The sequence below is a fragment of the Lutra lutra genome, chromosome X, assembly GCF_902655055.1.
Source record: "Lutra lutra chromosome X, mLutLut1.2, whole genome shotgun sequence".
Classification (NCBI taxonomy): Eukaryota; Metazoa; Chordata; class Mammalia; order Carnivora; family Mustelidae; genus Lutra; species Lutra lutra.
The window spans coordinates 47721048-47865226 of record NC_062296.1 but is presented as its reverse complement, the minus strand read 5'-3'; the positions used below and the strand labels follow the sequence as shown (position 1 = coordinate 47865226).

General features: G+C 36.6%; 1 protein-coding gene across 4 annotated transcripts; it reads left to right on the top strand.

The window, feature by feature from the left end:
- Positions 1-58808: 58808 nt before the first annotated feature.
- On the top strand, positions 58809-133724 carry CHIC1 (cysteine rich hydrophobic domain 1). 4 transcript variants are annotated; one of them, XM_047716116.1, is made up of 6 exons: positions 58818-59250; positions 70161-70215; positions 90939-91094; positions 125650-125706; positions 125960-126019; positions 127385-133724. In XM_047716116.1, the coding sequence occupies exons 1-6, from the start codon at positions 58967-58969 to the stop codon at positions 127433-127435; spliced, it is 663 nt and encodes a 220-aa protein (XP_047572072.1). In that variant the 5' UTR covers positions 58818-58966; the 3' UTR covers positions 127436-133724. The 4 variants fall into 4 exon arrangements, with proteins under 4 accessions (XP_047572073.1, XP_047572071.1, XP_047572074.1 ...); XM_047716115.1 differs by lacking the exon at positions 127385-133724 and having other exon boundaries at positions 58815-59250; positions 125960-127378; XM_047716118.1 differs by lacking the exon at positions 125960-126019 and having other exon boundaries at positions 58816-59250.
- The last annotated feature ends 10455 nt before the right edge of the window (positions 133725-144179 follow it).

The following is a 144179-nucleotide window of genomic DNA, read 5'->3' as shown; positions in this document are numbered from 1 at the left end:
TGACAACAAGCATTGCATATTTTTTATTCTTTTAAATTTGTTCAGATGTGCTTTTTATAGACCAGAATGGGTCTATCTTGGTGAATGTTCCATGTGAGCTGGAGAAGAAGGTGTATACTGTTTTTGTAGAAGTAGCCTGTAGATATCCATTATAACCAAGTGATTGATAGTATTTTTGAGTTCAGCTACATCCTTTCTGGTTTTCTACCTCCTGTATCTGTCAATTTCTGATAAAGAAGTTTTGAAGTCTCCAACTATAATAGTGGATTCATTTATTTCTCTTTGCAATTCTATCAGTTTTTTCCTCACATAATTTCATGCTCTCTAGTTGGGCTCATACACACTAAAAATTGGTATTCCTTCTTAGAGCACTAACCCTTTTATCATGGTATAGTACTCTTCTTTTTTAATATATATAAAATGCCCTTCTTTATCCTTGATAACTTTCCTTGCTTTGGAGTGCTCTGCCTGAAATTAAGGTAGCTATTCCTGCTTTATTTTGATTAGTGTTAGCATGGTATGCTTCTCTCCATTTATTTACTTTAAATCTGTATGTCTTTATATTTAGAGTGGGTTTCTTGTGGACAACATATAGCTGGGTCTTGGCTTTGATCCACTCTGACAATCTCTGGTTTTTAGCTAGTGCATTTAGGCCATGGACATTCAAAGTGATCACTGATATAGTTGGATTAACATTTACCATATTTGTTACTGTTTTCTATTTGTCGTTCTTGTTGTTTGTTACTATTTTTCTCTTCCACTCTTTTTCTGCCTTTTGTGGTTTGAGTATTTTATATGATTCCATTTCTCTCCTTTCGTAGATTATTGGTTATACTTCTTTTTTTTATTATCTTTTTTAGTGGTTGCCCTAGAGTTTGCAACATACATTTAGAACTAATCCAAGTCCAGTTTCAAATAACACTATATCACTTCACAAGTTATATGAGTGCCTTATAATAACAAAATAATTCTAATTTCTCTCTCCTGTCCCTGTTTCATTCATTCATTTGTTTATCTATTTATTTATGTATTTCTCTCATTTATTTCATTTATATATAGGTAGACATATATAATTAGGCATATGTAATTGAACATACTGTTATCATTTTAAGCAAAATGTGATCTGTTATATAAATTCAGAATAAGAAATAAAATTCTTTCTCGGGGCTCTTTCTTTTTGTAGATGTGATTTTCTAATCTATATGATTTTCCTTTTCTCTAAAGAGTGTCTTTTAACATTGTGTGTAAGACAGGTCTACTGGCAAAAATTCCTTCAATTGTTGTTTGTGTGAGAAAGTCTTTATTTCTCTTTCCTCTTGACAGATAATTTTGCAGGATACAAATATCTAGGTCCCTGGTTTTTCTTATCAACACTTTAAATATTCCACCTCATTCTCTTCTTGTTTACAAGGTTTCTGAGGAGAAGTCAGGTGTAATTCTTATCTTTCTTCTTCTTGGGTTTTGGTGCTTTTCCTTCTGGCTTCTTTCAGGATTATTTTTTTTTTTATCTTTGACTTTCTATTATTTGAAAATGTGTCTAGGTATAGTTTTTTTGTTTGTTTTTGTTTTGTTTTGTTTTGTTTTGTTTTGTCTTGTGTTTTAGCTTTTGTCCTAGCTGGTGTTCTCTGAATTTCCTAGATCTGTGCTTTGGTGTCTGACATTAATTTTGGGAAATTCTCACTCATTATTGTATCACATATCTTCTGTTCCTCTCTTTCTTCTCCTTCTGGCATAAATTACACCTTTTTGTAGTCGTCTCACAGTACTTGGATATTCTGTTCTATTTTTCAACCTTTGTCCTCTTGGCTTTTTTGTTTTTAAGGATTCTTTTGATACATTATTTAGCTCAGAGATTCTTTGTTCAGTTGTGTCCAATCTACTAGTAAGCCCATCAAAGAGGCACTCTTCAGTTGTTAGTATCTTTGATCTCTCACATTTCTTTTGATGCTTTTGGTATCCATTTTTCTCCTAACACTACCAGTGTCCTTGAATACTGTCTATCCATGAAAGCCCCTAGTATATTAATCATTATTATTTTAAATTCCCACACTTATAATTTCAACATTTCTGTCATTTCTGGTCCTGACATTTGCTCTGTCACTTCAAATTGTGGTTTTCCCTTTTGGTATGTCTTATAATTTTTTCCTGATACACATAATGTAATGGATGAAGAGAACTGTTATAAATAGGTCTTTAGTAATGTGCTGGTTAGGTGTAAGGGCAGGGAGAGCACTCTATAGGCCTATGACTAGGCCCATGACTAGACCATAAACTTCACAATTTTCTTCTCCACCTTCAGATGGGACAAAATCAGTAGGGTGGGCTGGAGTTGGGTATTTTTCTTCTCCGAGCTCAGTTAGGCTCTGATAATACCCCAGCAGGTTAAGCTCTGGTTTCCTTTCCCCTGAGGACAAGAGCTGTTAAGAACAGTGTTCTTGTGCATTCCAACGTGGTTCCTTTCTTGATCTACAAGAAGCAGGAAGGGATTTCTCTCCAAAATTTGCTGTGGGAAACTGGGGAAGTCCCTAGAAGTAAATCTCACAGTATTGTGTCCCCCAGACATGACTGAGTTCCTTTGGAGTTCTAAACTCTAAGACTTGTCCATAGTGAGCCTTCAGCAAATCATCAATTACGGCTCGGTTTTTCTCCTCCAGATTTATTCCCATTGGTAGTTTCCACTCATGAGTCTGCTCCTGTAAGTCATGAATTATGATCTGCCTGTCTACCCAAAGTTGGGGGCAGCAGTTTCCCCAGTGTCCTCCCCTTTCTTACAAATCCAAGAAGAGTTGTTGGTTTTTCAATCTGTTTAGCTTTTTATTTGTTATTAGGATACAAGGCCATTTCCAACATCCTTACCTGTGGAACTGGAAATCACTCCCTTTGTTTTTACTCTTGTAAGAACACTTACCGTAAGATCTATCCTCTTAAAGTTTTAAGGGCACAGCACAGTATTGTGAATAGTAGGTACCATATGCTATATGGCAGTGTTCAAGAACTTACTCATCTTACATAATTAAAATTTCCTAATAGTTTAAAAAAAGCTACCTATTTTCTTCACCCACAGCCTCTGCCAACCACTATTCTATTCTCTGCTTCTATGAACTTGACTATTTAGATATATCATATAAATGGAATCATGCAGTATTTGTTCTCCTCTGACTGATTTATTTAAGATAGCATAATGTCTTCGAGTTTTATTCACGTTGCCACAAATGACAGGATTTTTTTTTCTTTTTTAAAGCTAAATAAATTCCATTGTATTATATGCCATATTTTCCTTATCCATTCATTCACTGCTGGACATTTAGATGGTTTCCACATTTTGACTATTGGGACTACTGCTGCAATGAATATGGGAGTGCAGATTTGCTTTCAAGATCTTGTTTCCAATACATTTGGAAATATACCCAGAAGTGGGATTGCTGGATCATATAGTGGTTCACATTTTCATTTTTTGAATAAACTTTATGATGTTTTCCATAGTAACTGCAAGCTTTTACATTCCCACCAACAGTATACACGTGTTCTCATTTTTGCACATCCTCACCAATACTTGTTATCTTTTTTTTATAATAGTCATCTTACCTGGTATGAGATGATAATTCAGTGTGGGCTTGGTTTGCAATTTCCTGATAATTAATTTCCTGATAATTAATGATGTTGAGCACCTTTTCATAAATGTATTAGCTATTTGCATATTTCTTTTTAGAAATATCTGTTCAACTACCTTGTCTATTTTTAACCCACTGAGCCACCCAGGCACCCCTACCTTGTCTATTTTTAATCAGATTATTAGCATTTTTGCTATTCAGTTGTAGGAGTTCCTTATATATTTTGGATGCTAACTTATTATCAGATATATGGTTTACAAATATTTTCTCCAAAGCCTGCCTTTTCATTCTATTGCTTGTTTCCTTTACTATGTAGATTTTTAGTTTGATGTAGCCTTACTTTATTTTACTTTTTTATTTTTAGTGTCACATCCAAGAAATAACTGCCAACTCTAATGTCATGAAACTTTTGCCTATGTGTTTTTATTTTTTTGGAAGTTAATAATAAATTTATTTGTTTTTTTTTTCAGTGATAATATGAACATAAATTCTAGCAGAGGAAAATGTGGCAAAAATAACATTTTTACTCAATTAAGAAATCTATAGTATAGGAACATTATTGAGATTCACTATAGTACACATATAATTGATAACTGCATCCAAACAAACTGCAATCTTTTTTCAAGGATTTATTTATTTGAGAGAGAATGTGAAGAGAGTGAGTGGGGGGAGGGGCAGAGGAAGAGAATGTTCAAGTGGACTCCCCCCTGATCATAACCTGAACCAAAACATAGAGTCAGGATGGAAGAGTCAGAGGCTTAACTGATTGAGTCATCCAGGTGGCCCCAAACAAACTGCAATATTATACCAATGGACAAAGCTGTAGTGTCAAATTTACAAATATATTTTTCTATAGACACAATTAGTGTCTGAACATTTTTTTAATATAATAAAGTTCATGTTGACTACCCAAAAAATAAGAAAAATTTAGCATGACAGTATCAGATTTTAGAAATATTTGAGCTTCTAAAGATCTATTTTGTTACTCCACCTAAGTGTCCTACAATGGTACTGAATTTTTTAGAGTTCTCTAAATTTCGGGTTATTTTGTTCACCATCACTTGAAAATATTTAATCAAAATATTCAACAAATAGAGTGTTTAAAAATCCCTTTGGCTTTTGAAGTTTTTAGCTAATTGCAGTTAATGAAAAGAGGAAGGCATTAAAATGTTTCCTTAGAAAAGATTGGAACAAATTACAGTGAACAACAATAGGACTGAATTGTTAAATTATAATTGTGCTTTGGGATATCTTGACTTGTGAAAATACACCTAACATTTTGCTATAGTTCTTATTTCTTAATTGGATAAAATTTAAAAAGTTGTCTCTGTGTTTCTTTTGGAAACGTCACCAAATTTGGATGCTGAAAATTATAGGACTTCTCAAATTTTGTTTTGTTCAGATACAAAATATATATGTATGCCTATGCTTTTTTTTAAAAAAAGTTATTCTACAGGTTCAGATCTTACATTTAAGTTACTAATCCACTTTACATTGTTTTTTATGTGTGATGTAAAAATAGGGCTCTAATTTTATACCTTTTTATGTGGATATCCAGTTTTATCTATAAACCATCCAATTTGAGACTTTTCTATGTTGGAAGTTTTTGATTACTGATTCAGTCTACTTATTAGTTATTTGTCTGTTCAGATTTTCTATTTTTTATGATTCAGTCTTGGTACATTATACTTTTCTAGGAATTAATTCAATTCTTCTATGTTATCCAATTTGTGAGCCTATAATTATTCATAACAGTCTCTTACGATCCTTTTTATTTCTGTGGCAAACCTTGTAACATATCATATTTTACTTCTGATTTTACGTATTTAAATATTCTCCTTTGTTCCTTAAATAGAATAGGTAAATTTTTGCAAATTTTGTCTGTATTTTCTTTTCCTTTCCTTTCCTTTCTTTGACTTTCCTTTCCTTTCTTTTCTTTTCGTGTGTGTGTGTGTGTGTCTGTGTCTGTGTCTGTGAGAGAGAGAGAGAGAGCTCTATGCCCAACATGGGGCTCAAACTCACAACCCCGAGATCAAAAGTCACATGCTTTACTGAGTGAGTCAGCCAGGCATCCCGTTGTCTACATTTTCAACTTTTAGTTGTTTGATTTTTTGTTGTTTTGTTTTGTTTTTCTATTCTCTACCTCATTTATTACTCTTCTAGTTTTCATTATTTCCTTTTGCTAATTCAGAACTTCATTTGTTCTTCAAATCCCATAACTTTTGTGATGTTGTGGTCTCATTTTAGATATCATTAAGATATTTTATAACTTTTCTTTTTACTTTTTTTTTTTCTGTGACCCACTTGTTCAGGACTCTATTGTTTATTTTTAACAGATCTGTGAATTTTCTAATTTTTCTTCTCTTATTTATTTCTCCTTTTATTTCATTGTTGTCAGAAAAGATTTTGGTATGATTTCAGTCTTAAATTTGTTGAACTTGTTTTGTGGCCTAAGATGTGATCTTTGTTGGAGATTGTTAATGTGTCTGCTTGAGAAGAATGTATATTTTGCCCCTGTTAAGGCTGAATATTCTCTATATGTCTATTAGGTCCATTTGGTCTATAGTGTTACTCAAATCTGTTATTTCATCATTGTTTTTCTGTCTGTGTGTTCTAGCCATTATTGAAAGTAGGATATTGAGGTCTCCTACTACTATTGTATTGTTCTATGGCAGTCTTGAAAATGGAAGCCCATTTTATCAGTGTGGTGCCCTAGTCCCTGGTTCTGGAGAGAGCATAACAGATACAATTTCCAGAAAACTGTTTTTCCTAAGTTGTCTGGAGTCTTCCTGAAGGATTGATGCAAGACAATTGTCTTTATTTTGCAAACTCAAAGCTCATTCAGGGCAGAAAAGTGAGGTTCATTCCTCAAAAACACTGCAAGGTAAAAAACCCACAGCCCCCTGGTGAAACATTATGGTTGAGACACACGAAAGATTTTCAAAGCCTAGAAGAAAAACCTGGGATGAGGGTTTATTTGGGAAATTACAGCATTCAAAGTTGCCTATGTTGGGAAATTTAGAAAGTGATGCAAATGCCCAAGGAAAGATTCATATTTAGAAAAGACCTATGAAGGACCTAAGCCTTCACTTCTGATAGATCTCTCTAGGCTCAATACAGGCATAAAATGAAGGCTTAGGCAGAGTTGTCATCAGTCTCTCTTCACAAATAAGCAGACCTCACCCAGCTTCTGTTTTTTCAAACACTGAGCTACATTATCTAAAATTTTAGTCCCTAGCATTAAAGGAGTATTCTAACACAGAGCCCGTCTCTAAAAACTAGGAAAGTTGTCTTCTTCATCATCATTTTTTCTCTTTTTTCTTTGATTTTGTACTTTATCTCCTCCTCTTCCTTCTCCTCTTTTTCTCCTCTTCTTCAAGGAAACCTCTGTCAAACTACTAGCTGAATACAAGCTCCAGGAAGAGACTTATAAGACCACCTATGACAAATAATACATATTTTACAAAAAATAGTGTAGAAAAGTACTAAGTAAAAGAACAAACAGCTATAGCTACTACAAACAACACAAACAAATCCTAAAAAAGGGGTAAGAATATGATTTCCAGTGGTGCCTGGGTGGCTCAGTCAGTTATGTGTCCAACTCTTGATTTTAGCTCAGGTCACAATCTCAGTGTCCTGATTCATGTTCAGCAGGAAGTCTGCTTCTCTCCTTCTTCTGCCCCCTCTCCCTCTGTCCTCCCCTTCCTTGTGCACACACACTCTCTCTCTCAAATAAATAAATCTTTTTTTAAAGAATCTGATTTTCCTATTTACCAAGTATAATATTCAGAATGTTCAGATTCCAAAAGATATATATAAATCATGCAGAGAAATAAAAACTCATGTCTTATACATAGAGAAAAATAACAGACACTGTCCTTAATAAAGCACATTGGACATACTAAACAAAAACTTAAAATCAACTGTCTTAAATGTGCTCAGAGATCATGAAACCAGTACAAATATCTAAAGGAGAGAAAGGTTACTGATATAAGTGAATAGAGAGGGGCGCCTGGGTGGCTCTGGGTTAAAGCCTCTGCCTTTGGCTCAGGTCATGATCCCAGCGTCCTGGGATTGAGCCCCACATTGGGCTCTCTGCTCAGCAAGGAGCCTGTTTCCTCCTCTCTCTCTCTCTGCCTGCCTCTCTGCCTACTTACGATCTCTCTCTTTCAAATAAATAAATAAAAGCTTTTTAAAAAATTATTTTAAAATGAATAGAGAGTATCAATAGAGAATGGAGATTTTTAAAAGGAACCAGCCAGACATTCTGGAACTGAGAAACATAATAACTAAAATGAAAACTCACTAGAGAGTTTTGATAGGCCCTTTGAGCAGGCAAAATCAACAGTCAACAAACTTGAATACTGGTCAATCAAAATTGTCCAATCTGAAGAGCAGAAAAATAAAAGAATGAAAAAAATTAATAGAACCCAGGAATCCAGTAAAATGTCATTAAATTTACCAACATACACATTATGAGACTTGCCAAAATAGACTAAGAGAAAGAGAAATTTTAAAAATACTTGAAGAACTAACCAGAAAACTTTCCAATTTTTATTAAATACATGAATATACACATCCATGAGGTTCAATAAGCTTTTTAGGTTTTTTTCAAGTTTTTATTTAAATGAACATTAAGGAGGATAAAGTCAAAGAAGTACACATTGACACATTATTATGAGACTACTGAAAGGTGGTGGCAAAGAGACATTCTTGAAAGCAGCAAGAGAAAAGTGACTTTCACATACATGGTATTCTCAATAAGATTAATAGTAGATTTCTCATTAGAAACTATTAAGGCCAAAAAGGAGTGGGATAACACTTATATACATATACACAAATATATACAGAAAAACTACCATTTAAAAATGAATGAGGAATTAAAACATTTACAGATACAAGCTGAGAGAGTGCACTGCTAGTAGAGCTGACCAACAAAATGATGCTGAAATGAGTCTTTGAGGCTGAAATGGAAGGACATTGAACAGTAACTTGAAGCTAGGTAAGGTAAAAAGGAATTAAAATATAGGTAAATATTATAGGCAAATATAAAAGGTAACATTGTATTTTTTCATTTGTAACTCTTTTTAATTTCCTGCATGATATAAAAGTGCATAAAAATAATTATAAATCTGTGTTAATGGGCACAAAACGTATAAAGATGTAACTTGTGGGGCACGTGGGTGGCTCAGCTGATTAAGCTTCTGTCTTCAGCTCAGGTCATGATCCCAGGGTCCTAGGATCAAGCCCTAAGTCAGGCTCCATGCTCAATGTGGAATCTGCTTCTCCCTCTCCCACTGTTCCTATGCTCTATCTTTCTCTCTCTCACTTTCTCATTCTCTCAAATAAATAAATAAAATCTTTTTTAAAAATAAAATAAAAATGTAACTTGACAACAAACATTATAAGGGGAGAGCAGAGTTGTATAGGAGCACAGTTTTTGTATGTTACTGAAACTAGGTTGGCAATAATTAAATTCTTATTGTTAGAAATTTAGCATATTAATTGCAATGCCCATGGTAACCACTAATAAAATATATTCAAAATATTTACCAAAACAATGAGAATAGAAACAAAATGGTACATTACAACTATCCAACTAAACACAAAAGAAGGCACTAACAGAGGAAATGAAGAACAAAAAGTTATATGTTTTATATTTTTTATGAGATGGTCAGTCCAGTTCTGCTACAAGAGGAGACAGAAAAGCCACAGGGAAAAAAAAGTTCAGTATACTCACAGGTAATAGAGACAGAAGGCACCACACACCATGCATATCTACATAGCGAAACATCAGGGTGGTTGGGGACAGAAGATAGGAGCAACGAAATGCCTAGGCTATGGTCTTTACCAGAGTTTCTATGGGAAAGTCAAAGTAGGACAGTGTAAGCAGTTTAGGATTGGCTAGTTTGAATTTTGGTGAGCTTTGAGCTATAGGAGTAATCTCTAGTTGCCTGGTACCTAGTCCTGGGATGATTAAGGTACAGATAAAATACCTCCTGAAGTGCGTGGGTCAAATAGAGGATGTATGGCTGTGGATTGCATATCAAAGGCATGTTCCCTGCTGGAAGTTTTGCTATTATTAAGAATGGGCTAGTCCAGGGACTGACAGTCTTTCCCCATCCAGAAAGGTCAAAATGACACAAAACATCATTATAGATAGGTATTATACATATGTATTATGTATATAATTTATATTATATATATATATATTTCACAATAACTCATATAGAAAACAAATATCAAAATGTTGGAAGTAAGTTCTTCTTTATAGTGATTGTTTTAAACATAAATGCATTAAACTTTGCAATCAAAGTTGGAAATTGGAATAGATCAGATAACATGATCAAACTATATGCGGTCTACAAATGTCTCTCTTTAGATCTAAAACCACATATAATTTAAAGTGAAAAAATGGAAAAATATATTTCATGCAACTAGTAAAGAAACTGCTGAGTGGTTTTTCTAATATCAGACAGAATAGACTACAAGTCAGAAACTATTATGAGACAAAGAGCATTATATATTGAGACAAGGGTCAATTAATCAAGAAGATATAATAATTATACACATATACATACAGAACAGTAGATCCTCAAAATATATGAGGAAGAAGTCAAGCTTTCACTATTCACTGATGACATGATACTCCATGTAGAAAATCCAAAAGTCTCCACCAAAGAATTTCTAGAACAGATATCCAAATTCAGTAAAGTTGTAGAATACAAAACCAATGTACCGAAATTTATTGCACTTCTATACACCAATAATGAAGCAGAAGAAAAAGAAATCAATGGGGAGACCCCATCTACAATTGCACTAAAAACACAAGATACCTAGCAATAAACCTAACCAAAATGGTAAAAGACCCCTATTATGAAAAATACAGAACACTTACAAACAAAATTGAAGATGACACAAAGAAATGGAAAAACATCCCATATTCATGGATTGGAAGAACAAATCTTCTAAAATGTCTATACTACCCAAAGCAACCTACACATTTAATGCAATCCCTATTAAAATACAAGCAGCATTTTCACAAAGCTAGAACAAACAATTCTAAAATTTGTATGGAACCACAAAAGACCCCAAATAGTCAAAGCAATCTTGAAAAAGAAAAGCAAAGCTGGAGATATCACAATTCTTGACTTCACATTATATTACAGAGCTGTAGTGATCAAGATAGTATGGCACTGGCATAAAAACAGACACATAGATCAATGGAACAGAATAGGAAACACAGAAATTAATCCACAACTATATGGTCAACTAATCTTGGACAAAGCAGGAAAGATTATCCAATGGAAAAAAGACACTTTCTTCAACAAATGGTGTAGGGAAAACTGGACAGCAACATGCAGAAGAATAAAACTGAACTATTTTCTTACACCATACACAAAAATAAATTCAAAATTGATGAAAGACCTCAATGTGAGAACGGACTCCATCAAAATCCTAGAGAAGAACACAAGCAGCAACCTCTTTGACATAAGTCACAGCAACTTCTTACTAGACATGTCTCTCGGGGGAAGGGAGAAAAAAGCAAAAATAAAGTCTTGGACTTCATCAAAATAAAAAGTTTCTACACAGTGAAGGAAACAGTCAACAAAACTAAAAGGCAACCAACAGAATAGGAGAAGATATTTGCAAATGACATATCTGACAAAAGGTTAGTACCCAAAATCTATAAAGAACTCAACCCCTCAGAAAAGAGATAATACAGTCAGGCAATGGACAGAAGACATGAACAGACATTTTTCCAAAAAAGACATTCAGATGGCTAACAGACACATGAAAAGAAACTCAATATCACTCATCATCAGGGAAATACAAATCAAAACTACAATGGGATATCACTTCACACCTGTAAGAACGGCTAAAATTAACAACACAAGAAATAACAGATGTTGACAAGGATACAGAGAAAGGGGAACTGTCTTACACTGTTGGTGGGAATGCGAATTGGTGCAGTCACTCTGGAAAACAGAATGAAGGTTCCTCAAGAAGTTAACAATAGGACTACCCTATAATCCAGGAATTCAAATACTAGGTATTTACTCAAAGGATAAAAAAATACTGATTCAAAGGGGGGACACAGGCATCCCGATGTTTATAGCAGCATTATCAACAATAGCCAAAATATTGAAAGAGCCCAAATGTTCATTGACCAAAGAATGGGTAAAGAACAGGTGAGATATACATAGATAGAGATAGAGATTAGAGAAAGAAATAGAGATAAAGATAGACAGAGATAGAGATATATATCAGATATATATCATATTAAGGAGGGCAATTGTTATGATGAGCACTGAGAGTTGTATGGAAGTGATGAGTCATTGAATTGTACTCCTGAAACCAATATTGCATTATATGTTAACAAATTAGAATTTAAATGAAAAATTTTTTTAAAGATTTTATTTATTTAATTGACAGAGAGAAATCACAAGTAGGCAGAGAGGCAAGCAGAGAGAGAGGAGGAAGCAGGCTCCCCGCCGAGCGGAAAGCCCGATGTGGGGCTTGAACCCAGGACCTGGGATCATGACCTGAGCCGAAGGCAGTGGCTTAACCCACTGAGCCACCCAGGCGCCCCTAAATGAAAATTTTTAAAAGAAGAAGAAATAATCTTAAAATTCATATGGAATCACAAACCCCAAATAACCAAAACAGTTTGTTTTAATTTAATTTAATTTAATTTCTTTTCAGTGTTCCAAAACTCATTGTTTATGCACCACACCCAGTGCTCCATGCAATACATGCCCTCCATAATACCAACCACCAGGCTCAACCAACCTCCACCCCTCTCCCCTACAAAACCCTCAGCTTGTTTCTCAGAGTCCACAGTCTCTCATGGTTTGACTCTCCCTCTGATTACCCCCAACACACTTCTCTTCTCCATCTCCCAATGTCCTCCATGTTATTCCTTATGCTCCACAAGTCAGTGAAACCATATGATAACTGACTCTCTCTGCTTGAATTTTGATCTTGATGAAGTCCCAAAAGTTCAGTTTTGCTTTTTTTCCTTTGCCTTTGGAGACATATCTTGAAAGAAGTTGCTGTGGCTGATGTCGGAGAGGTTACTGCCTATGTTCTCCTCTAGGATTTTGATAGATTCCTGCCTCAAGTTGAGGTCTTTTATCCATTTGAAGTTTATCTTTGTGTATGGTGTAAGAGAATGGCCGAGTTTCATTCTTCGACACATAGTTGTCCAATTTTCCCGCCACCATTTATGGAAGACTGCCTTTTTTCCACTGTATATTTTTTCCTACTTTGTTGAAGATTATTTGACCATAGAGTTGAGGGTCCATATCTGGGCTCTCTACTCTGTTCCACTGGTCTATGTGTCTGTTTTTATGCCAGAACCATGCTGTCTTGGTGATCACAGCTTTGTAGTAATGCTTGAAATCAGGCAACGTGGTGCCACCAGCTTTGTTTTTCTTTTTCAACATTTCCTTAGCAATTCGGGGTCTCCTCTGGTTCCATACAAATTTTAGGATTGTTTGCTCCAGCTCTTTGAAAAATGCTGGTGGAATTTTGATCAGAATGGCATGGAAAGTATAGATCTCTCTAGGCAGTATAGACATTTTAACAATGTTTATTTTTCCGATCCATGAGCTTGGAATGGTCTTCCATCTTTTTGTGTCTTCTTCAATTTCTTTCATGAGTGTTCTATAGTTCCTCGAATACAGATCCTTTACCTCTTTGGTTAGGTTTATTCCCAGGTATCATATGGTTCTTGGTGACATAGTAAATGGAATTGATCTCTCATTTCCCTTTCTGTATTTTCATTGATAGTGTATAAGAAAGCAACTGATTTCTGTACATTGATTTTGTATCCTGCCACATTACTGAATTGCTGTATGAGTTCTAGTAGCTTGGGGTTGGAGTCTTTTGGGTTTTCCATATAAAGTATCATGTCACCTGCAAAGAGAGAGTTTGACTTTTTCTTTACTAATTTGAATATCTTTTATTTCTCTTTGTTGTCTGATTGGTCTTGTTAGGACTTCTAATACTATGTTGAATAAGAGTGTTGAGAGTGGGCATCCCTGCCATGTTCCTGATCTCAAAGGGAAGGCTGTCAGCTTTTTCCCATTGAAGATGATATTCGCTGTGGGTTTTTCATAGATAGATTTTATGAAGTTGAGGAATGTTCCCTCTATCCCTATACTTTGGAGCATTTTAATCAGGAACGGATGCTGTATCTTGTCAAATGATTTTTCTGCATCAATTGAGAGGGCCATGTGGTTCTTCTGTCTTCTCTTATTTATATGTTCTATCACATTGATTGATTTGTGAATGTTGAACCACCCTTGCATTCCATGGATAAATCCCACCTGGTCATGGTGGATAATCTTTTTAGTGTAGTGTTGGAACCTATTAGCTAGGATCTTGTTGAGAATCTCAGCATCCATATTTCTCAGGGATATTGGTCTGAAATTCTCCTTTTTGGTGGGTTATTTGCCTTGATTGGGGATGAGGGTAATGCTGGCTTCATAAAAAGAATCTAGAAGTTTTCCTTCTGTTTCTGTCTTTTGAAGTAGCTTCAGGAGGATAGGAATTATTTCTTCTTTGAATGTTGGTAGAATTCTCCAGGGAATCCATCAGGTCCTGGACTCCTGCTTTTTGGGAGGTTTTTGATCACTGCTTCAATCTCATTACTAGATATTGGTCTATTCAGGTTGTCAATTTCCTCCTGATTCAGTTTTGGAAGTTTATAGGTTTCCAGGAATGCATCCATTTTGTCCAGGTTGCTTAACTTTTTGGTATATAACTGTTGGTAATTTCTGATGATTGTTTCTATTTCCTTGGTGTTAGTCATGATCTTTCTCTTTTCATTCATAATTTTATTAATTTGTGTCCTCTCTCTTTTCTTTTGGATTAGTTTGGCCAATGGTTTATCAATCTTAAAAAACTAGAAGCTGTTTTTTTGATTCTTAAAAAAAAAACAGCTTCTAGTTTCATTGATGTGTTCTACTGTATCCATCGTTTCTATCTCATTGATCTCAGCTCTAATCTTGATTACTTTCCTTCTTGTGTGTGAGGTTGGCTTAATTTGTTGTTGATTCTCCAGTTCCTTAAGGTATAAAAAGAACTGGTGTATTCTGAATATTTCAATTTTTTTTGAGGGAGGCTTGGATGGCTATATATTTCCCCCTTAGGGCTGCCTTTGCCATATCCCATAGGTTTGGGAGCAAAGTGTCTTCATTCTCATTGGTTTCCATGAATTGTCCAAGTTCTTTTTTGATTTCCTGGTTAATCCAAACAGTCTTAAGCATGGTGGTCTTTAGCATCCACGTGTTTGAATTCCTTCCAAACTTTTTCTTGTGGTTGAGCTCCAGTTTCAAAGCATTGTGATTTGAGAATATGCAGGGAATAATCTCAGTCTTTTGGTATTGGTTGAGCCCTGATTTGTGACCCAGTACGTGGTCTATTCTGGATAAAGTTCCATGTGCATTCAAGAAGACTGAGAATTTTGTTGTTTTGGGATAGAGTGTTCTGTATATATCTATGAGGTCCATCTGGTCCAATGTGTCATTCAATGCTCTTGTTTCTTTATTGATTTTCTGCTGGGATGATCTGTGTAACTGAGAGTGGCATGTTAAGATCCCCTACTATTAATGTATTCATAGCAATATGATTGTTTTTCTTCATTAACAGTTGGCTTATGTAGTTGGATGCTCCTGTATTGGGGGCATAAAAATTTAATTTTTTTAGATCTTCTTGTTGGATAGACCCTTTAAGAATGATGCAGCATCCTTCTTCTCTGACTACAGTCTTTAGTTTAAAATCTGATTTATTTGATATGAGAATCGCTACCCCAGCTTTCTTTTGTGGCCCATTGGCATGAAAGATGCTTCTCCATCCCTCCACTTTCAGTCTGGATGTATCCTTAGGCTCAAAATGGGTCTCTTGTAGACAACATATGGATGGATCCTGTTGTTTTATTCAATCTGTAACACTGTGCCATTTTATGGGAGCATTTAGGCCGTTTATGTTGAGTGATTATTAAGAGATACGTTTTTATTGACATGTTTCCTGTGAAGTCCTTGTTTTTATACATTGTCTCTGTAAATTTCTGTTCTATGACACTCTTGGGTTCTTCTTTTATAGAGCCCCTCTTAATATTTCCTGCAGTGTTGGCTCGGTGGTCACATACTCTTTTAAACCTTGCCAGTCTTTGAAACTCTTTATCTCTCCATCCATTTTGAATGTCAGCCTTGCTGGATAAAGTATTCTTGGCTGCATGTTCTTCTCATTTAGTGTCCTGAATATGTCTTGCCAACCCTTTCTGGCTTGTCTGGTTTCTGTGGACTGCTCTGATGTATTCCAATGGCCCTTCCTCTGTACGTAAGGAATCTCTTCCCCCTAGCTGCATTCAAGAGCTACTAACATTATGTTTCATCATTTTCACAATGAAGTGTCTTGAGGTCTTTCTAGATTCTATGATCTTGGGGAGAGACTTTTCTACCTCTAGGACATGAACTCTTGTTCCATTTGGCAGATGGAGGAAATTTTCATGGAGAATTTGTTCAACTATATCTTCTAGTCTTCTTTCTTTCTACCCCCCACCTCAGGGATCCCAAAATTCTAATGTTGGAATGTTTCATGACGTCATTTATTTCCCTAATTCTGTTTTCATGGCTTCTAAGCTGTTTGTTCCAGGCCTTCTCTGGGTCCTTTTTCTCTATCAGTTTGTCCTCTAGATCACTAATTCTATCTTCTGCCTCTGTTACCCTAGTTGTTAGAGTATTTAGATTAGATTGGATCTCATTGATAGCTTTTTTAACTTCATCCTGGGTGGCTTTCACCTCTGCCCTAATCAATTCCATGTTGTCACTAACGGTTTTCTCCAACCTAGCCATTGCCTGGATAACTGTTAGCCTGAATTCCCTTTCCAACATACTGTTTATGTCCATATCCAATAGCTCTGATGGAGAGAGCACAGTCTCTGAATTTTTCCTCTGTTGGGTGTTCCTCCTCCTAGTCATTTTGGTGACTTAAGTTGGTTAAGGGGATGTATAGCTGAATATATCAACCGTGATCCAGAGAAGGCGCACCATGGTCTGCTTCTGAGCAATTGGAGGTCACCACCGAAAAGAAAGAAAAAAGAAAAAAAGAGAGAGAGAAAGAGAAAGACAGGAAAAAAAAAAACAACAGAAGACCCAGCTAGAATGGGCCCCAAAGGTAAGATTTATAAGGTATACAAACAAAAACGGACAAACAAAAAGACCGACAAAAGTAAATGACAAGAAAAAAAAAAAAAAGGAACCCAGCCAAAATGAACCCCAAGGATGAGATTTATATAATTCCAGAACAACAACAACAACAACAACAAAATACACGGAAACACTGACAGAAGAAAAAGATGGGAAGGTGGTTCTAAATCCTTGATGTGGGCACAGAAGGTTATTTTGATTCTTCCTGTTTATATCCTGATATTTTTGTTAAAGGACTCAACTTTCCAGAGACAAAGGTAGATTAAAACTGTTTATATGTAAGGGTAGTATTGATTAGGGAAAGAGGATTACCTTGATGCTTATACCTATATGTGTATTTAAAAAATAGAGAACAAAAAGAAAAATACAGGTATATGTATGAAAAAAGTTCAAGTTAGAAGGTTATTATTGAATATGTTGTATTAAACCTCTAGTTGTAATGGTAAATAGGTTAAAAATTTAAAAAGAACAAGAATAGTGAGAACGAATTAAAAATAAAAATTGTATCTATGAAATATACAGGTTTTAGGGCAATACTGGGAGCTTAATATATTTTTCCCCTGATATTGGGGTATTACAGTTTTATGGGGACCCTGTGGTGGTTGTGCTCTCATTCTTTTGGCTGGCTTTCTGAGGGAGGGACCTCCTGCATTGTTTTTCAGTCAGTCTTGCTGGGGTTGAGTCCTCCTGTCCCCTAGCAAGGGGCTTGACTCTGTGGAAACTGTTTTTTTTTTAAGATTTTTATTTATTTATTTGACAGAGAGATCACAAGCAGGCAGAGAGGCAGGCAGAGAGAGAGAGGAGGAAGCAGGCTCCCCGCTGAGCAGAGAGCCCTATGCGGGGCTCGATCCCAGGACTCTGAGATCATGACCTGAGCCGAAGGCAGCGGCTTAACCCACTGAGCCACCCAGGCGCCCCTGGAAACTGGTTTTTCAGGCTTTTGTTCTCAGGAGGATTTTGTTCTTTGGCAGCTTTTTGCGGCTTTTCAGAGGTTTAGTGGAAAGCAAACTGCACCCAGACCTCCGTCTCAGAGAGAAGCCTCAGTCTGTTCCCCACTGGGTGGTCCAGGACACACAGACTCCCCCTCTGCAAATCTGCTGATCTGTGTGATCTCCTACAACCAGTGCACATCCCCAGCCACTGTCTCAGGAGTCGCTGGAATTGCCCATTTGTCTCTGCATCCCTGTGCCCCTAAAACCACAAGTGATATTGGTCCAGGGAGCCCACTTCTAGTGGCTGCCTTTGCCAGGACTGTTGTCTGCCTTTAAATCTGGGCTGGGGGTGTTCAGACTCTCAGCTGGTCCTAGAGACCTCTGGCTAGTGCCCACACAGAACTCTCTAAGGCACGTGTGGAGAGCATGGTTCACACCCCAGCTGTGCAGTGAGTACAGAGTGCAAAAGGCTGTGGTTCTAGAGACCACCCACCAGACTCCCTCAAGCCATGCAATTCTGGGGGCTCCAGGACCAGGAAATCGAGGCTCCGCTGCCACATTCTTTCTGGCACGGGTGGTCGATGGCAATGGCCGACCTGGGTCTGTGGACTTAGGCCCGTGCCCATGACCATCCAATTCCACCAGTTGCCCTTAAAATCTTTTGGTCTTTTTGAGTGCTTTTAACTAGACTCCAAGTCAATGCTGGTCCCCAATACAGGGCACTTTCATATTGAGGTATTACTTTCCAATGGGTTGCTTCTGGTGGCTCCCTTCCCCTTCTATTTATCCTCTAATATCAGTCTGATTGTTCCCAGTACACTTTACCTCCCCACTGATGTTTTCTGCCCCCCATAGAGATCCAGAAGTGTATCATTCTACATCTCAGTCTGGTTTCATGGGTGTTCAGAGTGTTCTGGCAGATAATTAGCTCACTTTAGGGGACTGGTTGAAACAGGGTCTCCTACTTCTCTGCCATCTTGTCCCTCCCCTTGATTTTTTTTAATTTAATTTTGTGTGTGTGTTCCAAAATTCATTGTTTATGCACCACCCCAGTGCTCCATGCAATATGGGCCCTCCTTAATACCCACCACCAGGCTCACCCAACCCCCCTTCCCAAACCCTCAATTTGTTTCTTAGAGTCCACAGTCTCTCATGGTTTGAGAACAAAGTTGGAGGCATTACACTTCATGGTTTCAAACTATATTATAAAGTCATAGTAATTTTTTTTTAAATATCTTAGTTTTATTTTATTTTTTCAGTGTTCCAAGATTCATTGTTTATGCACCACACCCAGTGCTCATGTAATATGTGACCTCCTTAATACCTACCACCAGGTTCACCCATCCCGCACCCTCCCTCCAAAACCCTGTTTGTTTCTCAGAATCCACTGTCTCTCATGCTTTGTCTCCGCTCTGATTTACCCCAGTTCACTTTTCCTTTCCTTCTTCTAACGTCCTCCATGTTATTCCTTATGCTCCACAAGTAAGTGAAACCGTATGATAATTTACTTCCTCTGCTTGACTTATTTCACTCAGCATAATCTCCTCCAGTCCCATCCATGTTGATACAAAAGTTGGGTATTCATTCTTTCTGATGGAGGCGTTATATTCTATTGTATATATGGTCCATATCTTCTTTATCCATTCATCCGTTGAAGGGCATCTTGGCTCTTTCCACAGTTAAGCAATTGTGGCCATTGCTGTTATGAACATTGTGGTACATATTAAAGCCATAGTAATTAAAACAGTGTGGTATTGCCATAAAAAAAAGATATATAGACCAATGGAACAGAATTAACCCAGAAGTAAACCAACCATATATGGTCAACTAATATCTGACAAGGAAGCCAAGAATACTTGATAGAGAAAAAAAATTCTTTTCAATAAATGGTACTGGGCAAATTGGATATTTACAAACAAAAGAATGAAATTCACAACAGTTAACTTGAAACAAATTGAAGGCTTAAATGTATAACGTGAAACCAGAAAATAGGGAAAATATACTTGACATGGATCTTCACAATAGTTTTTTGGATACGATACCTAAAACACAAGGAAAAACAACAATAAAAATTAAAAAGTGGGAATATATCAAACCAAGAAGCTTCTACACAGTGAAAGAAACAATAAAATGAAAAGGCAGGGGCACCTGGGTGGCTCAGTGGGTTAAGCCTCTGCCTTCGGCTTGGATCATGATCTCAGACTCCTGGGATCGAGCTCCACATCAGGCTCTCTTCTCCGTGGGAAGCCTGCTTTCCCCTCTCTCTGCCTGTCACTCTGCCTACTTGTGATCTCTGTCAAATAAATAAATAAAATCTTTTTAAAGAAATTAAAAGGCAAACTATGTAATGGGACAAGATTTGCAAACCACGTGTCTGATAAGGGATTAATATCCAAAATATATAAGGAACTCATGTAACTCAAGAGCAAAAAAAAATTTTTAAATGTGCAAAGGAACTGGATAAATATTTTTCCAAAGGAGATATTCAAATGGTCAATGGGTGCATGCAACATGCTTAATATTATTAATCATCTGGGAAATACAAATCAAAACCAAAATGAGATATAACCTCACAGATGTTAGAATGGCTACTACCAAAAAGACAAGAGACAACAAATGCTGGAAAGAATCTGGAGAAAAGGGAATCCTTGTACATTGTTGCTGGGAATGTAAATTGGTACAGCCATCATGGAAGACAAAAACAGTATGGAGTTTCCTCAAAAAATTAAAAATAGATCTGCCATATGATCCAGCAATCCCACTTCTAGATATATATCCAAAAGGAAAAAAATCAGTGTCCTGAAGAGATATCTACACTTACATGTTCATTGCAACTTTTGCAATAGCCTAGATGTGGAAACAGCCTAAGTAGCCATCGATGGATGAATGGATAAAATATTGTGGTATATATACCCAATGGAATACTATTCACCCATAAAGAGAAAATATTGCCATGTGTGACAACATGGATAGCCCCTGAAGGCAATATGCCAGGTGAAATAAGTCAGAGAGAGAAAGACAAATACTGTATAATCTCCCTTATATGTGAAATCTAAAAAAAAAAAAATTAGAAACCATAGATATAGAGAACAGGCTCTTGGTAGCCAAAGCAGGAGTAGTGGGTGGGGAAATTAGGTGAAAATGGTCAAAAGGTACAAACTCCTACTTAAAAATAAGTTCTGTGAGTGTAGTGTACAACATGATAACTATAATTAATACTCTATTGTATATTTGAATGTTGTTAAGAGAGTAGATATTAAAGTTCTCAAGAGAAAAATTATAATTATGTGAGGTGATTAATGTTACCTAATCTTATTGTGGCAATCATATAAATATATATATGATATATATATATTAGATATAGATATATAATCTAATTACCTATATATATATAGGTAATCTGGTATAGAAGGAACATACCTCAACATAATAAAGGTCATGTCAACAAACCCACAGCTGACACCAGACCCAAGGTGAAAGGTTTATAACTTTACCTCTGAGATCAGGAAGAAGACAAGGGTGCCCACTCTCACCACTCTTATTCAATACAGTACTGGAAGTCCTAGTTTGAGCAGTCTGTCAAGATGAAGAAATAAAAGTTACCCAAGTTGAAAGGAAAAGGAGAAATTATAGTTTTGTAAATGACATAATCTTATATAGAGAAAATCCTAAAGACTCAACCAAACAAACCATTGAATTCAACAAATTTACGTGGTATAAAATGAAAACACAGAAATCAGTTGTTTGTATTCACTAATAAGGAAATATCTGAACAAGAAATAAAGAAAACCAACCCTTCGTAACAGCATTAAAAACAATAAAATACTCAGAAATAAATTAACTGAGAAGTGAAAGATCTATACATGGAAATTATGAGACTTTGATAAAAGAAATTGAAGAAGACAAAACAAATGAAAAGATATCCTCTGTTCATTCATCAGGGGAATTAATATTGTTAAAATATCCATACTACCCAAAGCCATCTATAGATCAATGTAACCTTTATCAAAATTCAAATGGCATTTTTCACAGAAGTAGAAAACAATATCTTACAAATTTATATGGAACCATGAAAGACATTGTATAACCAAAGCAATCCCATAAAAGAACAAAGCAAGAGGCATCAGATTTCCTGATTCTAAACTGTAATAAAAAGTTATAATAATTAAAATACTATGGTTGTGGCATAAAAATAGAAACATGAAATAGAATCAAGAACCCAGGAATAAACTCCTACACATTCTATAAACTAATATTTGACAGTAGAGTCAAAAATACTCTATGGTGAAAAAATAGTCTTCAATAAGTTGTGTTATAGCCACATGTGGAAAAATGAAATTGAACTCCTATATTACCATTCACAAACATTGACCTGAAGTAGATTTAAGTCATAAACATAAGACATGAAACTGTAAAACTCCTAGAAGAAAAGAAAATATCTTGAGATTGGTCTTGGCAACAATTTTTTGGATATAACACCAAAAACACAAGCAACAAAAGCAAAACTAATTAGTAACTAAATAATAAAATAAATAATAACTAAAACGCTTCTGCACAGCAAAAGAAATAATCAACAAGATGACAAGTCAACCTAAGGAAATGGAAAAAAATATTTGCTAATTATGTACCTTATACATGTTTAATATATAAAACATATTAAAACCTCATACAGCTCAAAAGCAAAAACCAAACAAACCCATTTTCCAATGAGCAGAAGCTGTTAATACACATTTTTCCAATGAAGACATACAAATGGACAATGGGTACATGAAAAGGTGCTCAACATCACTAATTATCATGGAAATGCAAATCAAAACCACAATGAGCTCTTACTCACACCTGTTAGAACAGCTATTATCAAAAAGGCAAGAGATAATAAATATTGGGGAGGATGTGGAGGAAAAAGAACCATTGTGCACTCTTGGTGGGAATATAAATTGGTACAGCCACTATGAATAGCAGTATAAAAATTCCTCAAATACTTAAAAATAGAATTACCATATGATCCAGGTATTCTGGATATAAATCCAAAGGAAATGAAAACAGGATTCAAAATGATATATGCACTCCTATGTTCACTGAAGCATTATTCACAACAGCTAAGATATAAAAACATCCTGAGTGCTTGTCAACAAATGAGTGGATAAAGATGTGAGAATCAGTGAATTATTATTCAGCTATAAAAAAATCAGGAAATCCTACCATTTGTAACAACATGGATGGACCTTTAGGGTATTATGCTATATTTTCATAATTATATATTTATAATTTAGTGAAGTCTAAAAAAGCTGAACTCATACATAGTAGATGGTAGTTACCAGGGGATTGGAGGTTGAGAGAAATGGTGAGATTAAAAAGTTATAAAGTTTCAGTTATAAGATAATGTCAGATTTTATGTACAACATGGTGATTCTTGTTATACTTAAAAGTTCCTAAGAAAGTAGATCTTTTTTTTCTTTTTTCTTTTTTTTTAATTTTTTAATTTTTTTATAAACATATAATGTATTTTTATCTCCAGGGGTACAGGTCTGTGAATCGCCAGGTTTACACACTTCACAGCACTAACCATAGCACATACCCTCCCCAATGTCCATAACCACACCCCCCTCTCCCAGCCCCCCTCCCTCCAGCAACTCTCAGTTTGTTTTGTGAGATTAAGAGTAACTTATGGTTTGTCTCCCTCCCAATCCCATCTTGTTTCATTTATTCTTTTCCTACCCCCCAAACCCCCCACGTTGCATCTCCACTTCCTCATATCAGGGAGATCATATGATAGTTGTCTTTCTCCGATTGATTTATTTCACTAAGCATAATACCCTCTAGTTCCCTCCACGTCATTGCAAATGGCAAGATTTCATTTCTTTTGATGGCTACATAGTATTCCATTGTGTATATATACCACCGTCTTCTTTATCCATTCATCTGTTGATGGACATCTAGGTTCTTTCCATAGTTTGGCTATTGTGGACATTGCTGCTATAAACATTTGGGTGCACGTGCCCCTTTGGAGCACCACATTTGTATCTTTAGGATATATACCCAGTAGTGCAATCGCTGGGTCATAGGGTACCTCTATTTTCAGTTTTTTGAGGAACCTCCACACTGTTTTCCAGAGTGGTTGCACCAGCTTGCATTCCCACCAACAGTGTAGGAGGGTTCCCCTCTCTCCGCATCCTCGCCAGCATCTGTCATTTCTTGACTTGTTAATTTTAGCCATTCTGACTGGTGTGAGGTGGTATCTCATTGTGGTTTTGATTTGTATTTCCCTGATGCCGAGTGATGTGGAGCACTTTTTCATGTGTCTGTTGGCCATCTGGATGTCTTCTTTGCAGAAATGTCTCTTCATATCCTCTGCCATTTCTTGATTGGATTATTTGTTCTTTGGGTGTTGAGTTTGCTAAGCTTTTTATAGATTTTGGATACTAGCCCTTTATCTGATATGTCATTTGCAAATATCTTCTCCCATTCTGTCAGTTGTCTTTTGTTTTTGTTAACTGTTGCTAAGAAAGTAGATCTTAAATGATCTAACCCAAAAAAGGAAATGATCATTATGTGACAGGATGATGTTAGCTACCACTAAGACAGCAATCATTTTTCAATATGTAAGTGTATCAAATCAACATGTTGCTCACCTTAAAGTTACAGTTTTTTTAATTTCACTTAAATCTCAATTAAATTTTCAATAGATTACATCACCAAAATGACAGTGATATTAGAATTATCTGATAGTAATTTTGCCAGCCATTATCAAAATATTCTTTTTATAAAATTTTATTTTGTCTTTGTTGTTATTTAAATGCAGTTATTTGCAGAACTCAGCAAGATGGTGGAGGCATAAGAGGCCTAAATTTCATCTGGTCCCAGGATTTTAGCTAGATATCAAATCATTCTGAACACCAACAAACTCAGCTGGAGATTGAAGAAAAGAATAGCAGCAACTCTATAAACAGAAAAGCAACCACCACTTTTTGGAAGTCATATTCTATCTATTCATCTATTCATTGTATTTAACCTTATTGTATTTAAATATATATATATATATATATATATATATATATATATATATATATATAAGGGTTTTTTTTCTTTAACATTTTGGAATGCAGTTTCCTCTAACAGACCGAAATATACCCTAAATCTAGTGTATGGCTTTGTTCAATTCACCAGCCTGATCACATTCTCTACTTTTTAAAAAATTTTTCTTCTTTCTTTCTTCAACCAACTTCTTATCAATTCCTTTTTAAAAATATTTTAAATTTTATTTTCACAACCACATTCCATCCCATCATCATATTTACTCTTATTTTTGTGTAAATATCTAAGTTTTTCTTTCTTTAAAATTTTGTGACACAGTTTCTTCTAACAGACCAAAATATACCCAAAATATAGTGTGTGGCTCTGTTCTACATACCAGCCTGATCATATTCCTTTTTTTTTTCTCTTCCCCCCTGGTTTTGGGTCTCTTCTGATTCATTTAGTGTATATTTTTCTGGATTTTTGTTACCCTTTTAGCATTTTGTTCTCTCATTCATCAATTCTTCTTGGGACACAAAGAAAAAACAGAAAAACTTCCCTCAAAAAAAAAAAGAACAAGAGGCAGTACTGAATCCCAGTGACCTAACCAACATGGACATTAGTAAAATGTGAGAACTAGAGTTCAAAATGATGATTATAAAGACACTAGCTTTTTTTTTTGGAAAAAAAAAAAAGCATAGAAGATACTAGAGAATCCCTTTCTGGAGAAATAAAATAACAAAGTTGAAATAAAAAAGGTGATTAATGAGGTGCAATAAAACAAATGGAGGTTCTAACTGCTAGGATAAATTAGGCAGAAGAGAGAATTAGTGAAATAGAAGACCAAATGATGGAGAATAATGGAGTTGAGAAAAAGAGAAATAAACAACTACTGAATCATGAGGGAGAATTTCAGAGATAAGTGACACCAAAAGATGAAGCAATAGGAGAATAATTGGGATCCCAGAAGAAGAATAAAGGGAGAGAGGGCCAGAGAGTATATTGCACAAAATTTTAGTGGATAACTTCCCTAATTTGGGGAAGGAAACAGGCATCAAAATCCAGGAGGCACAGAGAACCCTCGACAAAATCAATGAAAATGGGTCAACACCCTACATCTAATAGTAAAACTTACAAGTCTCAGAGACAAAGAGAAAATCCTGAAAGGAGACCAAGACAAGAGGTCTATAACCTACAACAGTAGAAATATTATATTGGCAGCAGACATCCACAGAGACCTGGCAGGCCAGAAAGGATGGGCATGATATATTCAGAGCACTGAAGGAGAAAAATATGCAGCCAAGAATACTATATCCAGCTAGGCTGTCATTGAACATAGGAGAGATAAAATGCTAACAGGACAAACAAAAACTAAAAGAATTTGTGATCACCAAACCATCCCTGCAAGAAATATTGAAAGGGGTCCTCTTAGAAAAGAGACAGCCTAAAAGGAACACAGACCATAAAGAAACAGACAATATACAGTAACAGTCACATTACAGGCAATACAATGGACCAAATTCATCTTTCAGTAGTTACCCTGAATGTAAAAGGATTAAATGCCCCAATCAAAAGACACAGGGTACCAAATTGGATTTAAAAAAAAAAAAACAAGACCCATTAATACGCTGTCTGCAAAAGACTCGTTTTAGACCAAACACACCTCCAGATTTAAAGTGAGTGGGTGGAAAACAATTTACCATGCTAATGGACATCAAAAGAAAGCTAGGGTGGCAATCCCTATATCAGACAAATTAGACTTTAAACCAAACACTATAATAAGAGATGAGGAAAGACACTATACCATACTTACAGGGTCTATCCAACAAGAAGATCTAACTAGTAAATATTTATGTTCCTAACTTGGGAGCAGCCAATTATATAAGACAGTTAAAAAGAAAATCAAAGAAACACATCAACAATAATACAATAATAGGAGGGGACTTTAACAGCCCTCTCACTGAAATGGACAGATCATCTAAGTAAAAGATCAACAAGGAAATAAGGGCTTTAAATGGCACAGTAGACCAGATGGACTTCACAGATATATTCAGAACATTCCATCCCAAAGCAACAGAATACACATTCTTCTCTAGTGCACATGGAACATTCTCCAGAATAGAGCACATCCTAGGTGACAAATTAGGTCTCAACTGATACCAAAAGACTGGTATCATTCCCTGCATATTTTCAGACTAGAGTGCTTTGAACGTTAACTCAATCACAAGAGGAAAGTTTGAAAAAACTCAAATACATGGAGGCTAAAGAGCATCCTACTAAAATTTTCCTGGTCAACCAGGAAATTAAAGAAAATTTTTAATAATTCATGGAAACAAATGAAAATGAAAACACAACTGCTCAAAATCTTTGGGATGCAGTAAAGGCAGACCTAAGAGGAAAGTATATAGCAGTACAAGCCTTTCTCAAGAAACAAGAAAGGTCTCAAATACACAACTGAACCCCACACCTATAGGAGCTGGAGGAAGGAGAGCAAATAAAGCCCAAACCCAGCAGGAGAAGAGAAATAATAAAGATCAGAGCAGAAATCAATGAAATAGAAATGAAAAGAACAGTAGAACAAATCAATGAAACTAGGAGCTGGTTCTTTGAAAGAATTATTGAGATTGATAAACCTCTGGCCAGACTTATCAAAATGATAAGAGAAAGGACCCAAATAAATAAAATCATGAATGAAAGAGGAGAGAGCACAACCAACACCAAAGAAATACAATTATAAGAACATATTATGAGCAACTATATGCCAACAAATTAGGCAATCTGGAAGAAATGGATGCACTCCTAGAGACATATAAGCTACCAAAACTGAACCAGGAAGAAATAGAAAACTGAACAGAACCAGCAAAGAGATTGAAGCAGTAATCAAAAATCTCCCAACAAATAAGAGCCCAGCGTCAGATGGCTTCCCAGGGGATTCTACCAAACATTTAAAGGGGAATTAATAACTATTCTTCTGAAACTGTCCCAAAAGATAGAAATGGAAAGAAAAACTTCCAAACTAATTTTATGAGGCCAGCCTTACCTTGATCCCAAAACCAAGACCCCATCAAAAAGGAGAATTCCAGACCAATATCCCTGATAAACATGGATGCAAAAATTCTCACCAAAATAATAGACAATAGGATCCAACAGTACATTAAAAGGATTATTCACCAATAACCAAGTGGGATTTATTCCTGGGCTGCAAGGTTGATTCAACATCCTCAAATTAATCAATGTGATACAATACCTTAATAAAAGAAAGAACAAGAACCATACAATACTCTCAATAGATGCAGAAAAAGCATTTGACAAAGTACAACATATTTTCTTGATTAAAACTCTTCAAAGTGTAGGGATAGAAGGAACAGACCTCAATATCTTCAAAGCCATCTATGAAAAACCCACAGCAAATAGCATTCTCAATGGGGAGAAACTAAGAGCTTCCCCCCTAAGGTCAGGAACTTGGTAGGGATGTCCACTATCACCACTGCTATTCAACATAGTACTAGAAGTGCTAGCCTCAGCAATCAGACAACAAAAAGAGATAAAAGGCATCCTAGTCAGCAAAGAAGAAATCAAACTCTCACTCTTTGCAGATGACATGATACTTTCTGTGGAAAACCCAAGATTCCACCCCAAAACTTCTAGAACTCATACAGGATTTAGTAAAGTGTCGGGATATAAAATCAATGAACAGAAACCAGTTGCATTTCTATATACCAACAGCAAGGCAGAAGAAAGAAATTAAGGAGTCAATCACATTTACACTTGCACCAAAAAACATAAGATACCTAGGAATAAATCTAACCAAAGAGGTGAAGAATCTGTGCTGAGAAAACTATAGAATACTCATGAAAGAAATTGAGGAAGACACAAAGTAAAGGGAAAATGTCCTATGCTCATGGATTGGAAGAGTATTGAGAAAATGTCTATGCTACCTAGAGCAATCTACACATTTAAAGCAATTCCTATCAAAATATCATCAACTTTTTTCAAAGAAATGGAACAAATAATCCTAAAGTTTGTATGAAACCAGAAAAGTCCCTAAACAGCCAGAGGAATGTTGAAAAAGAAAACCAAAGCTGGTGGTATCACAATTCCAAGCTTCAAGATCTATTAGAAACCTGGAATTATCAAGACAGTATGGTACTGGACAAAAACAGACTCATAGATCAATGGAACAAAACAGAGAGCCCAGAAATGTACCCTCCACTCTATGGTCAACTAATCTTTGACATACCAGGAAAGAACATTCAGTGGAAAAAAGACAGTGTCTTCAACAGTTGGTTTTGGAAAAATTGGACAACCACATGCAGAAGAATGAAACAGGGCCAAATCCTTACACCACACACAAAATAGACTCAACATGGATGAAAGACCTCAATGTGAGATAGGAATCCACAAAATCCTTGAGGAGAACACAGGCAGCAACCTCTTTCACCTCAGCCACAGCAACTTCTTCCTAGACGTATCACCAAAGGCAAAAGTGAACTATTGAGACTTCATCAAGATAAAAAACAAAAAACAAAAAACTTCTGCACAACAAAGGAAAGAGTCAACAAAACCAAAAGACAACCAACAGAATGAGAGAAGATATTTGCAAATGACATATCAGAAAAGAGCTAGTATCCAAAATCTATAAAGAACTTATCAAACTCAACACCCAAAAAACAAATAATCCAATCAAGAAATGGACAGAAGACATGAACAGACATTTCTGCAAAGAAGACATCCAGATGACCAACAGACACATGAAAAAGTGCCCAACATCACTCAGCATCAGGGAAATACAAATCAAAACAACAGTGAGATACCACATCACACCAGTCAGAATGGATAAGATTAACAAGTCAGGAAATGACCAATGTTGGTGAGGATGTGGAGAAAGGGGAACCCTCCTACACTGTTGGTGGGAATGCAAGCTGGTGCAGCCACTCAGGAAAACAGTATGAAGATTCTTCAAAAAGTTGAAAATGGAGCTACCCTATGACCCAGCAATTGCATTACTGGGTATCTACCCCAAAGATACAAACATAGTGACTTGAAGGGGCACCTGCGCACCAATGTTTATAGCAGCAATGTCCACAATGGCCAAACTATGGAAAGAGCTTAGATGTCCATTGACAGATGAATGGATAAAGAAGATGTGGTAATGGAATATTTTGCAGCCATCAAAAAATGAAATCTTGTCATTTATAACGATTTGAATGGAAGTAGAGGGTATTATACTAAGTGAAATAAGTCAATCAGAGAAAAGCAATTATCATATGATCTCACTGATATGTGGAATTTGAGAAACAAGGCAGAGGATCCTAGGAGAATGACGAAAAAAATGAAACAATATGAAACCAGAGAGGGAGAATAACCATAAGGGACTTTTAGTCTAAGGAAACAAACTGAGGGCTGCCAGAGTGGGCTGGGTAGGAGGGATGGGTGGCTGTGTGATGGACATTGGGGAGGGTACGTGCTATGGTGAGTGCTGTGAATTGTGTATGACTGATGAATCACAGACCTGTACCCCTGAAACAAATAATACACTATGTTAATTTTAAAAATATATAAATAAAAAATAATTTCCAGTTAGTTAACATACGTATAATATTAGTTTCAGGTGTTCAATTTAGTGATTCATCACTTACATACAGCATCAAAATATTCCAATGAGCGATTAGGAACATGTTTGAGATAATTGAAAAAACAAAAGTACCTGCAAATAAATAGAAAGTCAAGGAAAGGGAGGGGCACTTGGGTGGCTCAGTGGGTTAAGCCTCTGCCTTTGGCTCAGGTCGTGATCTCAGGGTCCTGGGATCAAGCCCCGAATCGGGCTCTCTGCTCAGCGGGGAGCCTACTTACCCCTCTCTCTCTCTGCCTGCCTCTCTGCCTACTTGTGATCTCTCTCAAATAAATAAATAAAAATCTTCAAAAAAAAGTCAAGTAAAGGGAACAGAGAGAGAGAGAAGCAAACCAAGAAACACACTCTTTTTTTCAAAAAAATTTTTTTAATTTCTTTTCAGTGTACCAGAAGTCATTGTTTATGTACCACACCCAGTGTTCCATGCAATACGTGCCCTCCATAATACCCACCAGCAGGCTTACCCAACCTCCCACCCCCCGTGCCTTCAAAACCCTCAGATTGTTTTTCAGAGTCCACAGTCTCTCATGGTTTGTCTCCCCCTCTGATTTCCCCCAACTTCCTTCTCCTCTCCATCTCTCCATGTCCTCCAAGTTATTTCTTATGCTCCACAAATAAGTGAAACCATATGATAATTGACTCTCTCTGCTTGACTTATTTCATTCAACATAATCTCTTCCAGACCTGTCCATGTTGATACAAAGTTGGGTATCATCCTTTCTGATGGAGGCATTATACTCCATACTGTATATGTACCACATCTTCCTTATCCATTCATCCATTGAAGGGCATCTTGGTTCTTTCCAGTTTGGTGACCGTGGCCATTGCTGCTATGAACAAGGGGTACAGATGGCCCTTCTTTTCACTACATCTGTATCGTTGGGGTAAATACCCAGCAGTGTAATTGCAGGGTCATAGGGAAGGTCTATTTTTAATTTCTTAAGGAATCTCCACACTGTTCTCTAAATTGGCTGCACCAATTTGCATTCCCACCAACAGTGTAAGAGGGTTCCCCTTTCTCCACATCCTCTCCAACACATGTTGTTTACTGTCTTGTTAATTTTGGCCATTCTAACTGGTGTAAGGTGTTATCTCAGTGTGGTTTTGATTTGAATCTCGCTGATGGCTAGTGATGATGAACATTTATTCAGGTGTCTGATAGCCATTTGTATGTCTTCTTTGGACAAGTGTCTGTTCATGTCTTCTGCCCATTTTTTTTATATGATTATCTGTTTTGTGTGTGTTGAGTTTGAGAAGTTCTTTATAGATCCTGGATATTAGCCTTTTGTCTACTGTCACTTGCAAATATCTTCTCCCATTCCGTGGGTTGCCTTTTTGTTTTGTTGACTGTTTCCTTTACTGTGCAGAAGCTTTTGATCTTGATGAAGTCCCAAAAATTCATTTTCGCTTTTAAGACACACACTCTTAACTACCGAGAACAAACTGGTGGTTATCAGAGGGGAAGTCAGGGGGAATGGTTAAATAGATGTTGGGGATTAAGGCATGCACTTGTTGTGATGAGCATTGGGGATTGTATGGAAGTGTTGAATCTTTATGTTGTACACCTAAAACTAACATAACATTGTATGGTAACTAACTGGAGTTTAAATAAAAACTTTTAGAAAAGAAAAAGAAAAAAAAAGAAGAAATGCAAGACATAAAAAACAACCAAACTGAAATTTTAGAATTGAAAAATATAATCACAATATAAAATATAATGTATAAACTTGAGAGCCTAGAGAATGAGACAGAGGAAAGCATATGTAAACTGGAAGATAGAAAAATAGAAAATACTGATTTGAACAGAAAGAGGAAATATATTTAAAAAGGAATAGATTCCTGAGAATCCAGTGAGACACAATATTTGTGTCACCAGAGTTCTGGAAGGAAAGAAGAGAGGGCATGGGGCTGAAATAGCAACCATATTATGAAATGTTCATAAATTAGGGAAAATATCTAAACCTACAAATGCAAGAAGCCGATTAACACTCATGTAGGACTTTGCTGAAGTCCACAAGACATTATAGTTAAACTTACAATGACTAAAAGTAAATAAAATCATATAAAAATCTTAAAATCAATGACTGAAATTTCATCTCATCTATACAGGGAAAACAGTTCACATGAACACCATTTCTCATCAGAATCTATGGAAGTCAAACTTAAGAAGTGGTACATTATTCAAGTTCGAAAAAGTCAATGCAGAAAACCTATATCCAGCTACTGCAGATTAAGGTCTGAGAGTTTCTGATAAAGCCTGACTGTGATACTAACAGGTGGAATTTCTGGGAAAGGGAAGAGAGTAAAAGGGAGGGTGTTGTGATTGAAATGAAACACACAAAATTCCCCTGCTGTTCAAGTCCTAATACAAAGGAAAGCAAACGCACAGCAACGACCCCAACCAACAATGCAGCCTCCAATTCAGGAAATGTTCATGATGAGAGAATAGATTTCTACTGAGCTCACTGATATAGCTGCCACATTGTGGCAAAAGGCCAGGGAAAGTATCAAGGCATGGTTAGTGCAGCTATGGGATCCAGGGGCCAGCCAGTCAGAAATGCAATGGCATTTCTTTGACAGGTCAAGAAGCAGAGAAAATGAACATCACCACATATCTTGCCCTCTGGCAGCACATGCATGGTGCTTAGGGGGTTTAAGGTACTTACTCCATTATAGATTGGATTATTCTAGCCTGCAGAGAGGCTTGGTCCAATAAGGGGAATCTCCCAAGCACAATCTATGGAGGAGTTACAGCAAATTCTTTGGGAGTTGAGAATGAAAAAAGCAATCTGTGTCCCTGTCTTTGAAGGCCCTGATTGGGCCACATTTACTGCAGAAATGAAAGGCAAGATACTCCAGTCCACTCTAGGAGCTGGTATAGGATACTGATATTGATGTTAGCCCAGTCATGAGATAAGACATTTATGATGTTGGGTAATCAAAAGCTGACCTAGGGGAAACACAAATTCTAGCAATGGGTATGGGCTATGGGAAAGATCTGAGATAGAAAGGGAGCTTGGAAAGCTAAAAGGCTATCCCAATCAGCTGTAAAGCTGTCCAGTAAAAGTAACCCAGAAGCAAATGTGATTTGACCTCCTTGCTACCAGAACCCCACCTGAAAAGATAGATCAGCGACCCAACAGTGTGTTGGTTAGCCTCTGGAAAACTTTTAAACCTGAACAACAATTCAGACCTTCCCCATTTGCCCCTACCATCCCTGAGGCCCCACCTGCTCCAGCAGGGGCCTCAGGGATACAGTCCTGTTCTAGGTGGGTGCTTCACATGCCCCAGATACAGGAAACAGACCAAGACTGCATCCAGGTTAGGGCCATTGGAGATGATAGGAGACCTTACATTAAGCTCATTATTCACTGGTCTCCAGAAATAAACAAAAAAATGACAGCTCTGTTTGGCACTGGAGCCGACTATACTCTAATACATACCCATCATGCTTTCAACAGCCTGGTATGGCCCGTTAAATAAAAGCTAAATAGCTCATGGCAGAGAACCATGGACTACCAAGAACTGAACAAGGGAGTTCCCCCACATCCATGTTGGCTATGCCCAATACTGCCACCATCTTAGATACTTTGGCCATGGTCCTTGGAATGTACCATACTGTCCTAGACTTAGCAGATACTTTTTTTTTTTCAGTATACCCCGGCCATAAGACCAATTTGCCTTCATATAAGATGGGTAACAATTGATCTTTCAACTGCTTCCCCAAGGCTATTGTACATACCCACAATATGTTATTGATGATAGCTTAAGATTTGTCTCCATTCTCCTTTCCCACATCAGTAAAACAGACCCATTACACTGAGGGTATAATGTTAACATGTGAAGACCTGCCTGTGCTGCAGGACACTCTGCACACTTCACTGGAACATCTGCAAGGGAGAGAATGGACAGTAAACCCACAGAAAATGCAAGGCTCAGGAACATCCATAAAGTTTTTGGGAGTTGTATGATTGGCTAAGATATGCATTGTCCGGAAGCTATAATTGACAAGATGCAAGCCTATATGATCCCTAAGAATGTGAAAGAAGTGCAAGCTTTTGTAGGGTTTTGAGGCTTTGAAGGACTTTTATTCCCAGCATGGCACAATGCCTCCATCCCTTACACCACTTGATGAAGAAAGATCTGGTGATCACAGTAAAGCCGATTAAGGCTCTGGGCATCTCCCAAGCAGGGCTATCATTTGAGTTAGATGTATCTGTGACTCCAGAAGGTATCCATTGGGCACTGTGGCAGAGACAATAGAAGGAGAGTACCTCTAGGATTTTGGTCACAGCTCTGAAAAGGGGAAGAAACCCAGTATACACCCATAGAGAAACAGCTTTTAAAAAAAGATTTATTTATTTATTTATTTATTTAGGGAGAGGGGTAAGGGGAGAGGGAGGGAGAATCCCAAGCAGACTCTACACTAATGGCGGAGCCCAACACAGGGCTCAGTCTCAAGACCCTTGAGATCACAATCCTGAGTTCACAGCCTGAGCCGAAAGAAGAGTCAGATGCTTAACCAACTGCACCCCCTGGCACCCCCATTGAGTAACAGCTTTTAGCAGTGTATATAGAACTCCTTCAGGTAGAGCTTCTCATGAAAGAACATTATATCATAGTAAGAACTTCACTTCTTATTATGGGGTGGGTTGAGAATATGTGCTATCAACCCACCTCTGCCTGGCTCAAACTCCCACTTGACTAAGTGGTATGCTTATTTGCAGCAAAGGAACACCATATTCACCAGCTCACTGTCTCTAGAAATGCAGGAGCTACTAGACCCTGTAGAGTATGTAGATTCTCCAAATACCCTCACACATTCCTGTGGTGGCCCTTGCATCCTGTAGAGAGGAGTGGGGGAAATTCCTGCTAATGCCTGGCATATAGCTAGGTCTAGTCAGGGCATTCTCCAAATGGGCTGCAGTCACTATTCATCCCAACACTGATACCATCTGGATAGAAACAGGAACAAACCACAGCAGCCAGTGGGCTGAACTCCCAGCAGTTTAGCTGGTGATTGCTCATGAGACTTGGCCATTAACCCTGACCAACAGTTGGGTTTATCGAAAAGGATTAAACGGATTTCTTGGATAATGGGAAGCTTAGGGGTGGATAACCACAAACAATCCCTTGTAGGGTTGTATATGTGGAAAAGACATTTGGGTTTGCCTGAAAGAGCCTGAGGCAGTCCTCATTGTCTTCCATATCACAGCTTATAAGGCACTGATAATCCCCAGCCCAGGTATAACCGCTAGCAACGGACCCTTCAGTACATACAGCTGATTGGGTGCATAGGAAGAGTGGTGGGTCATCATAGTGCTTAGTTGGAATGGCATATTGCCAAGAATAGTGGATTGCCCTTGAAATGCCGTGATTTGGTTAACCAATGCCAAAGGCAACTGCCAAAGGAGTCAGGAGCCATCCACCAGAGCTCAACCAGTGAGAGACTGGCAAACTGGTTATATTGGCCCTATCCCTCCAAGTGAGGGTTTAAAATATGCCTTTGTTTGTGTGGACACCACATCTGGCCTAACCCAAGCCTTCCCATCACTGCATAAGCCAGGCTACTACCATTAGGGCATTAGAGAAACTGAGTAGTATCTAGAAATATGCTCACATTTTAAGGGTCATTATGTTCAAGACTAGGCAAGAGAACATGACATTAATGGAGGTTCCATCTCCCTTACAACCTGCAAGTAGCAAGGTTAGTAGAAAGGAAGAACGGAAGAGTAAAGCAGCAGATTAAATTACTAACAGGTAAAACCACCTTGGCCAGATGAACTAAAGTACTACCCCAAGCTTTAATACATTTGAATGACCAACCAGTAAAGCCTGCTGCCCCATATGTCAAACTGGGGACCCCTGCCAAGACACCCACTATCATAAAGGTGTGGAAGTCACAGGAAAGAGTCACTGCCCCAACTCTCTCCACAGATCAATGTTCTTTGTTGCTGAGAACACCAAACCCCCTCATACTTAGGAAAGGCATTATCTACTGGGATTTGCACTGTAATGTCCTACTGGAATGGGTGATTACTTTATATCCCTGGGTGGGTAAGGGAACCACTCAATTTCCACTGGGATCCCATTGTCCTGCTGCAATTCAGACCTATTGAAATGCACTATACTTGGAATGAAGCACTTGCCATTGAAAGAGGGAAGAATTTAGGGGTCTTGATCTAGCATGTCTTACCCCAAGTCCATCTTCCCATCCTGATAGTGTTGCTTCCCCCAGCCAGTGAATATGGTATGAACAACAAGGTCAAGTTCCTAAAGCTGCCAACTTCCCTCTCTTCAAGGCCAGGTGGGTATATTCGGTTTTCTTTTTTTTTTTTTCTTTTTTTTTTTTTAAAGATTTTTATTTATTTATTTGACAGAGAGAGATCACAAGCAGGCAGAGAGGCAGGTAGAGAGAGAGGAGGAAGCAGGCTCCCTGCCGAGCAGAGAGCCCGATGCGGGGCTCGATCCCAGGACCCTGAGATCATGACCTGAGCCGAAGGCAGCGGCTTAACCCACTGAGCCACCCAGGCGCCCCTATATTTGGTTTTCTACTGGTGCAATCATTTGGCTATCATCTCCCTTCCTTCCATTGGCTTACAATAGAAGTCATTACTGAATTCACCCAATGATCCTTAAATGATAGCCAGAAAAGCCTGTCTTGAATGAACACTGAAATGTCCCTAATCATAAAAGCTGTCCTCCAAAATAGGGTGACCCTGGGGCGCCTGGGTGGCTCAGTGGGTTAAGCCTCTGCCTTCAGCTCAGGTCATGATCTCAGGGTCAAGCCCCGCATCCGGCTCTCTGCTGAATGGGGAGTCTGCTTCCCTCTCTCTCTCTGCCTGCCTCTCTGCCTACTTGTGATCTCTCTCTCTCTCTCTCTGCCAAATAAATAAATAAATAAATAATCTTTAAAAAAAAACAAAAAACAAAAACAAAAAAAAACAAAATAGGGTGACCTTGGGCATTGTAAACTACTTTGAAAGGAGGAATCTGTGCCATTATCCAAACAGAATGTTATATGTTCATACCTTATGAGTCTGCTAATGTATTATCATTATTAAATCATATGAGTACACAAGTGAATGTCATAAGTAATATCACCCCCAGACAAGGGGACTTAATAAATTGAATCAATGGATCAGATGATGGGGCTCTTGCTGGAAAAAAAATATTACTTATTTTGGGAATCATTATCTTAATCTATGTTTTCTCTTGAACATTTCCATACTGGTGTTATGGCATCTGCCCCTCATGCAGGCAGATAGCCACAAAACATGCCAGTTCCATGCTAGTGAACCTTGCTGACCACTCAGGGCACATTGAGGAAGAAGAATGGCATGTAAGATTGTAAGAGCCTATCACAAGGAGTGCAGAGTTGGAGGTGGTCATCAAGAGGGCATGGCCACCAGTTGAACAACAAGCTAGATCCAGGCAATCAGAGACTCCTCAACCATCCCCTATCTTTGAAATGTACATTTAGTTCACTGTTCTCATTGTGGGAGTCATCATCAAGGACACAGTCTTGAGAAAGGAATGTGTTACTGAGACCATCTGGACAGTATATGTGCCAAACCCTGTTAAGCCCTTTATATAAACTTCTAAAATTCTAGAAGGTGGATGCAGCAATCTATTCATTTTGTGGCCACCCAGGACAAGACTTATATGTAAGTTCCCTTGTTATTGAAAATGCCACCTACCAATATGGGATGGTCTACCTCTTTACTTGATCTCTCCTTGCCGTCCAGGTATAGGGGCCAGTCTACAAACCAACAGTTGGGGATTTCAATAGCCCTCTCTCAAAAACTAATAGAACAAACAGAAAGAAAATCAACAAAGATATATAATTCAATAACAGTATCTAATCAACATTTTCAGAACACTTCAAACAATAGCAAAAAGAATATTCTTTTCAACTGCCTATGTAATATATACCAAAATGGACTATATCCAAGGTTATAAATCAAACCTCAACAAATTGAAAGAAATCCTACTGAGTGTGTTCTCCAACTACAGTGGAAGAAAACTGGAAATTAATAACAAAAACTTAAAAGGAAGAATTGCAAATACTTGGAACTTGAAAAAATGTGCTTCTAAATAATCAATGGGTCAAAAAGAAAGTCTCTAGAGAAATAAAAATGTAGTAAACTCCATAAAAAAGAAAATATTCCATATTAAAATTCATGACAACATTAAAGCAGTGGTAAGGGGGAAATCAAATAGCACTAAATGTATACATTATATGAGAAAAATAACAAATCAATAATCAAAGCTTCTACCTCAAGAAACAAGAAAAAGAGGAGCAACATAAACTCGCCTACAGAAAAAATGAAATAATAATAAAGACAGAAATCAATGAAACTGAAACCACAAAACAAATAAAAAGCTCACTCTGAAAAATGTCAATAAAATTGACAAACCTCTAAAATCCCTGACAAAAGAGAGAACACACAATTTACCAATATTGGAATGAAACAAGGGACTATCATTATAGGCTTTGCAAATATCAAAATAATAAAGATATAATATAAACAACACTGCACATGGGAATCTAAAAATTTAGATGAAATAGATCAATTCCTCAAAAAATACAAACCACAATTCACCTCAAATGAAACATTATTTGAATAGCTCTATAACTTTTAATGTAATTGAATTCATACTTTGAAATCCACCCCCCCAAAAGTCTCCAAGCTCAGATAGATTCACTGGAGAATACTAGCAATGATTTAAAAAATTAAAACTAATTCCACATGATGCCTTCCAGAAAACAGAAGAGGAAATAACACTTCTTAATTTATTTTAAAAGCTAGAAACCTGATACTAAGACCAAACAGATGACATAAAAAGAAAACTATAAAATATAATTGTAAAAAATCCTTAGCAAAATATTAGCAAATAGAACTCAGTAATATATAAAAAAGAATCATACACCATGACTAAGTTGGGTTAATTCAAAGGATGCAGGGTTGGTATAATATTTAAAAATCAATCAGGATGTCACCAAGATGACCCAGCCTCCAATCCCCCAACAAAGATCAATAATTAGATAACTATCCACAAGCAAAAATAACTCTGAAATAGTTTGAGTCCACTTAAGAAGCTTTAGCAACCCAGTGGAACAAAAACCTGAAAATAACCACATGAGAAGTGGAGAACAAGACCTTTGCATTGCCTACATCATCCCTTCCACCATGCCTGCAGTGCTCAGCCCCAAGAGGGAAATCTCCCATTTGAAAGAGTACCTTCACTGGGAAAGGGAGAGTGGAGTGGGCAACCAGTTTCCTCAGCCTTTTGGAGCACTGCACAAAGAATCCATTTCATTTGCACTCTATCCAGAGACTGGCAAAGCTGAGATGTGTAAAGATGACCAGGAACAAAAAAGGGCTACCAATATCAGTCACACAGCAGGAGTGACCAGTTATCAATGACCTACTCTGCAGACATCCACAATAGTTTTTGCCACTAAAAGCAAGAGCTAGCTATCAATGTGAGCCCCCTGTAGATTTCACTAGTTTTTGCCTCACTGGTATTCAAGTTGACAGCTTTTTCTAGGACTGAATTTGGTCCTATATACTGTCATAGCCTACATCATTGGGCTGACCTGAAACCTGCATGCCTCTGGTTCAACCCCCATCACTGGCCTCCACTGCCAATAGCCATTCACATACTTAAGGAGAGAGAGTTTAGCCAAAGTACTGCATGCTAATAGACAAAACTCGTGCTCTTGGTTTGGGGCCCAGATATCCAGCCCTGTCTTCTGTCACTGGTTTGCACTGGTAGGCTCAAAGCTAGCCCTTCCTCCTGTGTACCTGGATGCCACCAGCCTGATCCCCATCAACAGTATCCACTGCCATGTGAATGCCTGCAGAATGATCGTGTATCCACAGGAGCGCATATTGATGGCCAGGGCCCAGGTAGCTGCTCATAGGCTGATTTGGACCTATCTCCGGTCACTGGCTAGCACTATTGTGCTCACTTGCAACTAAGCCCTCCAGCTGTGCACCTGCATGCCCATGAACTGACTCCCAATACATGCCTCCATTGTCATTGTCAAAAATGTAGACCCCAATGGCCTGAACGAATGAGTCACATCCAGATCTGGAGCTGCAACACTTCCCTGCTCTTGGTACTCTACATCACTAAACCCAGGGCCACAGCACACTCCAGCATGACACCACCCACAGGTGAAGGTCTTTTCTTACGGAGATCAGTCCATAAAGGTTGGAAGAAGTGAGTGCTTCTTCAAATTTTCAGACAACTGTACAAGACTACAGGGATCAAGAAAAATCATAGAAATATGACAACATCAAAGGGACACAGTAAGCTTTCAGTAACTAACCCCAAAGGAGTAGAGATATGCGATGTGCCAGACAGATAATTCAAAACAATTGTTCTGAAGACTAGGAGAGAGTTACAAGACGACACAGATAAAAGATTTTAATGAAATCAGGAGAACAACACAAGAACAAAATGAGAATTTCAACAAGGACATAGAAAACATTTAAAAAACAAAAATTTTTATAGCTGAATAATACAAAGACTAAAGAATTCAATAGAGAGCTTTAACTGCAGACTAAACCAAGCAGACGAAAGAATCAATTAGCTCAAAGACAGATAATTTGAAACTATTCAGACAGAGGAGAAAAAAGAAATAAGAATAAAAAATGAATGGGAGGAGAGGAAGATAGGAGGACCCTAGGCTCATCTCCTCCCATAAACAGAACTAGGTAACTATCAAATCATCCTAAATATCCCAGAAATCAACCTGAAGACTAACAGAACAAACTTCATGACTAAAGGCAGAGAAGAGGTCACATCAAAGAAGGTAAGAAATGCAGACATGTAGTTTAGGGGAGAAATTAATCACAGGTGTGGTGGGGGAGGGAGCCATGGTTGGTAAGATGAGCAAGAGAGAGAGAGAGGAGCACACAGGCAAATGAACAAGGAGAATGTTTCCCCAAACCCTTTGGCTTGGAATATGACAGTGGAAATATTAGTTTGTACAACCAATGAGACTTAAAGCCTGGAGTCAACAGGCTTGGCACTGGTAGAACTAGGAGAGCATTGTGCTACTCTTGGAAAGAAGGCAAGCAAACAACCCAGGGGCAGACAGCATAGAAATGGTGATCTGAAAAACACCTGGGGGCACACAGCAAAGAGATTATTCTCTGTTCTTGGACTGTATCCCTGAGAGACAACATTCATGGAGATCATCTTCAGGAACAAAGGAGCTGACTGGCACCATTTCCCTCCCCTACCATTCAATATAACCACAGAGCCACCTGTGGGAAGCAGCACAGCACTCACACTGACTGCCTAACTTGCTTACACTAAGCCACACCCCTCCCCATGCTCTCCTGGGACTGCCCTTTTCATTCAAACTTGCCTCAGCTCCAGTGCAGTTGGCCCCTTCCCCAGAATACCAGGACAAACTCCTACTCAAACCACATCTCCATATCAGAGTTCTACAGAGCCTCAGTTCTGAGGGAAGTAGTATCAGATCTCATTTAACAAGCAGACCAGAGCACACCTACTTAAAACAAGCCACATTCAGGACAGGGACCAAACATTACCCACAGCAAACAAGGAGAGTCTCCAAAAATCTGAAGGATAGAAAGGGAGAAACACAACAACAGAATGCCTACAATACACACTAAAGACAATTACTCCAGTGCCAAGTTGTGGGCACTTTCTGACCTCTTCTTTATAAGGCCATTACTTTCAGGATTAAAAGACATAACTCACTTTTCTAACACAGAGAAGAATGCAGAGACTTAGATAAAATGCCAACATGGAGGAATTTCCCCCAAATAAAATAATAAGATAAGGCCACAGGTAGAGATCTAAGCAAAACAAATATAAGTAACATGCCTGATAGGGAATTTAAAGCAAAATCATAAGGATATTCACTGGGCTTGAGAAAAGAATAGGAGACATCAGTGAGACACTTATCAAAGAGATAAAAGAGTTAAGAAAGTATTAATCAGAGAAGAATGCAACAAACAAGATTGGAAAAGGCTTGGTGTAATGCACAGCATGCTGGAAGAAGCAGGGGAATAAATAAATAATGGAATATAATGAAACTCAACAAAAGAGAGGACAAATTATGCAACACAAGAATAGACTTAGGAAACTCAGTGACTCAATTAAACATAATAACATTCATATTATAGGAGTCAGAAAAGAAGAAGAGAGAGAAAAGGAGTCAGAAAATTTATGTGAGGAAATAATTGCTGAAAAATTCCCTTATCTAAGGAGAGAAAAAGACTTCCAGATCCATGAAGGACAGACAAACCCATCCAAATCGACAAACTCAGGCTAACACCATCATATTATAATTAAATTTGCAAAATGTAATGATAAAGAAAAGGTCGTCCCAGCAACAAAGATATATTCCTTAACATATAAGGGAAGATCAATGAAGTTGGCTGGGATTTTTCAACAGAAATTTGGCAAGCCAGAAGTAAGTGACATGATATATTCAAAATGCTGAATGGGAAGAATTAGCAGTCAAGAACACTCTCTCCAGCAAAGTTATCATTCAGAGTAGAAGGAGATAAAAAGTTTCCCAGAAAAACAAAAAATTAAAGGGCTAGCAACCATTGAACCAGCCCTGAATGAAAAATTAAAAGTGACTCTGAGTACAAAGGAGAGACTAAAAATGACAAAGATAAGAAAGAATTAGAGAAATCTCCAGAAACAATGATAAAATAAGTAATAAAACAGCACTACATATATATCTATCAATAATTACATCAAATGTAAATGGACTAAATGCTCAAATCAAAAGACATAGGATGCCAGAATGGATTTAAGAAAAAAAAAATCTATATGCAGCCTACAAAAGAATCATTTTAGAGTTAAAGACACCTACAGGTTGAAAATGAGTGGATAGAGAAATATTTATCATGCAAATGAATATTAAAAGAAAGCCAGAGTAGCAATACTTATATTGGACAAGCTAGACTTTAAAACAAAGACTGTAATAAGAGACAAAGAAGGGCACTATACCATAATTAAAGGGATAATCAAAAGAAAAGATCTAACAATTGTAAATATTTATGCATCCAACATGGACAACCAAATATATAAAACAGTGAAGGAACTCATTGATAACAACTCAATAATAGAAGGGCCATTAACATCCACTTACATCAATGAAAAGATCATCTAATCAGAAAATCAACCAGGAAATCATACCTTTGAATGACACAAAGGGCCAGATAGGTTTAACAGATATATTCAGATCATTCCATCCTAAAATAGCAGAATACACATTCTTTTCAAATGCATATGAGACATTCTAGTGGTTCTAAGAGGGAAGTGCATAGCAATACAGGCCTAACTCAAGAACAAGAAAAATCTCAAATAAATAATCTAACCTTACACTGAAGGGAGCTAAAAACAGAAGAACAAATAATACACAAAACCAGTAGAAGGAAGGAAATAATAAAGATTAGAGCAGAAATAAATGATCCAGAAACTAAAAAAGCAATACGTTAGATCAATGAAACCAAGAACTGATTCTTTAAAAATATCAACAAAATTGATAAACCTCTAGATAATTAATTGTAAAAAATGAGAAAGGACACAAATAAGCAATATCACAAATGAAAGGCAAGAATTAACAACTACAGCCATATAAATACAAACAATTGTAAAAGGATATTATGAAAAATTATATGCCAACAAAATTAGAAAAGCTAGAATAAATGGAAAAAAATCCTAGGAACATATAACCTACCAAAGCTGAAACAGGAATATATAGAAATATGAGCAGACCATTTACTAGCAGTGAAATTGAATCCATAGTCAAAAATCTCCCAACAAACAAAAGTCCAGGACCAGATGGCTTCACAGGCAAATTTTACCAAACATTTAAAGAAGAGTCAATACCTATTACTCCCAAACTATTCCAAAAAATTAAAGAGAAGGAAAATTTCCAAATTCATTCTATGAGGTCAGTATCATCCTGGGACCAAAACCAAATAAAGACACCACAAAAGGGAGAGAGACAGAGAGAGAGAAAGAGAGAACTACAGATGAACATAGTTGCAAAAATTCTAAAAAATTATTAGAAAACCGAATATAAAAATATATTTTAAAAAATACAGCATGATTAAATGGACTTTCTTCCAGAGATGCAAAGGTGGTTCAATATTTGCAAAACAGTCAACATGATATAGCACCTCATTAATGAAAAATAAAAACTATATGATCCTTTCAATGACTGCAGAAAAGCATTTGACAAAGTACAACAGCCATTCATGATAAAATCCTTCAACAAAGAACTAGAGGGAAATATCCAACATAATAAGGGTTTTTTATGGAAAACTCACAGCCAACATCATACTCAAAGGGGAAAAACTAAGAGCTTTCCCCCTAAGGTCAGGAACCAGAAAAGGATGTCCACTCTCACCACTGTTTTTCAACATAGTACTGAAAGTTCTCAACACAGCTATTAGACAACAAAAAGAAATACAAGGAGTCCAAATTGGTAAGGAAGAAGTAAAACTCCTACTATTTGCAGATAATATGATATTCTATATAGAAAACTCTAAAGACTCCACCAAAAAAACTGATAAATGAATTGAGTAAAGTTGCAGCATGCAAAATCAGTGTACAGAAATCTGTTGTATTCCTATACAATATTAATGAAGCAGCAGAAAGTGAAATTAATAAAACAATCCCACTTAAAAATACACCAAAACAATAAAATACCAAGGAATAAACTTAATCAAAGAGGTAAAAGACCTGTTTTCCTAAAATCATAAAACACTGATGAAAGAAACTCAAGATGATGTAGAGAAATAGAAAGATATTCCATCCTCACGGCTTGGAAGAACAAATATTGTTAAGATGTCTACATTACCCAAAGCAATCTACAGATTTACTGTAATTCCTATCAAAATACCACCAGCATTTTTCATAAAGCTAGAACAATCCTAAGATATGTATGGAGCCACAAAAGAAACCAAATACCCAAAACAATCTTGAAAAAGAAAACAAAAATTGGAGGTATCACAATTCCAGACTTCAGGTTATATTACAAAGCTGTAGTGATCAAGAGAGTATGGTACCGGCATAAAAATAGACACAGAGATCAATAGAATAGAATAGAAAATCCAGAAATGAACCCAAAACTATATGGTTAACCAATCTTCAACAAAGCAGGAAAGAATATCCAATGGGAAAAAGACATTCTCTTCAACAAATGGTGTTGGGAAAACTGGACATCAACATGCAAAACAATGAAACTGGAACACTTTCTTTCACCATACACAAAAATAAACTCAAAATGGATTAAGGGCCTAAATGTGAGGCCTCAAACCATAAAAATCCTAGAATAGAGCACAGGCAGTAGTTTCTCAGACACTGGTCATAGCAACACCTTTCTAGATATGTCTCCTGATCCAAGGGAAATAAAAGCAAAAATGAACTACTGGGGCTACATCAAAATAAAAGGCTTCAATACAGCAAAGGAGACAATTAGAAAACTAAATGGCAACCTACTGAATGGGAGAATATATTTGCAAATGACACATCCAAGAAATGGTTAGTATACAAAATATATAAAGAACTGATATAACTAAACACCCAAAAAACAAATAATCCAACTAAGAAATGGACAGAAAACATGAACAGACATTTCTCCAAAGGAGACATACGATGGCCAATAGACACATGAAAAGATGTTCAATATCACTCATTATCAGGGAAATGCAAATCAAAATCACAATGAGATAGTACCTTACATCTGTCAGAATGGCAAAAATCAAAATCACAAGAAACAACAAGTGTTGGCAAGGATGTAGGGAAAAAAGGAACTCTCTTGCACTGGTGGTGGGAATGCAAATTGGTACAACCACTCTGGAAAACAGCATGGAGGTTTCACAAAAAGTTAAAAACAGAACTACTCTAGCATCCAGTAATTACACTACCAGGTATTTACCCCCCCCAATACAAAAAGCTAAGTCAAAGGGATACATACATCCCTATGTGTATAGCAGCATTATTTACAATAGGAAAATTATGGAAGCAGCCCAAGTGTCCCATCAATTGATGAATATGGTATATGTATACAATGGAATATTATTCAGTCACCAAAAAGAATGAAGTCTTGCCATTTGCAATAACATGTATGGAGCTAGAGAGTATAATGCTAAGCAAAATAAGTCAGTCAGAGAATGACAAATAGCATATGACCTCATTCATATGTGGAATTAAAAAAAAAAAACAGAGAAAAAGAGAAAGAAAAGATAAACCAAGAAGCAGACTTTTAACTGTAGAGAACAAACTGATGGTTACCAGAGGAAAGATATGTGGGTTGATGAGTTATATAGGTGTTGGGGATTAAGGACTACAGTTGTTGTTTTGAGCACACAGTGATGTATGGAATTGTAGAATCACTACATTGTACACCTGAAACTAATATAACACTATATGTTACCTATATTAGAATTAAAATTAAAAATAAAAAAACAGAGAAACAATAATTTAATAATAATAGATAATTTCAGTGAAGTTGTAGGATATAAAATCAATGCACAAAATCAGCTATTTTTCTATATACACTGACAACAAACTATCTGAAAAAGAAGTGAAGGAAATAATCCTATTTACTATAGCATCTGAAACACAAAATATTTAGGAATAAATCTAGCCAAGGAGGTGAAAAATCTGCACACTGTAAAGTATAAAACACGGATGAGAAAAATTGAAGACACAAGTAAATGGAAATATATCCTGTGTTCATGGATTGGAAAAATTAATATTATTAATATATCCATAATACACAAAGTGATATACAGATTCAATGCAATCCCTATCAACATCTCAATGACATTTTTCACAAAAATGGGGAAAAAAATCCTAAAATTTATATGGAACCACAATAGACTAGATAGCTGTAGTAATCAAAACAGTATGGTACTGGCAAAAAACAAAAACAAAAACAAAGACAGACATATAGAGCAATAAAACAGAAAAGAGAGCCCAAAAATTAATTCACGGATTTATGGTCATCTGATCTTCAACACAGTTGCCAAGAACGTGGAAACAGCATATTCTCTTCAATAAATGGTATTGTGAAGCTGGATAACCCCATGAGAAAGAATAAAATTAGACTCTTTCTCATGTCATACACAAAAACCTACTGAAAATGGATTAAGACTTAAATGTAAGATCTAAAACTATAAAGCTCCTGGAAGAAAACAGGAAAAAAAATTGACATTAATTTGAGCAATGATTTTTTGGATTTGGCCCTAGAAGTACAGTCAAAAAAAAAAAAAATACACAAGCAGGGTTGTATCAAACTAAAAACCTGGAACTAATTAACAAAATAGAGATAACATTTGGAATGAGAGAAATATTTGCAAACCATACATCTCATAAGGGGTTAATATCTAAAATATATAAAAATCTTATTCCATAACAAAAAATAAAATAAAATAATTAACCCAAATAAAAATGGGTAAAGTGTTTGTATTACCAAAGCAATCTACCGTTTCAGTAGAACCCCTACAAAAATACTGATAGCATTTTTTTTCCAGAACTAGAACAACTATTTCTAAAATTTGCCTCTAACTGCAAAAGACCATGAATAGCCAAAGTAATCTTGAGGAAGAACAAAACTGGATATATCACAATCCCAGATTTAGATATACTACAAAGTTATAGTAATCAAAATAGAATCGTACTAGTGCAAAAATGAACATATAAATAAAAGAAACAGGATAGAGAGCCCAGAAGTAAACATCTACATAGTCAATTAATATTTGAAAACGGAGGCAAGAATATACAATGGAGAAAAGACAGTCTCTTTAATAAACAGTGTTGTGAAAACTGGATAGCTACATGCAAAAGAATGAAACTGGACCACTTTCTTACACCATATGCAAAAATAACTCAAAATGGATTAAAGAACTAAGTGTGAGACCTGAAGTCATGAAACTCCCAAAAGAAAACATAGGCTGTAATCTTTTGGACATCAGCCTTAGCAACATATTTATGGATATGTCTCCACAGACAAGGGAAATGAAAGTAAAATTAAACTATTGGGACTACACCAAAACAAAAAGCCTTCACACAACAAGCAAAACCGTCCACCAAAAAAGGGTGGGCAACCTACTGAAGGGAAGAAGATACTTGCAAATAATATATCCTAAAGGGGTTAATATCTAAAACATATACAGAGCTTATACAACTCAATACACATACACACACACACACACAGAGAGAAACAACCAATTTGATTTAAAAATGTGTAGAGGACCTGAATAGACATTTAAAAAAAAAAAAGATATACAGACGGCCAACAGACACATTAAAAGATGTTCAACACACTTATCATCAGGGAAATGAAAATCAAAACCACAATGACATCACCTCACAACTTTTAGGATGAGTATTATTAAAATGACAAGTAGGTGAGGATATGGAGAAAAGGGAACCTTCATGCACTGTTGATGGGAATGTGAATTCATGCAACCACCGTGGAAAGCCATTAAGAGGTTCCTCAAAAAATTAAAAAATAGAAGTATCATATGATCCAGCAATTCCACTTCTAGGTATTTTTCCAAAGAAAACAAAAACACCAATCTGAAGAGATATATTCACCCCTATGTTCTTTGCAGCATTATTTACAATAATCAAGATATGGAAGCAACCCAAGTGTCCATTGATAGAATGGATGAAAAAGACTTGGCACGCACGCGCGTGCGCACACACACATACACACACACACCCCCCAAATAATGGAATAATACAAAACTATTAAAAAAAAGAGTGAAATCTTGTCATTTGCAATAACATGGATGGATCTAGAGGGTATTATGCTAAGTTAAATAAGACAGAGAAAGACAAATACCATATGATTTTACTTACATGTGGAAGGAATCTAAAATCTGAAATAAACCAACAAACGGAGTCTGAAGTACAGAGAACAAATTTGTGGTTGCCAAAGGGGTAGTGGGTGGGGTGATGGACAAAATAGATGGAGGGGACTACCGGGTACAAACTCTCAGTTATAAAATAAATAAGTTGTGGAATTGGAAAGAAGAGCATAGGGAATATAGTCAGTAATATTGTAATAATGTTGTATGATGACAGATGATGACTACACTTATATTGGTAAGTTATGTATAAAATTCTCAGATCAATACATTACACACTGGAAATTCATTATACACTGTATATTAATTATACTTCAATAAGATTAAAAAATTTGGGAAGCACGGGTAAAATAAGGGGTACTCAGAGTACACTTATCTAACTAAGCACAAGAAATATATAGAATTGTGGAAGCACACTGTATGCTTAAAATTAATATAACATTTATTGTGTTAATTATACTTAAATTAAAATTTTAAAAACAAATATACCATATAAATTATAACCAAAAGAGAGTGAAGGTGGCTATAATAACAAAAATAAGTCAAACACTGTTGCAAGAGACAAAAAAGGACATTATATATTGCCAGTAGTCAATTTGCCAAGGAGATATAACAATTAAAAATATATACACCAAACATCAGGTCTCAAAATATATGAGGTAAACATAGACACAATTGAAAGAGGAAATACAGAGCCCCTCAATAATAGTTGGAGAATTTAATACCCCACATTCAGGATCCATAAAATAATCAGACATTGTATAAGTAAGAGGACAGAAGTCTTGAATTGCACAATATATCTACTAGACCTGGCATATACATAACGGTCCATGAAACAACAGCAGAACACACATTCTTCTCATGTGCCCAGGGAACATCTTCCAGAATAGATGACTTCTAATATGAACACATTTAAAAGGGCTGAAATCATGCAAAGCATTACTCTGTTCACAAAGGAATAATACTAGAAATCAATAGTAAAAAAAAAAAAACAGAAAATTCTCTAATATATGGAAATTAAACAACACTCAAAAAAGAAAGCACAAGGAAAATTTCAAAAATACTTTGAGAGAATCAAAACAAAACATATAACACAAAATTTTATATATAGGATGCAGTGAAAGCAGTGCTAAGATGGAAATTAATAGATACAAGTGTTTATATCAAAAAAAGAAGAAAGATCTTAAATCAACAACTCAAATTTACATGTTAAGTAACTAGGAAAAAAAGAAAAACTAATCCCAAATGTAGCAGAATAAAGAAAATGATAAAAAATGAAGCAGAAACAAATGAAATAGATGATAGAAAAAAAAGTAAATTAACAAAACCAAAAATTGGTTCTTTGAAGAGATCAACAAATTTGACAAACCTTTACCTACACTGACTAAGTAAAAAGAGAAAAATTAAAATTATTAAATCAGTAATGAAGTGAAACCTTACTACTGACATTTCAGAAATAAAAAGATTGTAAAAGAGTATATTAAAAAAGAGTATATGAGGGGCACCTGGGTGGCTCAGTGGGTTAAAGCCTCTGCCTTCAGCTCAGGTCATGATCCCAGGGTCCTGGGATCAAGCCCCACATTGGGCTCTCTGTTCAGCAGAGAGCCTGCTTCTCCCTCTCTCTCTCTGCCTGCCTCTCTGACTACTTGTGATCTCTGTCAAATAAATAAATAAAATCTTAAAAAAAAAGAGTATATGAAAAGTTGTCCACCAAGAAACTGGATAACCTAAATGAAAAGGACAAACTTTTAGAAACACATGATCTACCAAGACTAATTCATGAAGAAATAGAAAATCTGAATAGACCTATTACTAGTATGGAGATGGAATTAGTAATCAAAAACCTCTCAAGATAGAAAAGCCCTGCATCGGATGGTTTCTTTGAATAAACTACATCAAACATTTAAAGAATTGACATTAAACCTTCTCAAACTCTTATGAAACATTGAGGAAGAGCAAAGATTTCCTAATTCATTCTATAAGGCTAGCATTATCATGAGACCAGAGGTAGACAAAAACATTAAAAGAAAGGAACTAGAGATCAATAATCCCTATGACTATTGATAGAAAAATCCTCTACAAATACTAGCAAACCTCGTTTAACAGCATGTTAACATGATCATACATTATCATCAAATACAAGCATGGTTCAGCATACAGAAGTCAATCAATATTTTATCCTACATTAACAGAATGAAAATATACCACAGGATCATCTCAATTGATGCAGAAACATCATGTAACAAAATCTATCATCATGTAATAATATAAAATTATCAACAAACTATGAAAGGAAATTATCTCAAGATAATAAGGCCATATATGAAAACCCCACAGATAACATCATACTTGGTGAAACTGAAAGCTTTGCCTTTCTCAAAAAATTAGTTGACTATATATGCATATATTCTTGGATTTATTTCTTGGCTCTCCATTCTATTTCATTAGTTTGTGTGTCTGTTTTAATATCAGTACTATATTATACTATATTATATTACCAGTACTTTATTATACTATATTATATAATATATTACCATACCATCATGGAAAATACTATGGAGATTCCACCCAAAAATATAAAAATAAATCTACTATATGACCCAGCAATCTCTCTTCTGGATATATAACCCCCAAAAATGAAAGCAGTACTTTCACAATAGCACCAAAAACAATAAAGTACTTAGGAATAAATTTTACCAAGAAAATAAAAAATCTGTACAATGAAAACTATAAGACTTTGCTGAAAAAAATCAAAGAAAACACACGGGAAAGGAAGGATATCCTGTGTTCATGGATTGAAAGAGTAAATATTATTAAAACATCCATGTTACCCACAGCCATTTATAAATTCAAAATAATCTCTATCAAAATCCCAATGGAATTTTTCACGGAGATAGAACAATAATCCTAAAATTTGTGGAACCATAGAAGACGCAAAACAGCCAAAGCAATAATGAGACAGAACAAAACTGGAGGCATCACACTTACTGATTTCAAGCTATATTACAAAGCTACAATAATTAAAACATATGGTACTGACGTAAAAATAGACACATATAGAATAGAATAAAGAACCTAGAATTAAACCCCCCCATACATGGTAAACTGATATTTAATAAGGGAGCCAAGAATATCCAATATAGAAAATACAGTGTCTTCAACAACAAATGGTGCTGGTGAAATTGGATAACCACATACAGAAACATAAAATTGGACCCTATCTTACACCAGTCAGAAAAATCGGCCTGAAATAGATTAAAGACTTAAACATAAACTTAAAAACCATAAAACTTCTAGTAAGAAAACAGAGGGAAGAATCTCCTTGATTCTTTGGTCTTGGCAATTTTTTTTTGATATTACACCAAAAGCACAGGCAATAAAAGAAAAATAAGTAAGATTAGATCAAACTTAAAAGTTTCTGCATTGCAAACAAAAAAATCAACAAGATGAAAAGACAACCTACAGATGGAAAAAAATATTTGCCAACTATGTATCAAAAAGTAAACTATCAAAAAGTAAATAATGTATCAAATTATGTAAACACCAAAATTTTTCAAGTATTCATACAACTCCGTAACAAATAAAATTCTAATTGAAGAATGGGCAGAGAAACTACACAGATTTTTTTTTCCAAATAAGACATCCTAAAGGTCAACAGGTACACGAAAAAGTACTCAACATCACTAATCATCAGGAAAATACAAATCAAAACCACAGTGAGATATTATTACCTTACACTTATCAGAATAGTGGTCATCAAGAAGGCTAGAATTAAGAAGTATTGGCGAGGAAGCAAAGGAAAGGGAACCCTTGTACAGTTGGTGGGATTATAAAATTTGTTCAGCCACTATAGAGACTAGTATGGTAATTCCTCAAAAAAATTTAAAAATAGAAATAACATATAATCCAGTAAGCCCACTTCTGGGTATACATCAAAAAAGAAATGAAAACAGGTTACTGAAGAAATATATGTAGTCCCATGTTTATTGTAGTATTATTCAAAATAGCCAAAATATGAAAATATGTGTCCATCAATGGATAAGAGGATTAAGAAGATGTGGTGTATACACAATGGAATACTATTCCACCACGAGAAAAAAAGGGCTGAAATTCTGCCATTTGCTACAACCTAGATAGACTTTGAAGACATTATGCTATGTGAGATAACTCAGACAGAGGAAAACAAATACTGTATAGTATTTCTTATACATGAAATCTTTTTTTTAAAAAAGGTAAACTTGAAAACACAGAGAGTGGATTGATGGCTATGAGAGGCTGGGGAGTGGGGAAATGGGAGAAATATTGCTTAAGGTACATACTTGCAACTGGTAGGTAAGTAAAACCTGGAGACACAGTACAGTGAAAAAAACTGTATTATAAACACTGAAATTTCTAAGGACTAGGTTTTAATTGTTCTCACCACCAGAAGAAATGATAGTTATGTGCATGGCAGAGGTATTACCTAATGCTACAGTGGCAATCCTATTGAGATATAAATTTATCAAGTCAGTATGTTGTACACCTTAAACTTATACAACATTACATGTCAATTATATCTCAATAAAAGATTTTTTAATAAAATAAAGGAACAGAAAATACGATGCAAACAGTAACAATAAGAGAGATGGAGTGTCCATAGTAATATAAAAATATAAACCAACATTATTATTTGAGATAAAGAGGGGTATTTCATAATGATTAAGGATTAATTCATCAGGAAAATACAATAATTGTAAACATTTGTATCTAACAAAGGATACTATACAAAGCAAAAATTAATAAAAGTGAATAAAAATGGAAAATTCAGCAATAATAGCTGGAGACTTCAATGACCCATTCTAGGTAATGGACAGCAAAATGAGAATATCAAAAAGGATATAGAAAACATAAACAGAACTATAAGGTAGATATAACTGACAGTTTTAGAACAATCCAACCAATAACAACACAATATAAATTCTTCTCAAATGTACATAAAACTTTCCCAAAATAAATGATATGGTAAAACAACAAAACAAGTCTCTGGAAATTTAAAAGGATTTATATCATACAATTTATGTCCTCAAACTACACTGGAATTAAATTAGAAATCAACAACAGAAGAAAATTTAATTCAAATTGAAATTTTTAAATTGAAAATTAATTTAAGTTTTGGAAATCCTTAAAAAGGAACAGGCAGAGACAGAGAAAGAGAAAGGGGGAGGGAGAAAGAGAAGCAAAAAGAAGAGGAGAAGTGGAAGAAGAAGATAAAAGAGAGGGAGGGAGAAGATCCAGATTAGAAAGGAATAAATAAAACTGTGTTCATTCACAGATTACATAAATTTATATGTAGAAAACCCTAAGAATTTTACAGACACAAGCACAGACACACACACAGACACACAGTCTGCTTCTCCCTCCCGCTGCTCTTGTGCTCTCCCTTGCTCGCTCTCTGTCTCTCCCCCTCTCAAAAAAATAAATAAAATCTTTTTAAAAAAGATAACAGGAGGAATCCTTGTGGTGATGTAACTGGTCTTTATCTTGTCTGTGGTGGTAGTCATATGAACCTATGCCTATGGTAAAATTGCATAGAACTAAATTCACACACACATACACCCACACAAATGAATACATGTACAACTGTGGAACTCTGTAAGATGGGCAGATTGTATCATGTCAATTTTGTGGTTGTGATAGTGTACTATAGTTATGCAAGACGTTATCACTGGGAAATACTGAGTAAAGTGTAAACAGGACCTCTGTATTACTTCCTACAATTATATGTGAATCTTTAATTATCTTGAAAAAAAGCTTAATTTATAAATGGGCAAAATATTTGAATAGACATTTCATCAGAGAGGTATATAATGAAAAACAAGCACGCAAAAAGATGTTCAACATCATTAGTCATTAGAGAAATATAAAATAAACCTACAATGTGATACACTTCATTCCCACAAGAATAGCTCTAATAGGGGCTCCTGGGTGTCTCAGTGGATTAAAGCCTTTACCTTCGGCTCAGGTCATGATCCCAGGGTCCTGGGATGGAGCCCCACATCAGGCTCTCTGCTCAGCGGGGAGCCTGCTTCCCCCTGTCTCTCTGCCTGGCTCTGCCTACTTGTGATCTCTCTCTGTCAAATAAATAAATAAAATCTTTAAAAAAGAATAGCTCTAATAAAAAAGAACATAAAAGTTGTTGGAGAGAATGTGGAGAAAATGGAACTCTCATACATTTCCAGTTTAGAATGCAAACTGATCTACATTGAAAAACAGTTTGGCAGTTATCTTAAAATCAACACTCTTACCATATGACCCAGCAATTCCTCTCATAGATATCTACCCTTGAGAAATTAAAACCTATGTTCACACAAGGACATGTATGTGAATTTTCAAAGCAACATTTTCATAATATCCAAAATGTGGAAGCACACCAAATATCATCAATAGATGAATGGATAAACAAAATGTGATATACCTTTACAATGACACACTATTTATCAATTAAAAGGAATGAAGTACTTGTGCAAGACACAACATGGATAAACTTCAAAAAAAATATGCTAAGCAAAAGAAACTAGATATAAAAGACTACATATTGCATGATCCAATTTATTTGAAAATGACCAGAAAAGAAATCTTTAGAGACAAAAAGTAGATTAATTATTGCCTGGGGCTAAGGGTCAGAATGGGGAATGATTGAAAATGGAATAGTGATTTCTTTTGGGTGTGACAGAAATGTTCTAAGATTAGTTTGTAGTGATAGTTGTACAATTCTGTAAATTAACTAAAATCACTGAATTGTACACTTAGAGAAATAGAGTGAGTGAGAGAAAAGGAAGGAGGGAGGAGAGGACTCTTTTAAAAGTTACATTTCTTCTCAGATGTTCTAAGATTGAAACCCCCTCTGATGGTTACACCTATGACCTCTTGCCTCAAGTCCCCATCCATCAGAGAGGGCAATCACTCCCATGCCCTGCTTAGCTCATCAGACAGAAAGTTATATGGCCTGCTTTCTTCTCCACCCACTCCTAGCTTTAGTATTCTTGATGGTTGCTAAACTATCATTTAAAAATCATGTCACTCCTTGTGTTTACTCCTTGTGTTTAAAAAATGTGTTTTTCTCAGCTTGCCCAATTCCAAATTCTCCTATGGTTCATCAAAATAAATTACTTTCGGAATTAAAAATGCATTTTCAGCACAGTGTATATGCAAGAAAGCAGACCATATTTGTGAGTTTCTTCAAGCAATAGCACTGCTTTGTTCTTTTGACATCTGAGTAAATGTCAGAGACCACTCTCCATTTTGGCGGTATAATTTCCCCCTCCCTCTCCTTCTCTCCCATCCCCACAGCCATCATTTCTTCACTCTTACCATAGTTCCAGTATCTCACTAGCACTTATCACAAAGTCCACCCGTTATACTCCTTTCCCTTTCTCTCCTTCAAATATCCCTTCCTATCCTAATCCTGACTGGTGAAAAGGAGAAATTACCATATAAGTAATAATCAGCAAAATACTTCCCTCTAGTCAGTGACTTAGTGGACTTTTATGGATAATATAACATGTTTGGAAAATTTTTGGTATTGCCTATGACTTTTTTGCTTTTTGAAAGGGAAGAACTGCTCTGAAATATGGTTTTGATCTTAAGTCTAAAGTATTTCACTCCCATAAATGACATATGACAAGTTTTTATTAATATCCAAGTAAAGCAGATATATTGTATCTGCCCTATCAGAAGGCTCTTGTAAAATATTTTAGATTAGTAGGCAAAGTTCTCTATAGTATAAAAACTAACTTTTGTTGCTTATTGATAGTGTTGCAACATATTTTTAAAGTTCTAAAAATAAGGTATTGAGTACAAAACATTTTTTTCACCTTAATAACACAAACTTATTGATAATAATAGTTTGAACAGTGCTGCCTATAAAACTAATTTCTTCCCCCCTCATGCATCCTAAATGCTCTGTTTATATTGCTATACCACTAGAGTATACTCAAGTAATACTTAAATTAAAGTACAATTATGGGGTGCCTGAGTGGCTCAGTTGGCTAAGGGATTGACTCTTGGTTTCGGCTCAGGTCATGATCTCATGGGTCATGGGATGGAGTCCTATGTTGGGCTCCACACTCAGCTTGGAGTCTGCTTGAAGATTCCTTCCCTCTGCCCCTTCCCCTGCGCATTCTCTCTCTCTCTCAAATAAATGAATAAATCTTTAAAAAAATAAAGTGCAGTTATGTCTGTTTCCTCAGTCTCACCATCAAATTGGAATGGAGCTGTAGTGTAGCGTAAAGAGCAGTGAAGCTGATATTAAAATACCTGGATTAAAGGATTTGTTTTATTAATAAGCAGCTACATGACTTTACTGTCTTAATGATCCCCAAACTATGACAAGGATTTCTGTGCTGCTGCTAAGTATTAAATAGTTTGACACATGGATTGGAAACTCAAAATATGCGATCCCTACAACATTTTTGTGGGCATAGAGAAGATAGGAAAAAATATTTAAAATAAAAATTTTTAGACAAAATGTTACCACAGACCTTAACAAATTACTTGAACTTCCTGAGACTCAGTTTTGCCAGCTATAAAATAGATATGATGATGCTTACCTTATAGGATTTTTTAAGGGTTAACAGATACTGTACATGAAAGAGATTAGCTCAGTGTCTGGAAGATGGACAATATTAATTAATATTTCCTTAGGTTGGAATGCTCCCTCCACCCCCTCCATGGCCTTCTTCCCTGTTAAAAAAAAATACACACACAACTCCAAACTTCAAACACCTTTCAAGAAACAGCCTAGAAGGTACCACTCTACAAAGCCCTTCCAAACAACGTCAGGCAGGGTGGCCCTTTGGTTAAGAGTACTGGGCTTTTTGAAAAAAGAAGAGATTCCCAAGTTTAAAACCAGGTCCACCATTAATAACTTCATGACCTTGGGCACGTTACCTATACTCCGTGCATCTAGGTCTCCCATCTGTAAAGTGAGATCATTCTGGTACATATCCCATGCAGTTTTAAAGTATTAAATGAGATATACACAAAGAGTGCTTAGCACAGTCCCAGACACTAAGTCTTTTATTAAGTATTACAGTAGGAGTAGAAGTAGTAATACAAAGTTTCCTCTTCAGTAAAATGTTAATGAAAAATGCCTCCCAGGGTGGCAAAATTCTGATGCAAAAGTATTTTAAAGCGTCATGCTGAACAAACATGCGTAAGGGGTTGGTATATAGCTGGAGATATCTGGGGCAAAGTTCTAACATCACGTTATAGAATATGCATTCCCTGCACTGGGTGGGGGGGGTGTGTGGAAAATAATACTCACGACTAATTAATGGGAAATAAAGCCAGAAGATATGACCCCCGACTCCAAGCAGCGCAAGTCTAAAGAGTAGTATTAAGCACAGAACCCGCAGACCCGGCCTCGATAATTCCCCGGAGTTCACCTCTAACGCCCCCTTTCCTTTAGAGCCGCGCAAGCGTAGATTGATTTTGTTCCTCTCGCCTTCGTGCCCCCGCCTCCAACCCCCCCCCACCTCGTCCGCCTCAACACGCAGGCGCATCTCTTCAAATCCTGTCCCTACCCCCGCCCTCTTTCTCTTCATTTCGTTCCCCCTCCTCTTACAGCACCTCTGCAGGTTCAAACTCTGCTCCGTGAGGGTGGCGGCGATCGAGAGGTCACGTGATGAGCATCCTGCTGCCCAACATGGCGGAGTTCGACACCATCTCGGAACTGGAGGAGGAGGAAGAAGAAGCGGCAACGTCGTCGTCCTCGCCGTCGTCGTCGTCGGTATCGGGGCCCGACGACGACGAGGAAGATGAGGAGGACGAGGAAGAAGAAGAGGACGAGGAAGAAGAAGAGGAGGAGGAGGAGGAGACACCGCCCCCGCCTCGGGTAGTGAGTGAGGAGCATCTGCGGAGATATGCCCCCGATCCTGTATTGGTGCGGGGCGCCGGCCACATCACTGTGTAAGCAAGAGGGGCCATGGGGTTTGTAAACGCTGAGATTTGTCGACAGAGGAATGAGAAGGTGGTCGAGGGGCCTCTGGGGTGGGGGAGGGCTGACTGAGGCATACAGTTAGAAAAGGACACCAGGTCTAGATGGAGAAACCGAGGGAGATACGCGTAAAGGAAGTGAGGAGAATGCAAATGTGATGCACCAACATCAGGTAAAGAGTGAGTATAGGACAGAGAGGCTAGAGGTTTGAGAGCCAGAGGGATTGGAGTAGAGCTTCTGTATATGCCCGCAAGTAAATAGTCTTTAAACTGCAGGATGTACCAGAGGATTCTTTGCGGCTAAGACTGGTGTGTAGTGGAACACGGTGACTGCTGTGACATGTTATAAGACCTAGGCTTGGATTCTTCCAAACAGAAATATGACATGTTTCATGAATAATATTAAAATATATCCACCCACCCACATATTCCTTCATCCATCCTTCCTATCTAATACTTATATGAATGAATATAATAATCCTTTCCATGTCTTGATAATTCATTCTGACATTCATTAAATATCACACAATTAGAAGTTCAGATTAAGAGGTAGTTGTGAAACGTAAAGGAGCAATAGATTGAGAGTGACGACTCTTGGAACTTAGTCCCAGTTTTGCTTCTTACTGGCTCTGTGACCTTGCTCAGGTTACTTCCTATTTCTGGGCCTTAATTTCTCCATCTGTAAAAATGAGGCGTGTGGGGTAAATGGTTTCCAAAGCCTTTCACCTCTGAGATGAGATACTCACAGGAGATTTTGTATGCCCAAACATTAAATATGCAGATATGAAATACTTACATAAATTATTCCCCCAGGAGCTGAGGTTTTATTCCCAATATTCGTCCCCCTCCTTATTTTCTAACACTCAGAAAACAGAGGAGGAACAAGGAAACAGAATTTAAGTTAATAGAAACTTATTTGTGGTACTTTTCACACAATGGTGGTGAAGTACTTATCAACCTATTTTCAGTTAAAAGCAAAGCGCTGACACTTGCCATATCTAGGGCCTTGTGATAGTTATAATGCCCCACCCAGCTTAAAAATTCTGAATTAGGAGTGTGAAGTAGTAGTGCTGGAAGAAGCTATTGGTATTAACTGAAGCCAAAACCTGAAAAGCTGCAAACCAGTACTTGAACCACTAACCAATGTATATAGTTTGGAAAATTATTTAGTTGTGTTGTACACATTCTCTCAACTGAAAAGCACATTTGATCTTAAATGTCTGAGATCTGAAAAAAACATTAAATGTTTAGGAGAAAGTTTTATTGAATCTGAAAAACTGGCCTTTCTATGGTAGTGAAACTTTCGCGGTATCAGGTAAAGTATGATCCTTATGAAGTAGTTAATCTAATTCTGAAACATCTAAAATAATCAGCTTCCGTTAAATTTTTTCTGGCATGTGAGTGTTAGAGTTGTCCTATCTGAATGAAATATTTCTTATTCTCTCCTACCTCTTATTTTTTCCATTCTCTGTGCAGTCATCTCTTCTATACAGGACTTTGTTTCTTTTCTAAGTTTAAAATTTGAGAACCATTGGTTCGAACTCAGTATATCTTAAGCCATCATTTTCCTTCCCCACATTGGTTGTGCATTCCAGTTGCCGCATTTCTGATCCTGATACCACCACTCTAATCTTCTGGGGTAGTATTTCAAATCCTTGAGTCATTTTTTTTAAAGATTTTATTTTTATTTATTAGGAAGACAGATAGCGAGAGCAGAAACACAAGCAGGGGTGGTGGGAGAGGGAGAAGCAGGCCCCTTGCAGAGCAGGAAGCCCAATTTGGGGCCATCCCAAGACCCTGGGATCATGACCTGAGCAGATGCTTAATGACTGAGCCATCCAGGCACCCCTCCTTGAGTCATTTTAACTCTTCCTTTTCCTTGACTTGTCAAGTGCCACTCTATCCCAGAATTATATCATCATATATTTGAAATGTCTATTAAACTTTTTGTTTTCTCTATTTCTGCTGGCACTACCCTAGTTTAGGTTGCCATCAACTCCTGCTTGAATTATTGTCACAGTCTGCCACTTCTTTCCACTCCAATACATTCCGCATGCTGGTGCCAAACTAATTTTCTTAAAACAGAGTTTAATCATGTCACTTTCCTACTGAAAAACCTGCACTAGATCTTAATTAGATCTGAATTCTTATGCTCTCTTCTTCCAGCCTCAGAGGTCAAAGAGTTCCTTCACTTGTCCAAAGTTCACTGCTTCACTTGTACTTTCTGTACCCTTCTTTTCCAGCCTCCCAAATCTTGCTCCATCAGGTAGCCCCATCTCTCTAATATTACCTCTCTGCATCAGCCTATAAACATATTCATATCTTCTCTCTTTCTTTAAAAACAAAATAAGAGCTTTCCTAGACCTATGTTCCCCTTTAGCTACTGTCTTGTCCTTCCTTTCCTCTCCAGATTTCTTAAGAGTAGCTACAGTCACCATACCTCTTTCCTTTTCACTCCTCTGTAACCTGGATTCTGCCACCTTGACCACAGCCCAAGGGGTGGGGAAGAACTAGCCTTGTTAAGAGCACCATGACCCTCTTGTTGCTACGTTTTTTTAAAAGATTTTATTTATTTATTTGACAGACAGAGATCACAAGTAGGCAGAGAGGCAGGCAGAGAGAGAGGAGGAGGAGGAAGCAGGCTCCCTGCTGAGCAGAGAGCCCGATACAGGGCTCGATCCCAGGACCCTGGGATCACGACCCGAACCAAAAGCAGAGGCTTTAACCCACTGAGCCACCCGGGCGCCCCATGTTGCTACATTTATGGGCATTTTTCATTCTCTTTATGGTCCTCTCTGCTGTATATGACACTTATAACGACTCCCTCTTTTTTGGAGGCTTCTATTCTAGGGGCCGCAAACACACACACCTTCAGAGGTGATAGAGGTCATAGAAAATGGTGCACCATGAGTAATGGGGTCTCAGTTGAACTAGAAGGTAGTATATGTTTTGCCTAAAGGTATTCAAATTCTGATGTAAAAACATTTTGCCAGTCAAACAAACCTAAGAATTCCTTGGCCACTTCACTCTCCTTGGTCTCCTGTATTTTTCTGGCGATTATTTAACTCTCTCATTCATGGACTTCTCTTACTCTTTTGACCCTTGAATACCAGTGGTCTCTGAGTTTGTTCTCAACCTACTACTCTTCTCATTCCCTATTCTGCCTAGATGATCTCATCGTGATTCTCATGGTTTCAATTATCTGACATCTCCCAAATATTTATCTCTGTGCCACACTTTGCTGAGACTTTCACCTGGGCTTCCTCGCCTGACAGCCCACTGTCATCCTAAATTCTGCATATTCAAAACAGAATTTATCCCCCCCACCAACCAATCCCCTTATGCCTCCATCCCAACCCCTCAAAAAAAAAAAAAAAGTCCCTCCTGTTCCTGTTTTCCATCTCAGTTCAGTATACTTCCACCTATCTCATTATTGATCCTTGGTTCCTCTTTCTCACTTATATTTATCAGCAAGTATTAATAATATATGTCCTAAAAATTTCTTCTTTTTCTCCCTACCGGCACTTCCCTGATTCGAGCCCCTTTTACCACCCTAACCAATCAACTTGTCTTCATCCTTGTCAACTTCACATCCATTTCCCAGCCTGCTGCTAGATTGAGATGCCATTTTACTGCCCAAGACCATTCTGTGATTTTCCCTTTATCCACAGGATAGAATCTAAGCTCCATACATGGCTTAAAGAACTGGACCCTGCCTATCTATCAGCCTAATCTGCTGACATTTCCCCTTATGGCTTATATTTTCCTGTTCCTAGCATGCTATTTCTTATTTCTTTGCCTTTGCTCAAGCTAGGACCTCCACCTAGAATTCCAGTACCCACTGCCCTTACCCCAGCTCTCCATATATCACCGCCTCCTGCAAGTCTTCTCTGCCCCCACTAAATTGTAAGCTGCAATAGCAGTAACAATTTTTAGTGCCCTCTGAATCCTCATGGCCTAGCACAGTGCTTGCCCTGAAGTAGACAATCAGTAAAAGTGAGTTGAAGGAATATTGGTTCACTTTAGTAACACTCAGTATTCCTACCATAATGTATGCTATATTTTAGGCCCTCAACAAATACCAGTTACTTGAATCATGCTGTGGAGAGTACTTCTGATTCTGAGCAAAGATCAATATGGGTACAGTAATATCACCAGTCCCAGTGATGAGGATTATGAGATGGCCTTACCTCTGATATCTTTGTTAAGGCATCAGAATACCCCTATTTCTATCATCTTAGCATATTGGCTTTCTAGTTACTTTTAAAAGATGCTAATCTTTTAACATGGAATTAATTATAATTTTTTAAGAAATAGAATGGGCTAACCACACTAATTGTAATTCCAGTTCTAAGATGATGAGGATGAATGGATATTTGGGGATTTTTTTCCAAATTAAAAAATATATGGCAAAATTAACTCTACAGTTTTGAGTTTATAGAAACAGACACAATAAAATGCCTCTTGGAAATACTAAGTGTTTTAGAGATACTATACATCTGAGTGATATAACTTAGTATCTACTACTTTTCTTCTTAGTGTTTCTAGGATAAGTATTTGGATCCAGTGTATTGAAATACAAGGATAATTATATCTCATGAGATCTTTTATTTATAGGCATTATCACACTCTGTTTTTAAAGATTTTATTTGTTTATTTGAGAGAGAGAAAAAGCACGAGAAGGGGGAGGGTCAAAGAGAGAAGCCGACTCCCCACTGAGCAGGAAGCCTGATGTGGGACTCAATCCTGGGACTCCAGGATCATGACCTGAAACGAAGGCAGTCGCTTAACCAACTGAGCCACCCAGGCACCCTGTCACATTCTTTATAGTACTTAAAACATACAGGGGTGCCTGGGTGGCTCAGTCAGTTAAGCATCTGCCTTTGAATAAGGTCATGATCTTGGGGTCCTGGAATCAAGCCCCGCATTGGGGTCCCTGCTCAGAGGGGAGTCTGCTTCTCCCTTTCCTTCTGCCCCTTCATCCCCTGTCACCCATTTCTGTACCCATTCTCTCTCTCTCTCAAATAAATAAAATCTTTTTAAAAATGAACATACAGATACTTACCCTTCATAGTAGATCTGTATAGAAGTTAGTAGTGATGATAGGTTACCAGTTCTTATAAAATTGTCTCACTAAAATTAATCTATGAGCTAAAGTTATTCCATATAGAATTGAAAAAGATGGCCAAGTTTGCCAAACAGTGCATTTCTCCAAAAACTTGGACAGCAATTATTATACTTAGACTATAATTATTGATACTTCTCAGGTCAGTTAATGGAATGCCTTTTCCATAAACAGTTGTCTTTGAGGAATTACAGTGATGCATTGTTAATATGTGTTTGTATAAGGTAAATATTTTATAAGATTTTAGAATGGGGAAGCTATGGTAACTTGCTATTTTACAGTGTGGCAAGACATTATTATTTTCATATAAAATATTAAAGAGATTTAACTATAATATTTTTGAAAATATCTTTGAATTTCATAGCATAGACTTTTCTTTTTCATGGTATAGTAAATAAAGTTCAATGTATACACTAAAGAATTGTTACTGTAAGTACATAGTTTTCTAGTAAAATCATGTTTCTTAATGGCAGAATTTTACTTGTTTTATCTGTTTTTTTAAGCAACCTGAACACATAAACTTTCATTTGTATAAGGTTTTCAAAGTCTGGTGTGTAGCCATTTCCAAAAAGATTAAAAGCAATGAGGATGTGGGGAGGGAGAGAGAAGGGAAGAGCAACTAAGAGGACCCACCCTTCTTTGTCTCAGTTTCCTTTACTCCAAAGAATCATCCAAGAAATTAAAAATTTGAAGACACTTGACAGATAAAATGCAGTCATTAGGAACCACCAGCTAGGACAGCTTCAAACACAGAATAGGCTCTATATTTAATGAAGTTGATAAAATGGACAGTGTGAGAAGTTCCCAAGTGCTCATTTATCTAATGCTGGAAAATCCCCACATCTTGGCTAATGCCTATCACTAATCAATAATGGGTAGGTGATCTTGTCTAACCTCTGTGGACTCACAGTTCTTAGTAGTTTGTTTATGAAACAGAGCTGAGGTGTTTATTCAGCAGCAGCCATTTCAACATTTTCCTAGTAGCTATAAAGTGAAATGTATGCCCAAGGTTATTTGAGTTAAGTATTTTTTTTAAGTGCTGAGTTTCTAATGAAAAAAGATAAATCTCTGGTTGGCAAGAATCGGATTGTTACTGCCTTTTAGCTAAAATTCTGAGAGTATATCAAGCCTAGTTTGCTTATATTTATACCTTTTGAAAATATATGTGTGTGTGTGTGTGTGTGTGTGTATGTGCATACACATACATACACATGTTAAAGTAGTATTTTAAAAAGTAAAATGACACTTTCCTTACCATATTTAATATACTTTTTATATTTTAGAAAAGACAATCCCTTTTTATATTAAAGTAGAATATTGGTAATTTGAATATAGCAAGTATATATTGAGAGCTTGAGCACTGGTGTATGCACTATGAAAAATACAGGAGAAAAGTGAAGTATAAACCTTGCTTTATAAAACTAACAGGAAAATTGCTTTCAAGATATCTCTATAGCAATAGAGCAGCAAAGAATAATGGGAAATATTTTATTAGCTATCAAATTATATAGTACAGATTAGAAACCGCTGTGAGCATTCAGAGAAAAAGGAAATCCATAAAAGCTTGAACATTGAAGGTATTACAGCAGGGGTTGGGACTTGACTTGAGCCTTGAAGATTGCATAGGATTTAAACTAGGGAAGGGAAGCAAGAGGAACCACCTGAGCAAAGACAATAGCCAATATGGCTCTTGTAGTGGAAGGGAAGGAATCATTATGAGAATGATTTCAAAGGAACAAATATCAGGATTTGGTGCCACCTCAGAGCAAGCAAGGTGCAAAAAATAAGGGAGGGAAGGTGCAAAACCAATACCAAGGTCTAGGTTAAAGAGAATTCAATGTGTCATTGATAGATATGAAAAATTTGAAAGGGGGGGCCTTGTTTCCAATAAAGAGATAACATTTAATTTTAGACATGTTTTACTTGAGATGGTATTGTTTTTGGTAAGATATAGTAATCAAAATTTTTAGTATGCAATTAGAGATCAAAGAATATTGGAAAATGCAGAACTAGAGATACAGATTTGGTGGTAATCAGCATAGAAGGGTTATCAAAGCTACGAAACATAGAGGGACTGTTAAAGTTCACTTACAAAGACAAGCAGATGACTAAAAGCCAAATTTTTGGAAAAGGCAAGAATGTTAGAGGAGAGTAGAAGGATGGGAGAGTGTTAGGGAGTGACCAAACAGTGCGACAAAGCTGCAAAGTAAAGGGAAAATGTTCTAGGAAGAGAATATGTAATTGGCAATAAATAAGACATGATGAACTTGTCTTTCTGAATAAATTTACTCAGTGAGAGATTATTTTCAGTAAAGTGACAGCATTATAAGGGAAATTATAAACAGTTAAGAAAGGAGGGAATATTAAGGAAATGGAAACAAAGTTCACTTGCTCAGTGGTAAATGCAAAGAGAATAGCAAAGCTGGGGCTACAGTTGAACTAGTATGTGGTTTATCTTCCCCTCTCCTCAGGCAGGAGTCATTTTGGAGTGGTGCTGGTCCTTGCCAGGGCTGCTTGCAGGATAAAATGTGCCAGGAGCTGCTTTGGACGGATGCGTGCCTAGTGGGGTAGGTTGGATGGGGTAGATCCACAGGAGAACACAGAAGCAGAGTGTGTGGTGTTAGCAAGGTAGGTGGAGAGTGTTCTCCCTGATTCCTGCAGGTGTCTTGGTATCTAGGCTGGGGATAGGATGGAGGTGGGGTTGGCACCCACCAGCTCTTTTGTTCTTGAAGAAGTCTCCTAAAGATCCCTGCCCTTCCAGCACACATTCTGAGATTAGTAAATAAATCTCCTTTCTGTATACCCAGATCCTTTTTAAATTTCTGTTTCAATGTTTTTATCTCAGCAGTGTTGTTGTTAGGCTGTCTCTTTAAGGGCTTAGTTTCCTGTTGCTCTCTCGCTCTCCAAGAGCTAAGCCTGCTGATTTTTTTTAATTTATTTTTTTAAGAGAGAGAGAGAGAGCACACGCATGCGCAAGGGGAGGGGCAGAGGGAGAGAGAGAATCTTAAGCAGGTTCCATGCTGAGCATGGAGCCCAATGTGGGACTCAGTCTTACAACCCTGAGATCATGACCTAAGCTGAAATCAGGAGTTGGATACTGAACAGACTGAGCCACCCAGGTGCCCCATAAGCCTGCTGATTTTTAAATACCCAGGGTTAAGCCCTACTGCATTTCAAAGCCAAATATTATGGGGACTTGTCTTCCAAGTCCAGGTTCCTGGTGGGGGGGTGGTTGGTGGGGGTCTGCTCCTCTCCCTTCACAGTGCTTGTGATGTCCCTTCCATTTGTGGTTAGTGCCACCAGGAGCTTGAGTCCTGACCATGTTTCTACACTTCCTACCCTTTGTGTGACTTATTCTCTTCAGTTAACTGGAAAGTCTGCTGTGCAGTCTTTGGGTGGTTTTCTGTGTTCATTGCACTGATGTGGCTGTTATCTAGGGTGTATCTGTGGAATGCGGTGGACTTGGGAATCCTCCTACTCTGCCATCTTCCCAGACTCTAAATCAAGAACATGTTATTGACATTGCATCCAAAAGGCATTTAGACAAGATATGGAAATAGAGCTCTACTTTAAAGTGTATAATGTCTCCTTTTAAAAATGAAACCTATTATCTGTTACTGTGTTACACAATAAGAATTTACTCTTTGTGGAATAATGAATTAAATTATATCTTTTTGAGATCATCTTTTACACATCAAAAGAATCAAACGTTTGGTCAGACGTTTTTCTACCTTTTAGATAGTGATGAGGTCACTATTTAGCTACATATAACTGAAATGAAGGATGTTTCTTGCTCTCTTATATATTGGTCATGTTATTGAATGCTGAGTTAGTACATAGTTGCAAATATATATTTAATACTGGAGTGTCAGTTTCTCAAAGAGCACATGAAATTTGCCATAAAAATTCATGTACAGGGGTATACTATCTTATTTTTTTTTTGAAGATTTTATTTATTTATTTTATAGAGATCACAAGTAGGCAGAGAGGCAGGTAGAGAGAGGGGGGAAAGCAGGCTCCCTGCTGAGCAGAAAGCCCGATGTGGGGCTCCATCCCAGCACCCTGAGATCATGACCTGAGCCAAAGACAGAGGCTTAATCCACTGAGCCACCCAGGTGCCCCTATACTATCTTATTTTCCAGTTTGGCTGTATCCTGTGTTCAGGTATAGACTTAAAGGAAACATTATTATGAGAACATTATTATGTTCTCATTACGTATTACATATACTGATACCTAGAGAAGTAATTATTTTTAAATGAAGTTAAGATCTTTTTATGGTTGCTAATTAATTGTCCCAAATATCTTAAAACATAGAATTTGTTGTTTTAAAATATATTTTAAATACACAAGAGTATACACACACACACACACACACACACACACACACACACACACACAGCTGTGTACCTTGCTACTAGCTGCTAAGTATAGAGAATTTTTGTGTTTAAGATGTGCTTGTGTTCCAGAAAAGGAGCTATTAGCATAAATGATACAAGGAGAATATGGTATTCCCACATAGTTTTAATAAGACATTTGGATTCTTACATGTCTTTAATGTGACCGTAAGACTAAAGGGCCATAAATCAGTTGAATCAAACAGTATTGTAGCTTATTATTAAACAAACTTTTATTAAATACCTACTAGATTACTTTATGCTACTAAGCAAAAAGATGAATAAGTCATAGTTTCTGCTTGCAAAAAGCTGAGTACAGGACAGAAAGAACTTAGGGATCAGCATTTGAATTTTGGTCCTCCCCACCTTACTAGATATATGACTTTGTGCAAGTCTTTTAGTTACTTTTTGAAAAAAAAAATTTCTGCGTGTCAGCTTCCTTGTCTTTAAGAGGGCGATGACAGTACTAGTCTTTCAGGGTTGTAAACTTCAGAAGTAACATATTTATCTAGCGCAGTGTCTAACCCATGGCAAATTGTTACTGTTATTGCCTACCTCACCAAGAATTCTCAATAAATATTCCTGTTTTGTTTTTTTTTTTTAATTTTTACTTACAACCCATCATCTACTATACTATACTATACTACACTATAAAATTATAGTTACTATGCTATATCATCTGAGGATGGTATACAGGATGATATGCAGGAAGTGACCTTTGTTATCCCTACTGAAACCAACAAGTAGGTGATTGAAGGCTCATAAAATTCATCTTAACTTCTGAAAACAGATTTCAATGATCTTACTTGAGTCAGAGCTTTCAAGGCTGAGACCTGTTTTCTGAAAACAAGTTGAGCATATACGTGAAAGCCATTCATAAAGATCAACCTTTGAGTATCTGAATACTAACTGATCATAAGTTTTTGAGCTACAGCTCCAAAGGTTACATTAGTCTTTATTAGGAAAATTTTCATATATGCATAAAAGTAGAAAGAATAGGATTATCCACTCCTACATACTACCAATCAGCCAGTTTTAAAAGTTACCAACTAAAATGGGTTTTAACAGAAACATTTCAGTCAAAAATCTTATTTCCAGCTCTTATTTGTTATTATTTAATCCCATATCATGCATGGATGTAATTAGAATACTACTTTAACATTTGCACCATAAGTTTTTTTTTACTATTAATTCAGATTAATAGTCAAAGATTTGTTTTCTATAAATACCATAACATTATTTTTAGGACACATTTTTAAATCACAACATCAAACAAAAAATGCAAGCCTTTGTTAGTTAAAAAGGGAGGGGGTAAAGAGTTAAATATGCTGGGTAGAATATATTTTGTTCTTTGTTTTTAAGGTTTGGCTTGAGCAACAAGTTTGATACTGAATTTCCCTCAGTTCTAACAGGGAAGGTAAGTGAGAGTTTGCTTTGAACTTTTCAATTCTAAAAGCATTGTTTTATAGTTTATTCAGTATTATGACAAATACTTTGGCTCCCTGGTATTGATAATAACAAGAGGCCAGGGTACTTGGAAGCTGTGTCATTACTGATAAAGCTGTCACTATGACTACTGGCCTATGACCATTTATCTTGCTCATTGTCCATTAATGCCAGCTATTAATTGCTTATCTGTTCAGTTTTTCCGATTTTGACCTTTATTCTCAGCACTAGTAGCTATAATTGTTTTCATTTAGGTCCGTAATCCCAGTGTTCTTTAGAGTTAACAAAGTTATCATTGTTTAACTTTGTATCACTCTATTATTTTTAAAAGTGTCCTGCAGTATGATTTGTTACACATCAAAAGAATCAAGTGTTTGGTCAGACGTTTTTCTACCTTTTAAATAGTTTGAGTTTCTAAAATTGGACTCGCTGCAATAAATTACTACTTTTCTGTTCTCTGGTTCCTCTATATTCCGTGGTATCTTCACACTTCAGGTTCAGCATTCAAAGACTTTTTAGGATTTGAGACTAAGTTTAGAAAATTCTCTTACAACAGTAATGCTAACTTCTAGGCCCAAAGAAAAAGGCTTTGACTAAGGCAAAAAGTTGCTTACACATGTTTGTTACTTGAGGAAATATACAAGAAAGAGAAAAGCCATTATATTACAAAATACTCAGTAATTCCCAAATGGTTAATAGCTGAATGCTAGATAGGTGAAATGATGACTTGGGGTTAAGAGAAATTAACTTTTTGTATTTTGAAACCTGTAATTTAATACTATTCTGTACAATTTTATTACTAGAACAATGCTACTTGTCAGTATAGATTTGGTCAGATTTTAAAATCATTCCATTCCCTAAAGGGCCTTTATGCAATTTATTGTTAAATTTTGTCATAATGTTAGTGAGAAAAGCAAGGTACAAATCCTTGTCTACAGTATGTATAATAAAGGGGGAGAAATAAGCACATTAATAATTGTATAAAGAAATTCTAGAAGACTGCACATGGAACTAAATAAAAGTGGTGACCTTGATGGGAGAAGGAGAATGAGATAGGTGGAGGCAAGGATAAGGATAAGACCATTTTTGGTATTTTGGTATTTAGTATTATTTTGATTTTTGAACCACGTCACTGTGTTACCTATTCAAACCTGAATTTGCTTTAATTTGTCTGCTCATTCTACACTCTCTGAGAATGGGATAAAATGCATCTAATATTGGCTCCTTTTTGTCATGATACATTTTCTAGCTGCTTGCTTTTCACTTTTGGCCTACTCTCAGAGCATTATTCAGAGGTCGGTAGGGAGCAAAAGACAGCAGAGCTATTTCATTTCACAGGAGTTCTCACTAGAATTGTAAAAAATTCTATTTGATTTAACCCTGAAAGATATTTTATACTTTATTTGCTTCCTTTACCCCCTGAAAAATGGGAGCTAGCTAGAGACAGTATAGAGTAGTTAAACTTTGAAATCAGATCTGGGTTGGAATACAAGGTCTGTCACTTACTGTCTTTGTGGCCTTGAGAGAGCCACTTCTTTGAGCCTCAGTTTTTATGTGACTAGTACTTCATTTCTTATTGTAAGGATTAAACGAAAGAACATATGTAAAACTTCGAGTATATTGTCAGGTACTTACTAGCTTCCCAGTGTAAGGTTTTTTTCCCCACCAGTGTATCCCAGTTTCATCCTGATTATTTATTTCTCCAATTTTTTCTTACCAGCTTTCAATTTTTAATTGCTTTTTCTACTTTTACATTCTTTATCTGAGTAACAGTTTATTGACTGGTCCCACCAGTAATCTGTCATTTTTAAACTGTTGACCTTTTCTGTCTCTCCTTATGTATACTGTCAAATCATTCTATATAATAAGCAAGTGGAAATAGTCCCTGGCTAAGTTAACAGAAGATATATGTCCATTTACATTTTTAGGGTACAAAGAGCCCTCTGGTTTGATGTTTTGGCCTCACTCTCTAGAATGTTCTACCTTCCTATCCTGATCATTTAGAATAATTTGCAAATTGAAGCAGCAGTTCAAACTTAGATTTGTTTTATATGAATTAATCATATATGTTTTCTCCAAAAGAAAAAAATAGCTGTGGAAAAATCCCTTGAATAATAATGTGTTTGTGGAAAGATGACAAATTCAGTATTAAAGAGAATGTGAACTAAAGCATCTCCAAGGGAAAACTTGTGCTTTGTGTTTCCCTGGTGCTGCTGCATGTGTTGTCTGGGCAGTTACATTCAGTTTTATTACTGGTTTGTTTTTTAAAAGTTTGAATTACAAGTCCAAGGATTTCTAGAAAATGAATATCAAAAAAAAAATGTCAGAGCATAGAGTTTACAGGCACAAAATGTATCCATCTTTGAAATGGGCTGGTTTTATATGCTCAAGGAATACTTAGAATATTTCTTCATATTTCTTTCCAAGCCTTTTAAAACTAAAAACTCCATCATTGAAAAAGGTAGTACAGTCTTTTTAAACTAGAATAAGAATATTAAGCTGCAATCTGAATATGAGCTTTTTTAAAGATATCCTTTCTCTTCAGGTGACCATTTCTATAGCACATATCAATGATTGGGTATTCTAGTGTGCATTATTTTAAGTGGACAGGATTTCTCATATATTAAATGAGGCATAAATGATACCGATATTTTTTTCTTAATTTAGTTTTTAGTGATGAAAACAACACCAACAGGAATTCTGAAAGTCTGATTTTTAAAAGCTACATGGTGGTAACATTAATTTTATTCACTTTTCTTTTTTTTTTTTATAATTTTTTTTTATTTTTTCAGCATAACAGTATTCATTATTTTTGCACCACACCCAGTGCTCCATGCAATCCGTGCCCTCTACAATACCCACCACCTGGTGCCCCCAACCTCCCACCCCCCACCCCTTCAAAATTCTCAGATCGTTTTTCAGAGTCCATAGTCTCTCATGGTTCACCTCCCCTTCCAATTTCCCTCAACTCCCTTCTCCTCTCCATCTCCCCTTGTCCTCCAAATTCACTTTTCTTTTTAATGAGACAATTTTTGTCCAGTAGGCACTGTTGTAATTGTATAGGTTATTATGAATTATCCAAATGCTTCTCTAATAACTGGGGGAAGAGGCAAGAAGAATTACATTAACCAGAAAAAAAAAAAGGAAAAAGGAAGTTCTGAATTCCAAACTTAACAGCCTTTGTGTAAAATATTTTAAAATGAATAAATGCAGTCTTTAAAATAGAAAAATAAATCTGCCTTTTAAAAAATCAGTCTTCTGGCATGAATGGGATTCTAAATAGCTTTTATGCCTAAACTAAGCAAAACTGCACAGAATTAATTCTGAAAACGTAAAAAGCCATTTTTTTTATTTTATTTTTAATAAACATATATTTTTATCCCCAGGGGTACAGGTCTGCAAATCGCCAGGTTTACACACTTCACAGCACTCACCATAGCACATACCCTCCCCAATATCCATAACCCCACCCCCCCTCTCCCAACCCCCCTCCCCCCATCAACCCTCAGTTTGTTTTGTGAGATCAAGAGTCACTTATGGTTTGTCTCCCTCCCAATCCCATCTTGTTTCATTTACTCTTCTCCTACCCCCTTAACCCCCCATGTTGCATCTCCTCTCCGTCATATCAGGGAGATCATATGATAGTTGTCTTTCTCCGATTGACTTATTTCGCTAAGCATGATACCCTCTAGTTCCATCCATGTCGTCGCAAATGGCAAGATTTCATTTCTTTTGATGGCTGCATAGTATTCCATTGTGTATATATACCACATCTTCTTTATCCATTCGTCTGTTGATGGACATCTAGGTTCTTTCCATAGTTTGGCTATTGTAGACATTGCTGCTATAAACATTCGGGTGCACGTGCCCCTTCGGATCACTACGTTTGTATCTTTAGGGTAAATACCCAGCAGTGCAATTGCTGGGTCATAGGGTAGTTCTATTTTCAACATTTTGAGGAACCTCCATGCTGTTTTCCAGAGTGGTTGCACCAGCTTGCATTCCCACCAACAGTGTAGGAGGGTTCCCCTTTCTCCGCATCCTCGCCACCATCTGTCATTTCCTGACTTGTTAATTTTAGCCATTCTGACTGGTGTGAGGTGATATCTCATTGTGGTTTTGATTTGTATTTCCCTAATGCCGAGTGATATGGAGCACTTTTTCATGTGTCTGTTGGCCATCTGGATGTCTTCTTTGCAGAAATGTCTGTTCATGTCCTCTGCCCATTTCTTGATTGGATTCTTTGTTCTTTGGGTGTTGAGTTTGCTAAGTTCTTTATAGATTTTGGACACTAGCCCTTTATCTGATATGTCATTTGCAAATATCTTCTCCCATTCTGTCAGTTGTCTTTTGGTTTTGTTCACTGTTTCCTTTGCTGGGCAGAAGCTTTTGATCTTGATAAAATCCCAATAGTTCATTTTTGCCCTTGCTTCCCTTGCCTTTGGTGATGTCCCTAGGAAGATGTTGCTGCGGCTGACTTCGAAGAGGTTGTTGCCTGTGTTCTCCTCAAGGATTTTGATGGATTCCTTTCTCACATTGAGATCCTTCATCCATTTTGAGTCTATTTTCGTGTGTGGTGTAAGGAAATGATCCAATTTCATTTTTCTGCATGTGGCTGTCCAATTTTCCCAACACCATTTATTGAAGAGGCTGTCTTTTTTCCATTGGACATTCTTTCCTGCTTTGTCGAAGATGAGTTGACCATAGAGTTGAGGGTCTATTTCTGGGCTCTCTATTCTGTTCCATTGATCTATGTGTCTGTTTTTGTGCCAGTACCATGCTGTCTTGATGATGACAGCTTTGTAATAGAGCTTGAAGTCCGGAATTGTGATGCCACCAACTTTGGCTTTCTTTTTCAATATTCCTTTGGCTATTCGAGGTCTTTTCTGGTTCCATATGAATTTTAGGATTATTTGTTCCATTTCTTTGAAAAAAATGGATGGTACTTTGATAGGAATTGCATTAAATGTGTAGATTGCTTTAGGTAGCATAGACATTTTCACAATATTTATTCTTCCAATCCAGGAGCATGGAACATTTTTCCATTTCTTTGTGTCTTCCTCAATTTCTTTCATGAGTACTTTATAGTTTTCTGTGTATAGATTCTTAGTCTCTTTGGTTAGGTTTATTCCTCGGTATCTTATAGTTTTGGGTGCAATTGTAAATGGGATGGACTCCTTAATTTCTCTTTCTTCTGTCTTGTTGTTGGTGTAGAGAAATGCAAGTGATTTCTGTGCATTGATTTTATATCCTGACACTTTACTGTATTCCTGGACAAGTTCTAGCAGTTTTGGAGTGGAGTCTTTTGGGTTTTCCACATATAGTATCATATCATCTGCGAAGAGTGATAGTTTGAATTCTTCTTTGCCGATTTGGATGCCTTTAATTTCCTTTTGTTGTCTGATTGCTGAGGCTAGGACTTCTAGTACTATGTTGAATAGCAGTGGTGATAACGGACATCCCTGCCATGTTCCTCACCTTAGCGGAAAAGCTTTCAGTTTTTCTCCATTGAGAATGATATTTGCGGTGGGTTTTTCATAGATGGCTTTGATAATATTGAGGTATGTGCCGTCTATCCCTACACTTTGAAGAGTTTTGATCAGGAAGGGATGCTGTACTTTGTCAAATGCTTTTTCAGCATCTATGGAGAGTATCATATGGTTCTTGTTCTTTCTTTTATTAATGTGTTGTATCACATTGATTGATTTGCGGATGTTGAACCAGGCTTGCAGCCCTGGAATAAATCCCACTTGGTCGTGGTGAATAATCCTTTTAATGTACTGTTGAATCCTATTGGCTAGTATTTTGGCGAGAATTTTTGCATCTGTGTTGTAAAAAGCCATTTTGACAAGCTTCGTGGCTCAGTACTAATTTTGTGTTTATGTGTTAATGCTTCTAATACAAATAAAAAGATAACCTACATTAAGTGCAGAAAAGATTGTTTTGCCCATTTTACTAATGATAAGTCTTCCTGTCATGATAAGATATATCAAGCCGGTGCATACCACAGATTCTGGTGACCAGAAAATGAAAAAACTACAGTACTTTGGAAAAGAAATGAAAGCTTCTGGCCCTCAGCTTAGAACAATTAAATGGTATTATGGAGAGATTAGTGTGTGATATTGGGGGAAATCTAAGCCATAAAATCGACCACTACTATTGTGATCCAATATGACAAGTGATTGATAGGGCTGTGTTCCCCATGATTGAAGGAGGCAAAACAGTCTTGCTGGGTTTTGCTTATATTTTCTTCTGTTTGCAGGCTCTTGCATCCTATTACAAAATATTATGACTCTTTCCCCCACCTTTATGATGTAGCTTTCTTTTTTCTTTCCAAGAAAGTCAGAAGGAATTCAGTTTCTTTATAACCTGCCATTTAGCTAGAAAGTAAAAGGCTTCCACTAACTTTCATTACTAAAGATACTCGATTATATGGAAGTAAATGAGTAACACTCTAATTCCACACAGTTAACTAAACATTTTTTTCACAATGTTTAAATCAGGAGTTAACCAATTCTCATTTACTATGTCCTTATCATCTGTTTTATGACTTTACTGTTATTCAAACACAAATTTTCTTTCTAAAGACAATCCTGGCCTCCTTTTAAAGGCAAAACGAAGGTTTTATTTTGTTTTTTGAAATTCTAGTAGTTTTCCTTTCAATGTATTTATCTTATGACTTCAAAAAATTTGAATTCTCATTTTTAGTAACTTCACTATAGTAGTTTATAGTTTAATCATGGTAACAAAGTAATAATTGACACGATTATGTGTTAAAGGTGGTAAGTATTGGCAAGAAAGAAGGAAAATTGCTACATTCTTTTAAAAGTTTTGTTTATTTATTTCCAGAAGCATGTAATAAAAGATTTTATAACAAATTTTATATATCTTGGCATATATTTTATTCACAATATTTTAAAACAAAAAGCATGTTTTACCTTTTCAACTGATTGGTTTTGGCTTTAGCCTCGCTCTTTATTTTTATTTTTTGTCTGTGCTTATACACTTCCAAATAAATACTCTAAGTAAAAATTTTACTTTTTAAATAAAAATTTAAATTCTAGTTATAAGCACTTAAATTTGTAAGTGCACAGATTTAATAATTTTATGATTTACATTAGTTTATATAAAATTTACCATATTTTAAAAATGTATTAGTGTTTCTAGATACACAATTTAAAGAGAATTTATAGTAATGTTATATTACAATTAGAGCTAAATATATAAATATATTTTCCTTATTTTAATTTCTATTTCATTGCTCAGTGATTGACTAGGAAAAAGAAGTTGAGTATCACTGAGAGGTAAATCTTAAGATAGCAACTTGGCATTGGTTTTTTTCTGATGTAAAATGCTCTTTCTTTTTTTATTAATTATTTTTATTAACATATAATGTATTATTTTCCTCAGGGGTACAGGTCTGTGAAACATCAGGCTTACACACTTCACAGTACTCACTATATCACATACCCTCCCCAATGTACATAACCCAACCACCCTCTCCACCACCACCTCCCCCCAGCAACCCTCAGTCTGTTTTGTAAGATTAAGAGTCTCTTATAGTTTGTCTCCCTCCCGATCCCATCTTGTTTCATTTTTTTCCTTCCCTACCCCCCAAACTCTCCACTCTGTCTCTCAGATTCCTCATACCAGAGAGATCATATGATAATTGTCTTTATCTGATTGACTTATTTGGCTCAGCATAATACCCTCTAGTTCTATTCACGTCATAGCAAATGGCAAGATTTCATTTCTTTTGATGGCTGCATATTGTGTGTGTGTGTGTGTGTGTGTATACATATATACATATATATATACACATACACACACACACACACACACACACACACACACCACATCTTCTTTATCCATTCATCTCTTGATGGACAGCTTGGCTCTTTCCATAGTTTGGCTATTGTGGAAATTGATGCAATAAACATTTGGGTGCACCTGCCCCTTTGGATCAGTACATTTGTATCCTTAGGGTAAATACCCAGTACTACAATTGCTGGCTCATAGGGTAGCTCTATTTCCAACTTTTTGAGAAACCTCCATGCTGTTTTCCAGAGTGGCTGCACCAGCTTCCATTCCCCTTTCGCCGCACCCTCTCCAACATCTGTTGTTTCCTGACTTGTTAATTTTTGCCATTCTGACTTGTGTGAGGTGATATCTCATTGTGGTTTTGATTTGTATTTCCCTGATGCTGAGTAATGTTGAGCACAGTTTCATGTTGTTCTGTTCTGTTGGCCATCTGGATGTCTTTGCCAAAATGTCTGTTCATATCCTCTGCCCGTTTCTTGGTTGGATTATTTGTTCTTTGGGTGTTGAATTTGATAAGTTCTTTATAGATTTTGGATACTAGCCCTTTATCTGATATGCCATTTGTGAATATCTTCTCCCATTCTGTCAGTTGTCTTTTGGTTTTGTTGACTGTTTCTTTTGCTGTGCAAAAGCTTTTGATCTTGATGAAGTCCCAATAGTTCATTTTTGCCCTTGCTTCCCTTGCCTTTGGCAATGTTTCTGGAAGAAGTTGCTGTGGCTCAGGTCAACGAGGTTGCTGCCTGTGTTCTTCTCAAGAATTTTGATGGATTCCTGTCTCACATTGAGGTCTTTCATCCATTTTGAGTCTATTTTTGTGTGTCGTTTAAGGAAATGGTCCAGTTGCATTCTTCTGCATGTGACTGTCCAATATTCCCAACACCCTTTGTTGAAGAGACTGTCTTTTTTCCACTGGGCATTCTTTCCTGCTTTGTCAAAGATTAGTTGACCGTAGAGTTGAGGGTCTATTTCTGGGCTCTATTCTGTTCCATTGATGTATGTGTCTGTTTCTGTGCCAGTGCCATACTGTTTTAATGACTACAGCTTTGTAATAGAGCTTGATAGCTGAATTGTGATGCCACCAACTTTGGTTTTCTTTTTCAACATTCCTCTGGCCATTTGGGGTCTTTTCTGGTTCCATATAAATTTTAGGGTTATTTGTTCCATTTCTTTGAAAAAAAATTGATGGTATTTTGATAGGGATTGCATTAAATTGTAGATTGCTTTAGGTAGCATAGACATTTTCACAATATTTTTCTTCCAATCCATGAGCATGGAACATTTTTCCATTTATTTGTGTCTTCATCAATTTCTTTCATGAGTACTTGATAGTTTTCTGAGTGCAGATTCTTTGCGTCTTTGGTTAGGTTTATTCCTAGGTATCTTATGGTTTGGGGTACAATTGTAAATGGGATTGACTCCTTAATGTCTCTTTCTTCTGTCTTGCTGTTGGTGTATAGAAATGCCACTGATTTCTGTGCATTGCTTTTATATCCTGACACTTTGTTGAATTCCTGTATGAGTTCTAGCAGTTTTGGAGTGGAGTCTTTTGGTTTTTCCACATAAAGTCATATCACCTGCAAAGGGTGAGAGTTTGACCTCTTCTTTGCCTTTTATTTCTTTTTGTTGTCTGATTGCTGAGGCTAGGACTTCTAGTATTACGTTGAATAGCAGTGGTGATAGTGGACATCCCTGCTGTGTTCCTGACCTTAGGGGGAAAGCTCTCAGTTTTTCCCCATTGCGAGTGGTATTCACTGTGGGTTTTTCATAGATGGCTTCAATGATATTGAGGTATGTACCCTCTATCCCTACACTTTGAGGAGTTTTGATCAAGAAAGAATGCTGTACTTTGTCAAATGCTTTTTCAGCATCTATTGAGAATATCCTGTGATTCTTGTTCTTTCTTTTCTTAATGTATTGTATGACATTGATTGATTTGTGGATGTTGAACCAAACTTGCAGCCCAGGAATAAATCCCGCCTGGCCATGGTGAATGATCCTTTCAATGTACTATTGGACCCTATTGGCTAGTATTTTGGTGAGAATTTTTGCATCCGTGTTCATCAAGGATATTGGTCTGTAATTCTCCTTTTTGGTGGGGTCTTCATCTGATTTTGGGATCAAGGTAATGCTGTCCTCATAAAATGACTTTGGAAGTTTTCCTTCTATTTCTATTTTTTTGGAACAGTTTCAGGAGAATAGGTATTAATTCTTCTTTAAATGTTTGGTAGAATTCCCCCAGGAAGCTGTCTGGCCTTGGGCTCTTGTTTGTTGGGAGATTTTTAATGACTACTTCAATCTCCTTACTGGCTATGGGTCTGTTCAGGTTTTCTATGTCTTCCTGGTTCAGTTGTGGTAGTTTATATGTCTCTAGGAATGCATCCATTTCTTCCAGATTGACAAATTTGCTGGCGTATAGTTGCTCATAATATGTTCTTATAATTGTTTGTATTTCTTTGGTGTTGCTTGTGATCTCTCCTCTTTCATTCATGATTTTATTTATTTGGGTCCTTTCTCTTTTCTTTTTGATAAGTCTGGCCAGGGGCTTAATAAAAATTCTTTCAAAGAACCAGCTCCTAGTTTCATTGATCTGTTCTACTGTCCTTTTGGTTTCTATTTCATTGGTTTCTGCTCTGATCTTTATTATTTCTCTTCTCCTGCTGTGTTTGGGCTTTCTTTGCTGTTCTTTCTCTGCTGTTCTTTCTCTATCTCTTTCTTTTAGGTGTAGGGTTATGTTGTGTACTTGAGACCATTCTTGTTTCTTGATAAAGTCTTATATCGCCATATATGTTCCTTTTAAGACTGCCTTTACTGTGTCCCACAGATTTTGAACCGTTGTGTTTTCATTTTCATTTGTTTCCATGAATTTTTTAAATTCTTCTTTAATTTTCTGGTTGACCCATTCATTCTTTAGTAGGATGCTCTTTAGCCTCCTTGTATTTGAGTTCTTTCCAAATTTCCTCTTGTGATTGAGTTCTAGCTTCAGAGCATTATGGTCTGAAAATACGCAGGGAATGATCCCAATCTTCTGGTATCAGTTGAGACCTGATTTGTGACCCAGGATGTGATCTGTTCTGGAGAATGTTCCATGTGCACTAGAGAAGAATGTGTATTCTGTTGCTTTGGGATGGAATGTTCTAAATATATCTGTGATGTCCATCTGGCCCAGTGTGTCATTTAAGGCCTTTATTTCCTTGTTGATCTTTTGCTTGGATGATCTGTCCATTTCAGTGAGGGGAGTGTTAAAGTCCCCTACTATTATTGTATTGTTGTCGATGTGTTTCTTTGATTTTGTTATTAATTGGTTTATATAGTTGGCTGCTCCCATGTTAGGGGCATAGATATTTAAAATTGTTAGATCTTCTTGTTGGACAGTGACTTTAGGTATGATATAGTGTCCTTCCTCATCTCTTTTTATAGTCTTTTGCTTTAAATCTAGTTTATCTGATATAAGGATTGTCACCCCAGCTTTCTTTTGATGTCCATTAGCATGGTAAATTGTTTTCCACCCCCTCACTTTAAATCTGGAGGTGTCTTCGGGTCTAAAATTAGTTTCTTGCAGAAAGCATATTGATGGGTTTTATTTTTTTATCCATTCTGATACCCTGTGTCTTTTGATTGATTGGGGCATTTAGCCCATTTACATTCAGGATAGCTATTGAAAGATATGAATTTAGTGCCATTGTATTGCCTGTAAGGTGACTGTTACTGTATATTGTCATTGTTCCTTTGTGGTCCACTTCTTTTAAGCTCTCTCTTTGCGTAGAGGACCCCTTTCAATATTTCCGGTAGGACTGGTTTGGTGTTTGTGAATTCTTTTAATTTTTTTTTTTTTGTCCTGGAATCTTTTTATCTCTCCTTCTATTTTCAGTGATAGCCTAGCAGGATATAGTATTCTTCGCTGCATATTTTTCTCCTTTAGTGCTCTGAATATTTTATTCCAGTCCTTTCTCGCCTTCCAGGTCTCTGTGGATAAGTCTTCTGTCAATCTGATATTTCTACCATTGTATGTTACAGACTTCTTGTCCCAAGCTGCTTTCAGGATTTTCTCTTTGTCACTAAGACTTGTAAGTTTTACTATTAGATAACAGGGCGTGGACCTATATTTATTGATTTTGAAGGGGGTTCTCTGTGCGTCCTGGATTTTGATGCTTGTTTCCTTCCCTAAATTAGGGATGTTCTCTACTATAACTCACTGCAATATACCTTCTGCCCCTCTCTCTCTTTCTTCTTCTTCTGGAATCCCAATTATTCTAATATTGTTTTGTCTTATGGTATCACTTATCTCTCAAATTCTCCCTTCATGGTCCAGTAGTTGTTTGTCTCTCTTTTGCTCAGCTTCTTTATTCTCCATCATTTGGTCTTCTATATCACTAATTCTCTCTTCTGCCTCATTTATCCTAGCAATAAGATCCTCCATTTTTTATTGCACCTCATTAATAGCTTTTTTTATTTCACATTGGTTAGATTTTACTTCTTTTATTTCTCCAGACAGGGTTTCTCTAATATCTTCCATGCCTTTTTCAAGTCCAGCTAGCACCTTGAGAATGATCTTTCTGAACTCTAGTTCTGACATATTACCAATGTCTGATTGATTGGGTCCCTAGCCATTGGTACTGCCTCCTCTTCTTTTTTTGTGGTGAGTTTTTCTGCCTTGTCATTTTATCCAGATAAGAATATATGAACAAGATAATAAAATACTAAAAGGGTTGCAAAGACCTCAGAAAAATGTACACTACCCAAATCAGAAAAGATCCAAAACTGAGGGGAGAAGTATGGGGGGGGGAATAAAAAATAAATATATATTTTTATTAGACTGGTGAATAGAACAGAGCCACCCACTTGATTTTGGGTGTATTTTGGTCTCTTGGAAGAATTTACCTCCCAAAATTTTAAAGAAAGAAAGACTATATACAAAAATAAGGGTAGACATGATGAAGGGATGGAATTATGAGTGTAAAGATGAATTTTTTTTAAAAATTCTAAAAAACAAATTGATAAGATAAATTGGTTGGAAAAAGAAAAAAAAAAGAGGGGGGAATGTGCTCAGGCTGGAGACTAGAACACTGCTGTGTGCTGGATTAGGGTATATTTTGATGTATTGGAAGAAATTGTGTCCCAAAATTTTTTATAAAAAAAAAACCTGTATGTATACAAAAAATAAGGTTAAATACAAGGAAGGGATAAAATATCACTATAACAATGAAGGTTTAAAAAGATTTTTTTAGAAAGGTATTGTTAAGACAAACTAGTTATAAAATGCTAAAAGAGGAAAGAGGAAAAGTTAATAAAATAGAATAAGAAAAAAATAAAATTAATAAAAAATTTAACTTTGCAAGACTAAAGGATTATGCAGAAAAGCCATGAATTCTATGCAATGCTTTCCCCTAGCTTTGGCGTTCCGCTGTTCTCCTTGATCAGTGAGTTTGGTCTTGGCTGGATGTTCTTGCTGATCTTCTGGGGGAGGGGCCTGTTGCAGTGATTATCAAATGTCTTTGCCCTAGCCCGAATTGCACCGCCCTTGTCAGGGCCCGGGCTAAGTAATCTGCTCAAGTTTGCTCTCGGAGCTTTTGTTCCCTGAATGCTTTCCGTAGAGCTCTGGAGCATGGGAATGAAAATGACCGCTTTCCAATCTCTGACCCAGAGGAGCCAAGAGCTCGGGCCCCACTCCTCAGTGTGCCCTCAGAGATAAGCAGTCAATCACTCCTGTTTCCCTGGTCTCCAGCCGCACTCCGAGCTCACCCAGCATGTGACCAAACGTTTCTATCTCTGGTGCACAGCCCCAAACCCAGCAGATTCCTGCTGCACTGTTCCTTCAGGAGCAGGAAGATGAGTCTCCCCAGATCCACTTGTGGCATGAGAAGCAGTGGCCCATCTGTGCCTTGGATCATGGTTTAAGAAAACCCCAATCAGAAAGCTCATTCTTTGGCTCTGTCTGTAGTCAGCTTTCCTGCTCCAATACCTGGCAGCTTTGCCAAACTCAGACACCCCCAATCTTCCTGTGACCCTGCAGGACCTGAGACCACCCTTTCCCTGTGAGGGCTTCACCCGCACTAGCCTCTGGAACGATGTCCCTCAGTGGAGCAGACTTCTAAAAGTTTTGATTTTGTGCTCCGTTGCTCTTCCGCTTACAGAGCCAGCCCCTCCCCCATGGTCTGTCTTCCCATCCCTTCGGATTCACTTCTCCACGTGTCCTACCTTTCAAAAAGTGGTCAATTTTCTGTTCCTAGAATTGCTGCGCTTCTCTTCTATCTCCAGTTGAGTTTGTAGGTGTTCAGAATGGTTTGATACCTATCTAGCTGAACTTCTGTGATCTGATGTCGCTTCAATCTGCTACTCCTCCGCCACCTTGCCTATCTCCCCTCTGTTTTTTTTAAGATTTTATTTATTTATTTGTCAGAGAGAGAGCACACAAGCAGGCAGAGTGGAAGGCAGAAGGTGGAGAGAGAAGCAGGCTCCCTGCCAAGCACAGAGCCCAATGTGGGACTCGATCCCAGGGACCTGGGATCATGACCTGAGCCGAAGGCAGAGGCTTAACCGACTGAACCACCCAGGCATCCGACTCCCCTCTGTTTTTTAAAAGGACATCTCTGTTTTTCCTCTAAAGAATTGAAGAACTAAAGAACATTGAATTTGTATTCAAAATGTAGCTGATTGCCCATCACAAGCCATGCCCACCTGTGCACCTCTCTGGACGCCTTCCATTGTTCCTAGGCTCCATCACTCGCCTACTCAGCCAGATGCCTACAGGTGCCTTTGCACACTGCACTCAATTGCATGCACTCAGCAGCCCTCATGGGCCATGCCCAACCACACACCATCAGCTACTGTCACATACATGCCTAGCCCTGTGCCCTTAGTCACCCTGGCCTGAAGCCCCCAGCTGCCACAGTGCTTCAGGGGATCCAGCATAGGACTAGTGACCCAGCAAAAATTTTGCTAACACTATCTTCCTCAGTGGGAACTCCTCCCACCCAGAGCTGGCCTCCTGGGTCCCCACAGAGAGCAAGCATGGCCACAACAGGCAGAAAGTCACTGCAAATGACTGCACTAAAAGGAAAATTGAATCAGATGAAACAGCAGGGCATAAAAACACACATAGGATACTCTACTGAAGATCCAGGTTCTGGTGAACAGGGGACACTGCACTCCAGGGCTCTCTAGGACTTCTTCTTCATAAAATCACTACTTTCAAGAACAGAAGAAACACTGACTTAATCTTAACACAGAGAAAAGAGACAAAAGAGGCAAACAAAATGACGAGAGAGAGAAATTGATCCTAAATGAAAGAACAGGACAAGGCCATAGCCAGAGACCTAAGTCAAACAGATGTAAGTAACATCCCTGATAGAGAATATAAGCAGTGGTCATAAGGATACTCATTGGACTTGAGAAAAAAGTGGAAGACCTGAGTGAGACCCTTAACACAAAGGAAGGAATAACATAGCAGAGATAAAGGGCACAACATAAATGAGAAACATGTGGGGTGCCTGGGTGGCTCAGTTGGTTGAACATTTGCCTTTGGCTCAGGTCATGATCCTGGGGTCCTGGGATCAAGCCCTACATAGGGCTCTCTGCTGAGCAGGGAGCCTACTTCTCCCTCTCCCTCTGCCTCCTACTATACCTACTTGTGACACCTCTCTCTCTCTCTCTCTGTCAAATAAATAAATAAAATCTTTTAAAAATAATAATAAATGAGAAACATGTTTGATGGAATAAACAGAGGATGGAAGAAGCAGAGAAATGAATTAGTGACCTAGAAGACAAAGTAATGGAAAATAATCAAGCTGAACAAGAGGGAGAAAAGAAAGAGAAGATGCAAAATGAGAATAAACAGAGAGAGCTGAGTGACTCCATCAAATGTAATAGCATTCATATTATAGGAATCCCAGAAAAAGAAAAGAGAGGGGGGGGGGCAAAAAATTTATTTGAAGAAATAAGAGCTGAAAGTTCCCCTAACCTTGGGAAAGAAAGAGAGATCTAGATCCAGGAGGCACAGAGAACCCCCCCCCCAACAGAATCAACAAAAGCAGACCAACACACAGATATATTGTCATTAAATTAAAATACAGTGATAAAAAATTTTAAAAGCAGCAAGACAAAAGAAGTCATTAAATTACAAGGGAAAACCCATAAGACTAGCAAGACGTTTTTCAAAAGAAACTTTGCAAACCAGAAATGGGTAACATGATATATTCAAGGTGCTGAAAGGGAAGAATCTGCAGCCAAGAATACTCTATCTACCTGGCTAGGCTATCATTCACAATACAAAGAGAGATAAAGTTTTCTAGACAAGCAAACGCTAAAGGAGTTCATGACCATTAAACCAGCTCTGCAAGAAATATTAAAAGGGCCTCTTTGAGTAGAGAGACCAAAAGTGACAGTATAGATGCAGGAAACACAAAAGCAGTAAAAATGAATTTTTCTGCAAAAAAGTCAAACTCACAAAGAAAGGATATAAAATACAATAACATACCTAAAAGGTGTGGAGGACAGGAGAAAAGAATATGTTCAAAGTTAAATGACCATCAAAAATATGGACTGCTATATGCAGAAGAGGTTATATACAAACCTTATGGTAAGCACATATCAAAAACCACTAATAGATATGCAAAGAATGGAGAGAAAAATCCAAACATATCATTAAAGAAATAAGCAAAACATGAAAAAAGACAAGAAAGGATCAGAGAAAGTCTTCAGAAACAACCACAAAACAAGTAATAAAATGGCAATAAATATGTATCTATTGGTAATTACTTTGAATGTAAATGGACTAAATGCTTCAATCAAAAGACATAGGGTGGCATAATGGATTAAGAAAAAAAAACACCCATCTATTTACTGCCTGCAAGAGGCCCATTTTAGACCTAAGGACACCTACAGATTGAGAGTGAGAGGATTGAGAAACATTTAACATTCAAATGGATATCAAAAGAAAGCCAGAATAGCAACATCTATATCAGACAAAACAGACTTTAAACCAAAGACTTAACAAGAAGCAAAGGACAATATATAATAGTAAAGGGGATAATCCAACATGAAGATATATGAACTATATGATATATGAATTATATGCTATAAGATATGAAGATACATGAAGATATGATAATTGTTTAAATGTAAATTATATATGTAAACAGTTAACAACAAACATAAAGGAACTAATCCATAACAATACAGTAATAGTAGGGAACTTTAACACCACACTTACATTAAGTGGACAGATCGTCTAAACAGGACATCAATAAGGAAACAATGGCTTTGAATGACACACTGGAATAGATGAACTTAACAGATATTCAGAACATTCCCTCCTAGGACAGCAGAATACACATTCTTTTCAAATGCACATTCATGATAAAAACTCTTAACAAAATAAGTTTAGAGAGAATATACCTCGACATAATAAAGGCCACCTATGAAAAATCCGCAGCTAACATCATCCTTAATGGTGAAAAACAGAACAAAACAGGGATGTCTGCTCTCACCACCTGTATTCAACATAGTACTGTAAGTCCTTTCCACAGCAGTCAGACAGCAAAAAGAAATAAAAGGCATCCAAATCATCAAGGAAGAAGTAAAAGTTACACTATTTGCAGATGATATGATACTATATATAGAAAATCCTAAAGACCCCACGAAAAAATTGCTAGAACTGATAAATTTAAGTCACAGGATACAAAATCAATGTACAGAAATCTGTTGCATTTCTATACACTAACAATGAAGTGATAGAGAAATTAAGAAAACATCCCATTTACAATTTCATCCAAAATAATAAGACACCTAAGAATAAACCTAACCCAAGAGGTGAAAGACCTGTACTCTGAAAACCATAAATCACTGATGAAAGAAATTCAAGACAACACAAAGGAATGGAAAGACATTCCATGCTCATGGATTGGAAAAACAAATATTGTTAAAATGCCTATATTACCCAAAGCAGTCTACAGATTTAATGCAGTCTACAACAGCATTTTTTTTTAAAGATTTTATTTATTTATTTGACAGAGAGATCACAAGCAGGCAGAGAGGCAGGCAGAGAGAGAGGAGGAAGCAGGCTCCCCGCTGAGCAGAGAGCCCGATGCGGGGCTCGATCCCAGGACTCCGAGATCACGACCTGAGCCGAAGGCAGCGGCTTAACCCACTGAGCCACCCAGGCACCCCTACAACAGCATTTTTCACACAACTAGAATCAACAGCCCTAAAATTTGTCTGGAACCACAAAAGACCCCAAATAACCAAAGCAGTCTTAAAAAAGAAAAGCAAAGCTGGAGGCATCACAATTCCAGACTTCAAGTTATATTTCAAAGCCATAATAACCCAAACAGTATGGTACTACCATAAGAACGATGTGGAGACAAAAGAACACTCAGGTACTGTACTGTGGGGAATGCAAACTGGTGCAGCCACTATGGAAAACAGTATGGAAGTTCCTCAAAAAAGTTAAAAATAGAACTGCTTTATCATCCAGCAATCACACTACTAGGTATTTACCCAAAGAGTACGAAAACACTAAATCAAAGGGATATATGCACCTCAATGTTTATAGCAGCATTATTTACAAGAGCCAAGGTATGGAAGCAGTGTAAGTGTCCATGGACTGATGAATGGATAAAGAAAATGTGATATATAGTTACAGATACAGATATAGATATATCCACAAAATGCAATATTATTCAGCCATATAAAGGAATGGAATATTGCCATTTGCAACAACATGGATGGAACTAGAGAGTATATTTAATGCTAAGTGAAATAAGTCAGCCAGAGAAAGACAAATACTGTAGGATTTCACTTGTATGTGGAATTTTAGATACAAAACAAGTAAAGGGAAAAAATAAGACAAAGCAAGAAACAGACTGTTAATTATAGAGAACAATCTGATGGTTATGAGGGGATGAGTGAAGTAGTGATGGGGATTGAGTGCACTTGTCTTGAAGAGCACAGGGTAATGTATGGAACTGTTGAATTACTCTATTATACACTTGAAACTAATATAACACTGTATGTTAACTTACTGGAATTAAAATGAAAAATTGAAAAACAAAATGTAGCTAATTAGCCTTTTGTTTATAATAGAACATGTAGCAAAGCTATGGATTATTAATGGTTACCTGATCAAATGCCTTGCCTTCAGGTGAGACCATGCAAAAGAGAGCTTTGCTTTTCTTTCTCCAAATCTAGTCAAGAGGAAGTGGCTTCCTTTTTCAAAGCATTCTGGTTAATGAGGTTCTTTTTAAGATATGAGGCCCATTTCCTGTAAGATATATGAGACAAAGGTTATTATTTTCATTTTATATAGGAGAAACTAAAACTCAGAAAAATTAAATGAATTTGCCTATGATTTTTCATAGCTAATAAGTAACTATTACTTATTATTATTACTTATTAAATGAAAATCTTCATTTATTGTCTGATATGCTTAGCCTGTTAGCATTTTCTGTTTTCCAGTTACAAGGCTTGGTTCTCTGAATTTATTTTCATATTTACCCCAGGAAGTTAGTCATTTAATTGAAATTCTTTTTACTCAGTGATTGTCTTAAGTCATATTGCCAGCAATTTAGTTGGAGTGTATAGATTAGTTTACATACCCATGTAAAAACAGTTTTTTGAGCCTTGCAATTTTACAACTATTGTTGGTTAACATATTAGGGAGAAAATCAAATGTATGGGTTAAGCAATTAACTTTATTGAGTGGCATGAACAATTCTAATAAAGCTAGTATAATGTTTTAATCATGATGGTGCTGAATTCTTTGGTCATTATATTTATAACATCTGCATGTTTTTATAGTGTTGATTCTAAGATATATCTATTAAAAGACAAAAATGTAATAAATTGAATTCTCTACTACAATTTTTACTTGGAAGAGTTGTAAAACTCCATATTTTATACACCTAACATGTTAATAGGGTTTTTATTTTATAGCAGCTTATTTTTTTCTAATATTTTCATAATTTTTGCATGCCCAGCCAGATGCTAGAATTTTTTCCCATAGATTTTACAGTCTGACAACTTTCTAAGTGAAAGAGAATAATATTTGTGATCCACAAATGTGATTTCACTGAAAGCAAACTATTTTTAGTATGCCTTTGAATTGTATAATCTTCAAGCAGAATTTTCGGTATAAATCTAATTATGCCTGTCATGCTCTTGCCTTTGAACTAACTTTGTCATTGTTTACAGAGGGGCACAAGCAGCCACTTCCAGGAATGGTGGTAGTAATTAAGATATTAAATTTGTATATTTAAAAACCTTTCAAATTTCAAAATTTACAGCAGTTTTTTTAGTACATTTTATGCTGAATATTAAGACCCTTTTTTAATGTCGTTACTCCTCACTGTCTTAGTGTAACTTTTCCCTACAAATGATGGCAAGTATTAAAATTGTGCTGCAAATTTGCCAGGGAGAAAGTTTCAAGAGTTGCCTATTTAAAAGTAATCCAGGAATATAACCAGAGTCTAATTTTAATTCCATTTCCTCTGGCAGTATTTAGGTTTTTATTGTTACATTATGCTTCTGGTCTTACAAGCAAGAATAATTGGAGACTATAATATTGCCTGAATAATGAGAATGTTTGGTAGAAAAACTGCTTGACAGGTATTCTTTACCACCAATTTTGCTGTCATTTTAATGCTGGTAATTTCAGAAGATTATTTTTGAACATCAGAATTAAGTTCTGTAAACATGAAATTATATTGTTTTGCTTTCTAATGTCATCCAAGAGTATGGTAATACATCAAAGGAGGAAATCTATTTAGACATGTAATTCCTTAAAGTGTTTGTAAAAGATAAACATTTTCTTCACATTTAGAGATAAATAGTGGAAAGCTGCCCACAAAATGTTAAGTAAAGATTCCACCCTTGTTATAGGTGGCCCCTGAAGAATTTAAGACCAGCATTGGCCGCGTGAATGCATGTTTGAAAAAGGCTCTCCCGGTCAATGTGAAATGGCTACTATGTGGTTGTCTCTGCTGCTGTTGCACACTGGGTTGCAGCCTGTGGCCTGTTATTTGTCTCAACAAAAGAGTGAGTAACCATTTTATTGTATAACCGTAGAGCTAACATTTATTGATTGCTTACATGTACTGAGTATGTTACATGATTTTTTAAAATTCTCTTAACAGTGTTAGCCTCATTCTAGAGACAAGTTTAGGGACAGAGAGATAAAATAATTTGTCCAGCCTTTATTAACACTTTGTCACTTAATATGATTTCCCATCATTTTATTTTTTTTCTCTTTTTGTGACTATTATTTTTTATTAGTTTCAGGGATAGAATTTAGTGATCCATCCGTTGCATGTAACACCCAGTGTTCATTTCATCAAGTGCTCTCCTTTCACCCATCATCCAATTATCCCTTCCCTCTCCCCACCTCCCCTCCAACAACCCACAGTTTGTTTCCTAGAGTTCAGAGTCTCTTATGGTATGCCTCCCTCTCAATTTTCATCTTATTTTATTATTCCTTCCCTTCTATATTCATTTGTTTTTTTCTTAAGTTCCACATATGAGTAAAATCATGTGGTATTTGTCTTTCTCTGACTGACTTATTTCACTTAGCATTAATATCCTCTACTTCCATCCATATCATTGCAAATGGCAAGGTTTCATTCTTCTTGATGGCTGAGTGATATTCCATTTTATATATATTCCATTATATATATATACATATATATGTGTATATATATATACACACACACACACACATATACCACCTCTTCTTTATCCACTCATCTGTTAATAGACATCTGGGCTCTTTCCATATTTGAGCTGTTGTGGACATTGCTGCTATAAACATTGAGGTGCAGGTGCCCCTTTGAATTACTGTGTTTGTATCTTTTGGGTAGATAGCTAGTAGCGCACATGCTGGTTTATAGGGTAGCTCTATTTTTAACTTATTGAGGAACCTCCATACTGTTTTCCAGAGTAGCTATAGCAGCTTGCATTCCCACCAACAGTGTAAGAGAGTTCCTCTGTCTCCACATCCTTGCCAATATCTGTTATTTCCTGAGTTGTTAATTTTAGCCATTCTGACTGGTGTGTGGTGATACCTCGCTGTCATTTTGATCTATTTTTCCCTGATACCAAATGATGTTGAACATCTTTTCATGTGCCTGTTGGCCATTTGTATGTCTTCCTTGGAGAAATGTCTGTTCATGTCTTCTGACCATTTTTGGCTGGATTATTTGTATTTTAGGTGTTGAGTTTGGTAAGTTCTTTATAGATTTTGGATACTAGCCCTTCATCTGATAAGACATTTGCATGTATCTTCTCCCCATTCTGTCGGTTGTCTTTTAGTTTTGTTGACTGTTTCCTTTGCTATGCAAAGCTTTTTATTTTGATGAGGTCCTAAAAGTTCATTTTTGCTTTTGTTTCCCTTGCCTTTGAAGATGTGTCTAGCAAGAAATTGCTGCAGCCAAGGTCAAAGAGATTTCTGCATATTTTCTCCTCTAGGATTTTGATGGATTCCACTCTCATATTTAGGTCTTTCATCCATTTTGAGTTTATTTATATGTAAGATGTAAGAAAGTGGTCCAGTTTTATTCTCCTACATGTGGCTGTCCAGTTTTTCCAGCACCATTTGTTGAAGAGACTGTCTTTTTTCCATTGGATATTCTTTCTCTCTTTGTCAAAGATTAGTTGACCATGGAGTGGAAGGTCCATTTTGGGAATCTCTATTCTGTTCATTGATCTATGTGTCTGCTTTAGTGCCAGAACCATACTGTCTTGATGATTACTGCTTTGTAATACAGCTTGAAGTCTGGAATTGTGATGCCTCCAGCTTTGGGTTTATTTTTTTTTTTTAACATTTCTTTGGCTACTCATGGTCTTTTCTAGTTCCATACGAAGTTTAAGATTGTTTGTTCCAGCTCCATGAAGAAAGCTGATGGTATTTTGATAGGGATTTCATTGAATGTGTATTGCTCTGGTTAGCTTAGACATTTTAACACTATCTGTCCTTCCAATCCATAAGCATGGAAAGTTTTCCATTTCTTGTGTCTCCCTCAATTTCTTTCATAAGTGTTCTATAGTTTTCAGAGTACAGATCCTTTACCTTTTTGGTTAGGAATACCTATTCCTGGGTATCACATGGATTTTGGTGCAATTGTAAATGGGATCAATTCCTTGATTTCTCTTTCTTCTGCCTCATTGTTAGTGTATAGAAATGCAATTGATGTCTGTGCATTAATTTTATATCCTGTGACTTTGCCGAATTCCAGTATGAGTTCTAGCAATTTTTGAGTGGAGTCTTTGGGTTTTCCATACAGAGGATCATGTCATCTGCTAAGAGTGAGAGTTTGACTTCTTTGCTGATTTGGATGCCTTTTATTCCTTTTTCTTTTTGTTGTCTGATTGCTGAGGCCAAGACTTCCAATACTATCTTGAGCAACAGTGGTGAGAGTGGACATCCCTGTCATGTTCCTGGCCTTATGGGAAAAGCTCTCAGTTTTCCCCATTGAGGATGATATTAGCCGTGGTTCTTTCTATATAGCTTTGATGATCTTGAGGTATATTCCTTCTGTCCCTACCCTGCTGAGAGTTTTTATCAAGAAAGGATGCTGTATTTTGTCAAATGCTTTTTCTGCATCTGTTGAGAGGATCATATGGTTCTTGCCCTTTCTTTTATTAATGTATTGTATCACATTGATTGATTCGCGAATGTTGAACCACCCTTGCAGCCCAGGAATAAATCCCACTTGGTCATGGTGAATAATCCTTTTTAATGTACCGTTGGATCCTATTAGCTAGTGTCCTGGTGAGAATTTTTGCATCCATGTTCATCAGGGATATTGGTCTGTAATTCTTTTTGGTGGGGTCTTTGTCTGGTTTTGAGTTCTCATCATCTTAAAGTGAAATATAAATGGAGTACTAGAGTAAATATAAATGTAACTAGGCTACTCAACGCTTTTCACAAAACCCAAACATGTGATTTAAAGTATTCCTAAGCAGGGTACCTGGATGGTTCAGTTGGTTAGGAATATGCCTTTGGCTCAGATGATGGTCCCAGGGTCCTGGGATTGAGCCCCATGTTGGGCTCCCTGTCTAGTGGGGAGTCTGCTTTTGCCTCTGCCCCTCCCTTCCACTCATGCCCTCTCTCTGGCTCTTTCTCTCTCTCTCAAATAAATGAATAGAATCTTCAAAAAAAGTAAAGTATTTCTAAGCTACAGCTATATGAGAGAGTTTCTTCTGCTCTGAAGAAAAGGAAAAGAGAGTAACCTACGTAGCTGGGGGGAAATCCTGCTTAGTTTTGAACATGTTGAAATAACATTATTATAACAAGACATTACTAGTTACATGATGGATTTAATACTACTATCTTAATCTCATCTTTAAAACTTTTAGTCTTTGGAATGTTTTCATTTCCCAGTGGGAAGACTGAAGTCACCCTGTACCACACTGATAATTTTTGTTTAAACTTGTAAATAATAATTAGCTTACTAAACTATATTCAAAAATCACAGTACCTTGTGTAGCTATAATTAGAGGTACAGTTGTTTGATAAAGGCTAAAAATATTCCCAGAAGTACTTACTAATTTTCTGTCCACATCTTTCTTCTGCCCTTCTTAATGTGTACTTCAAAAAGAAAAATAATGAGGGGCACCTGGGTGGCTCAGTGGGTTAAAGCCCCTGCCTTCGGCGCAGGTCATGATCCCGGGGTCCTGGGATCGAGCCCCACATGAGGCTTCTGCTCAGCAGGGAGCTTGCCTCCCTTCCTCTCTCTCTGCCTGCCTCTCTGTCTACTTGTGATCTCTGTCTGTCAAATAAATAATAAATAAAATCTTTTTAAAAAAAAGAAAAATAATGAAACACTGCAATCTGTATGACTTTTCTAATGAAGAAGTTGAACATTTTTTTTTATTCCCTTGGTAATTACCAGTAGGTCAAAGCTTAACTTTAAGTTAAGCTTAGTTTATTATTTGTCAAAGCACGTTCAGTATTTTCAGATGACTTTCTATAAGTTAAAAAAATTGGAAGCATAAATTTCTTTCTGTAGTTGTCATATTTTTTAACAATTAGAAATCAGTAATTCCTGTCCATTCCCATTATTTTTAAAGCCTCAGTGTGCATGAATTATGATTTAGATTTTCAATCATATAAATACAGCCAATTTTAGCTACTCAAGAACAGAATTTTAGGTTTTAATATTATCCAGGGTCTATCATTTTTACTGATGACCTGTTTACTCTTTGTCTACTTGTCGATACTTTCCCCACATAGCCTAAAATATAGAGAAGCAATTTTTTCAATTATGTGACATTACTATGCAAACTTCTAATAGAATATTCAATGGAAAATGATATTAATACTGATGCTGTCATTTCACCCTCACCCCCATTACTTTGGTTAATTAATTATTCACATTGAAGTTAAGATATCAAGGCGCCTGGGTGGCTCAATCAGCTAAGCATCTGCCTTTGGCTCAGGTCATTATCTCAGGGTCCTGGGATCAAGCCCCACATCAGGCTTTCTGCTCAGTGGCAAGTCTGCTTCTCCCTTTCCCTCTGTGATCTCTCTTGCTTTCACTCTCTTTCAAATAAACAAATAAAATATTTAAATAAATAAGTAAATTTTTTTTTAATGAAGTTGAGGTATCAGTATACAGATCTTCCTGGACTTATGATGGGATTACATCCGGATAAATCCATAGTAAATTGAAAATATGAGTTGAGGGGCTCCTACATGACTCAGTTCGTTAAGCTCTGCCTTTGGCTCAGGTCATGATCTTAGGGTCCTGGGACCAATCCCCCTGTCTGGCTCAGCAGGGAATCTGCTGCTGCCTCTCTCTCTGCCCCTCTCCCTCTTGTGCGTATATGCATGCGTGCACTGTCTCTTTCAAATAAAATCTTTTTTTATTATGTTATATTAATCACCATACAGTACATAATTAATTTTTGAGGTAGTGTTCTATGACTCATTGTTTGCATATGACACCCAGTGCTCCAAGCTGTATGTTCCCTCCTTAACACCCATGTTCCCAACTTAACACCAAGTTCTTTATAGATCTTGGATATATATCACCAGGCTAACCCATCAGCACCCCCACCCAAAACCCTCGCTTTGTTCCCCAGAGTCCATAGTCTTTTATGGTTTGTCTCCCCCTCTGATATCTACCCCTTCATTTTTCCCTTCCTTCTCCTAATGTCCTCTATGCTATTCCTTATGTTCTACAAATAAGTGAAACCATATGATAATTGACTTTCTCTGCTTGACTTATTCCACTTAGCATAATCTCCTCCAATTCCATCCATGTTGATGCAAGAGTTGGGTATTCATCCTTTCTAATAGTTGAGTAATATTCCATTGTATATATGGACCACATCTTCTTTATCCATTTGTCTGTTGAAGGACATCTCAGCTCTTTCCAGTTTGGGTATTGTGGACGTTGCTGCTATGAACATTGGGTACATGTGGTCCTTCTTTTCAGTACATCTGTATCTTTGGGGTAAATACCCAGTAGTGCAATTGCTGGGTTATAGAGTTAGCTTTATTTTTAACTTTTTGAGGAACCTCCATACTGTTCTCCAAAGTGGTTGTACCACCTTGCATTTGTTGTTTATTACCTTGTCAATTTTTCCCATTCTAACTGGCATAAGGTGGTATCTCAGTGTGGTTTTGATTTGGATTTCCCTGATGGCTAATGATGATGAACATTTTTGTATGTGTCTGTTAGCCATTTATATGTCTTCTTTGGAGAAATATCTGTTCATGTCTTTTGCCCATTTTTTGACTTGATTATTTGGTCTTTTTGGGTGTTGAGTTTGAGAAGTTCTTTATAGATCTTGGATACATATCAGCTCTTTATCTAAACTGTCACTTGCAAATATCTTCTCCCATTCCATGGGTTGCCTCTTTGTTTTGTTGACTGTTTCCTTTGCTATATAGAAGCTTTTTATCTTGATGAAGTCCAAAAAGTTAATTTTCGCTTTTGTTTCCCTTTCCTTTGGAGATGTATCTTGAAAGAAGTTGCTGTGGCCAATGTTGAAGAGGTTACTGCCTATGTTCTCCTCTAGGATTTTGATAGATTCCTGTCTCACATTGAGGTCTTTCATCCATTTAGAGTTTATCTTTGTGTATGGTGTAAGAGAATGGTTGAGTTTCATTCTTCTGTATATAGTTGTCCAATTTTCCCAGCACCATTTATTGAAGAGACTGTCTTTTTTTTCACTGGATATTTTTTCCTGCTTTGTCAAAGATTATTTGACCATAGAGTTGAGGGTCCATATATGGGCTCTCTATTCTGTTCCATTGGTCTATGTGTCTGTTTTTGTGCCAGTACCGCTCTGTGCTGTCTTGGTGATTGTATCTTTGTAGTATAGCTTGAAGTCAGGCAACATGATTCCCCCACCCTTGTTTTACTTTTTCAACATTTCCTTGGCCATTTGGGGTCTTTTCTGGTTCCATCCCTTTTAGGATTGTTAATTTCAGCACTTTGAAAAACGCTGATGATATTTTGATTGGGGTGGTCTTGAAAGTATAGATTGCTCTGGGCAGTGTAGACTTTTTAACAATGTTTATTCTTCCAATCCATGAGCATGGAATGTTTTTCCATCTTTTTGTGTCTTCTTCACTTTCTTTTGTAGGTGTTCTGTAGTTTCTAGAGTATAGATCCTTCACCTCTTTGGTTAGGTTTATTCCAAGGTATCTTACAGTTTTTGTTGCTCGTAAATGGAATTGATTCCCTAATTTTTCTTTCTGCAGTTACATTGTTAGTGTATAGGAAAGCAACTGATTTCTGTGCATTGATTTTATATCCTGCCACATTACTGAATTGCTCTATGAGTTATAAAAAAATAAAAGAAAATAAAAAGAAATAGTTTCTTTGAATAGTTTCAAATAGTTGAAAATGCATTTAATACATGTAACCTACCAAACTGAATTGCTCTATGAGTTATAAAAAAATAAAAGAAAATAAAAAGAAATAGTTTCTTTGAATAGTTTCAAATAGTTGAAAATGCATTTAATACATGTAACCTACCAAACTGAATTGCTCTATGAGTTATAAAAAAATAAAAGAAAAGAAAAAGAAATAGTTTCTTTGAATAGTTTCAAATAGTTGAAAATGCATTTAATACATGTAACCTACCAAACATGATAGATTAACCTAGACTACCTTTTAATGTGTTCACAGCACTTAACATTAGCCTATAGCTGGGCAAAATCTAACACAAAGCATATTTTATAATAAAGTATTGAATAGCTCATGTAATTTATTGGATACCATACTGAAAGTGAAAAACAGAATGGTTGCACAGGTACAGAATGGCTTTAAGTGTATCAGTTGTTTACCCTCACGATGGCGTAGGTGACTGGGAGCTGTGGTTTGTTGCCACTGTTCAGCATCACAAGAGAGTATTATACTGGTATTACTAGCCCAGGAAAAGATCATAATCCAGCATTGTAAGTACCGTTTCTACTGAATGCATATAGCTTTCACACCGTCAGGAAGTTGAAAAAAAAATCATAAGTAGAATGATTATTAATCAGGGACCATCTGTATTCTTAGATCACTAAAATGTCAATTTAAACATATTTATTTAGGGGCACCTGGGTGGCTCAGACAGTTAAGCCTCTCTCTTTGGCTTAGTCATGATCTCAGAGTCCTGGGATCAAGCCCTACATCAGGCTCCCTGCTTAGTGGGGAGCCTGCTTTTCCCTCTCCCTCTGCCTGCCACTCCCCCGCTTGTGCTCTCTGTGTTTCTCTCTGTCAAATAAATAAACTCTTCAAAAAAAATAATAAAATAGAAAGATTTTTTAAATACATATTTTCAAATTGTCATCTTCTGGGCCACATCTAGACCATTCTGTTTTTTTAAACATTTGAATGAATTGCCAACACTTAAAAATTGGAGTATTTAAAATAAAGTTTGAGATAGCCAGCCTCTCTTAAAATCTTTCAGCAGTTGGCCCTAGCTGAGTGGTGGCTTCTTCCTTTAAATAGGACATGAGGTCTCTGGTTCACCACAGAACCACCCAGCATTTACGTTATCTGCCTTGCTCTGTACACTTTATAGTTATGGCCCTTGGTTTTGTACATGCTATGTTGTTAACACACTAGACAAAACACTAAGCACATGTTGGTAACCTTGTGTAAGATACTGCCCTTTCTGGAGCTTCAGTTTTTCTCACTGATAGAATCAGGCTACTACTACTTACTTTTTTTAAAGATTTTATTTATTTGACAGAGAGAGAGAGCCGGAGAGCACAAGAAAGGGGAATGGCAGAGGAAGAGGGAGAAGCAGGCTCCCAGCTGAGCAGGGAGCCTAATAAGGGGCTCATCTCAGCCCTCTGGGATCAGGACCTGAGCCAAAGGCAGACACTTAACCAACTGAGCCACCCATGTGTCTCAGTACTACTTATTTTTTTTTAGTACTACTTACTTTTAAGGTAGTGTGATGATAAAGAAATTTAAGGTGCCTCACTGCCTTTTAGTCCACATGTAGAAATTTTTAAAAATAAAAATAATTTAAGAACTTTTATGCCATCACTGCTGCTTCATAATCTGTAAACTAAGTTGTATAAACTCTAATAGTTTAATTGGAAAGATGATTAGCATTCATATACCCCAAATCCCTTATTTTACAGGTGTGGAAACAGATTCAGAGAGATAAAGTGAGTTTCCCAGTGTCACATAGTAAATGACACATGAAGAAAAATATTTTTTTCTGTTTTGTTTGGTTTCTGACTCTTGTAACACTGTATTCTCTTGACTACATCATGTTGCCTAGGTCGTATTTCCTATTGCTGGGACAAAAAACATTAGGATAAGTGTTATGATATACAGCTCAATGAGTTTTAATTCTCTAGCAGACAAATATTTCTTAAAGGACAAAATAGTAAATACTTAAGGCTTTGTGAGCCAGAGGTCTCTGTTGCAACTATCTAGCTCTGTGGTTTTAGTATGAAAGCAGCGATAAGCAATATGCAAATGAGTGAGCATTGCTGTGTTCCAGTAAAACTTTATTTACAAAAACAGGCAGCATGCCAGATTTTGCCTGAGAGCTACCATTTGCCATCCAACTCTAGCCAACTCTAGGTATCTAGCTTTATGAAAGTCATATCTGTGTTACCCACAAAATAAAATGGAAATAATATGGTTACACTGCCCTATATCACAAGGTTGCTGTGTAAACTGATTGTAAAATGTTTCCAAGAAAAGAACTTCTTTGTAAACTGCCTTATGAACATTTTTTTAGCCAGTATATTTCATGAATATGTTTTGTAACAAATTAGGTGAAAGAAAGGAAATAAAAATTAGGGTACCCTGAGCAACTTCTAGTTGCTCTTGGCTCTACTAGAATTCTATGGCTACATGATATATGAAATGAAGGTTTTCATTTACCCATTCTTACATTTACCACTGAAACAACTGTGATATTATAAGTCAACTTTCAGGCCTATTCATGCCACCATTTTAAAATAACTTTTACCCTTTTTTGCTTTAATATTTGTTAAGTTGATAGGGGTGTTCAGAGGAAAGGGACTGTTCTCTCAGTCTTGCAACATGAATATGATGTTTTTCTTCTCTTATGATTTCTAGTTTTATACTTTGTAAGACTTAACTCTTTTTTAATTTATTGAGACTTGGTTAGTGGCATAACATACTCCATGTACACTTGAGAAGAATTTGTATTATATTGTTGTGGGACAGAGTGTTCCATATATGTGTTAGGTATAGTTGGTTGACAGTGTTGTCCAAGCCCTATATTTATTTATTGATCTTCTTCATAGTTGTTCTACTCATTATTGAAAGTGGGGTAATGAAGTCTCTATTATTGTAGAACTATCTATTTTTTCAGTTTGGTCAGTTTTTGTTTCATACATTTTGTAGGTGTGTGTTTAATTATGTTTGTTTTTATAATTGTAATTTCTTACTGATTGGTTTATGTTTTTCTGAAGTATGCTGGTATGGAATTAATGTTTGTTTCCTCCCAAAATTTATATGTTGAAGCTCTCCCCATTAATTGGATGATATTTGGAGGTGGATGGTATTTTGGTCTTTGAGAGGTAAGTAGGTGTAGATGGAGTCATGAGGGTGGGGTCCTCATGATGGAATTAGTGCCTTTGTAAGAAAGGACCAGAGCTTGCTTTTTCTCTACCATGTGAGGTCACAGCAATAAGGAAGCTATCTGCCAGCCAGGGGCCAAGAAAGCCAAGGAAGAGGGCTCTCACCTGAACTCAACAAACCATCTCATCTAAGATTTCCCATTTGTTAGAACTATGAGAAATAGATTTCTGCTATTTAAGTCACTGAGTCTGTTGTATTTGTTATAACAGCCTGAGCATATTAAGACCTGTACACTGTCCATCTTTTTCACTTGTAACATTTTCTTTACTTAAAATAATTTTGTCTCATATTATTATAGCCATCTCAGCTCTTGTTGTTGTTGTTACTATTTACATGGAGTAGCTTTTTCCACCCTCTCACTTTGGAACTATTTCTGTCTCTGATATGTAGACAAGATATAGATGGATTATGTTTTATTGTTTTTTAAGTAAGCTCCACACCCAGCGTGGAGCCCAGTGTAGGGCTTAAACTCAGGACCCTGAGACCAAGACCTGAGCTAAAAATCCAGAGTTGGATGCTTAACCACTTTAGCCACCCAGGCACCCCAGATGGATTATGTTTTTTAAATTAATTCTGCAGATCTCTGCCTTTGAATTGAGAGTTCACTCTACATACATTTAAAGTGATTAATGGTAACATATTAGTTTGCCAGCATTACCTTAATAAAGTACCCCAGACTCGGTGGTTTAGACAATAAATTTATTTTCTCACAGTTCTGGAGACTGTAAGTCTGAGATCAAGATGTTGGGAGAGTTTATTTTTTCTCTGAAGTTTCTCTCCTTGACTTGTAGGTGGCCATTTTCTCTCTGAGTCTTTACCTGGTCTTCCTTCTAAACATGTCTGTATCCTTAGCAGAAGTGATTAGTCATATTAGATTACAGCTCACCCTGATTATCTCATTTTAACTTAATTACCTCTTTAAAAACCTTATATCCAAATATGGTCACATTCGGAGGTATGGGCAGTTATGACTTCAATATATGAACTGGGGGAAAGAAATTCAGTCTATAACAGATAAGGAAGGACTTCTGCCATTTTGCTATTTGTTTTCCATATGTCATATATTTTTTAACTCAATTACTCCATTACTTCCTTATTTTACATTTAACTGATTTTTGTAATGTACCATATACCTTCTCATGTCCTTTTTTTGAATATATTTCTTAGTTATTTATTTTCTTAGTTGTTTCTTGGGGATTATAATTAACATCTTTTTTTGGTTTTTGTTTTTTTTTTTAATTTAATTTTATTTTTTCAATGTTCCAAGATTCATTGTTTATGCACCACACCCTGTGCTCCATGCAATATGTGCCCTCCTTAACACCCACCTTAAAACACACTAGTTTAAATTAATATCACCTTAGTTTTCATAATACACAAACTCTGCTCCTGACATATGCATACCTCCTCCCGTTATATGTTATTATCACAATTATATCTTTATATATTTATATCTATTAACATAGATTTATCATTTTATTTTATGCACTTTTAACTCACATAGGTAGAAAAGAGGAGTTCTAAAACAAAAACAGAACAATACTGCCTTTTTTTTCTCTTCAGCATAAACAATACTGCCTTCTACATTTATTTATTGAGTTACTTTTACTGGCATTATGTCCTCATATGACTTGAGTTATTTTCTAATGTTTTTTTATTTCAGGCTGAAGGACTCTCTTTAACATTTCTTACAGATAATTCTCATAGGAATGAACTCCCTCAGTGCTTATTCATTTGGGAATGTCTTAATTTCTCCCTTTTTTTGAAGGATAGTTTTGTCATATCTAGAATTCTCGGACGACAGTCTTTTAACACTCGAAATACGCTATTCCACTGCTTCTGAACTTCATGGTTTCTGATGTGAAAACAACAGTTAATCTTAGTGAGGACCCCTTGAATACAACAGTCACTCCTCCTTTGCTGCTTTCAAGATTTCTCTCCTTGTTTTTGGCTTTCAAGTTTGATTATAGTTTCTCTCAGGATGTATCTCTTTGAGTTTATACTAGTCGGAATTCTTTGAGCTTATCCTAGTCGGAATTCTTTGAGCTTCTTAGAATTTTCCTTTTTCTTTCTTTAAAAAAAGATATTTATTATTTATTTATTTACTTACTTACTTAAGAGAGAGGTGGAGAGAGCATGAGCAGGAGGAGGGGCAGAGGAAGAGGGACAAGCAGACTCTGAGCTGAGCCTAGAGCCTGACACGGGGCTCAGTCCCAGGACCTTGCGATCATGACAGGGCTCAATCCAAGGACCTTGAAATCATGACCTGAGCCAGAAGTCAGATGCTTAACCTACTGAGCCACCCAGGTGCCCCAGAATTTTCCTTTTTCTATATGTGGACTCAATATCTTGTGTCCCTTGATTTCAGCCTGAAGAATTTCCCATAGTAGTTCTTGTACAGTAGGTCTGCAGGCAACAGATGCTGTCAGTTTTTATCTATGAATGTCCTCATTTTGTCTCTACTATTTGATATATAAAATTAATTAACATCCTATTTTTGATCAATTTTAGGTTTATGGGGGAAAAATGAGAAAAAGGTACAGTTTCCATATATTCTCCTCACCCAACTCCCAATTTCCTCTATTATTAACATCTTGTACTGTTGAAGTACAATTGTTAAAACTGATGAGGCCAATATTGACACTTCATTATTAACTAAAGTCCTTGATTTACATCAGAATTCACTCTTTATGTTGTACATTCTATGGATTTCGATGTGTATAATGACATGTATTCATTATTACAGTATAATGGAATAATAATTTCACCCCTTGAAAAATCCACCATGCTACACCTCTTCATTTCTCCCTCCCACCCCAAAATCCCAAGCAGTCACTGAACTTTTAACTGTCTCCATAATTTTGCCTTTTCCAGAATGTCATAGTTTAAATCATACAAGATATAGTCTTTTCAGATTGGCTTCTTTCACTTACCATATGCATTTAAGGTTTCTCCATGTCTTTTTGTGGCTTGATAGGTCCTTTTTTTTGCTGAATAATATTCTTTTTGAAAGGTTTATTTATTTGTTTGAGAGAGAGAAGGCGGCATGAGTGGGGGGAGGGAGAGAGAGAATCCTCAAGCAAACTCCTTGCTGAGTGCACAGCCCAACACAGGGCTTGATCGCAGGACCCTGAGATCATGACCTGAGTCAAAATCAAAAGTGGCCACTTAACTAACTGAGCCACCCAGGTGCCCCTACTGAATAATAGTCTGTTGTTTGGATGTACTACAGTTCTTTACCCACCCACCTAGTGAAGGATGCCTTCATTGCATTCAAGGTTTGGCAGTTATGTATTAGGCTGCTACAAATACTCAGCAAATTTCAAGTAATTTGGGTAAGAAAACAAGGAGTATAATTTCTGCATCATATGGTAAGATTATATTTAGTTTTGTAAGAAACTGCCAAGTCCTCTTCCAAAGTGGCTATACTATTTTACATTCCCACTAACAATACATAAGACTTTTTTTTGCGAGATGCCTAGGTGGTTCAGTCAGTTAAGTGCCTTCCTTTGGCTCAGGTCATGATCCTGGAGTCTCCAGATGGAGCCTCATGTCCAGCTTCTCTTCTCAGCAGGGACTTTGATTCTTCCTCTGCCCTACACCCTGCTTGTGCTCTCTCTCTCTCATTCTCTCCCTCCCTCTCACTCTCACTCTCTGTCTCTCAAATAAATAAGTACAATCTTTAAAAAAAAAAAAGACTTTCTGTTGCTCCATGTACTTGTCAACATTTGGTGTTGACAGTATTTTGGATTTTGAACCTTCTAATATGTGCATAGTTGGTATCTCACTGTTTTTTTAATTTGCAATTCCCTAAAGTTATATGATATTGAGCATCTTTCTATGTACTGATTTGTCATCTATATATCTTCTTTGAGATTTTTCTGCTCAGACATATCTTTTTTTTTTAATTTTATTTTTTATAAACATATATTTTTATCCCCAGGGGTACAGGTCTGTGAATCACCAGGTTTACACACTTCACAGCACTCACCATAGCACATACCCTCCCCAATATCCATAACCCCACCCCCCCTCTCCCAACCCCCCTCCCCCCATCAACCCTCAGTTTGTTTTGTGAGATTAAGAGTCACTTATGGTTTGTCTCCATCCCAATTCCATCTTGTTTCATTTACTCTTCTCCTACCCCCTTAACCCCCCATGTTGCATCTCCTCTCCCTCATATCAGGGAGATCATATGATAGTTGTCTTTCTCCGATTGACTTGTTTCGCTAAGCATGATACCCTCTAGTTCCATCCACGTCGTCGCAAATGGCAAGATTTCATTTCTTTTGATGGCTGCATAGTATTCCATTGTGTATATATACCACATCTTCTTTATCCATTCGTCTGTTGATGGACATCTAGGTTCTTTCCATAGTTTGGCTATTGTAGACATTGCTGCTATAAACATTCGGGTGCACGTGCCCCTTCGGATCACTACATTTGTATCTTTAGGGTAAATACCCAGCAGTGCAATTGCTGGGTCATAGGGTAGTTCTATTTTCAACATTTTGAGGAACCTCCATGCTGTTTTCCAGAGTGGTTGCACCAGCTTGCATTCCCACCAACAGTGTAGGAGGGTTCCCCTTTCTCCGCATCCTCGCCACCATCTGTCATTTCCTGACTTGTTAATTTTAGCCATTCTGACTGGTGTGAGGTGATATCTCATTGTGGTTTTGATTTGTATTTCCCTAATGCCGAGTGATATGGAGCACTTTTTCATGTGTCTGTTGGCCATCTGGATGTCTTCTTTGCAGAAATGTCTGTTCATGTCCTCTGCCCATTTCTTGATTGGATTCTTTGTTCTTTGGGTGTTGAGTTTGCTAAGTTCTTTATAGATTTTGGACACTAGCCCTTTATCTGATATGTCATTTGCAAATATCTTCTCCCATTCTGTCAGTTGTCTTTTGGTTTTGTTCACTGTTTCCTTTGCTGTGCAAAAGCTTTTGATCTTGATAAAATCCCAATAGTTCATTTTTGCCCTTGCTTCCCTTGCTTTTGGCGATGTTCCTAGGAAGATGTTGCTGCAGCTGAGGTCGAAGAGGTTGTTGCCTGTGTTCTCCTCAAGGATTTTGATGGATTCCTTTCTCACATTGAGGTCCTTCATCTATTTTGAGTCTATTTCGTGTGTGGTGTAAGGAAATGATCCAATTTCATTTTTCTGCATGTGGCTGTCCAATTTTCCCAACACCATTTATTGAAGAGGCTGTCTTTTTTCCATTGGACATTCTTTCCTGCTTTGTCGAAGATGAGTTGACCATAGAGTTGAGGGTCTATTTCTGGGCTCTCTATTCTGTTCCATTGATCTATGTGTCTGTTTTTGTGCCAGTACCATGCTGTCTTGATGATGACAGCTTTGTAATAGAGCTTGAAGTCCGGAATTGTGATGCCACCAACTTTGGCTTTCTTTTTCAATATTCCTTTGGCTATTCGAGGTCTTTTCTGGTTCCATATAAATTTTAGGATTATTTGTTCCATTTCTTTGAAAAAAATGGATGGTACTTTGATAGGAATTGCATTAAATGTGTAGATTGCTTTAGGTAGCATAGACATTTTCACAATATTTATTCTTCCAATCCAGGAGCATGGAACATTTTTCCATTTCTTTGTGTCTTCCTCAATTTCTTTCATGAGTACTTTATAGTTTTCTGTGTATAGATTCTTAGTCTCTTTGGTTAGGTTTATTCCTCGGTATCTTATAGTTTTGGGTGCAATTGTAAATGGGATGGACTCCTTAATTTCTCTTTCTTCTGTCTTGTTGTTGGTGTAGAGAAATGCAACTGATTTCTGTGCATTGATTTTATATCCTGACACTTTACTGAATTCCTGGACAAGTTCTAGCAGTTTTGGAGTGGAGTCTTTTGGGTTTTCCACATATAGTATCATATCATCTGCGAAGAGTGATAGTTTGAATTCTTCTTTGCCGATTTGGATGCCTTTAATTTCCTTTTGTTGTCTGATTGCTGAGGCTAGGACTTCAGTACTATGTTGAATAGCAGTGGTGATAACGGACATCCCTGCCGTGTTCCTGACCTTAGCGGAAAAGCTTTCAGTTTTTCTCCATTGAGAATGATATTTGCGGTGAGTTTTCATAGATGGCTTTGATAATATTGAGGTATGTGCCCTCTATTCCTACACTTTGAAGAGTTTTGATCAGGAAGGGATGCTGTACTTTGTCAAATGCTTTTTCAGCATCTATGGAGAGTATCATATGGTTCTTGTTCTTTCTTTTATTAATGTGTTGTATCACATTGATTTGCGGATGTTGAACCAGGCTTGCAGCCCTGGAATAAATCCCACTTGGTCGTGGTGAATAATCCTTTTAATGTACTGTTGAATCCTATTGGCTAGTTTTGGCGAGAATTTTTGCATCTGTGTTCATCAAGGATATTGGTCTGTAGTTCTCTGTTTTGATGGGATCCTTGTCTGGTTTTGGGATCAAGGTGAATGCTGGCCTCATAAAATGAGTTTGGAAGTTTTCCTTCCATTTCTATTTTTTGGAACAGTTTCAGGAGAATAGGAATTAGTTCTTCTTTACATGTTTGGTAGAATTCCCCTGGGAAGCCATCTGGCCCTGGGCTTTTGTTTGTTTGGAGATTTTTGATGACTGTTTCAATCTCCTTACTGCTTATGGGTCTGTTGAGGCTTTCTATTTCTTCCTGGTTCAGTTGTGGTAGTTTATATGTCTCTAGGAATGCATCCATTTCTTCCAGATTGTCAAATTTGTTGCCGTAGAGTTGCTCATAGTATGTTCTTATAATTGTCTGTATTTCTTTGGTGTTCGTTGTGATCTCTCCTCTTTCATTCATGATTTTATTTATTGGGTCCTCTCTCTTTTCTTTTGATAAGTCTGGCCAGGGGTTTATCAATCTTATTAATTCTTTCAAAGAACCAGCTCCTAGTTTCGTTGATTTGTTCTATTGTTTTTTTGGTTTCTATTTCATTGATTTCTGCTTTGATCTTGATGATTTCTCTTCTCCTGCTGGGTTTAAGGTTTCTTTCTTGTTCTTTCTCCAGCTCCTTTAGGTGTAGGGTTAGTTTGTGTACCTGAGACCTTTCTTGTTTCTTGAGAAAGGCTTGTACCGCTATATATTTTCCTCTCAGGACTGCCTTTGTTGTGTCCCACAGATTTTGAACCGTTGTGTTTTCATTATCATTTGTTTCCATAAATTTTTTCAATTCTTCTTTAATTTCCTGGTTGACCCATTCATTCTTTAGAAGGATGCTGTTTAGTCTCCATGTATTTGGGTTCTTTCCAAATTTCCTCTTGTGATTGAGTTCTAGCTTCAGAGCATTGTGGTCTGAAAATATGCAGGGAATGATTCCAATCTTTTGATAACGGTTGAGACCTGATTTAGGACCAAGAATGTGATCTATTCTGGAGAATGTTCCATGTGCACTAGAGAAGAATGTGTATTCTGTTGCTTTGGGATGAAAAGTTCTGAATATATCTGTGATGTCCATCTGGTCCAGTGTGTCATTTAAGGCCTTTATTTCTTTGTTGATCTTTTGCTTGGATGATCTGTCCAGTTCAATGAGGGGAGTGTTAAAGTCCCCTACTATTATTGTATTATTGTCGATATGTTTCTTTGATTTTGTTATTAATTGGTTTATATAGTTGGCTGCTCCCACATTAGGGGCATAGATATTTAAAATTGTTAGATCTTCTTGTTGGATAGTTCCTTTGAGTATGATATAGTGTCCTTCCTCATCTCTTATTATAGTCTTTGGCTTAAAATCTAATTGATCTGATATAAGGATTGCCACTCCTGCTTTCTTCTGATGTCCATTAGCATGGTAAATTCTTTTCCACCCCCTCACTTTAAATCTGGAGGTGTCTTCGGGTTTAAGATGAGTTTCTTGTAGGCAACATATAGATGGGCTTTGTTTTTTATCCATTCTGATACCCTGTGTCTTTTGATTGGGGCATTTAGTCCATTAACATTCAGGGTAAGTATTGAGAGATATGAATTTAGTGCCATTGTATTGCCTGTAAGGTGACTCTTATTGTATATTGTCTCTGTTTCTTTCTGATCTACTTCTTTTAGGGTCTCTCTTTGCTTAGAGGACCCCTTTCAATATTTCCTGTAGAGCTGGTTTGGTATTTGCAAATTCTTTCAGTTTTTGTTTGTCCTGGAAGCTTTTAATCTCTCCTTCTATTTTCAATGATAGCCTAGCTGGATATAGTATTCTTGGCTGCATGTTTTTCTCGTTTAGTACTCTGAATATATCATGCCAGCTCTTTCTGGCCTGCCAGGTCTCTGTGGATAAGTCTGCTGCCAATCTAACATTTTTACCATTGTACGTTACAGACTTCTTTTCCCGGGCTGCTTTCAGGATCTTCTCTTTGTCACTAAGACTTGTCAATTTTACTATTAGGTGACGGGGCGTGGACCTATTCTTATTGATCTTGAGGGGGGTTCTCTGAACCTCCTGGATTTTGATGCTTGTTCCCTTTGCCATATTGGGGAAATTTTCTCCAATAATTCTCTCCAATATACCTTCTGCTCCCCTCTCTGTTTCCTCTTCTTCTGGAATCCCAATTATTCTAATGTTGTTTCGTCTTATGGTGTCACTTATCTCTCGAATTCTCCCCTCGTGATCCAGTAGCTGTTTGTCCCTCTTTTGCTCAGCTTCTTTATTCTCTGTCATTTGGTCTTCTATATCGCTAATTCTTTCTTCTGCCTCATTTATCCTAGCAGTCAGAGCCTCCATTTTTTATTGCACCTCATTAATAGCTTTTTTGATTTCAACTTGGTTAGATTTTAGTTCTTTTATTTCTCCAGAAAGGGCTTTTATATCTCCCGAGAGGGTTTCTCTAATATCTTCCATGCCTTTTTCGAGCCCAGCTAGAACCTTGAGAATCGCCATTCTGAACTCTGGATCTGACTTATTACCAATGTCTGTATTGATTAGGTCCCTAGCCTTTGGTACTGCCTCTTGTTCTTTTTTTTGTGGTGAATTTTTCTGCCTTGTCATTTTGTCCAGATTAGAGTATATGAAGGAGCAAGTAAAATACTAAAAGGGTGGCAACAACCCCAGGAAAATATGCTTTAGCCAAATCAGAAGAGATCCCAAATCGTGAGGGGGGATAAAGGGGATAAAAAGAGGTTCAGAAAGAAAGAAAACAAAAATTAAAAAAAGAAAACCAATAAAGAAAAAGTATAAAAAGGAAAATATATATATATATATATATATATATATATATATATATATATATATATTAGATAAACTAGTTAAAAAGTGTTAAAAAAGAAAAGGGTAAAAGTTAAAAAAATTTAGCAGAAGAAGAAAAAAATTGAAAAAGAAAAAAAAATTAAATTAACTGCAAGGCTAAAGAATCATGGGGAGAAAGCCATGAGTTCCGTGCTTTGCTTTCTCCTCCTCTGGAATTCCGCTGCTCTCCTTGGTATTGAAACTGCACTCCTTGGTAGGTGAACTTGGTCCTGGCTGGGTTTCTTGCTGATCTTCTGGGGGAGGGGCCTGTTGTAGTGATTCTCAAGCGTCTTTGCCCCAGGCGGAGTTGCACCGCCCTTACCCGGGGCCGGGCTGAGTAATCCGCTCGGGTTTGCTTTCAGGAGCTTTTGTTCCCTGAGCGCTTTCTGTAGAGTTCCGGAGGGCGGGAATGAAGATGGCGGCCTCCCAGTCTCCGGCCCGGAGGAGCCGAGAGCCCGGGGCCCCACTCCTCAGTGAGCCCCCAGAGAACAGCGCCCAATGACTCCCGCCACCCTGGCCTCCGGCCGCGCTCCGAGCTGACCGAGCCTGTGACCGTTTCAAGGTAACCCCGAGCTGAGAGTCACTCCTCGCCTCTGTCTCTGTAGCCGGCTTCCCCGTTCTAATACCTGTGAGCTCTGCGACACTCAGACACCCCGATCCTTCTGTGACCCTGCGGGACCTGAGGCCACGCTGACCCCGCTTGGGCTTCACCCCGATTAAGCCTCTGGAGCAATGTCCCTCAGCGGAACAGACTTTTAAAAGTCCCGATTTTGTGCTCCGTTGCTCCGCCGCTTGCCGGGAGCCGGCCCCTCCCCCCGTGGTCTATCTTCCCGTCGCTTTGGATTCACTTCTCCGCCAGTCCTACCTTTCAGAAAGTGGTTGATTTTCTGTTTCTAGAGTGCTGTTCTTCTTCTCTTCGATCTCCCGTTGGATTTGTAGGTGTTTGTAATCTTTAGATAAGCTATCTAGCTGATCTCCCGCTACCTGAAGTAGTCTCAGCCTGCTACTTCTCCGCCATCTTGACTCCTCTCCCTGCTCAGACATATCTTAATTGGGTTTCTGGTTTATTACTGTGAAATTTTAAACACTTTTTATATATTTTGGATGTGAGTCTTCTATCAGTATTTGTGTTCAAAATATTTTCTTCCAGTCTTTGTCTTGTCTTTTCATTCTTTTAACAGCATCTCTTACAGAGTAGAGTTTTCAATTTTGATGAAGTCCAGCTTATCAATTTTTTCTTTTATTCCTCGTGCTTTGGGTTCTATCTAAGAATTCATTGTCAAACCAAAAGTCACTTATTGTGGTATATACATTCTTGTATTTGTTTGCTGATGTCTTATTCAGGATTTTTACGTCTGTGTTCATGAGAAATATTGATCTGTACTTTTCCTTTCATATAATATCTTTGTCTAGTTTTGGCACTCGGGTAGTACTGGCCTTCTAAAATGAGTTAAGAAGTATTCCCTCTGCTTCTGTTTGTGGAAGAGATTGTAAAGAATTGGTAAAATTTCTCCCTTATATATTTAGTAGAATTCACTCATGAACCCACCTGGCCATGGGAGTTTCTATTTGGGAAGGTTATTAATTGTTGATTCAGTTTCTTTAATAAATATAGGCTTATTCAAATTGTCTGTTTCTCCTTGTGTGAGTTTTAGTAGATTGTATCTTTCAAGTAATTGGTCCATTTCATTTTGCTAAACAAATTCATGGGCATGGTGTTGTTAATAATATTCCTTTATTATCCTTTTAATATTCATGGCATCATTAATGATAACCCATTTTATTTCTGATATTAGTAACTTTTGTCTTTTTTCCCTTATTCAACATGGCTAAAAATTGACTCTTTTTACTAGTCTTTCAAAGAACCAGTTTTTAATTTTGTTGATTTTCCCTATGGAAATCCTATTATCAATTTCACTGATTCCTGCTCTAATTTGTGTTACCACTTTCTTTTTAGTTCGGATTTAATTTGTTCTTTTTCTAAAGTGCAAACTTACATGATTGATTTTAGGTCTTCTTTTCTACTCTATGCATTTGATGCTGCAAATTTCTGTCTAAGCACAGCTTTCACTGAATCCCACAAATTTCGATTAGTTGTGTTTTCATTTTTATTTAGTTTTATATATTTTTAAGTTTCTCCTGAGATTCCTTCTTGATCTATATTATTTAGAAATGTGCTGTTTAGCCACTCTGGAAAACTGTATGGTGATTCCTCAAGAAGTTAAAAATAGAGCTACCCTATGACCTAGCAATTGCACCACTAGGTATTTACCCCAAAGATACAAATGCATGATCCAAAGGGACACATGGACCCCAATGTTTATAGCAGCAGTGTCCACAATAGCCAAGCTGTGGAGGGAGCCAGATGTCCTTTGGCATCTAGATGAATGGAAAAAGACGTGGTATAGGTATACAATGGCATATTACGCAGCCATCAAAAAGGTTGAAATCTTTACATTTATATCAGTGTGGATGGAACTGGAGGCTATCATGCTGAGTGAAATAAGTTAATCAGAGAAAGACAATTATCATATGCTTCCACTCATGTGGAATTTAAGGAATAGTGCAAAGAATCATAGGGGAAAGTCGGGAAAACTGAATGGGAAGAAATCAGATAGAGAGACAAACCATGAGAGACTCTTAACTATAGGAAACAAACCAAAGGTTGCTGGGGGGGGAGATGGGGGAGGGATAGGGTAACTGGGTGATAGGCATTAAGGATGGCATGTGATGTGATGAGCACTGGGTGTTAAATGCAACTGATGTATTACTGGACTCTATATCTGAAACTAATGACGTACTTTATGTTGGCTAATTGAATTTAAATTTTTTTAAATGTTTCTAGCCAAAGAGATTGTTATTGAAATGGCCAATTGGTGCTCATAGGTGTTTTTTGGTTTTTGTTTTTTAAGATTTTATTTACTTATTTGAGAGAGAGAGAGCATGAGAGGGGAGGTCAGAGGGAGAAGCAGACTCCCCATTCAGCTGGGAGCCTGATATGGGACTCGATCCCAGGACTCCAGGATCATGACCTGAGCCAAAGGCAGTCGCTTAACGAACTGAGCCACCCAGGTGCCCCAAATTTAATTTTTTTAAAAAAGAAATGTGCTATTTAGGAACACCTGAGTGTCTCAGTCGGTTAAGCATCTGACTCTTGATTTCCGCTCAGGTTATGATCTTGGGGTTGTGAGATCAAGCCCTGCATCCAGCTCTGTGCTGAGTATGGAGCCTGCTTGGGATTTTCTCTCCCTCTGCTCCTCCCCCACCCTAAAAGAAAGAAATGTGCTGTTTAATCTCTTAAATGTTTGGGAATTTTCCAGCTACCTTTCTTTTTTTTTTTAAGATTTTATTTACTTATTTGACAGAGAGCTCACAAGTAGGCAAAGAGGCAGGCAGAGAGAGAGGAGGAAGCAGGCTCCCTGCTGAGCAGGGAGCCCGATGTGGGACTCGATCCCAAGATCATGACCTGAGCCAAAGGCAGAGGCTTAACCACTGAGCCACCCAGGCGCCACCCCCCCCCCCCCGCCAGCTACCTTTCTGTTGTTGATTTCTAGTTTAATTCCACTGTTGTCTGAGGGTATGCATTGCATGATTTCTGCTTTTTTGAAATATGTTAAGTTGTGTTTTAGGACCCAGAATGTGATCTATCTTGATGAATATTCCATGTGAGCCTGAGAATAATATGTAGTTTGCTACTGTTTGATAAAGTAGTCTGTAGATGTTAATTATATCCAGCTGATCAATGGTGCTATTGAGTTTTTTTATGTCTTTACTGACTTTCTGCCTGATTGATCTATTCATTACTGGTAAAGGGCTGTTGTAGTCTCCAGCTTTAAGAGTGGATTCCTCAGGGCACCTGGATGGCTCAGTCATTAAGCATGTGCCTTCAGCTCAGGTCATGATCCCAGGGTCCTGGGATTGAGCCCTGTCAGGCTCCCAGTTTAGCAGGAAGCCTGCTTCTCCCTCTCCCACTCCCCCTGCTTGTGTTCCCTCTCTCACTGTCTCTCTCTCTGTCAAATAAATAAATAAAATCTTTTTAAAAAGAGTGGATTCTTCTATTTCTCCTAGCAGTTCCGTCAGTTTTTGCCTCACATAGTTTGATGCTTTTTTGATATGCCCATGACATATCAAGAACTGACCTTTTTATCACTGTATTTGATAATTTTCCCCACTCTGAAATCTGCTTTGTCTGAAATTACTAAAGTAACTCCAGCTTTCCTTTGATTAGCATTACCGTGATATATCTTTGTCCATCCCTTCACTTTTAGTCCAATATGATTTTACATTTAAATTTAAAGTGGGTTTCTCACAGACAATGTGTAGTTGAATCCTTTTTTTTTGATCTGCTAACAATCTTTAATCAGTGTATTTAGACCATTGATGTTTACAGTGATTATTGATATAGTTGGGTTAATATTTACCATGTTCATTAGTGTTTTCTATTCATTGCTCTTGTTCTTTGTTCCTGTTTTTGCTTTTGTCTCCTAGTCTTTTTCTGTCTCATCTGATTTTTTTTTAAAGATTTTTTTTTTTTGACAGAGAGAGATCACAAGTAGACGAAGAGGCAGGCAGAGAGAGAGAGAGAGAGAGAGGGAAGCAGGCTTCTTGCTGAGCAGAGAGCCCGATGTGGGACTCGATCCCAGGACCCTGAGATCATGACCTGAGCCGAAGGCAGCGGCTTAACCCACTGAGCCACCCAGGCGCCCTGTCTTATCTGATTTTAACTGAGTATTTTGTATATCTTTTTTTTATCTTCCCTTAAAATATCAATAATCCTACTTTTTAATCTTTTTTTGAGGGGTGGCCAACTAAAGTAAGTTTGTAGTATATATATATATATATATATATATATATATATATATATATAACCAATTCAAGACCACTTTCAAATAACACAATACCACTTCCCAGGTAGTGGAAGTACCTTATTTACAGAGTATTTCCAATTCTCCTTCCCATCCCTTATAACATTCCTGCCATTTGTTTTACTTATCCATAAGCTAACATCATTGAATGTGTTGTTATTATTTTGAGCAAATTATTACCTGCTAGATCAATTAACAATAAGAGAAATACCCCAATTTAACCCTCAAGTTGAGAAGCATGAAAACTTTTACTAAAAAAAAAAAAACAAGAATAAAAGAAATAAGCTATTTTATTTTACCTTCATTTTTTTCCTTCTCTAAACCTTCTTGAAGATCTAAGTATCTTAAATATAGCATTTTCCTTCTCTCTGAAGAACTTTTAACATTTCTTGCAAGACAGTTCTATTGTTGACATGTTCCCTCAACTTTTTGTCTGAAAGCCTATATTTATTTGCTGGGTGTGGAATTCTAGGTTGGGGGTACTTTTAACACTTTATTTCATTCCACTCTCTTCTTGTCTCACATGAGATCTAAAGAGATGTCTGATATAACTCTTATTTTGTTCCTTTATATGTAAGGCATTTTTCCCTCTGGCTTTGTTCAGGAATTTTCCTTGATTTTTCTGCAGTTTATTTATTTTTTTAAAGATTTTATTTATTTATTTATTTTGACAGAGAGAGAGTGAGAGAGGGAACACAAGCAGGGGGAGTGGGAGAGGCAGAAGCAGGCTTCCCACGGAGCCCGAAGCCCAATGCAAGGCTCTATGCCAGGACCCTGGGATCCTGACCCGAGCCAAAGGCAGGTGCCCAGTAGCTGAGCCACCTAGGCGCCCATACTTTCTGCAGTTTAAATATGAGATTACTAGGTATAGATTTTTGAGTATCTAGCTTTGTACTCTCTGAGCTTCCTCAACCTATGGTTTGATGCCTTTCATTAATTTGGGGGAAATTATCTTGTCACTATTACTTTAAATACTTCCTCTTCCTTTCTTCCTGCCTGTTCATTTCCCTCTTTACCTTCTGGTATTTCTATTATACATCTATTCCTCCTTTTATAATTGACCGCTGGTTCTGGGATGTTCTGCTTCTTTTTTTTTTTTCCTTTTATTTTAGTTTTGAAAGTTACTATTGGTATATGTTTAATCTTCACTTCAACCATGCCCAGTCTATTGATGAGCCCATCAAAGGTGTTCTTTATTTTGTTATGGTATTTTGGCTTTCTGCCATTTCCTTTTGAGTTTTTCTTACAGTTGCCATTTCTTTGCTAACATTGTATCTGTCTGATTCTCTGCTAACATCGTCCATATCTGTTCTTTCATGTTGTCCACTTTTTGCATTACATGTGACATATTAGTCTTGGTTGATTGATATTCCCAGTCTGATAATTTTAACCTCTCTGCCATTTCTGTGTCTGGTTCTGATGCTTGTGGTGTCTTTTAGTATGACTTCTACTTTTTTTGCTGTTTTTTTTTATTGTGTTTACTTTTTGTTTGAAAGCCACACATATGTACTAGGTAAAAGAAACTGAGGTAAACAGGTCTTTAAATAAGATTTTATGTTATCAGGCATTTGGCTGTATTTACTGTTTGCTGTAGTTGTCAGTGTTGGAAACTAAACTTTCCCCAGTGTCCTTGGTTTTGTCTGGCCTGTTTTCTTTAGATTTCCCTAGATACTTCTTTTTTTGTTCTTTAATCTAACAATTTATTTAACAAATTCTCTAGTGTAAAGGACTATAAGTAAATTATCTTCACTTTCTGCCTGTTTTTTTTTGTTTTTTGAAATACAGTTGACATACAATGTTACATTAGTTTCAAGTGTACAGCATAGTGATTCAACAATTCTCTACATTACACAATACTTATTACCACAATAAGTATAGTTACCATCTGTCATCATACAAAGTTATTAAGTGTTATTGACTGTATTCCTTATGCTATACTTTTCATCCATCTGACTTATTTATTTTAAATATTGTCTGAGATGCACAGTTCTTTCAGTTGTATTCCCATATCATAAGAAATCTTACTGACATAGTGGTAAGGTGTTGGAAGATTTGGAAGTACTCTGTACTACTATGATTTGGCCTGTTTTTTAGTAACCCTGTGCCCCTGAGCTTTGCCCTTCACAAGTGCTTCCCAGTTTTTTGTTTTCCCCTTTAGGTGAGAAAGGAAGGCTGGAGGGTGCTGGACTTCTGTCTTTGCCTTCTCCGAGCTTGGTCAGGCTCTGGTACAATAGCTTCTCTTAAGAACAGTCTTTAAGAACAGAATGTTTTGGCCATATTTTTTTTTAAGGCTTACTTATTTATTTGTCAGAGAGCGAGAGAGCACAAGCAGGAGGAGCGGCAGTCGGAGGGAGAAGCAAGGCTCCCCACTGAGCCTCCCGGCCTGATGCCGGACTCAATCTCAGGACCCTGGGATCATGACCTGAGCTGAAGGGCAGACACTTAACTCTGAACCACCCAGGCGTCCCTTCTGGGAATATTTAAAAGTGGCTGTTCTTTCCCTTTTCCTACTGGGAGGATGAAGGGATTTTTCTCCAGTCACTGTGAGAACCTGATAAGGCTTTTGGTAATAAAACTCAAAGTGTGGGAATCTTCCCCAAGACTGGGCCTCTTTGGAATTTTTAACTCTCAAACTTGTCCCCACTGAGATTCCAGCTTCCAGCAATTCGTCAAGTTCAGGTCCTGCTACCCTACTTCTGGTTCCCACAGAGTTTTCCTCTCCTATGTTTCTACCCTGGTAAATTGTGCTTATTTGTATCCATCTGTGTATCTCTCCAGTCTTTACAACCTCTCTTCTCTGATGAATCTAAGGGGAGTTGGCTTTCAGGTGGTTCAGGTTTTTGTTTTGTTTTTTTCCTTCTTGATATGTGGGCAGGAGAGATAACTTCCAAGCCTTTACATGCCTAAATGGATTACCTTCATTTTCTAAAGTTGACAGTCTTTTTTTCTTTCATCACTTTCAATCTGTTACCAACTGCCTTGTGCCCTACATTGCTTCTAATCAGAAGTCAGCTATTTATCTTACTGTAGTTTCCATGTAAGTAATTAGTAATTTCATCTTGCTGCTTTCATGATTTTCAGTTTTTCTGTTTTTCAACATTATAATATAATGTATCTGCTATGGATCTCCTTATGGTTTATTCCTGCTTGGACCTCTTGAGCTTCCCAGATGTGTAGATAAATATTTTTCATTAAATTTAGAAGTTTTCACCATTATTGCATTAAATATTTCTTCTCTTTTGCTCTTGTCTTTTTATGGTACTCCCAGTATATGTGTATTGGTGCCCTTAATGATGTCTAACATTTCTCTGAAGCTGTTTTCATTTTCCTTCATTCTGTTTTTCTGTGCTTTGAGATTACATATTATCTTTTGATCTGTCTTCAAGTTCACTGATTATTCTTCTAATTCAAATCTACTTTGTGTTCTTTTATTTTAGTTTTGTAATCCTCAACTCTAGAATTCCATTTGGTTCTTCTTAATAATTTCTGTCTCCTTGTAGATATTTTCTACTTAATGAGCCATTGACATCATAATTTCATTTTTTTATTTCTGGTCATGGCATGCCATATTATATTCCTTTGTTATAAGAAACTTAATTCCTTTTTTTTTTTTTTTGGTGCACATGTCCTCCTTGCTGTGCATATTTAAAGTTACTTCAAGTTCATCTTTGCTTCTTTTTCAGGCTCCTATACTTTCATACCAAGATGTCTGCATTCAGGCATTTTTTAAATTTCAGTTTTTTCATTTGAGGGTGGGGTCATCTATATCATACAGAAATTCCTTATATTTTGGTCAACTAATGATATCATTTCTTGGTTTCTACTGTGTTTACTGGATTTTTCTGAAAATGTGTTATAGTAGTAAAATACACATAACATAAAGTTTACCATTTTAAGTGTTCATTGGCATTAAGTACATTCACAATGTTGTATAACCATTACCATTACCTATTTTCACATCTTTCATTACCTTAACAGAAACTCTGTAGCCATTAAATAATAACTCCTCATTCCCCTTCCCCTCAGACCCTGGTAACCTCTAATCTACTCTCTGTGTCTGCAAATTTGTCTACCCTAGGATACCTCATATAAATAGGGTAATTCTGTATTTGCCCTGACACTGTTTTGCTTAGCTTAATGTCTTCAAGGTTCATCCATGTCATAGCATGTTTTAGAACTTAATTCCTTTATATGGCTGAATAACAGTCCATTCTATTTATATTCCACATTGTTTATCCACTCATCAGTTGATGGACACCTGAATTCTCACCACCTTTTTGTCTTTTGTGAATAATACTGCATTTAACATTGCTGCATAAATATATGTTCAAGTCCATACTTTCAGTTCTTTTGGGAAGTATACCTAGGAATAGAATATGTAAACATACGGTAATTGTTTAGCTTTTTGAAAAAAAGAAAGACTTTCCATTGGAGCTGCACCATTTTACATTCCCATCAGTAATGCATAAAGATTCCAATTTCTGCAAATCCTTACCAACATTAGCTATTTTCCTTCTTATTGATAATAGCCACTCTAATAGGTGTGAAGTGGTATCTGTGATTTTGCTTTGCATTTCTCTAATGACTTGTGTTAAGCCTTTTTACATGTACTCTTGGCCATTTCTAATAATAGGTAATTTGTTCATTTTGCAACTAATTTGTTTATTGTTGAGTTGGGGGAGTTTTTATGTATTCTGATTATTTGCAAATATTTTCTTCCATTCTGTAGATAATTGTTTCACTCTCTTGATAGTGTCATTTGATGCATAAAAGATCTTAATTTTTATGAAGTCCAGTTAAACTATTTTCCCCTTTTTGCCCATGCTTTCAATGTCAGGGGCCAAGAAATTGCAAAATCCAATGTTATGAAGATTGTCTCCAATGTTCTCTTCACAGACTTTTATAGTTTTCACTCTTATGTTTGGTTCTTTGATCCATTTTGAGTTAATTTTTGTATGTGGTGTAAGTTTAGGGTCCAATTTGATACTTTTGCATGTGGATATCCAGTTTTCCTTGCAGCATTTATTGGAGACTATTCCTTTCTCCCATTGAATGGTTGGCACTCTTGTTGAAAAATAGTTGACCATATACATTCAAAGGTTTATTTCTGGGTTCTATTCTATTCCATTGGTCTATATATCTGTCTTTATTCCAATACCATTTTTTTTGTTACCATTGCTTTGTACTAAGTTATGAAATCCAGAGATATGAGTCCTTCATATTCTTCATTTTCAAGATTACTGCCTAATAGTGGTCTCTTAATTCCGTATGAATTTTAGGATGTTTTTCTATTTCTATAAAAATGTCACTGGGCTTCTGATAAGGATTGCATTGAATCTATAGATCATTTTGGATAATATTGTCATCTTAGCAATATTAAGTCTTCTAATCCATGAACGCAGGATGTCTTTACATTTATTTAGGTCTTTAAATTCTTTTAGCAATGTTTTGTAATTTTCTGTGTGCACATCTTTCACCTCATTGCTTAAGTTTATTATTATTTTATTCTTTTTGGTGCTACTGCAAATGTAATTATTTTCATAATTTCTTTTTTGAATTATTTACTATTATTATATAGAAATGTAACTGAATTTTGGGGGCAACTGGGTGGCTTAGTCAGTTAAACATCTGTCTTCAGCTCGGGTCATGATCACAGGGTTCCTGAATTGAGCCCCAAATTAGGCTCTTTGCTCAGCTAGGAGTCGGCTTCTCCCTCTCCCTCTGCCTTTCTCCCTGGCTCATTCTCTTTCTCTTTTTGTGTCAAATGAATAAATCAAATCTTTAAAAAAGTAAAAATGCAACTGAATTTTACATGTTGATTTCATATCCTGAAACACTGCTGAATTTGTTAGCTATAACAGATTTTTTTTTTGTACATTCTTTTGGGTTTTCTACACATAAAATAAATCACCTATAAACAGAGATAATTTTCCTTCTTTCTTTTTAATTTAGATGCCTTTTATTGATTTTCTTGCCAACATGACCTGTCTAGAATTTCCAGTACTGTGTTGAATAGAAGTGATAAATGTGGGCATCATTGTCTTTTTCCTGTCTTAGAGGAATTTTCCTGTCTTAGAGGAAAAGCTCTCAGGTTTTGGAATAATTTTATGATTTATGATTTTTTTCTTATTTGGTATGATATTAGCTGTGGATTTTTTTAGCCCAGAGCCGTGGAGGGTAGGATCTGCTAATATTCACTATCTGTCAAATCTACCCAGAATATTTCTACCCTAGGAAGCTGAGAGGATGGGAACTGCCACTCAGTTGTCAAGCCAAATATATCAGCTTTCCCACAATATAGATATGTGACAGAAAGGGGGACTGCACTTTTCACCAACTGTTTTGCCTATTTTGTAGAAGTTAGCATTAGGGAAGTAGATGCTGCCCTTACCCAGGAAAGCAATTCCACTCCAGGGAGCTGGAAGCTATGGGGAACCACCTGCCACACAGCTCCCAAGCTTGTTAAAATAGTTCTTCCACAATGTAGAGCAATGGAGATATGGGTGTATTACCTAGCTTTATTACCAAGGCCTCCCAATGTTCTTAGCTATTGTCCATAACTTTATTGAATAAATACTTGTCAATCTGTTATAATCCCTTTGGTCAATCTCTGGAACATTTGATTGAGTATCCTTGCTAGTACTTGATCAATTTAATAGTTATCTCTACAAGGAAGAAATTTCCCTTAGGTTCTCACATGGCTATTCTGGAAGGGCTCTCACTTTCTCAATGGTATCTTTGACACACAAAAATTTGTAATTTTGACTAGGTCATATTTATCGTTTTTAAATTTTTCTTGCTTGTACTTTTTGCTTCATATCTAAGGGTGCTTTGCCTAACTCAAGATCCCAAAGATTTACTCCTGTTTTCTTATAGTTGTTTTAAAATTTCACCTCTTATGGTTAGGTCTTTGATCCATTTTGAGTTAATTTTCATGCATGCTGTGAGATAGGTATCTGAGTTCATAATTTTTCTTTTGGATATACAATTGTCCCAGCACCATTGTTGCGAATGTTATTCCATGAGTCTTCTGATTCATGAACATAGGATATCTCTCCATATATTTACCTCTTCTTTAATGTATTTTAGCCATTTTTTTAGTTTTAAGTTTACAAGTCTTATACTTCTTTCGTTAAATTTATTTCTAAATATTTTCTCAATTCTATTGTAAATGGTCCGTTACTCTCATTTTCAGATTGTTCATTACTAGTGTATACAAATACAATTGATTTTTTTACAGGTTGAGCCTCATGTTATTTTTCTATCTAATGTAACAAATTTAATGGTTTAAAACAGTTTTCATATTAAGATCTCACAAGGCCAAAGTTAAGGTGATGGCAGGGCTCTCTGTATTCCTTTCTAGAGATTCTGGGAAAGAACTTGCTTCCAAACTCCCTCAGCTTTTTGCATAAATCATGTCCTTATACTTTCCGTGTGGCCTTTCTTGTTATGCCCCAATAATGGGTCCGTGATTAAAGGAGCAAGACTGATACAAAGCGAAGGTCAAGCAAAGCTTTATGCGCTCCAAGCATCAAGAATCTAACCGAACGTTTGGGGACGCACCTCTTACAAGAGAGGGCGACCCCTCCCTGCTTTCCAAACTAACTTTTATAGAGCAAAGGCCTTGTGGTTGGGCCTGGCCACACACAGGTGGCTAATTGAATTACAATTCACCCTACAGTAGCCATAGGAACTAGCCCATCACCTTGGTAGCTAGGAGACAGTATGCGCCCCCACTGATCGGATGTCTCCACCTGGCCTGACCCACCCTTGTATTTGAGCTTTGTTACCTGAGGCTGGTTTCCGGGGCTTGTTTTTTAAGTAGGTTCCCCTGGGGGAAGGGGAGCAGGGACAGTTTAAGGGTTAAACAACAAAGTTATTGTTTAACCTCAATGGAAGCCTCTGGCTAAAATAAAAATATAAAATAGGTCCTTACATCTTTGTCTTAAAGCTAGCAGTGGTGGTTTGAGTTCTTCTCTTGCTTCAGATCCCTCTGACTGTCCTTTTAACTGCCAGAAAAAGTTCTCTACTTTTAAGGGCCCTTGAGATCACATCGGGTCCACCAAAGTAATCTAAAATAATCCCTCTGTTTTAAAGCCAAATAATTAGTACCTTGAGTTACATCTGCAACACCCCTTTGCAACATAATGTAACGTATTCACAGGTGTAACTCCAGGAGGTAAAGATCTTGGGAGCCAGAATTCTACCTACCAAAATCTTGTTTCCTGCAAACTTGCTGACTTATTCTAGTAATGTTTTAGTGGATTTGTAACCTAATAACTAAAGTGAGTTCACTCCTTGGGAAATTATAGATAGAGACTACATCAGGTGGAGTTGTCACACAAAACTTTACTTCAACAAATAAGAAAATCATGGGGAATAACTCCCAAAGCCATGACTCCTGAGTGGGGGTAAATGGATTTCTTTTATTTAGGGACAGGATGAATATTCAGAAAAGTGGGGAGGGATTTGTCTTTGCATGTAGAGGTAAAACGTCATATCCACATATATAGGAAATATGCCTGTAACACATTGTATGTTACGCTGATGAGGTTTGTATTCCTCCTGAGCAGATATTATAATGAGGTAGAAGCTACTGTGGACACTCCATGGTCCATCTCCACAGGTGTGAGTCCGTGGTCAAGCTCAAACTGGTCTAAGCCTGCCTGAGCTCTTCCTGTTTGCCTCTAAAAGGTTAAGGTTTAGCATTCTTGTGAAGAAGGGATAGTCAGTGAGGGTCTTGCTAGTGACAGTTTTAACTTCATTAACCCTATGGATCATGGTTTCAGATTCCTTAGTGTTTTCTCTATGCAAGGTCATGTCTGCAAATGAAGACAGTTTCACTTTTTCATTTCCAATCTGGATGCCTTTTAGTTCTTATTTTTGTCTAATTGCCCTCCCTATTCTTTCTAGTACACTTGAATAAATTTTCTCATACAGTTGAATAAAAGTAGGGGGAGGAGACATTCTTGTCTTTTTCCTGACCTTAAGAGGAAAACAGCCTCTTTTCATTAAGTATATTAGCTGTAGTTTTTTCGTAGATGCCCTTTATCAGGTTGAGGAAGTTCATATTTATTCCTAATTTTTAAGGATTTTTATAATGAATGGATATTGGATTTTATTCAAAGCCTTTTTCAAATCTGTTAAGATGATCATGTCCTTTTTTTGTCCTTTATTCTATTAATATAATGTATTGCAGCAATTTATTTTTGTGTTCCTCAGATAAATTCCGCTTGGTTGATATGATCTTTTTCATATGTTGTTAGATTCAGTTTGCTTGTATTTTGTTGAGTTTGTGTTTATTGTCATGGTATTATTTCTTCTTTAACTTTTTGGTAGAACTCATCTTTGAAACCATCTGGGCCTGACTTTTTCTTTGGGAAAAGATTTATAATTACTAATTCAATGTCTTCGTACCCATCTGATTTTGTTTAGAGATTCTATCAAGTACAGTAACCCCATGGTGCACTCCAACTGGCATTGTTGTCATTCTGACCTACTGTGAATGAACTGAATATAATTGCCATTGATTGTTAACTGACATAGTTCCACAAATGGAATAGTATCTAAGTTGGTGCTTTGGAAACCATTTCAGATACGGGTTTGTAAAGCATTCAATTTTGAGGAGTAGTTTTAAATTTTAACCATGACTTCTTTATCAGAAACCTAATAAAACTCTTCCAAATAAGAGTTGAAAATGCATAGTAGACTTTAACTTAATTTTTTTTGAAGGTTTTGCAAACTTTTCTTCCTCCCTACAACATATATGCACTCCAATAGAGAAATTCAGTCTCTGTCCCCTTGTTTAGGACAGTGCTGCTTCTCATTTACAGTTTTTCCTCTAAATAAAGTTTTCTGATTAGCTGTTTTTAACATGTTCTTGTCAGTGGAAATTCTGATATATGTTGGCTTGCTTTAGTCAACTTGTAGATCTGGAGTGACTACCATATGCCAGGCATTTGTGCTAGGAGCTCTTATAGGAAGACTTTCTGTGAGGATTCAGGTTAACTTGGTATATTGCATGTATATTGAAAAAGTAACCCTATGAAAAGATATGTGAAAGTCAAGATTAGGTCCATTTAAGTGGACTACTAGCTGTATCAGTATTGATTTCATAGTAGTCCAGTAAATGGACTCACAACACAGAACAGTTTGTACATATTTCATTTTGAAAAGTATATATTAAAATCCCATATATACGCATGGGTGTGTGAAGAGGGAGAGAAAGAGATCTTACAATAACAGTATAATAATTGCTCAAGATATTACTCCTCTTTTGGCAGTTTCTGTCAGTTACCTTGCCTTTTTTCTGATTTCTAATGCAAAAACAAGAAGAGAAGATAATTGGATTTTACAAACAAGCAGAAAAATATACACATAGTTTACAAAGTTCTTCAGTTCATCTTGTAACAAAGTCTTGATTCTTCCTCTTAGACCAGAAGATCAATTCAGAAGTTATTAGAATGGGAAAATAACAGATTATATCACAAGGTAAGAAAGTTTAAGCAAATAAGTGCCCCACTTACATATTTGCATTATTAAATTGATAAGATGAGAATTTTTCAGGCCACAAAAGAATGGATTAGAGAATATTCAATTTTAATATATATTCTTTACAAGTTATTTTAAATGCTATTTTATGTGTTTTGTGCTTTTTCCTGGATGGTTCTTGGTGATTTATTCAAATGTTATAGGTAATAATTAATATAAATTGATATCGAAATTCTTAACTGTACTTTCTTAGCTTGCTTTGCACTGGAAGTTGACTAAAAGGAAATGCGAAACTAGCAATATGATGGAGTATGTAAGTATGCAGTTGTTTTTAGTTACTTTTTTTGGATTCCATTCTAAATGTTACATTTTACTGTGCTTATCATTTGTCGGTTCTTCTTTCTACGTTTTTTTCCTCCTCAGCCTAAACTTCTGTCCATTGGAACATAGAGGTTTCCTTCCATCTTCCTTACATTTGTAGCCAACAGAAAATATCTTGAAAGCTAGTAATTACTTAGATCTGAGAAAAATGTCAGCTAGTATGCTGCAATGAAAACATTGCCCAACCTTAATCTTCTTTTCACATAGGTGCAGAATATCACATATGATAATGAGCACAACTGCTGTTGAACAAAATATTTCTAAATGTGATCTTGACAAAACTTGCATAAAATAGGAATTGACTTCTGAATTCATGTTCCTAGCTTTTTGTCTTAGCTAACACTTAATTTTCAATAAAGAAATGATACGCTCTTTTTTTTTTACCAAAAGCTATGCAGTCTTAATCACAAAACACAAATTTACCTATAACCAATGTATAACTTCAGCATCATAAACATTCAAAAGAATATGAAACTTATCTAAACTTCAAATTGCTGACATATATATATATATATATATATATATAATGTAAACATTCCATTTCCGTATCATAAATAAGGATTATTATGCCATTTTCCTCCATTTTGGATAGCTAGGGGGAAAAATGTGCAAATGACCACAAATCTAAAATGCACTATAGATAAAACCTTATATAAAGTATTATAAATTTACACATTAAATTTGTAAATAACATATATATACAACATATATCTAAATATAAGTTAGCATATAAATTTATATAGTTTATAAATATTTTTGGTTTTTATTATTATATTTCCAGTCTTTAATTAAAATGTGTTAATCCATTTGGATGTTTCATTATATTTTACAGACAACTTGTAAAAGATGGTAATAACCAATATCAGCAGCTTTAACTGAAAAATATATAGATGTAATATAGATAAAGGTATTTTTTTCTAATCTGTAAAACACAGTTTTAATCCCTTCTACTTTGTCAAAAAAAAAAAAAAGAAGGTGGGTGAGAGGAAGTATAGATGGATGGAGATAATAATGTAAGACGGTTTGCTTTTCTGCACCTAAACAAATAATTACATGAATTAGGTCATAGAAACTGTCAGTTACAATAAGTAGTTATGTTTGCCAATTTGATTTAATTGCCAATCTAATGATAAGTTATAGTAAATTCTTTTTATAACTGTTTTATATATTTTGCTTACTTTATACTAGAGGACCAAAGTACATCCTGTGAAAAGTGATTATAGACTTTCTGGGTTATATATGTTCTAGCAAATGAAAATTATTTTGTCAATATATTCTGTTTGTTTTTATTTTACAGGTAATACTAATAGAATTCTTACCAAAATATCCCATATTCCGACCTGACTGAGGAATTTTATTCAGTCACTTCTGTGTTACTTGTCATTTCCTACCCTTAGTGCCTTGTAGATGATTTTGGAATGAAGATGGTCTCCTTTGCTGTGTTCAACTTATTCCTTATTTCTTCTTATTATTATTCTTTAGAATATTCTCCTTACTCTTTTATTTGTGTTGGTTTAAGAAGAAAATTTGCACATCCTTTTTTTGTTAATGAAGCTTGTGTTTTGCACTCTATATTTTTAAATAAATACACATACAAAGACGTATATGTATATATATAGTTGCCACTAAAGATAAATCATCAGTGCCGGTGTTTAAAAAACAGAAACAAAAATTTGTTCTGAGCATGCTGCCTTATAATTTTCATACTCACTGTTTCTAAATATGCATCATTTTTCTAGGCTACTTAATGCTCTGTAATCCCTTACTGGACATAAGTAAATAAGCTTTTGGTAGCTTTTAGAAATGGTTTTACTCTTACTTGCTTTTAAAGGACATGCAATTAATAGCACTGGTTTTGTCCTGCACTTTGCTAAATTATCACTTATGTTAGTGGATAAAATATTTAAACTCTTAAAAGACTTGTAAATATTGTCTCTTTGCATAACATAAAATGTGATATGCCATGGTTTACAGAACGTAATATTACTCTTACTGTATTGCCAACAAATCTACATATATTTAAATATGAATGAAGTTCGCAAGCATCCTCTTGAATGCGTAGACTGTTAACATGCTGTTTTATGGCAGAGCCATAATGAGTTTGTTAAAAATTTCAGGTGTAGGGCAGGATTGCCCTTTGTAATGAGTGGATTAAAATTGAAATCATTGTCTGAGATATTCTGCATTGCACCTGAAACCAAGAACCTTAGTTTTTCCATTTAATTCAGTAATTCCCATTTTGTCCTCCACTCCCACTCCCCAAAAAATTCATTTGACATCCAACACATTTCACAGCTTCACTGTCCTTATTTATTGCCTTTTATGTACCCTTTCCCTCACTTGAAAATACACACAATTATGATCTTTAAGGAGTGTTTCAAGATTTCACATTCTTGGGAGGTGCCTAGATCCTCATGTAAGCCACACTAATCCCTTTTGAAGTTCTGATATTCTACTTTGGGAAAGAGAGAGAGCTAATTGAGAAGCTGTACCTAAAGAATATATAGTGGCTGATTCATAAGTGATAAAAATATTCTTTATTTTTTTGAGGATCTTTTTTAAACATTTGGATATTACTAATAAGGAAAGACAAGTACTTAGACAAAAGTATTTTAGTTTATAAATTCACACATGTAGCCTTTTCATTTATATATACCTATTTTTCTTTTCCTCTTCACAAGTAAGATGAATGATAATACCACACTTAATTTGAATTTTTAGCATAAGTATAAAGCTTTATGTTGTGTTATTTCAACTGCAAATGTATGCCTGTATATAGGCATTATTTGTAATTCCTATTGCTAAAAATAAATTAAAAGAATCTGAGACTCAAAAATATCCTATTTGTCATCTTACTCTTAACTAGAGTAAAAAATTTTTAGACATTTATCCCAGTGAAGAAAACAGTCATTTTTTCATACAAAGTCAAGTATTTTAAAGTCACTTTTAAAATTTATGCCTAATTTGAAATCCATAGTCCTAGACCAGTAAAAGAAGAGGAAAAAAAGAAACACTTTTTGATATATGACAATAATTGTTTGCATACTTTTCCAACTCCCTCTGTAGAGTCTCATTACCCCTATACCACCAAGCTACCCGGAATCTCTAACTTTTAATATGTGTGCCTGAAAATACCATTTGTCTGTCTGCTGCAAAATTAAATGTGTATTTTTATAGACAAGGTGGAAACCTCTGAAAATGCATACCAAATGTCTTGTTTTATAGCTAAGGTCAGGGAAAAATTCTGTCTGTGGTTTATGCTCCAGCTAATATCATCAGGTTTATGCTTCAAACTGTGACTGTTTAATACCAAAATTGATTTCCAGAATAATACAAAATTTCTAATTAGCAATGATAGAATAATTTTAAGTGTCAGTCCTTAAAATCTCATTTTTTCTGTATATTTAGAATTTGGTTATCATAACTTTTTCTGCCATGTATAAATCACACTTGTTTTTGCTCAAAGAACAGCAAGAAGTGGTGAATTGTTTCCATGAAACAAATATTGAGACAGAAATAAAGTGCATCTGACGGTGACAGAATATAACTTAAGTTACAGTAGTATTTGTCATTAAAATCATTTGCCAGCATTTGTAAACTTAATTTAAAAACCTACTCTAATTGCTTTTAAATTTGTTTTATTGTTCATTATGCTGGTTGATTCATCTTATTTTCTTGAACTACTCAGATAATACCAAACTTTCTTTTTTCTTTCTTATATGAATGCTTTTTCAAACTATTTTCCTGCGTAAGGGGCTAATTACCGGTTGGGTATTTTGGGAGGACGGTGTTTTCTTTTCAGTGAAATTGGCAGCAGTGAATAATGAAATGACAAAGCACACTGTGTGGTCATAATCCCTCCCCCACTGACCTCTTTTTCTTTTATCCTTAGGGTGAAACATACTTGGTTATTTCTATCAAGTTGTTAGAATATGTTTATGAAAGCTGTTTTTGGTTGAAGAAAGTAATCATGACTTTCTTTTTTACATGATATTCTTTTATGAAACCTGCTGTGGTAGGTTCCAGAGAAAATAACATGTATTTGCCAAAGTATCTAAATCTCACAAAGCTTTAAAGTCACAAGTTAAAACTCTTCCTTCTCTAACGTTTCATTACATATCTCCATCCCCAGTGCCCCCTTTAAAAACCTAAATTATGTATAAAATGAAATTAAGGCCTAACCTTTTTCGACTACATTTTGTTCCCTTCTACCCATGATATTAATTTAAGAACGAGATCTTTGTAGTCAAACATTAGAAGAAGATGGAGAAGTGCCTTGTCTTTTTTGAACAAAGATAACATTTTATGTTGAAGGAAACAAAATGGATGAATTGATAGATCATTAGATTTAAAACTGTCCTTTTCAAGTATAAGAATATTTCATTAGCATATTTCTTCTATTTATTATTCAAAGCCTGTTTCCTAGTTTTCCCCCAATCATATACATTAGTGATAAAGCATTACAGGACAGGACTATCAATCACTTAAAAAACTGGTATAATTCTAATGCTAGTGAATATATAATTTACATGGTTCTGGAAGAACAGTGGTCTTTGATTAAAGCCCTACCAAAATCCACTTAAGTATTTAATGTACATACTATTTATATTATGATCTATAAGCACTAATATGTGATCAATTTATCTGTGTTAACATTTAGCACTCTACCATTTTTAATGAAATTTATTCTTATTTTTTCATAATTTGAATGAAGTTCCATGCTCATAACATTTGTAAGGCTTAGAACAAATAGCATTTTTCCAAATGTATTAAGAGTTTCAAAAATTATTAGCATTTTAATTTTGTTTACACATAAACCACCACTTAAAATCAAACCTCACTACTCGAACATAAAGCCCCAAATAATATTTCATCAGAATTAACTGTGTTGGCTTAGGAGAATATAGAAATTATATACACTTGTTTAACTGGAGCAGTTTCACATATGGAAATATATTTGCTAATTTGGTTATAACATGCCCAAATTCACTGAAGTTAAGTCCCCTTATGCCTATAAAATTCTGCTTTAAAAAATTCATTTTGCAACAATTGTCTGATTGTTTGGATTCCTTTAAGTGGTGAACTATTGGGAAATTTTCCACAGAAAAGGAATAAATTTTATTGATACTACTTGTTCATGTAACATAGAGACTAAAAAAAGAAAGGATATGTATATCTTTATCTTGCCCCAAATTTCTCTCTTTTGATTCTGAGCCAGCTTTTCATTTTCATGATGGCAACCTGAGAATATATTCCATTTTCTGTGAACTTTGTCAGCTTCTTACTATAATGAGGAAAAGACCTAATATTATGGGCTTTGGCCAAGTCACATAAATTACATTTCAGTCTCTTCATCTGTAAAATCATGGGGTTGAACCTAGAGCTGGACAGAAAATTAGAGAAAAACTAATATTCTGTGATTCTAGGAATCCTTAGGAAATTCTTACTCTACAGAGTCCCAGAATGATTTTTCTCAGATCTACTACCCTTGGTGGAAATTCTCACAGTGCCTTGCACACAGTAAATGTTTGATTTGCCAACTGACTCCTAACTGATGTGTGTTTATGTCACCCAGACTAAAGAACCTGATACCTGCTAGACCTCAGCCCCTCTATGGTAATAAAAAGAAATGCAGTTTCCCTAGGAATTAAAGGCTAAGATCTATGGGTTTTGCATATGTGGAATCTGACTATGCATTTGGTATTGAGGCAAGAATTATAACTGTGACAACAGTGGAGATATGGGAGGACCACTTTGACATTGATGTGAAAATTGTTCATATCCTATCCAATATCTGCTTCAGTGTCTTACTAGGTTCCATATCCTCAAAAAGATCTATTGGAACAAATTAATACTAGATAGAAAGAAAAGTGGTATGGAACTCAAACCCAAATCACTTCTGGTTTAATTCTTAGTTCTGCTGCTTAATTCCTCTGTACCTCATGTCCTCATTGTGGAAGTGGGGACAATAATCTGGGCCTACCTCACAGGGGAATTGAGGATTTTTTTTTTCATATATTAATGTGCTTTTCAAGTTCAGTGAAAGATATACTGGATATCATAATTTTGTAATTTCTAAATAGATTCCTTTAAATCTATGTTGTTACGTTTTCTTTCTCAGTCAAACTCTACAGAATGAGTGTTGCAGTTAATCTATTTTGTCAGTAGTAAATTTTGTTATTAATCCCCTATATGTTAACATGAGTAATTGTGTTACATTAATACTTGACTTAGGGAGGAAAAGCAGGTGGATGTAAACCAGTGGTTCCCAACTTGGGACAGAATAAAGATAGCAGGGGGCATCCTTGAACCTTTTTCTTAATATTTCAAAAAATATACTAGAAAGCATACATTTACCCATATTTCTGCCACATAAGCCAATTAAGACATTGATTTTCCATGCATTTTACTTATATTTTTTCAATCCTGCCTAACAACACTGGTTATCACACATCGATCAGAAGTTGCAAATGACAGTTCTGCTTTTGATTAATAAAAGAATGAAAAAGCCTATTATTACATGCAGTTTAGTAAATAAAATTCTTCAAAACATGGGGAGGGAATAATAAAGGGATGCTTATGGTGAAAATGCTGAAAACCACTTTTACAAAGGAGCTAAGATTATTGATTATTTGACCCTCTCCCCAAGTTACTTGCCCAGTCCCTAAATAACAAAATGCTGGATGTGTGTGTGTGTGTGTGTGTGTGTGTGTGTGTGTGTGTGTGTTGATTAGATTGGCCTATATAACTTCAGGTTAGAATTTGCTTTCTGTTCTCTTCTGTTTCAGGATAACTGAGTTAATTTGTGTGTGTGTGTGTGGGTGTGTGTTGATTAGATTGGCCTGTATAACTTCAGATTAGAATTTGCTTTCTGTTCTCTTCTGTTTCAGGATAACTGAGTTAATTTATTTGAGTGTGTATTTGTAAATTATATATACACACATAGGATTGCAAATGTGGAAAGTTTTATATGTTCTAGCATTGGAGTAAATATCAACTTCTGAGTCTCAAAGTAGTTCTGTGTATAAACTCATTATGAGTCTAGGCAATAATTTCTCAAATGTCCCTTTTATTCCTGCTTATTTTGTTGCTTTTATCTTGGCTTAATTTTCTTAATTTTCCATTTTTCTAGTAAGCAAATAGTGTAAAATTATTTTAATGCCTGAACTTTGAACAGATTACAAGTGTTTGAAATTATATAATCTACAAGCTAGTTTGCCTTCCATGACTAACCACATACAAATAATGAATCTCAGCTGCAAAAACAGGAAATGCTGGTAGCTGGAAAATGGGCATTGATCAAAACATCTATTTGAAAAGCCTAGGATTTCTACTTTTTGGCAGAGGATTCCTATTGGGACAGGTTTACCAGAAAAGAATAAAAGTGGATATGTCCATTCAAACCAAGAACATTCGTGCATCTTGTATTGTTACATAGCCCGTGGAATGAATTTATTTTTCTCCCGTGTTTGGGAGTGACTCCCCTGAAAGAACTCAACCTATATACAGCTGTGCCAAAATGAAGGAACCTGCCTTTCTGAAACTTTCACTGCTGCTTCTGTTGTTCACTTGTCAGATAGAAATTTTATTATCTCAGGATGCAAAATTAAAATAAAGTGCAAAACTATGTTAATGAATTCTGTATTTTTTGGTGCCTCTTCCTTTCTTCCTTCACTTCTGTTTTCATCATTCTAAGGTAGTTACCTAAGGCTTCTTTTTAAAAATTATATTTTGCATATTGCTTCTTCTTCGTGCATTTGCTAGTATTATGTCTGATCCTGTAATTCATGCTGTGTTTTAGCTTTAGGGGCCTTTGTGGTGCCCATTGTTTAGTATTTGCCTAAGTAGGAATTTGTTTCTAAACTACTTTGCATGCCTACCTGTGAACTACAAAATTAAAAGTGATGTTACACCTTAATAACCATATTTTTTAAATTTTATTTCTTTTCAGTGTTCCAAAATTCATTGTTTATGCACCACACCCAGTGCTCCATGCAATACATGCCCTCCATAATACCCACCACCAGGCTCACCCAACCCCTCCTCTCTCTCCCCTCCAAAACCCTCAATAAGCATATTTTTAAGTGAAAGAAATGTTATGATGTGAAGCTACTTGGCAAAAGTTTTGACTCTCTTGTCAACAGTTTGTTATAAAAAAAATTCAATTGTTAACATCTACTTGATTTACTACTCAAGCTAATGAGCATGTAATATTAGATTTTTTAAATTTATGCCAAACTTTTGCAAATTCAGCAAAGCAGGAAGGAAAATATAAAATAACAAGAAAAACTTAGGGGCGCCTGGGTGGCTCAGTGGGTTAAGCCTCTGCCTTCCGCTTGGGTCATGGTCTCAGGGTCCTGGGATCAAGCCCCATATGGGGGTTCTCTGCTCAGCGGGGAGCCTGCTTCCCCCCCCCCCGCCTCTCTGCCTACTTGTGACCTCTTTCTATCAAATAAATAAATTAAATATTTTTTAAAGAAAAACGTAATGTTTCCCATCTTCTTTGGTAATTATACTGAGTATTTTTTAAAGACTTTAAATTTTGAACTGTTAAGGCAGAGATGACAGACTTAAACCTACTGGAAGTTTCATGTTTTGTTTTTAAATTCTTTTTTGAAACTTTATGGATGAGCAAAAATCTATACTTTTTATTGATAACTATATGGATGAGCAAAAATCTATATACTTTTTTACTGATAACTATTTGGGTGTGCTATGTGAAAAATACTTTTACATTACATTTTCTAATATTGAGGGCTGAAGCCACATGCCTTTATATCTGTCATTAAATAATATTTAACACAGTATAGGATATTTACCTACCTAAATGTGGGAAACTCTCTGGGGGATGCTAGAATTTTCCAGTTATAGTTACCATAAATCTGAATTGTAATCCCTCTTCTGTCTGAGTGACTTCTGTTCGGTTTTATAGGTGAGATAAACACGACACCAGGCGAAGTGGGCGCAAGGCAAGATTTATTAAAGGCACTCTCCGAGAAGTTTCAGGGCTCAGGAGAAGGGGAGCCAGGAAAGTTGCACCGGGAGGAGGTGGGCACCCTCGGGCGAGGTTCCGCCACTCTGGAAAGCAGAGTGGGGGAAGTCGCACTGGGAGGGGGTTGGCGGAGGTTTTTTATCTGTTTCCTGCATAGATATCGGGTTACCTATGGAGACGTGACCTGGGCATACATCCTTTCGGCGGGGGGGGGGGGGGGGGGGGGGGGGGGGGAGTCAAGGGTTAAGGAAAGGGTTGGGGGAGGGGAGGCTGGAAGACGGCGGGACCCAGCGGTCATTTCTAATGTTCCTCTGGCACTCCCGGAGCCCGCCAACCCTACAACTTCTAGCAAAAATCAGTACACTCAGCTTGGTTTTATATGTCATCCCCAGGTAGGAGGTTGAGTTAAATCAGGGTTGCAAACTAAGACATAGCCATTCCTCCAACAGACATGTCTTGACTTAGAGAATTCTTTTTCACACGTTTTGAATTAGTTGCCAGCACTTAAAATTGAGAGACTTCATAGAAATCCAGATTTCTGGCTGCTTTTGAGAAATTTCGTATGTGAACAATTAGCTAGAGCTGAGTAACAGCCAGCCCCTTTTGGAGGGAGCATTTACTTTTTGTTTTGCCATGGTCATTACTATTTTCTCTTTTTTCCCTGAAACTCGGGTTACGTTGTTAGGATACAGAAAAAAGAAAGCAAAATACTTCTTGAATCCATGTCTCTTTCAAAATTGAAGAAAAAGTACCAACCATGGTAGCTACATATACTCTTAAAAAAAAAAATATTGGTGTGGGGAGGTGAGGGATGGAGAGAGTGTTTGGGCTTTTGGTGTTTTTTTTTGGTGGAGGGGAACTGTTTTCTTGACAAATCACCTACTGATCTCATAATTCCTGAGCTAGATTATCTCTAAAACCTCATTTAATTGTGACATTTTAAGTTTCCATGAGGTGATTCTATAACATTGTACTTCAAATTGTTATGCCTTTGAAGGTCTGTGTATGATAAATGGATAGTGTTTATGAAACTGGTCAGGCTTCCAAATAGAATAGTGACATCAAAGACCACCTAGTGGAACACAGCCACAAGCAGGGAGGACAAAAACATTATTTTAGAACTAATCTTTGCTTTATAGCTTTTCAAAAAAGATTTGGTCAAACACCCAAAGCAGCACCTACCTCAGTATCTCCCAAAGGTAGTACTGCCCAAGGTAACACTACCATAAGAATTCTAGGTAGGAATCTGTAAAACCTATTCTATGTTTTGTTATTTACATAGGACTGCTGATGTTTCTCTTTTTCCACAATATGTTGAACCAAGATGATATTGATCAAAAAGAAAATTTAGGGGATGCCTGGGTGGCCCAGTCATTTAAGCATCTACCTTTGACTCAAGTCATCATCCCAGGGTCCTGGGATGGAGTCCCTCATCAGGCTCCTTGCTCAGGAGGGAGCCTGCTTCTCCCTGGGCCTGCCACTCCCCCTGCTTGTGCTCTGTCTCTCTGACAAGTAAAATTTTTTTTCAAAAATTAATAAAATTTAGACATTTCAAAATTAGGCTGTTATTTTTCCCTTGTGTAAAAAATACAAAAATTAGGTTAATATTATTTCACTCATACATAGAATTAAAAAAATGAGTAAATAAAAACAATCAGACCTATAAGTACAGAGAACAAACTGATGGTTGACAGAGGGAAGAGGTTTGGGGAAGTGGGCAAAATGGGTGAAGGAGAGTGGGAGATAAGGGTTCCAGTTATGGAATGAACAAGTCACTAGAATAAAAGGCACAACATAGGGAATATAATCAATAATATTGTAATAGCATTGTATGGTGACAGATGGTAGATACATTTGTGGTAAACATAGCATAACATATAACGAAGTTGAATCAGTATGTTGTACACATGAAACTAATGTAACATTGTGTATCAACTATACTCAAATAAAATATTTTCCAAAAATAGGTTAGACTCAATATGTTTAAATTCTACAACTGGAAGTAATTTTTTACTTTAATAGGACCTGTATTATGGTCTGATGGATGAAAAGTATGGCCATTAAGATAATTTTTTCCTTATTATAAAAATATTGGCTTCCACTAGAAAATATAAGAAGTATGAAGAAGAAAATAAAAGTTTACCTACCCACCATCTACAACCATTTCAATGTTTTAAATATTGCAACATGAAATTTTTATGTGTATTTGTAATGTATTTTTTAAAAAGTTTTAATTAGATTGCATATTGTATGCTGCCTTTACAGTTTTGTATTTTCCCATTTAATCTTTGAAACTAAATTATGGTGATATAGAAGTATAATGTTTGAATATGCCATAACTTCCTATTGTACAAGGTATTTAGTCTGTTTTCAGTGTTTTGCTATTATAAATAATGACTTCATGAGCATTTTTATACATAAATCTTCACCTGAATCTGGTAATTTCCTTCAGAAAGATTCCTATAAGTTATTAGGTGAAAGAATATGAAGTCTTTATAGCTCTTGATGTATATTACATAATTGCTTTAAGAGAGGCATGGGAGATGTGACACTCAGACCAAGTATTTGTCTTCCTCTGGATAGATGGGGAGAATTAAGAGTAAGAATTAATACAGACACACTAGAGGCACTAATTGGGGTGGGATACTGTCAAAAATTGGAAGGCTCAAACTGACATTTCCCAGCAGCTAAGAATACAACTAACTGAGGGTCCTTGCTTCTCCACTTAAGGGCATGAGGACACCATCCTCAGCCCTGCAGATCTGTCCTTAAAAGTCAGTGCTATACCACCTCACACAAGTCAGAATGGCTAAAATTAAGAAGTCAGGAAACAACAGAAGTTGGAGAAGATGCAGAGAAAGGGGAACCCATCTACACTGTTCATGGGAATGCAAACTGTTATAGCCACTCTGGAAACAGCATAGAGATTCCTCAAGACATTAAAAATAGAGCTACCCTATTATTCAGCAATTGCACTACTGGGTACTTACCCCAAAGACACAAATGTGATCTGCACCTCAATGTTAATAGCAGCAATGTCCACAATAGCCAAACTGTGGAAAGAGCCCAAATGTCCATCAACAGATGAATGGATAAAGATGTGGTATATACAATGTAATGCTACACATCCATCAAAAAAAAAAAAAATTGCCATTTGCAACGACATAGATGAAACTAGAGGTTATTATGAATTCAATTAATTAGTTAATTAAATGAAATAAATCAATCAGAGAAAGAATTATCATATGATCTCACTGATATGTGGAATTTAAGAAACAAAGCAGAGGATCATAGGGGAAGAAAGGGGAAAAAATTAAACGAGATGAAACCAGAGAGGGGAAAAAAAAACATAAGAAACTCTTTCTTTTTTTAATTTTTATTAATTTTATTTTTTATAAACATATATTTTTATCCCCAGGGGTACAGGTCTGTGAATCACCAGGTTTACACACTTCACAGCACTCACCATAGCACATACCCTCCCCAGTGTCCATAATCCTACCCCCCTCCCAACCCCCCTCCCCCCATCAACCCTCAGTTTGTTTTGTGAGATTAAGAGTCACTTATGGTTTGTCTCCCTCCCAATTCCATCTTGTTTCATTTACTCTTCTCCTACCCCCTTAACCCCCCATGTTGCATCTCCATAAGAAACTCTTAATCATAGGAAACAAACTAGGGGTTGCGGGAGGAGAAGAGGGCTGATGGACATTGGGGAGGGTATGTGTTGTGATGAGCACTGGGTATTATATAAAACCGATGAGTCATAGACCTGTACCCCTGAAACCAATAATACATTATATGTTATTAATTGAATTTAAATTTAAAAAATTAAAATTTAAAAAGTCAGTGCCAGATACCTCATCCCTTAAAAACCACTGGCTTTCAAATTCTATGATTTACAAAGCTCTGATAACTCAGTAAAAAAAAACAGCAAATATAATTTTTGTAGTCTGTAATTTCTATCCCACCTTTCAGCAGTCAGATATACTGCTTCCCTTGATAGCTTTTAAATTTTCACCTTCTGAAAGAGGCCCTTCCTTACATACTATTTGCCATATTCTGTATCCCTACAGGGTTATTTCTCACTCTCCTAAAAAGCCTGCTTCTTACCTGCTTTACCAATTCTGGAAAGGCAGCCATGGTTCAGGGAAAGAAGCACTGTATCTATATTACATTTATTGTAAATACGCTTTTATGCTTCCTGTCTTCTATTCCCCACTAGACAATTTTGAGAAAGCAGTTTAACTCTTAGCTTCTGTTTCTTTTGTAAAACAGAAATAATTACACCTGACAAAATTGTTAGGATTAAGGTAACATGTGAAAGAGCTGGGAAGATATCAAATCATAGTACTTTTGTTTCTGTGGAAGAGTAATTTCACAACCTATGCCTTCTGATAGGTGAATAAATTAATACAATTTTTCATCAGGATTGTCTACTGCTGGTTATGTTTTAAAAAATGTTGATTATTCAAAACTCTGCCAAGGTAGAAGTAGTGGGTCTTTTCTCAGTTATTTTTACTTGGGGTTACTCCTCACATTCTTTTTGCATTCTTTGTACACCCATCATGTGCATGGTCCCTGCCATGTCTCATTTCTCTTTTCTAAGAAAACATCCTGAAATACAGTTGACCCTTGAACAACAACAGGGCTTAGGGGTACCAGCCCCCTCCCCATGCAGTCAAAACTTTTTGACTCCTCAAAATCTTTACTAATAGCCTACTGTTGACTAAAAGCCTTACTGATAAAATAAACAGTCAATTAATACATATTTTGTAATTTACATGTATTATATACCATATTCTTACAATGAAGTAATCTAGAGAAAAGCTTATTAAGAAAAGCATAAGGAAAACACATTTATAGTCCTGTACTATTATGTGTGTGTGTATATACACACACACACACACACACACACACACAGACCTGTGCAGTTCAAACCCATGTTGTTCAAGGGCCAACTGTACTTACAGTTTGATCAGGGTTTTTATGGATGAAAAGTAGGCAGCAATGCAGATAATCAGAGTGGCATAGATTATCAGAATGAAAGGCAGAGGAAGATTAAAGGATTACTTCAAATGCTTTCAAAAGAGAAATCTCCGAAGATTAGTGAATTTTCAACAAGCTAAGATAGGATGTACATAAAGAGGGCCAAAGAGCAAGAGTGATGAATTATAAACAAGGACTTGATACTTTGGGATGTTGAAGAAATTTTCTGGGAACATTTTTCATCCAGCTGACTATTTGAAGTGATTAGAGAAGGGGAAAATTCTAATAAACCAACCTTTCAACTGGATGCTTTTAACATCCATATTTGACAGGGAACACCTCTACATAAAGAGCCCCATTTTCCATGATCTCTGTCAGTCCGCTACTCTATAAAAAGCTTAATGGGTAATCAATTATAATATTGTGTTTTACAATCCTTAATTTTATTTATATTTCAGTTTGGCTTTTATCTCAACCTTGGCTTTTATTCAACTCTGACCCAAATTTTCATTTGCTCAAAGTGATAGAGTCAACAAATAAATCTGTGCTCACAAATGGGAATGGGAACTCTACTGGCTACCCTACTGAGTTCACCTGAGTCATGTTAGTGTTGGCTTGGCCTACAAGAATAATGTCCTTTGGTGTATTTCAGGCACAAAGTAAGAATTAAGTCTCAATTGAAAGGAATGAGTACCTGATTAAAAGATACCAGGGAGCGCCTGGGTGGCTCAGTGGGTTAAAGCCTCTGCCTTCGCCTCGGGTCATGATCCCAGGGTCCTGGGATCGAGTCCCACATCTGGCTCTCTGCTCAGCAGGGAGCCTGCTTCCTCCTCTCTCTGCCTGCCTCTCTGCCTACTTGTGATCTCTCTCTGTCAAATAAATAAATAAAATTTTTTTAAAAGATACCAGAATTCTATACCATAGAAAGAGAAATGATTTGATCACTCAGAACAGGCTTATGCTGACTCTAGAAGTTGTAATGAAGAGAGAAAGGAGGTCAAGTCCTACCATAAAGAACAGAGCAACTGGAGGGATATGTGCTGTTGGATCCAAGTAAGTCAGTAAGAATGTCACCTATGTTCTACTTTCTCCTCAGATCAGTAATAGCTGACAGAGACAATTTATGTTCATATTGTCTAGCTGTTTCATAGAAAATATTGGTAATGGGACATGGCATGTAAAGAGGTTTCAAGATGTTCTCTCTTGTAAAAAAAAATTATTTGTAACTTGGGAAAATGAATAGTTCCTCAAGACATGCCAGCAACTAAGCCTACAACACGCTCACAGTCTACTTTAGAATCTCTGTTTTCTAGGTATATAATGGGTCTTTTCCACTTTCTAGTCTATTGAGCTACAACAGAATGGAAAACAACTAAAGATAAAGATTAAAAGAGATCATGGACTAGTGAGTAGGAAAAGAAATAGGCAGCCTTTGGAGACTGCTATGAGACCTTGTACCTGAAGTAGAGGAAAAGTAGTCTTGTGGAAAGAATACCGAACTTGCAAACAGATTATTTGGATTCAAATCCTGGCTCTATGTTTTTCTAGCTTTGAGATCACTTAAAGCCTTTGATATACTTATGAAATGGAAAGAATATAATAATTCTTGTCCGGGGCGCCTGGGTGGCTCAGTGGGTTGAGCCGCTGCCTTCGGCTCAGGTCATGATCCCAGGTCCTGGGTTCGAGCCCTGCGTCGGGCTTTCTGCTCGGCAGGGAGCCTGCTTCCTCCTCTCTCTCTGCCTGCCTCTCTGCTTACTTGTGATTTCTCTCTGTCAAATAAATAAATAAAATCTTTAAAAAAAATAATAATAATTCTTGTCCAATACTGGATTCCCTCCAATATGAAATAATTGCCATTCTGACAATCACTGTGCTCATGTTTAGAATGACCTCTCCCTCCTTTTCATAACCTTACACAACTTGCTTCTTCAGTGAAAACTTTCTTGACCACCCTCTATCAAAGAAATCTCCCTCAAAGCACTCTCTCTCACCCCTTTCACACTTAACTATTATATAGCATATGCTATTTCTGCATGTATGTGTATTGCCTATTATAACCAAACATCCTGATTCCTTTATTATAGTACAGATTTTTAAAAGTTGTTCAAATGTTTCCACAGGAACGTGTGTATTTACACACCACAAATCCAAATTTTTGCTATGGAAAATAGGAATAGCATATCTTGTCCCCCACAGCTAAAATACAATGTCATCAAGGGAAGGAGGCATATTTGAGAATTTGAAATTCTTCTATCTCCCTGAAGGGCCCCTAGTACAGAATTGGGAACACAGTAGGCATTAGATAAGGGACATTGAGCCATAGTTGGGTCAGTATGGGTGAATCAAATGTACACATTTCCTGGAAATAAGCAGACTCCCAGATGTAGGGTATGCTAGATGCCCTTGAACAAAAGAACACTACTCTATAGATAACTTGTATATAGTTTGTAAACTGTGGATACATAGTATGCTGCAAAAATGCTCTGTAATCCCATTTGGTTCACTCCCTTCCCCTTATGAAACTGATTGAATTAGGACTTTATATATCTAACCACCACTTTAATATCTAAAGGACCTTTTTTTTAAGATTTTATTTATTTATTTGAGGGAGAAAGAGGGTGAGAGGGGAGAAGGTCAGAGGAAGAAGTAGACTCCCCGTGGAACTGGGAGCCCAATGTGGGACTGGATCCTGGAACTCCCGGATCATGACCTAAGCCAAAGGCAGTTGTTTAACCAACTGAGCCACCCAAGCACCCTCTAAAGGACTTTTAACACTTTTGCAGATTTTTCTCTTTTTTCAAATTAGTTTCCTTAACTAATTTCGCTTCTTTCAATTCTCACAAAAAGATCTCTAGATAAGTAAATCAGACATTATTATCTCCACCTTAAAGACAAAGGAAATCAGGAGATAGAAGATGGCATTTGAGTAGGAGGACCCTGGGCTCATCTCACACCATAAACACAGCTAGGTAACTATCAAATCATCCTAAATAACACATAAATTTACCTGAAGACTGACAGAACAAACTCCACAAGTAAAGAGAAAGAAGAGGCAACAGGTAGGAAGAAAGAGTAGATATGTGGTATAGGGAGAAACAGATCACAGGTGCTGTGGAGAAAGGGAATCCCTGGTTGCAGAGAAGGGTGAAAGGGAGAGAAACACACAGGGAATGCACAAGGAGGTTTTCCCGAAGACATTGGTTTGGAAAATAAGAGGGGCTGAATTTCATGAGTTCTTTCAACCAATAGGCCTTAAAGCCTAGAGTTTTAAAGGTCAGCAGGTTTGGCTGAGATAAAGCCTGAAGGACACTGAACTGCTCCTGGAGAGAAGGCAGGCAAACAACCTAGGGACAGACAACATGGATACAGCCATATGGCAAATGCCTGGGGCAAATAGAGGAGAGATGGTTTGCTTTTCTCAGAGCACACCTTGACAGGCATAATTCATGGAGACACCTTTCAGGGAACAAAGAAGCTGGTTTATGCCATTTTCTTCTTCTGTCTCTCAATATAAGCACAAAGGAACCTGCAGGAAGCAGCAGATTGCTGACGCTGGCTTACACCAAGCCCCACCCCCCATGCCATTCAACAGGACTGCATTTCTCGGTCAAGTTTGCCTCTGTCCCTTCTTCAATTTCTTTCATGAGTGTTCTGTAGTTCCTCGAGTACAGATCCTTTACCTCTTTGGTTAGGTTTATTCCCAGGTATCTTATGGTTCTTGGTGCTATAGTAAATGGAATCGATTCTCTAATTTCCCTTTCTGTATTTTCATTGTTAGTGTATAAGAAAGCCATTGATTTCTGTACATTGACTTTGTATCCTGCCACGTTACTGAGTTGCTGTATGAGTTCTAGTAGTTTAGGGGTGGAGTCTTTTGCGTTTTCCATATAAAGAATCATGTCATCTGTGAAGAGAGAGAGTTTGACTTCTTCATTGCCAATTTGGATACATTTTATTTCTCTTTGTTGTCTGATTGCTGTTGCTAGGACTTCTAATACTATGTTGAACAAGAGTGGTGAGAGTGGGCATCCTTGTCGTGTTCCTGATCTCAATGGGAAGGCTGCAAGCTTTTTCCCATTGAGGATGATATTTGCTGTAGGTTTTTCATAGATAG

Coding starts and splice junctions, on each gene's coding strand:
- CHIC1 (XM_047716115.1), top strand. CDS start 58,967: ATGAGCATCCTGCTGCCCAACATGGCGGAGTTCGACACCATCTCGGAA. Junction 70,216..90,938: donor CCTCAGTTCTAACAGGGAAG/GTAAGTGAGAGT, acceptor CCCTTGTTATAG/GTGGCCCCTGAAGAATTTAA. Junction 125,707..125,959: donor ATAACAGATTATATCACAAG/GTAAGAAAGTTT, acceptor GTACTTTCTTAG/CTTGCTTTGCACTGGAAGTT.